Here is a 144,179-nt window from a genome sequence, read left to right as displayed (position 1 = left end):
ATTGTACTTCTTGAGTTTCTCAAGTTGGAAATTTTGAGGCCATATAACTTGTCGGAGATGAGCAGTGAATTTCTTCAAACTAGGAGGACCGTGTGTGGTGTCGTACTCGATGCGTCGAATATTTTCATGGGCCACCCGATCATTGATGCGATTGTTGATGTGATTGTGGATGTCCCATGGTGGGAGGTTGCGGTGAAGATCATAATCTAGGCCTTGATTAACCTCTTGTTTGTAGTCGTGGTCGGGTTTATGAGTCCGACCACCCCGATGAGCGCCCCAACCACAGGCGTTACGATTGGCATCATGATTGCATACAGCACCATGATCAATGTTGTTGTTATTCCCTTCTCGAGCATCGACTGGAGGTGAATCATTACGACGAAAGCCACTAGGGTGTTGTGAGATGCAACTACGATGGCTGTGATCGACTAGATGCGGCGGACGTGTAGGTAGCTACCTAGGCCCACTTAGCTAGCTCGACTATCTGTCCCATGGCAGCTATCAGGTGTGCCTGTATATTGGACTAGACGTCCTGATACTATGGCGTGTCCGGTAGTCATTCTAGATTTTCCATGACGACGGACATGTTGGCACTTGGGGTCCTAAATACTTGTTGGTTACCCACCATGTCAAAGGCATTGTTAAGGTTTTGGGGGTGTATCCCTCTTTGATGTTCTTCCTCTACGTGTGCCCAACACTGAGCCCGATCAGCATTACGTTGCTCATGCTGTTGCCTTTGGTCATCGGTCCCACCATTAGTCGCTGGTTTGTCATTGCTAACATTAAGAACTAGGTCTCCCCATCATGTGGAAAGACCATAAAATAGGGGAAGCTCGGAGGATACAGAGGAAAATCTAGGTCATAATTGTCGTCCTCAGGGTGTAAAACTTCGGTTGGGACAGATCTGGTACTGGACCACATACATGAGGCACCATCCTCTAGAAGAGTGTGGACGAAAACCATGTTGACGAAATGTCGTGCTCAGGGCACATCCGAGGTACACTGGTCTGAAACCCGATCTGCCGGTGCGGAACTCGCAAAAAGTTGCCGAGTGTGGCGCATAGTCACAGAAGTCGAATTTCATAAACCGTGTGAAAATGCCGAGGAGTGATCAGTTTAGTAAGTCTGTGGAAATGCTAATGAGTTGAGTTTAGAGGGGTCCCTGCCCACCTTATATAGTCTAGGGGGCAGAGTTACAAATTTAAAAACTAACCCTAGTTGGTTATAATTGCCATAGATAGTTGGATATCAATTCCTATTCCAACCGAAAAGAATCTTGCTTGATACCCACGTCTGCCTTCCTTATGCAGAACTCTAACCAGATCGATCAAGCCACGAAGAGTCTTATAATGGCCCAATCCTTTTGGCCCAACCCTAGCCATAAGGGTATAGGGGTTTATACACCTATAGAGTCCCCGATGGATACGACCAAGAATTCTCTGGAATACTCTGGAAGAATCACCAAATAAGAGTGTTATGGATTAACATGACAATTTCCATAGCTTTGGTAATTTGTGAGATTTCAGGGACAAAAACAAAATAATCTCAGGAAGAGTAGGAGCCAAGGAACCAAACCAAATCACATTAAAACTCCGCATGAATTGACGGGAAGGTTCTAGAGGACACCAGAAGATGCAAGAATGAACTGGGAGCTCGGCGGCAGACATGTGGGGCTAGCCGGCCCCACTAGCCAGGCCAACCAGCCTGCCCTTAGGTCTCTCTGTGCCATGCTTCTTTAGGACTCCACCACCGCCTCCAAGGATGCATCTTCACCCTATGTTTAGGTCGGTTTGATCCAAGGGCTATGGTTCTTCCCACCACGCTATATAAGTAAGGGTAGACCCCTAGACACTACAAGAAATAAGGATGTATGTTGACGGTCCTTAATGCTCACATTTAACCATCAACTAATCATGGAAAAGGATCCAAGTGCAACTGACACCTAGACTTAGGGTTTTATCTCACAGAATTCCACGAGTTTTGGTGTTTGTCTATTTCTGCAGGGGGTTATCAGGAAATATGGAGGAAAGACCCACACATCGGTTTACATAGAGATATTAACATGTGCGCCAATTTTCTATCATCTAGAAGACTCTAGAAGCAACGGAACGAACGGGAGGCCGAGCGGGCCCGGGGGCAGGGCGCCCGCCCTCCCCTCTTGGGCGCCCGCCCTGCCCTGGTGACCAATCAGGGCAGGTCTCGCGGATCGTGCTCCACCACCTTTGAGGATTAAGGAAAACCGTGCGATTAAGGTCGATTTGATCCGACGGCCCACGTTCATTTGGAAGGGCTATATAAGCAGGCCTCCTGGCCCCTGGAGAACATATCTCTTCTACAGAATCAAAGCTAGGGTTTGAATTATTCATCCAAGTAGAGAGGATCCCTCTAGTTCATCTAGTTCTAGTTCTAGTTAGTTCTAGTTGTAATCTAGAAAATAGGGAGAGAGAAGAGGAGACCGGAGGAGGAGCCGGATCTGTCGGATCTTCCTCAATATTATACTTTTGCAGCAACTGGTTCGTTCTTCATCATTCTCCAAGTTCTTCAATTCATAATTCCTAAGTTCTTTAATTACTTTTATTTACATTCAAGTTATTTATTGGATTCCCGCTTGCATCAAGTGCTCTAGTCTTTGAAACTCTAGAGTAGTAATTAATAGATTAGACGTGGTGTTTAGTCTTGCAATTACCTGGAATTACATCCAATCCTGCGGATTGTTGTGGTAGCCCTAGGGTAGTGACAGCCCTAACGGTCGACGTATTCTACCTCGTTCGGATCGGTGTTTGTAGGACCGAAGTCAAAGCTTCCTAGCCCCCTTCTCATCTCTTTCCGTGGTTAGTGTTCTAATGTTCCGAAATAAATAATCTTTGAAGTAATTCTTGATTCTTAGATCAACTAGAGAACTCTCAGGAAACTTTCTCTCTTCCCACCAAAAATAATTATATAGTTATCCTTAGGCGAAAGCTACATCGGTATCCGTACGCTCACGTTCCCTGTGGAAAATCGATAAACCCTGAATACTCCCGGGTGAAAGCTACATCGGTATCCGTGCGCTTGCAGATTTTTCTATTTGCGTTTAAAATACCCAACAAGCTTTCTGGCGCTGTTGCCGGGGAACGGTTGTTGTGCTAGTTTCGAACCAAGTCGTCTATGTATCCTTTTTCTTTTCCTTTTTTTACCACACTCACCTTACCATTTTCACCATACCACATGGATTTCACTCCAAACATTAATGAGCATGGAATTTATTTCATAGCCACTTCGTTTACTCCATGCTCATATGCAACATCTTCCCAATCTATTGGTCTCTCCAATATCACCACATTCGAGATCTCCAACCCCCTCTTCCTTTCTATTTATCAAAACTTTTAAAGGGCGGTTGTCGATGCATATTTCTATAATAAATATTACAGATCTCGTTGAGTTGATATAGGTCAGCGATGGAGGGGAAACCACTTCACCGACATAAATTGATGGTTTCCCAAGGACAAGCTTAGTGTCCTAAAATAAGCACTGATCAGATCGTAACATGAGCTTTTAATTATTTGCAACATTACCTTGTGTATTGAGCATATAAGGATAATTGTAAAAAAATTCCTTCGGGTATTCTTGTCACTAACCTTTCCAGGATTGGAGCAAGAAGATCGGATGAATGACAAGCACAAGGTATGTCCAACCAATCATCATACAACATTGAATTAAATTCATCCAAACTTGAATTTTGCAAAATTCAAGCTTGGGGGAGTACTTTACATAAAACATCCTTTGCCATGTTGTTATGTTGGTTGTCCCTACCTTTGAGACATGCTCAATTTGTTAAATACTAATCACACTACTTCATCTCCACTTGAGTAGATCTTTATAAATGCTCTCATGCTACCTTTATTTGCTTTAGTATATGTCTAGGTTTAGAGTAGTTTCATTTATCTCTTAATTAAGCATGGTGCTTAGTTTAGGAATGATGATCTTACTTCCAAGGGATTTTAAATTAAGCATGGTGCTTAGGTTAAAATGCTCTCCTAAATCAAATTAGACATGGTGTCTAGGTTGATTTTTGAGCCGATAGTATGCTATAGTAGATATTGGATATTTTGATGGACTAACCCCTGCAGAAAAACTTTCAATATCGACCTAGGAAGTCCTGAGATAAACTCACATTAGAGACAAAGAGAGAGAAACATGAAGGTTAACAATTTACACAAGGAAGGCATAGCTCACAAGAGATGATCCATGGAGGGTGCCACAAACACGATGCACAACTGCTAAGAAAGGAAAGCTTCCACAAGGTGATACTGTACCATCACTCTTCAAGTAAGGTAACATCTTAAGGTACTTGACTATCACTTTTATAAGTTTCTCCTTGGTTCTGGCGTTCACATGAATAAAAGAGACAAACATGTATGATTTACAACTCTAGATTAACCAACCCAATCGATTCAATATGTTTAGTCCTTCCACCTTTGTGATCCCACACTCCTAATCATATGAGCTAAAATGTTGCACACGCAATCTTTGGAAGATATATAAAAAACATAAGTATAGATAGATTATCTTTCCATTAGGTTGAGCGATCTAATCTGACAAATGCTTTAAATGCTACACTCATGATCTTATTATCCATCACCTTTGTCTTGCTCACTATGCTTAAGGTTAGAGAAGAACAAATACACTTTTGGTTCTGTTGGTGTTTTCCACCAACAGGGCCCATGCACTTGATCTCTGCCTTGTCTCTATGAGCAGGTACACTTCGAGCAAAATATGAAGGAGTTTTACAACTCCCAGACTCCACCAAGTGAAGAACCTGGATCTACGAGCACAAACACACTGTAGATACTGGACACTCAGGCAATCACTGCCCTGAGATGCTTGAGGACATAAACTACATCAACAACAACAACAACTACTACTACTACAACTGTCTTCAACAAAATCAAGGTTGGAATCAACAGAGGCCTAACTACTCAGGTAATTATCAAGGTAATAATTCTTACAATAATAATAATAATTTCTACCTCTGAGAGAGTTAGTGTCTAATCAAGGAAAGCTAATGGATAACCTATCTAAGAAATTGGCATCTAATGATAAAATGTTAGAAAATATAAATAATAGAATGGATAATTTCTCTACTGCCATCAAGAATCAAATTAGCTTTAATAAAATAATTGAATCTCAGTTAAATCAAATAGCTACTGCTGTTCCTGCTACTAACCCCGGTATACCATCACAACCGGAAGGATTAGAATCTGCAAATCTTGTAGACATGTTTGTTGTAGGTAACTACTGGAGTAACCCCGTTGTGGAAGTAATTACTGACCTTCTGCCGGTCAAGAGAGGCGATCCAGGATGCCCCGTCATCCCGATCTCCATCGGCTTGGTGGACTTCCCAGAAGCACTCTGCGACTTTGGCTCCAGCGTCAACATTATGCCCAGGATACTCTATGAAAAATTCTTTACACATCCTTTACTAGAAACAACCATGTGTTTGCAGCTTGCAGATCGGACACTAAGTTTCCCAAAGAGAATATTAAAGAACCTCTGCGTCCGAGTTGGTACCTTGTACGCCCCAGCAGACTTCGTGGTGATAGAGACTGGTACTGATGAGAGGGCACCCATCATCCTAGGAAGGCCATTCCTAAACACCTCTGGAGCTGTCATCTACGGTAGTGCTGTCAAGATCAGTTTCTACATCAAGGGGAGGAAGGAGACGTTTTCCTTCAAGAACAAGACTACACAAATCTCAGAGCAATCCCGACATGAACCAAGGAAGAGGACCAACTGGAGGAACAGGAACAAGCAAATGTAGACCGAGTCAGCTAAGATGGTCACTGCAGTTCAAGGAGGTCAAGATCGTCGACTTAAGTCATCGTTTCTGACCAAAAAGGACGACCCAGGTATGCCAAGCATCTAGTGCTCCATTAATGGATTCAACTTCCAGAAGACGCTTTGCGACACCGGGTCAGGCGTCAACATAATGGCCGTAGTCACCTATCAGCTCCTGTTCGGAACCATGCCCCTAAAACCGACATACATTCAGCTCCAGATGGCAGATCAGACATTCCAAAAGGTTGAAGGTATAATAACTGATGTCCCTGTCAAAATAGACGATCATTTTGTCCATACAGATTTTCAGGTTATTAACATGGGAGAAGACGAGTACGATCTACCCATCATCCTTGGGAGACCGTTCCTCAGCACCGTTAAAGCAATCATCTACATTGGAACCGGAGAAGTCCACATGCACTTCCCCTCTGAGAAGGTACGCCACTATTTTACTGACCCTAACTATATAGTTGAAGACTCTAAGCAGGTCAGGACAAGAAGAAGACGACGCAACCGCAACCAGAGGAGGCAAATCATCAAGGATGGATGGGTAGACTACGAAGGAGAAGTGATAAGGTCTGAAGACATACAGCTTGAACAGAACTGTCCTGAGGAGACCGTAGCACCGAGTCAGGTGTGGAGAGAGAAGATAGTTATACACGAAGAGGAGGTGTGGAGAGAGAAGATAGTTATACACGAAGAGGAGGCGCCGCCAGAACCACCGACTACGCCATCCAGCGAATTCTAGGACGACTGAGAAAACGGAGAGCCCCGTTCGGAGGACTTAAAAACACCGAACGCCTTGCCAAGAGGTAAAATTGGTAGTTATCCTTTTCCTTTCAATTATTTAAAATAGTTTGCATAGTTAATCAGGTTCATATCATCTTAAAAAGAAAATAAAAATATTAAAAATAGTAAGCCCCATGTGAGTATGCCCATGGCATAAAACCCATAAGTACATTCACTGTGGTGGCGTAAAAATAAAATAAATATATTCCTGTCCTATAAAAATGAAAATATGAAAATAAATTTATGATCCTACTAAAAGAGTAATATTTATTAGAGGAAGCTCAACATGATAACGACTAAGAGATTTTATGCTAACACTTAACCAGTTCCACAAAGCTTTGTTGTCTATTTGAGCTCCACAGAATTCAAAGATCAAAGAAGACTAGCAGACGGAGGACATCCTAATCGCTGTCAGGGTGTTGCCGACATTCAAATACATCTCCGCCGCTAGCTACATTAGAAGAAATTACGTCAAAATCCAGCTTGGGGGAGAGCACCCCCATTTATCCAGCTAAGTGTGCTACTCACGTTTATACTTTACTCAAATAATAAAAAGATGCATAATCATAAAAACTCAAATAAATATTTTGTGCTTATATATATATTTTTTTGCCTAGTTTGCTATTTAAATAAATAAATAAAGTTTGCTACGAACCCTCATGATAAGCTCTCAGATGGAAATGATGAATAGTTGCTCTGCCATGACTAGTTCTCAAAATTGAAATATCTCTCAAGTTTAGGCATGACTGTTATTAGTTAAGATTTGCTCTAAACCTAAACTTGTGGGAAGAGTACTATTGACAGTTCTTAAGTATCAATTCTAACTATGAAATAAATAAGGGAAAGGGCCAATTTACAAACAACACCTAGAATTAGGGTTTGATCTGACAGAATTCCATGAGTTTTGTTGTTTATCTATTTCTGCAGGGGGTTATCAGGAAATATGGAAGAAAGGCCCACATATCGGGTTTACATAGAGATACAAACTTGTGTGCTATTTTTCCTCGGTCTAGAAGGTTCCAGAAGCCACACGAACGAGCGGGAGGCCGAGCGGGCCCACAGGCAGGGCGCCCGCCCTACCCCCTTGGGCGCCCGCCCACCTCTGGTGGCCAATCACGATGAATCACGCGGATTATGCTCCACCGCCTTTGAGGATCAAGGAGAACCGTTCAATCAAGGTCGGTTTGATCCGACGGCCCAGATTCATTTGATAGGGCTATATAAGCAAGGCCCCTGGCCCCTGGAGAAAGAGAATCCCATTATTCATTAGCATATTTTCCAGAGAGGATTCAGAGAGAGAGGTTCCTTAGGGTTCCCACCTCATAGGGCTTAGCATCAAATGTGAGAGTAGAATTAGTTCTACTAGATTGAGAGAGATAGAGTGGAGGTGTAGATCGGAGGAAGCCCAGCCTGTCGGTGTCTACTCCGAGGTTGTACCTGCGGGATCAAGTCTCCTAACCCGAGGCTTGCTCCTAGGATTCTTCAGTATTTCGACTTCTAAATTCTAGTAAGTTCTTTGTTTTATTGTTCTTTAGTTTATGAGTTTACTTTGATCTCTTCGCATAGACTTTAGAGTAATCATCTCTAGCGTAAACGTGGTGTTTGGGCTAGGATACTCATAGATATCCCCTATCTAGCTGGACCGTGGTAGTAGCGAGGAACGTGACATTTTTGAGTTACCTTCGTAGCCCATAATCCCATTAGCAGGATCGATAGTGTTTATAGGTGCGGGTTGAACATCCTCTGTGGTGTCTAGATTCTGTGAGCCTCCCCAACAGAACAGTAGATCATCCTTACCAAGGTTAGAACGAGGGTGCAGTTGAAGTCTTCCCTATACATCACTCACATCGAATCACATTATTTGTAGCCTAGAGGTTAGTAGTAATAGACCTGGTTAGTCAGATGCACGCTTTCTCCTAGTGGTAAAAATATAAATACGATACTCTGAATAACATCCCGGGTGAAGTGCTCACCGATATCCGTGCGCTTGCAAATTAATTCTTGATTGCGTTACCAAATATCAACAAGTACTTGATCTAAAGTCTAAGTCGTTAACGAATATGATATGGGAAGGTTGAGATACTGTTTATCTGTTCCTAGAGATGCTAGAATTCTGGAGAATTTTATCTTTGAAAATCAAATGTTGCATGATGAGTTCCTGTATGATGAGAGTTTAAAATACTACCACAGCCATATATACATGCTTATTAGACTATGAACCATACATTTACTTTTTACTGCTTCTGAGCATTGAGTGTGGTCAAGCTGTGTAGACCCTTAGGAGCTTGTCATGTGGTTAAAATCAAGATTCACTTGCACGTTCAGTCATACATGCTGCTTCTACTCCGGAAGTACGCATCCACATACATCCACTCATTTCCATATCCAGATTCACCCAAAATTATTCTACTCCTATCTAGGAGAGAATAGCCAAAAACATTATCCTATCCCTGTTATTCCCCGTGAAATAAATGCTCGAGATATTTTGGTTACTACCACTTGCTACATTATTCCAGGAGGGTGAGTGCTCTAAAAAAAGTGAATACGAGGAAATAAAAAGGGGCAAGTGCCCGAAACCTCGAAAAAAAGAGAGAAAAAGTGAGACGAGAGGTAAAAATGGACAAGTGTCTGACAGTAGAATTAGGGGTACAAGATACCCACCTGAGAGAAAAGAAAAATAAAATATAGAGCATCTCATTCCCCTCAAAGCCTCAAGTGCAAAGAAGGTATGTACCCCCTCAAAAGAGCAAAAGTAGAATTAGACTTTCACCATTATTTTCACCATTATCACCATTCATTCGCCACACATGCACATCTTGATTTGACTTATTGACTTGTTCTTCTGGATCCATGGTTTGACTATGCAATAAATGTCTTGTAAGTATGTATTAGTTGTCTCCCACCTATGAGCTCCAGATATCAAAACCTTATTAGAGTAGGGTGAGAGAGAAGGCAATGCCACTATGCCTCATACCAAAAATACCACATACTTTGAGAGAAGGCAGACACCATTACTGCCTTGGTAAGGATCCAGAAATACCACAAAAGAGAGACTAGAGAGAGTCATACAAGGAATCTCTAAGTTTTATTTGAATATCTGTAAAAACTCCAGAGCTACAGTTAATCGAAGAACAAGAGACATGGTGCTTGACTAGACCGTTCTATCTTTTAACTGCTCAAGACACAAGTGACAGTTGCAAGCCCCATGGTGGAAGGAAAATGAGTAAGTTTAAATCTTAACAGTTTACCCTAACCCAGAGATGAGATCTTGTTTGAACGCATGTGTACCTTTAAGGCATGAAACCACTGCAGAAACTCTTGAGTCCATCCTTGCTCAGGGACGAGCAAAGGTTAAGCTTGGGGAAGCTTGTTGACGGTCCTTAATGCTCACATTTAACCATCAACTAATCATGGAAAAGGATCCAAATGCAACCGACACCTAGACTTAGGGTTTTATCTCACAGAATTCCACGAGTTTTGGTGTTTGTCTATTTCTGCAGGGGGTTATCAGGAAATATGGAGGAAAGACCCACACGTCGGGTTTACATAGAGATATCAATGTGTGCGCCAATTTTCTATCATCTAGAAGACTCCAGAAGCCACGGAAACGAACGGGAGGCCGAGCGGGCCCGGGGGCAGGGCGCCCGCCCTGCCCTGGTGACCAATCAGGGCAGGTCTCGCGGATCGTGCTCCACCACCTTTGAGGATTAAGGAAAACCGTGCGATTAAGGTCGGTTTGATCCGACGGCCCACGTTCATTTGGTAGGGCTATATAAGCAAGCCCCCTGGCCCCTGGAGAACATACCTCTTCTACAGAATCAAAGCTAGGGTTTCAATTATTCATCCAAGTAGAGAGGATCCCTCTAGTTCATCTAGTTCTAGTTCTAGTTCATCTAGATCTAGTTCTAGTTAGTTCTAGTTGTAATCTAGAAAATAGGGAGAGAGAAGAGCCGGATCTATCGGATCTTCCTCAACATTGTACTTTTGCAGCAACTAGTTCGTTCTTCATCGTTCTCCAAGTTTTTCAATTCATAATTCCTGAGTTCTTTAATTACTTTTATTTACATTCAAGTTATTTATTGGATTCCCGCTTGCATCAAGTGCTCTAGTCTTTGAAACTCTAGAGTAGTAATTAATAGATTAGACGTGGTGTTTAGTCTTGCAATTACCTAGAATTACACCCAATCCTACGGATTGTTGTGGTACCCCTAGGGTAGTGACAGCCCGAACGGTCGACGTATTCCACCTCGTTCGGATCGGTGTTTGTAGGACCGAAGTCACAGCTTTCTAGCCCCCTTCTCATCTCTTTCTGTGGTTAGTGTTCTGATGTCCCGAAATAAATAATCTTTGAAGTAATTCTTGATTCTTAGATCAACTAGAGAACTCTCAGGAAACATCCTCTCTTCCCACCAAAAATAATTATATAGTTATCCTTGGGCGATCTTGAATCTTAATTAGTACACTCACGTTCACTGTGGAAAATCGATACTCTGGAATACTCCCGGGTGAAAGCTACATCGGTATCCGTGCGCTTGCGGATTTTTCTGTTTACTTTTAAAATACCCAACACTATACATGACGGTTTACTGGTGACATTCTAAGAAAACATCACAAAATTCTATTATCTATGACGGTTTATTTTTTAGGTGATACATCTACACGACTAGTTAAGTTATCGTCATGCTTGGACGTCATAGATCATTTTGGTATTTTTATGGTAAATCTTAACCGTAATGTTACCGAAAATATTTAAAATCAAATGAATTATAACACCTAGGTGTTTTTAGGTAGTCATTAACACAAATCATAGATGCATCAACAAAAATAATAAGAATTGTTAAAAGATTCTCACGTCCGACTCTAGAAAAGCCAAGTAATTCAAAAATCATAAATAGAAACAAGAAATATAGTTGCATAGAAAGAAAAATAATAACAAAAAAGAAGAAAAAAAGAACACACCACATAACATAGAAAAAAGTTAAAAACAGAGAGAAAGAGAAGGACTACTCATCAACAGGCCCTTTCCCCATCCCCATCATTCTCACGCCCGAGGCCCGACTCCCTTCGTAGTCTCCGTCTCTCCCTCTCGATCTCCTTCATAGCGCCGCTCTTCCTACTCCTCTCCCCAACACGCATCCACATCTGGCCGCCGCCCCTCCCTGCTCTTCCCCCACAGGTGGCGCCTTCGCATCCTGCACCCTCCTCGTCGGTCGCTACCCCTTGGCGCTCCTCCCCTTCTCTCCAGCGGCCCCCCTTCTCAACCAAGTGTCCAGATCTGTTGGTCGAGCACAACCACTGTCCATCATAAGCAGATTTATTCTAGGTGGGCTTCTGTTTTGATGGGCTGATAGATCTCTTCGTTAGCTTTCCAAAAAGTCCTGGATCACTGAAAACGGAGTTCGAATGAGGGAGATATGCCCAATTTACTCTGGATTGCTCTCGAAGCCCATTTGCAATCTTCCGGAAGGCATAACTTTGTTGTGTGGACTTTGATTTAGGTGAATCAAATTCTATTTCATGTGTCTTGACGAGCTCTTCGCAATGTTGTACTCCAATTCATCACTTGAGATACTTCTATTTGGTAATTCTAGTCCTTTTCTAGTTTAACCCCTATAAAATATAGATTCACCAAAACTCGTGGAACTCATTAGTTTCAAACCCTACAACTATGCTTTGTGGTTCACATCATGTCATATCAAGCAATAGATAAAAATGAGCAGATCGGTCATTTCCACTAAGCCAACTTATTCATATAAAATGGATGTATGGAAGTCCGACTAGTAGGCCAAACAGGGAACCTAACAATTAAGATATTACATGGTTTTTCTAGCTCATGTATTGAAGCGTCTTTAGAGTGAGATATTTGTAATTATGGCTAATGGTTATACAAGTAAATCTATAGAGGCAGATGACATTACTAACCATTGTTACAAATAATTTTTCCATAAATTATGAAATAACCATAAAATAAAGAAAAACTAGAAGATGTCTGGTAGATTGATGTGGGATTACAAAAGAAATTAAAATAAAATTGAGTAGAAATGATGTATGTGAATAGCTTAGAGCGTCTCTAGCAGGCTATCTAAACCAATAAAGTTTTTGGTAGTGGAGGCCAAAAAAAACATTTTCAGCAGGCTACCTATCAAGCTACCTATTTTTGTTGGCTTAATAAATTTTCCTTCCCACTACCTAGATCTGTTGGCCTAGCAAATGTGGCTACATATTCCTCCCACCCTCACGCGCCTCTTCCTCTCTCTCTCCATGCTCGCACATGGCGCTCGTCCATCTCTGCCGCCGCTACTCCCTCCCCTATCAATGCTAGCAGCGCTCCTCCCCACGAGTGGCGAGCAGCCCTTGTCGGTGGCGCTACTCCACTGCAGGAGACCATGGCCCCTCCCTTGCTCCCTCCGCTACCTTGCCCAGCACCGCCTGCGCCCCATTCGCCCTTCGACGATGAGGATAGAGATGGACGCTATAGAAGAACCGTAGCCCCTACCGTACTGTTGACACCATTTTTGGACACGTATCCAGGATCGGTAGGGTGTAGATCGGCAAGATAAAACAACGGTTACTAGTCTGCAGGGGAGTTGCCGATGAGGAAGATTGCCGATGAAGGGACGATTGAGTATGGCTAAGTCAGGGAGTGGTGGCGTGTTCCTAACCGATGGTCAGCATCAATGTTTGCCGATGGCAATAGCAGGAAGATTGCCGATGGCCCCGCGGAGTTGCCGATTGACCCATGGCGGTGTCTTGGTCGATCACGAGGGAATAGTTTTGTGTTTTCCTTAGTTATTTACATCGTTTTGTATACGGATTCTGTTTAATTTGGAATTCGAGTCCTAGTCCTGTCTGATTGTAGCTCTTTGAGCAGGGTATAAATGTAGACCCTGGGGCCTTGTAAAAAAATAATCAATCAATCAAACACAAGTTTCTACTCATATTCCAGCATCTACTTTTCGACGACTTCGTCATATTTTTTCTTTTTCATTACGAGTTCTTAGGAGTTCGTCGACTTAAGCTCGGCGTATTCTCGAGTTCCGCGTGAATACCTCTTGGCCGTGGCATCCGGGCGCATCGCTGTTGTCGGGACCAAAGTATTCGAGTTATCACCTTTGCCGATAGTAAGGTCAAATCGGCTGGCACGCCTTAACGTTTGAACCGGGTATTAGCCCTTTGTGTTTGCAGATCCAGCTTTTGCATCAACACATCTTTTGGCACGCTCGGTGGGACCACTATTCAAGATCAAGATCGACATGTCGACTACTGAGTTCGATCAGGAGAACGTCATCCCCGTGACAGAAGCCAATCTCAAAGATGAGCAGAAGCAAGTTATTGCAAAAGCCATGGAGGACTACAAGCAGTAATGTTTGAGATCCTTCAGCATCAACAGGAGTGGTGAGGTGATCCAGAAAGAAGCACTGCCGGCCCCTCGGCAGGTTACCTTTGAAGCCAATCCTGGTAAACTCCAAGACATGGTTGATAGTGCTATCAACCGTGCCTTGATCAACTAAGCTGGTGTGCTGTCCAATACGGTTTTCATTGCCGTGGCTAGAACTTTCAAAGAAGGACAATTGCCACCGAATTATGTGGGCCTTGTCTACCATCAGCCAGGATCGACAGTGGTTACGGCTCCACTGGCTGCTACAGCCGCTGCGGGTACAGAAACTACTGTTCCTCTAAGCACGCTAGGAGTCTCTAATGCGCAGTCCACGCCGATGCCGTCCAATCCATCAACATCAGATGAATCGATCAAGCTTACTACAGATCTATTGGCATCGGCAATGTCGGGATCCGTTCCTCCTAATTGGTGGGGTTTTGGTATGCCCCCAGAATACTTGTTGAAGACACCTGGCACATCTCAGGCAGCTGATATGAGAGGCAAGGCTCCTATGTCATCGGCACCTCCAAATATGCCGATGAATCAGAGTCCCCAGTATTTACAACTACTACTGCAAGACCTTACACTGAGAATTCTCAAGCTCCAACGTTCCAGGTGCCTAACACATCGGCAGATTCAATGTTGACGCAACAGAGGTTCATGACTCAGCCAGGGTATGTCAATTCAATGATGATGCCCAATTACCAGTCATCGGCAGGTCCCATGCCGATGAATGCTAATAGTGGATGGCCTGAGCAGCAAGTCTTTCCACAAATGTCCCAACAGAATCATCAGGCTATAGGGTTTCAACAAGGCTAGATCTACCCCGGGTTCCAGAATCAAGGGTTGCCTAATCAACCGATGAATCTCGGCCAGCAGATTGGTGGTCAGCAGTTTGGTGGTCAACATCTTGGTGGTCAACGGATCAGCGGTCAGCAGATTGGTGGCCAAATGATTAACCCAATGTTCCATGCAGATCGTGCACCGCACAGACACGTGGAAGCCTATCAGCAGGTGCCAGATCCGCAACCGCCTCATCGGCAAGACGCCGATGCTTATTGGGCCGATAAGATTGCTGAAGTAATGAGAGATCAATTTGGGATTAAACCCAAAGTCAATACTTACTCTTATCGAACACCGTATCCTCCTGCATACGATTTAATCCCACTTCCAAATCGGTACAAGGTACCAGATTTCACCAAGTTTTCTGGTCAGGATGATACATCAACTATGGAGCATGTCAACAGGTTCATCATCCAATGTGGAGAAGCTGCTAACAGGGATGAGTTAAGGGTTCGGTTGTTCTCATCGTCATTATCTGGATCAGCATTCACCTGATTTATATCGTTACCTCCCAACTCAGTGATTGGGCCGATCTAGAGAAGCAATTCCACAAGTACTTCTTTTCTAGAGTCCATGAGAAGAAGATCACCGATTTGGTTAAATTGAAGCAACGCAACGATGAATCGGTTGAAAGTTTTGTGCAGAGAATACGAGAAGTCAAGAACAAATGCTATAGTCTGGTTTTGGATGATCGGCAGCTAGCCGATTTGTCTTTCCAGGGTTTGTTGCCACATATCAGGGACAAATATGCATCTCAAGAGTTCGAAAGCTTAAGTCATTTCGTGCAGAGAACTTCTGATCAAGATGTCAGGCCTTTTGAGCCCAAGAGAGCATGGAACAAAAAGGTATCATTTGTGGACGAAGCAGCAAGCTCGGACTCTGATGAGGAACCAGTCATCGGCTTGGCAGAATGTGTAAAAAATAAGAAGCCGATGTCTTGCCCTTTTGGGCACAAAGAGCCGGAGAAGTTCGCATTTGACATCACCAAAGCCGATAGAATATTTGACTTTCTACTTCAGGAAGGTCAGATCAAATTGTCACCCAATCATGTAATCCCATCGGCTGAAGAATTAAAGAAGATGAAGTACTGCAAATGGCACAATGCAACTTCTCACAGCACCAATGAGTGCAAAGTTTTTAGACAACAGCTGCAATCGGCTATAGAATCTGGGAGGATCAAATTTGATAGCTCCAAAACTCAGAAGCTGATGAAGATTGATCAACTTCCTTTCCCAACAAACATGCTGGACGCAAAGGGAAAGGCTAAGGTCTTGACATCGGAAGCAGCTGAAAGAAGTACATCGGTGGATCCTCAGCATCAGATTACCACTGCCGATGCAAAAGGGAAAGGCTTAATCCAGGAAGGAAATAGCTCAGGAAGGCCTCCTCGATCTGGTATTGTGATAACTCATAGAAGGCCTCGGGAGACTTGGCAGCAACGTGAGGATCGGTATCGGCGCCAGCAAGAAGACTATCATCGGGAAGAAGAAAGACGCCGACAAGAGTGGAATCGGCATAGGGATCACTGGAATTGTCCGTTCTTCATCCATTGTTAGGAGGAAAATATCAAGCTTCCTACTGTCAGAGACTGCCCGGAATGTAATGGTTATGATCGGTATGACAGATCAAATCGGCAGTATCAGAACAATAACCGCCGGCTTGATGGGCCGATTAGGGGGAGAGCGTCGGTTCTTGATCGGCTGGGGGGCAGGCTAAGCGTGCATGATAGGCTTGGTGACCGTGTTGAATACTTTCCCAGGAACCAAGAAGAACTTGAGGAGATGGCTAATGCACGAGTTCCCGATGAGTTCATATTTTGCAGGGATGTCAATACTTATCGTATGGAGTCAAGGGAAAATCGTCGCCCATCGGTAAAGCAGCAGCAACTTCCTCTATGGTGTCCAGAAGGGTTGACTAGGACACAGAAAAGGAGGCTGCAACGCGAAAGACGAGAAGAGTTGAGCAAGGGGGAGAACTCTGGCCAGTCTGAGGATCAGCAACAATCATATCCTAAGGGAAAAGGTCCATCGATAGATGTCAACATGGTATTTATGTTACCGATGGAATTCCTTGCGCCGTTGGAGTTTTCCGACCAAATAGCTCAGTTGGCTCTGGACCCGATGACACCCATCTTCGAAAAGCCTGCCGATGATGAAAGGCAACATCTTAAGGCCCTGTTTGTCAAAGGTAGAGTGGATGGTCAGCCGATGACCAAGATCTTAATTGATGGTGGAGCTGCTATCAATATCATGCCATATGCAGTGTATCGGAAGCTTGGAAAAGGAGATCAAGATTTGACCAAGACCGATATGATGCTCAAAGACTCTGAAGGGAATGTGTCTCCGGTTAAGGGAGCCATCTGTGTTGAATTGACTATCGGCAGCAAGACCTTGCCAACAACTTTCTTTGTGATCAGTGGAAAAGGTGCTTATAATCTACTGCTAGGGAGAGATTGGATTCATGCCAATTGTTGCATACCATCAACAATACACCAATGCTTGGTCCAGTGGGTAGGTGACAAGATCGAAATTGTCCCGGGAGATTCTTCCTATGTTATTGCATCGACAGAGGCAGATATCTACGAAAGAACTAGGTGTATTTCAGGAGATGTTTGGGAAAATGATTTCCTCAAAGTCGCCGATTATGAAATTCCACCGATCCAAGCAGTCGGTTCTGATGAAGAGTTTTAATGGATAGGTTCGCCGATGATGGAAAATTAGACCAGGGATTCACATTGGCCGATGATTTAGTAGAAGTGGATATAGGTAGTGGTGATAAACCTAGGCCTACTTTTATTAGTGCTAAATTAAATTCTGAGTGTAAGCAACAGTTAACTGATTTGTTAAAGGAATATAAAGATTGCTTTGCTTGGGATTATACTGAGATGCCTGGTTTAGACCGATCAATTGTTGAACATCGGTTGCCTATCAAGTCTGGATTTCGGCCACATCAACAGCCAGCTCGCCGGTGTAATCCTAATATCCTTCCTGATATTAAGGCCGAAATAACTAAGCTTATCGAAGCTAAATTTATTCGGCAATGTCAGTATGCCGAATGGATTTCCAATGTTGTTCCAGTTTACAAGAAAAATGGGAAGCTTCGAGTTTGCATTGATTTCAGGAATCTTAATAAAGCTACGCCGATGGATGGTTATCCAATGCCGGTTGCCGATCTACTAGTTGATGCTGCAGCTGGACATCGGATCATCAGCTTTATGGATGGCAATGCAGGATACAATCAAATATTCATGGCTGAAGAGGATATTCCAAAGACTGCATTTAGATGTCTTGGTCATGTTGGGCTAGTTGAGTGGATAGTCATGACCTTTGGCTTGAAAAATGTCGGTGCTACTTATCAAAGGGCCATGAATTTTATCTTTCATGAGTTCATCTGCAAGCTGGTAGAAATCTATATTGATGATGTGGTAGTTAAGTCTGGAGACTTCACAAAGCATCTTGCCGATTTGCGAAAGGTGTTAGAATGCACAAGGAAGCATGGTTTAAAGATGAATCCCAATAAGTGTGCATTTGGTGTATCGGCAGGACAATTCCTTGGTTTCATGGTGCATCAAAGGGGGATTGAAATTAGTCGGAGATCCATTGATGCTATCAACAAAATAGTTGCTCCTACCAACCAGACTGAGCTCCAATCCTTGATCGGCAAGGTAAATTTTATCAGGAGGTTCATATCTAATTTGTCTGGTAAAATTCGTGCTTTTAGTCTTTTACTTAAGTTGAAAGCCGATCAAGAATTCGTTTGGGGGAAGGAACAACAGTTGGCCTTAGATGAAATCAAGGATTATTTAGTAAATCCTCCGGTTCTGATTCCACCTCAGCAAGGAAAGCCCTTCAGATTATATTTGTCTACCGATGGGATGGTCATCGGTTCGGCTTTATTTCAAGAATTTGAGGGGAAGGAACGTGTGATTTACTATTTTTAAGCAGGCGGTTGGTTGATGCTGAGACCAGGTATTCGGCTATTGAAAAGTTGTGTTTGTGCCTATATTTCTCATGTACTAAATTGAGGCATTATTTATTATCGGCCGAATGTACTGTCATTTGCAAAGATGATGTAGTCCGATACATGCTATCTATGCCGATCATGAGCGGTAGAATCGGTAAGTGGATTTTGGCACTGTCGGAGTTCGATTTGCGTTATGAATCGGCTAAGGCGGTTAAGGGACAGATTATGGCCGATTTTGTAACTCAGCATTGCGATACAGTGGAGACTTTGGAAATTATACCTTGGACACTCTTCTTTGATGGATCCACGTGTGACCGGGGGGCAGGAATCGGCATAGTGTTAATTTCCCCTCGGGGAAGGAAGTACGAGTTTTTCTTGCCGATTGTTGCTACGTCAACAAATAATCAAGCTGAGTATCAAGCTTTGATAAAAGGGCTGGAATTACTTAGGGAAGTTCATGCTGATGCTGTTGAAATCTTCGGAGATTCTATGCTGGTTATAAATCAATTGGCTGGGAGCTATGAATGCCGAAGTGAGGTTTTGATAACTTATCACGAAAGGAGTATGCAACTGTTAAAGGAATTCAAGGATTTCCGATTAGAGCATGTTCCTCGGTTGCATAATGAAGAGGCCAATCGGTTGGCTCAGCATGCCTCGGGATATCAGCCCATGATAAACGTAATATCGGCAATCGGTGCCGATGATTGGAGAAAGGAAATCATTGATTATTTAAAGGATCCATCCAAGAAAGTTGAGAGACGTATTCGGTTTCAAGCCACCAAGTATGTGCTCCTCGAAGATGAGTTATATTATCAAACAATTGATGGAGTTCTTCTCAAATGCTTAGGTGATGATGAGGCTAAAAGTTTAATGGGAGAAATCCATGAAGGAGTATGTGGAGCACATTAGTCGGCTTTTAAGATGAAGTGGATGATTAGGAGGAATGGGTATTATTGGCCGACCATACTTGAAGATTGTTTTAAATATTTCAAGGGGTGTCAAGGATGTCAGAAATTTGACAATGTTCAAAGAGCACCCGCATCGGCCATGAATCCTATCATCAAACCTTGGCCGTTCCGAGGATGGGCTATTGACTTGATCAGCCAGATTTATCCACCATCCAGCAAGGGACATAAGTTTATCTTAGTTGCCACTGATTATTTCACCAAATGGGTTGAAGCTATTCCTTTAAAGAAAGTTACATCGGCCAACATGATCGATTTTGTGAAAGAGCATATTATTTACCGATTTGGAATTCCTCAAACAATTACTACCGATCAGGGTACTATGTTCACATCAGGGGAGTTTGATGAATTTGCAATCGGTATGGGAATTAAGGTATTAAACTCTTCTCCTTATTATGCTCAAGCTAATGGACAGGCCGAGGCGTATAACAAAGGAATTATCAAGCTTATTAAGCGGAAGATTGAAGAAAATCCTAGGAGGTGGCACACGTTGTTAAATGAAGCTTTATGGTCATACCGGATGGCTTGTCATGGATCGACTAAGGTTTCACCTTATCAGTTGGTATATGGGCATGATGCAGTGTTACCTTGGGAAATTAAGACTGGGTCTAGGCGACTATCTTTTCAAGACCAGTTGGCTGCCGATGATTATGCTGCTTTAATGACAGACGAGTTGGATGATCTAGTAGGGCATCGGCTAAAGGCTTTGATGAGTATAGAAGAGAATAAGAAGAGAGTTGCCAGATGGTATGATAAGAAGGTGAAGGCTAAGGAGTTTGCTGATGGAGACTTAGTATGGAAGCTAATCTTACCGATCGGGACTAAAAGTTCAAAATTTAGGAAGTGGTCTCCCAATTAGGAGGGTCCCTATCGGATAAGTCGATCGGCCCCTGGTAACGCCTATATTTTAGAAACTCTTGAAAGAGTTGAATTTCCCAGAGCATTAAATGGAAAATATCTAAAGAAGTATTACCCAAGCATATGGGTCGATGCATAAAAGTTTAAGTGCCGATAACATTCCTATCGGCTGGATCAAAATGTATCTGGGGCCGGATTTAATGTTTTAAGAGGTGTCGATAACAGTCCTATCGGCTAGACCAAAATATCAGAAGGGTTGGGAAGGAGAGAGCTAGGATGTTGCCGATGAAGATTTCACGCGTTTAACAACGCCTAGATAGTCGATATAGCACGAAGACGGATCTGGTTGGCTTCAACTATTTCCTTCACGTCATCATCGGCAGAGCCCTCCAATGGCTTCAGCTTTTTCTTCATCTGTAGCGCTCTCCGGCCATGGACATTTCGCTCTTGTTTGAGAAGTTTGATCACCTCAGGCAGCTGGCTTTCCTCTTGCTGGGCTTGAGACAAGGCTTCTTCTACTTGCTTGAGCTCTGCCAACAGAGCCTCTCTTTTTGCTGACAGATCAGAGATCTTGTGTTTCAGCACATCTCCTGAGGACTTCAGGATGCCGATATTCTTGTGCTTCTCATCGGCAAGGAGCTTCACTTTCATCATTTCCTCAGAAAGCTGAGCCTGAGCAGCTCTGTCGGCAAGACGCTGGGTAGCCTTTTGATATTGCAGCTGACGGCTCTCTAAATGTGCAGCTTGAAAGAGGATTTCTTCGGCATCGGCAGGAATTTGGCCTCTGAGGGTCTTGAACAAGGCCTTGGCCAGATCGGAATCATCAACCAGTTGGGCTGTGTCTTGATGGAGGAGGGCTAACAATTCTTCTAACTTGGCTCTGATTTCTGCCGATGTGATTCCGATTGTTCAAGAAGAGCTTGCCTCCTCGCCTTCATCTTCAGAGATGTCGATGGCAAAGGAGAACAAACTGTCAGGGGAGTCCTGTTCCTGAAAAGGAAGTAAAATAAGTTATTCCATGATCAAGTGTTGATAAATAATGCAGATAGGGATTGGGTGACTTACTTGTTTCAGGGCAATCTCTCGCCTCTGACAAGAAGATGCCGATGGAATCATGGGCTGATCGGCTGGGTTTGCCGATGGAACTATGTCAGCTGAAAGTTTAACAGAGATTATGATGCAGGAAAAGTAGGTTCATCGACAAAGATTTCATAGAGAGTATGTTACCTTGAGGGGGAGCAGTACTTGTTTGGATTGAGGAAACCACCGATGCTATAATTGAACTTGATGGATCGGCAGTTTGCTCGTGCACGTCAGCCGATGTGTCTTCTGGTTGAGGTTCCTCCGGCTAGGGTTCTTCTGCGTGAGGTTCTTCTTGTGGTTGAGGAGAAGGTATCTGTTGTGTCTGGACTTCTGGAGAAGAAGGAGAAGATTCCACCGGGATCGGTGATATTGGAGGAGGAGAGGGCACTACTGTTCTCTGGTGTTTTGCTTGGGTTCCGGTACTCTTGGTACCTTTTCTCTTCAGTTGACTAGACTGGGGAGCATCGGCACTTGTGCTTCTGGTCCTTGCCGATGCGCCGGTGTGCTAATACAACAATGAGAATTCGTGAGTACAAGTGTAACAGATGTAAGAATGGAATCGGTATGGATGAAAGAGTTTGAAAAATTTACCTTGAAGGCCTGTGCTAAAGTAGAGGCAGCTACCGATGGAGATGCCTTTGTCCTTTTGGTGGTGACTTTCTTGAGGCGCACACCTCGATGCATTATGTCAGCTAAGGTAGGAGCATTGTTGCTGATCGAGGAGATTGGACCTGATGGAAAAAGCTCAATCGGCTTGCCACTCCTACTGACCGAAGGCGGTGTGTCGTCAACCTGTAATATAATGCAGAAAGTAAGTTACCGATGAAAATGAAAATAAAAAGATTGGAGCATCGGTTTGGAAATACTTACAGTATTGTCGGGGACTTTGTACTGGGGGTCGATCATGCCACGGTACGTGAGAGCCGATTTGTAGAACAAGTGCTCCTTCCATTCTTCCCACCATTGTTTGTACGCCTGAGTAATGAAGAGGGCCAGAATCCACTCTGATAGATCTGCATCTGTATCGGCACTCGGTGGCAGTTGAGCTATCCTGGTCCACTCTAGAAGACTGGTGATGGTTTCCCTGGGTTTTATCACATCGGCATAACAAAGCGCAACCGGCAGCTGACCGAAAGCTAGTTGACGGGCTAATGCCGATGGGTTGTAAAATTCATAGGTCTGGTTGGAAGCTTTCCCACTGCCGAAGAAGTTTACTGGTATGGCTCTTGGAGTGATAAGTGCCATCATCACATCATGATCTTAAGAGCATCGTTGAACGGATGAAAGACCAAAGGAAACATGATGTCTGGATCTTCATAAGGCATCCATGCTCACTGTTCTCTGGTCAGGCCTTCGTACAGGGTCTTGGAGAATCGGCTAACCTGGTCTGCATTACCACCTGTACCAGGTAGAACTATGGTAGCCTCGCCAAAATTCAGAGGAGGTCGAGTTGCCGATTCCTCTTCATCCAATTCATAATTCTCGGCTATGTCCCTAGGAAAGCGTTGTGCAAAGAGGTTGAACTCGAGACGCTTGTGCATATGGAGGCTAAGCCACATATTGATGAACCACCAGGGGCCCCCTAAGTTACCGATGGATTGGCCGAGTAGGATTTTTCTGGCTACTTGATGGAGGAGGTGGTAAACCGAGCCAAGCAGGTATCGGCCGAGGGGAAATCGGCCACCATTAGCTAATCTCTCTGCTGTCGATAGGTAAACAGAGGTTGGTCCTGCCGATCGACCGCAGAACACAAATTTGTCCAACCACATGTTCAGGAAGGTGGTTTGTTCCTTTATGTTGACAGGCCTCGTTCTACGGTACTTCTGAATATACCCAGACCAGCCGCCGATAGAGCAGGTTTCTACCTTGGCACTAGGTGTGGTGTCAAATATGTGGCTACTATCGGCAGTGGATACATCTAAGCCGGTGAGCATAAGCACATCGGCAAGAGTGGGAGAAGCAGGGCCATGGCCGAAGACAAAGGCATTAAGTGTGTCTGACCAAAAATATGATGCAGCAATCAGTAGTGATTCATTCCTATGCATATCGGCAAGAGATAGCCTAATGCACTAGTCCAGTTTTCGTTCGCCCCACTGAACCTCATTCGAATGGCTGACTCTCAAGAACCAATCCTTCCATCCCACGGTAGGACTGGGCTAGGAACGGAAGGTATCTTTCCACAGATCTGGAGAAAAATTCTCGGCTCTAAAGGGGATTCTGTTTGTTTCTGCGTTGATCAGATCGGTGGGATCTGGGTTCCCTAGCGGACCGAGACATGGGAGGTGTGGCTGATCGGTAGGGATGACAATTTTATTGGACAGATCCTAATGGTTTTTGTGGTAAAAAGAAGAACAAAAGAAAAAAGTGAGAGAAGAGTATTCAGTAAGATGAACTGCGGATGAACAGGAATGCAGTAAAAATACAAGAGAGAAGTATGAACTGACCTCAGGAACAGCAAAGTTGATGGCCATTTCCTCGCGAAGAAGGTGATCGAAGACTTTGAGGTTGGTGGAGAAAAGCCTTCGTTAGAGTTCTTGGAGCTCTCGAACAGCGCCGCCGCCAGAAAAGTAGAGTTGGGGCTGTAGGATGATGCGATGGAGAAGGAGTACCCGAGAAGGAACTATTTATAGGACAAAATGGGCAAGAGCAAATCTGACTTATCTCTTCACCATATCCGTAAAATCCAAGGGTGCTCAGGTAGATATGGTAACTGTTCGCACGGTAATCAAGGGATTGTGCAGGTGATTTGATAGAAAGCGGTCAAGATCTGGAGATATTTCACTGTGCGGGATTTCCTGGTCGGTCCATCGGCAGCTTCCCCCAACGGTAATATTGCCGATGGGCGAATAAAGTGGAGATGTCCCATTTGGGAGGTTAAGAAATTCGAGGAATCTGCGGAAGGATCGGCCCAGGGTTGTTCGATCTCAACGGTCGGTTACCAAATTGGAAGGATTAATTGCGGAAAGGCGTCATTAAAGCAGAGAATTTTGGAGCATTAGGGATTTTATACTCCGAAACTGGGGGGCATGTGTTGACACCGTTTTTGGACACGTATCCAGGATCGGTAGGGTGTAGATCGGCAAGATAAAGCAACGGTAACTAGTCTGCAGGGGAGTTGCCGATGAGGAAGATTGCCGATGAAGGGACGATTGAGTATGGCTAAGTCAGGGAGTGGTGGCGCGTTCCTAACCGATGGTCAGCATCAATGTTTGCCGATGGCGATAGCAGGAAGATTGCCGATGGCCCCGCGGAGTTGCCGATTGACCCATGGCGGTGTCTTGGTCGATCACGAGGGAATAGTTTTGTGTTTTCCTTAGTTGTTTAGATCGTTTTGTATACGGATTCTGTTTAATTTGGAATTCGAGTCCTAGTCGTGTCTGATTGTAGCTCTTTGAGCAGGGTATAAATGTAGACCCTGGGGCCTTGTAAAAAAATAATCAATCAATCAAACACAAGTTTCTACTCATATTTCAGCATCTACTTTTCGACGACTTCGTCATATTTTTTCTTTTTCATTACGAGTTCTTAGGAGTTCGTCGACTTAAGCTCGGCGTATTCTCGAGTTCCGCGTGAATACCTCTTGGCCGTGGCATCCGGGCGCATCGCTGTTGTCGGGACCAAAGTATTCGAGTTATCACCTTTGCCGATAGTAAGGTCAAATCGGCTGGCACGTCTTAACGTTTGAACCGGGTATTAGCCCTTTGTGTTTGCAGATCCAGCTTTTGCATCAACACGTACCTAATGTCGCCTGCCCCTGCTCCCTCCGACAGCAACCGGGCGGGACTGGCCTCCACGACTGCGACTGCGGCTCCACCAACCTCCATTGACCTCGTCCTTGCTCCCCTCCTCCAGTGGGACTTCATCTGTGGAGAAGAATACGGAAGAGAGAATGACATGCGGGACCCATCTATCATTCTCTACTAGGATGAGTTTGGGTAGCCTATTTTAGGTAGTACTGCTGGCGTTGGAAGTAAAATTTGAGTAGTTGAAGACGGCTACTTAAATAGACATTTATGTAGTCTAATTTAGGTAGTGTTGCTGAGATGCTCTTACACTTCAAATTTTATCAAAAAATAAGTAAACATAAACTATCAAATCAATATTGAGTAGTACTGAGAACTCCTATCACTAACAAGTTGAGACCATAAAATAAAATAAATTTGTTGAAAAAGGGAAAACAAAGGGAAGAGACTACTCCACGATAGACCACTTATTTTTAAGAACAGTAGTGTAATTTTTTAGTCACACTAGTTTGCTTGTTAAATATAGATAAAAAACTAAATGTATTTTTTAAACTTAGTTTATGGTTGGATAATAATTGTTAAATACAAATGAAAGAGCTATAGTACCCAAAAAAGTTTCACCTAGGAAATTAAACAAGACCTTAAGTATGGTTTAGATCCAAAATGTTTTTGGATTTTGACATTGTAATACTTTTGTTTGCATTTGGCATTATCTAGGCTCAAAGAATTCATCTCACAAATCACAGACAAAATGTGCAATTAGTTATTTTTTATCTATATTCAATACTTCATGTATGTGCCGTAAGAATTGATGTGATGGGGAATCTTAAAAAGTAGACCTTGTTTAGTTCGTGTAAATTTTTATTTTAGCTACTGTAGCACTTTTGTTTGTATTTGATAATTATTGTCTAACCATGGACTAACTAGGCTTAAAAGATTTGTAAATTACAGGTTAGGCCTTGTTTAGTTGTAAAATATTTTGCAAAATAGACACCGTAGCATTTTCGTTTGTATTTCATAAATATTATCCAATCATGAACTAACTAGACTCAAAAGATTTGTCTCGTAAATTACAGACAAATTATGCAATTAGTTATTTTGTATCTATATTTAATGCTCCATACATGTGTCATAAGATTTGATATGACCAGAAATCTTGAAAAATTTTACAAAACTTTTAGGAAGTAAACAAGGCCTAAACTATGCAATTAATTATTATTTGTATTTATATTTAATGCTCCATGCATGTGACATAAGATTCGTTGTGATAGAAAATCTTAAAAAAAAATTAGAACTACCCAAAATCCAAAAACTATTTAAGCTTCTCCGTCACATCAAATCTTATGGTACATATATAGAACATTAAATATAGATAAAAAATAACCAATTATATAGCTTGTCTATAATTTACGAGACATATTTTTTAAAACTAGTTAATCTATAATAGACACCAAATACGCATAAAAATACTACACTACCGACAACTTTTCATACAAGCCGCGTAAAGTTTTTTCTGACAGAAACACTCGTTCTGTGCTCTTGGCCTTGTTTAGTTCATAAAAAATTTTATAAAATTTTTTAGATTTTCTATCGCATTGAATCTTGTGGTATAAGCATAAAGTATTAAATATAGATTAAAAATAATTAATTGCATAGTTTAGTTATAATTTACGAGACGATTTTTTTTGAGCCTAGTTAATTCATGATAGGATGATATTTATTAAATAAAAACAAAAATGCTACAGTATCTATTTTGAAAAAAAGAATGAAACTAACCAAGGGCTATGTGCCCGTTCGTTTTTTTTATCCCAGACCTTGTTTAGTTAATCCTAAAACCAAATTTTTTTAAGATTTTCTATTATATCAAATCTTGCAGAACATGTATAAAGTATTAAATATAGATAAAAACAAAAACTAATTATATAGTTTATATGTAAATCGTGAAATGAATTTTCTAAACTTAATTACTCTACGATTGAATAATGTTTGTGAAATAAAACGAAAGTGCTAAGAGCAAGTATAATAATGGGCTTATAGCCAAGCAAATGCTGATGTAGAGAAGAAAAGATAGGAGAGAGATGATAGCTTGGCTCTTAGGCCAGTCTCAATGCATAGTTTTATGTTACAGTTACTTAGACAATAAACTAGGTACCTGAGCCACATGAGTTTCATGAGGATGAAACTCCTCTCCCATCTGATGAAACTCCTTCATTTAATGACTCTGCCAAGTCAGCAATTTTACTTATGTGGCACCCTATTTAATGTGTATGACACTCTCATGAAACATGCATTGAGACTGCCTTAGAGCAGGTACAATAATGGACTTATAGCCAAGCTAATGCTGATGTGGAGGAGAGAAGAGATGAGAGAGATGATAGCTTGGCTCTAATGTAAGCACCAAACTGGGCATGGATGCATAGGTAATGGTGGACGTAAATAACAAGTGTTGTGAGAAAGAATAGGAAAGAGAAGGTGTTTTAGAGACAAGTATGAGACAATTTATTGTATAACTTGGCTCCAATCACTTGGCTTATAGCCAAGCACTTGGCTCTATTATTGATCTTGCTCTTATGCAAGCACCAAGCTAGACACAAATGTATAGGTAGTGGTGGACCCAAATAGCAAGTGTTGTGAGGAGGAACAGAAAAAATATGTTTTAGAGATAAGTATGAGATAACTTACTGTATAACTTAACTATAATCACTTAGCTTATAGTTAAGCACGTTGCTCTATTAGGCTAGTCTCAGTGGGTTTTCACTGGGATGTCATGCACATTTATTAGAGCGTCATGTCAGTAAAACTGCACTTTTGCATGAAACGAAGAGGAGAGAGAAGGAAGTAGTTTCACCATGGTAAAAACCTGCGGGCGTTGTTTTCCACGCGATGAAACGGGATGAAATCCCCACTGAGGGCTAAATCGTTTCACCATCTTGTATATGATCCAATCATTTTGTAGTAATTAAATGTTTTGCTTAGCTTTGAAAACAATAAAGTGAAATGCTTCATTGCTGGGGTTATTCCATAGATTATTTTATTTCAATCTTAATAATGTGTTGGTATGTGAAATTGTACAATAACACTGTGATTGGCCTTATTGAAATTGCTCTAAGGCCCTGTTTAGTTTCCCACCCAAAAAATTTTCATCTATGCCATCGAATTTTTGGACACATGCATAGAACATTAAATATAGATAAAAAATAAACTAATTACACAGTTTGGTTGAAAATCGCGAGACAAATGTTTTAAGCCTAATTAGTCCATGATTAGCTTTAAGTGCTACAGTAACCCACATGTGCTAATGACAGATTAATTATGCTTAATAGATTTGTCTTGCAGTTTCCAGACGAGCTATGTAATTTGTTTTTTTATTAGTTTCTAAAAACCCATCCCGACATCCTTCCAACACATCCGATATGACACTCAAAAATTTTTCATCTCCAATTTAAATAGGGCCTAAAGCCTTGTTTAGTTCCTAAAAATTTTCAAGATTCTCCGTCACATCGAATCTTTGTACACATGCATGGAGTATTAAATATAGACGAAAATAAAAACTAATAATACAGTTTGTCTGTAATTTGCGAGATGAATCTTTTAAACATAGTTACTATGTAATTGGATAATGATTGTCACGTAAAAACAAAAATGCTAGAAAACCAAAAATTTTGTTTAGTTCCGAAAAGTAAAAAAATTTCGAAACTGTAGCACTTTCGTTTTAATTTGATAAACATTATCCAATTATAGAGTAACTAGGCTTAAAAGATTCATCTCGTGATTTACAGGTAAACTGTGCAATTAGTTTTTATTTTTGTCTATATTTAATACTTCATGCATGTGGCATAAGATTGTGATGGTTTTGAGGTGAACAACACTCGGGTGCTCTGATCTGCGGCGCCGACGCGACCAGAGCTGGCAGCAATGGACGGAGCAGTCGCGTCGCGTCCGTCCACCCAGCGGCGCATGCGGAGACAGCTGTCCGAGTGCGACGCGGCTCCCCACGTGCAGACCCACGCGCCATAACTTCATCCGGTCACTCACGCACGCCTCGCTGTATGGTTGGCTTCCATGACCGAAATAGGAACAGTAGCCAAGCAGGAAACAAATTTGGAAAAAATAAGACCTTATTTAAAATTTCTATCCCATCAAATTTTACAATACATCCATAGAATATTAAATATGAATCAGGCTTGATTTAAACAACTTTTCCTCCATAAATAATGTTGTGCTTTCCGAAACAATCGTGAGGTTTATACTGGTCTGTTCGTTGGTTTGAAAAATTATGACTGAAATTATTATTGACTGATTTATTATAAAAGAAAAATGTTATTAACTAAAAAAAATACGACTGAAAAAAGAAGTGAAAAGACCAGAGTAAACTGTCGAGCTCATGCACAAGATGTTGCGCTTTGGTGCTGCTTTCAGCAATGTCGCAAATCCTTCTTGTAAAGTAAACCATTTGGTATTGCGCTGGGTACAGGTTATTGTAATCGTTTATAAGTTTTCTTCTTTTTTTTTAATAGAAAACGTGTTTGGCATAGTCGCCAAAAAAAGATGTTAGTGCTTACGTAAGTGTTGGCGAGTTTCATGATATTGCTATCAAAACTATCACATTAGCCTTTTCTGTTGATTTTATCTGGAGAAATTCATAAAACTCTCTATCTCTCTTCATATTTATCATAATTAAGTCACCAATTTTGTTAATGTGTCATGATATTAAATACAAATAAAATCTAGGTGAAACTCCACTGAGTTTAACCTTATATAGTGTGAGAATTGCGATAAAGTTGATGAATCAAATTGTCTCGCAATCCCTTCAACTTACCTCTTTTGTCCACTAAAATTATGATGTTTTCATGTAGCTCAAAATGTGTAATCACAATAGAATCAAGAAGCATACAAGGATAGTCATGTTTGATCTCTAAAGCTTATAGTTGGCTATTAAAATTGGATCTGTTTAGATTCTCGGCCAATTCTAAAAAATCAGCTAATAGTCGGCTGGGTGAATTAACATAATTATGTAAGAGCATCTCTAAGAGATTAGCTAAATTATTTTCTAAAACTAAATTTATCTATTTTTTAAAAAAATATCTCAAACAAACTCTGTAAATAACTCTCTAAATTTAGTAGTTCTTCATCTCTTCTTATTCGCTCTCTATTGTTGTATAGCTTACTTAACTAGCCATCAAGCCTCTTGATTTTACAGTTAGATTACTCTAGTATTTTTTATTAAATCTGTTTTATAGAATAGTAAAATTAGTAGATTTAATTAGTTTTTTTTTTGCTAATGTGTGAGATATGCTCTGACCTTTGTAAAGGTTTATTATAGGTAAACTCTAGATTTCTCAAAAGCCACCCTAGTAAAAACTCATGGTTTTCTCCACATTTTTCTTTGCCAAAGGACGGCTGCAGCATTTATTTGTTTCGCCTTCTTGATTTTTTTCTGGTAAAATAGAGAACAGCCAAACTACATACAAGGGCTAGCAAATACTTTTGCACGTGAAAAATAGGAAACAGCAAAGGAAATACTCCTTTCTCGCACAAAAAATGAAACAAGACAATCCGGGATACATGCCAAAAATAAAAAAAAAAGAAAAAAAAACTAACATAAATAGAAAAAAAATCAATGCGAGGAACGCGACTATTTTTAAAAGGCCAATTACAGCGAAAGCACTGGTCCCGTCGCCCCCGTTCCTCTTGACGGCCTCGCCGTCGCCTCCCTTTCTTCTTCCTCGACGGCTCCTCCTCACACTCTCACTCACGCGGAGAGCGCTCGCGCGGGCGCACACGCGGAGGTGGAGGTTCACAGGAGGGGGAGGGAGGGGATGCCGGGGAGCCAGAACGGGGGGCCGAGGCCTCGGCCGGTCAAAGCCGAGACCATCCACGGTCTTGCGCGCGCCGGCGACCTCGCCGGCGTCCAGAGGAAGCTGCGGGAGAACCCCGCCCTCCTCAACGACAAGAATCCCGTGGTGCGTGCGGCTTTCGTGCTTCTCTTCTCGCTTAAAAATGCGATCTTTGGTCAGTTTCACGGTTCTTGATGCCCCCTGCGAGGGGTGAGCGTATTAGATTCATTAGGAACTGTTTTTTTTTCTTTAATAATGTGTAGAAATGTGAGTTTGCTCGGAGTCGTGTAAACGTAGCCTGATTTTCTTGAGCTGATTCTTGAATTTTGTCCCGGGCGGTGCGGCGGCGTTGGCTAATTATTCGCCCTTTGGTATTGTCAATTGTGCTTTCTATACTTCCTTTTCTTGGAACAGATTTCTTGGGAGGCGGGGCGTCGTTTGCTCCTCGTTCCGGTGCTTCTTTAGTGCGCGTTTAGCTTGCGTTCCTCCTGCTGATTGCGACTTAATTGCTCATTTGCTCCATTGTGTAGCCTATGCTTTCTCGTCTGGTTCTTTCTGTCTCTGCCGTTTCGATGCTTTCTGGGCCAACAAGATGACACTAATGATTGATATTTTTATTTATTTTTTTTTCATTTCTTCTGGCTTGTTTAAAAAAGATCCCTGGATTTACTCTTGAGATTTGTTTTATCTTGCTTCTTTGGTTCTTTGCAGGCAAGATTAAATTTAGGTCTGATGTAATTACGAGTTGTTTTTATTCTCCTTTTCAAAAAATTTCTGCGGCCATTTCCATTAGGCGGGGTCGCTTTCGTGTCCCTTCTTATCGCCTGCATTTTCTGATCACCTATCTGTTTTGTGACATGATTATCCTATGCTGCCGTAATGCACTAACCTGACTTTATTTGCTCGCAATTGTGGCTTTAATTGCCTTCTGGACGAAGTGCAAACTAGTCATTTACAGACGGTAGATTTAATAAGTATGATATGGAACATTGTGCAATGTAGTCTCTCTGAAAATATAATAATCTGCAGATGTGTCAAACACCACTTCATGTTGCTGCTGGCTACAATAATACAGAAATAGTCAAGTTCTTGCTTAACCAGCAAGGTACAGAAACAGTTGATCTGGAGGCAAAGAACATGGTACTTATGTTGCCACATTTCTTTTGCATCTGATATGGTACTCTGCCAAACTTCTTTCATGCATCGAGCTTGATACATAAACCAATTATCTCATTTTTTTACAGTATGGAGAGACTCCTCTGCATATGGCAGTGAAGAACAGCTCTTGCGGATCAACAAATCTACTCCTTGAACATGGTGCACACATAGAAGCCAAAGCCAATGTATAATCTACCTATTTCTTTTCATTTCCTTTGAGATTGTCTTATTGCACGCACAAAATTTGATATGTTCAACCCATGGTGGTGCAGAACGGCATGACACCATTGCATTTAGCAGTCTGGCATGCACTTCAAGCTGGAGACTGCAGCACGGTTAGCGTGTTACTAAGCTACAACGCGGATTGCTTTGCAAAAGATGATGTACTACTTGATTCACAGTAATGGTTTTAAATTACTTGTTTAAAATCATATTATAATTTACAATGTGGTAAGGTTTGTTATAACATCTTTTCACCAGGAAGGCAAAATGCCCTTAAATCATATTCCAGGAGGAGCTGGTAGTGAGAAGCTGCTGAAACTCCTCACTCATCATATGGAAGAGCAAAGAAAAAAGAAAGCTCTCATGTCATGCGTTGAAGGGCAAGCAATGTCAGAGTTTGAAGAGGCAATATCACAAATTGTTGGATTGCAGGAGCTCAAAATGCAATTGCGCCGATGGGCAAGGGGAATGCTTTTTGATGAGAAGCGACGGGCTATGGGCTTAGGGATTGCTAGAAGGAGAGCTCCCCATATGGCATTTCTTGGCAATCCAGGAACTGGTAAAATTTCAAAAGAAGCAACCTTTTTTTTGTGTTATCATAGTTCTGCTCAGTTCTATGATGAAAAGCTTTGCCATGGTTTATCCATAGGGTGATTTCATAGTGTTGTGCATTGTTTCATTGGGTTTGTATGGTACAGTTATAATCAGCTATGCAATACTGAACAACTTGTTGGGAGCTTTTGCTCTGATCATGAACTATAAGTAGTTACCTGGAAGTTTGACTAAACATGTCCTTAAAAGGCTGCATTCTTTGTAATTTTGTGTGCTTCTTATATATTTTGCACTTACATGTACAGTGCAGTAAAATGCACAAGTCTCGGGTAGATAGTTACTAAAAACATCAGTATTCTGTTTATACTATCCATCCTCTATTGCAGGCAAAACTATGGTTGCTCGAATTCTTGGAAAGCTCCTTCACATGGTTGGAATTCTCCCTACTGACAAAGTAACTGAAGTTCAGCGAACTGATCTTGTTGGAGAATTCGTGGGGCATACTGGACCGAAGACTAGGAGGAAGGTATTTTATTCTCTATTTTTTTGTCAGAAAGGCTTTGTCAGCTGCACAATTTTCAATTTCAGAGAATTTGTGAAACAAATTCTGAACTTATTTCTATTACATGTTCTACCTTACATAATACATTGTTACCATGATCATGGCTCAACAGATACAAGACGCAGAGGGAGGTATTCTCTTCGTGGATGAAGCTTACAGGTTGATACCAATGCAAAAATCCGATGACAAGGATTATGGTTTAGAAGCCTTGGAGGAGATAATGTCTGTAATGGACAGTGGCAAGATAGTTGTCATATTTGCTGGGTACTGTGATCCAATGAAGCGAGTCATCACCTCGAATGATGGTTTCTGTAGGCGGGTCACAAAATTCTTCTATTTCGACGATTTCAGCACGACAGAACTAGCAGAGATCCTACATATGAAGATGATGAGCCCAAGTGAGAGTAGCTTGCTTTATGGGTTTAAGCTGCACCCAAGCTGCAGCATTGAAGTCATTGGAGAGCTGATTGCCAGAGAGACCACTGAAGAGAGGCGGAAACAGATGAATGGAGGCCTTGTAGACACACTGCTCATCAATGCCCGTGAGAACCTGGATTCACGGCTTGATTTCAACTGCGACGACACTGATACTATGATCACGATCATGTTGGAAGACCTGGAAGCAGGGCTTCGGCAGATTTCCAGACAACGGCAATTGCAGTGACATGTAAATTCAGGAGAATTTTTCTTGATCATCTCTTGCTTGTCAACAAAGACAGTTATGGCCGTACAATGACAGGGTCTCATCCATAAATGCTTTTGGCTATTCTTTCTGTTGTATCTAGTCATTGCTAGATTGATGCCGTCCAACGATAGCAGTGTAGTGGTAAAATGCATGTAGTTCCCTGAATTCCTATGTTATTCCAGATGAGGTTTATACATATAAATAAATATAACCTGTGTATATACAATTATACATTCATGCCCTAACAATCAGTGTCAGAGGTCCGGTGCTTGCCTACAGAAGTAAAGACAGCAAGAATTTTTTGGTGCGAGCAGTAGCTCATTCATTCATTCATTTCTGGATCTTCTTCTAAAGATAATCGACATCTGTGGAAGCCAGTACTATGGCTGAGTTGATGTTTCAGTCAAACTTGGATTTCTATAACGCACAATACGTGCATAAACCAATTCAGATTTGACAGTTGAAGCAACTGATTTTGAATACTGACAAAATTTTACATGACCAGTTCTTTTTACGAATTCCTTCGCTTCGCATCAATGGCAGTATGACACCATGAGCTGAACCAGGTGCTGTCATGTCATGACATTCACTTTCAAAAAACAATGTGATTGTTCACATGCCGTTGAGCTGTGCTGAAGTGCATGAGCGTATCTGTATATGGCAAGGACCATACAACCACAGTTTATACAGGAATCTCAGGAACAACGAAAGGCTCTATCAGAGGCTAACAACAGTTAAGCATGCAGCTTCATGTAATCATGTGCCTCCAGGCTCCAGAGTAGTGTTGATCCCAAACTTGCCTTCTTGCTCTGCATTGTCTTTCGGTGGAATGGAATCTTGCTTTACAGGCTAGTAGCGGAAGGTACATCGGTAATGTGGACGCCTACATAGCTTGACCCAGGAACCATTCTTTTCCTCGGAACATCTAGATGACCATGAAACAACAGAAGTTCAGACATTGGCCCCATTAGAGTAGTAACTGAAAATAACAAGTCAGTTTTAGCAGTGCTAACATCAAAAGGACACCAGGATTTATCCATGTCCGAATCAAGGACATGACCACACAAAAGAAATGTGTGACAAATAAGTGTTCCATATTTTTCTTTCACTGTAAAAGAATTATTGGAAAAATCAGAGTTGTGCACAGTACCACCTGCTTGGACTTCAGGAATGTATACCTGTGAATGTGGGTTGCAGAAGAAACATCTGAACATACAAGTAGTTAGGCTTGTGCTTCAATGATCTCAAACCTTTCAGGAAAAACTGTCAGTCGCACTTCGCAAGAACTAACTGTAGTTAGCAAAAGTAATAGGACTGGCCAATACAAGAGACATGATCGATTAGTGAAATATATTTTTTTTCTGGAATACGCAGGAGAGCTGCGTATCATTGCATTAAGATAGGAGAGAAAAAAGGAGGCATAAATGCCGAAGTACAAAACAGGTTCAACACCACCCCAAACTCACACCAACACACGCAAAGGAACACTAAAACACAAAAACCATCCTACAAAAACAACCACTCCAGAAAAAGCCCTAGACAAAGAAAGACGACCAAAAAACACAACAAAAAGCCTCTAACCACCATTGCGAACAGCAACCAGACTTCTAAAGTCTTCTGAGGCCTTTGGCACCGGCCAAAATCCAGAGATCAACCTCCTCACTTGCAAGGAGAAGGGCACGACTCAGATTGGGCGAGATGCCATTGAAAACCCTGTCGTTCCTTCCTTTCCAAAGAATCCAAGCATCCAAAGAAACCAGCGAGTTGAAGCCCTGTTTAACTTCCTTGTTGAAAGAGCTGCCAGCCTGAAGCCACCAATCAAAGAAATTTGTCGAGTCTGGTTGAGGACCTATGTCAGGAAGTCCAAAACGACAGAGCAGCAAGTGCCAAAACTGTCGCGAAAAAACGCAGGAACATAAGAGATGCTGGATAGATTCGTCCTCCTGATCACAAAGAGGGCAATGCTCAGGATGTGGGAGACCCCGTCCGGCCAGCCTATCTGCCGTCCAGCACCTGTTATGAACCACTAAAGGAAGAATTTACATTTCCTGGGGGCCCAGCTGCCCCAAATCAGCCTGCAGGGTTCGAATAAGATAGCACCATTGAAGAAGGCCCTATACGCTGATTTAGTAGAAAAATCTCCACAAGCTTCAAATTTCCACTTGTGCTTATCAGTCACTTCACGTTGCAGAACCACTTCTTGAACCATCTCCCAAATTTCCAAATATTCAGCCAGAACTGCAACAGTGTGGTGCCCTTGGATATCAAGAACCCAAGTGTTGTCCCGAAGCGCTTCATCGACCATACGATTTTTTGCACGCCTTTTGGGAACACAAGCAAAAAGATGGGGGGCCAGTAGCTCGATAGACTTCCCATTGAGCCACCTGTCCGTCCAGAACTTGGTCTGAGACCCGCTGCCAATAGTGGTGGTCAAAGCCATGGAAAAGAGGGCTTGGGCGTTTTTATTTATTGAGATAGGGAAGGCAGCCCAAGGCTTGTTGGGTTCAGTTTTCCCCAACCACAACCAACGGACCTGAGGGCCCATCCAAAATACTGCAAGTCCAAAATGCCCAAACCTCCAAGCTCTTTTGGGCGACACACCTTAGGCCAAGTGATCAAACAGTGACCACCATTTAACTCCTTCCGGCCTCTCCAAAGGAATTTACGTCGAATCTTATCTAGGGCCTTCAAACACCAAGGAGCAAGCTCCAAGGCAGTAGAGTAATAGATCAAAGTAGAAGTAATTACTGATTCCACATATGTCGCCCGACCAGCTCTGCTCATCAAATCAGCCTTCCAACATGGAAGATGATCCGCCACCTTTTCAATTAGAGGCTGTAACTGTGCTCTATTAAGTTTCTTGAGAGAAAGAGGAAGGCCAAGGTATTTGCAAGGAAAATTCTGAATTTCACAAGGAAAATGGGTCATCACCACAGCCAAGTCCTCTTCTGCACATTGGATAGGAGAGATACAGCTTTTCTGTATATTAGTTCGGAGCCCCGAAGCAGTTCCAAACAGCTGTAGCAATTCATCAACCAATTGTAACTCTGAGGCAGTTGGGCGAAGGAAGAGAACCACATCATCAGCATAGAGGGAGATGCGATGCTGTATACGCCGCAAGGAGAGGGGTTGTAGAAGACCTTCATTACTAGCTTTGACAATCAAGCCATTCAGTATACACCTTTACAGTTTGATCAGTTTCAGTCTTCAGTATTTTCTTTTACAACAATTCACCTGAGTAACATGAGGCACATCTTTTCATACATCATACATGCAAACAGATAAAGCTTTCCTAAAGAATATTTTTTTCAAGAAAGAAAGCCTGCATTAGATGTGTCATGTGGAAAATAAACAACACCATCTATTGCTCATCAGCAACCTTGGCCAGTATATTCATGATCAACCTTTCCAATAGCCTCAAGTATAGATGAATATGTAATAAGATCATATTCAAACCCCAATATATTCATCTCTTTCATCAGCTTTGCTGCCTCCTCAAACATGCCAGCATGACTCAAGGCACCAAGGACAGTATTATAAGAGACAACATCAGGTCTTACTGTAGATTGTTTCATGTTAGAAAGCATCTCCATTGCACGATGAGGTCCTCCTGTTTTTGCCAGCCCGTTAAGGATAATATTGTATGAATTGATATCAGGAATGCACCCATGCTCTTGCATTCTTCTCATTGTACTAAGAGCTTCATCAAGCATGCCCGTTCTTGCTAATCCAGACATGAGAGCATTGTATGCATAAACATCGGGAGCACAACCAAGTTTGTTCATTTCGTCAAACATATTTATAGCATCATCAAGCCGTCCAGCCTTTCCTAAGTGTTTAATCATAACTGCATATACCCGAGAACTGGATGAGCCACAATTTTCCTTTAGTTCCTGAAAAAGCTCACAAGCAAGATCATAGCGCTTAGCTTTTCCAAGAGCATCAATCAGGCTGCAATATGCCGCTGGACATGGAGGGAAACCCTTTTCATCCATCTCCTCCAGTAGCATCATGGCCTTCTCCATCCTGTTGGTTTTGCAGAATCCATCAATCAGGATAGAATAGGTGAATGAACTGGGGGAAATTCCACTTTCCTTCATTCTCTCAAACCAAGATGGAACCTCAGAAGCACGAGATTTTGATTCAAAAAGTGCTTTTATGATAGTATTGTATGTCACCACACTAGGAATGCACCGCAATGTTCCCATCTCCTGAAACAACTTCATAGCATCATCCAAACGGCCAGCCTTGCCTAAGAAATTTATCATATTATTCATAACAATCGTGTCTGGTCTGCAGCCCTCTCGTTGCATTTCATAGAAGAAGTGATATGCTTCATCTATTCTGCCAGCTTTACCAAGGCCCCTGATCAACTCAGTGTAAGTAAATACATCTGGTCGACAATACTGATGCCTCATCTCTTCAAACAAACTCAATGCTCCATGAACATCATTCAATTTGAAGAACAAAGCTACTAACATTGTATATATCTTAGTAGTTGGCTGCATTCCATTGTCCTTCATCTCATTCAACAACTGAATTGCTGAATCACGGCGACCTAGTTTGCAAAAAGCAGAAATTAGTGCGCTGTACGTCATAGTGTCTGGGAAGCAATGACCCTCAGTGCTCATCTCATTGTATAGTTCATGGACTTTCTCATATTGGCCCTCATGCATCAACATTATTATCATGCTGTTATATGCCTGCGCAGTTGGCTGACACTTCCGCGTTTTGATCTGGTAGAAGATTGCAATTGCCTTACTGACCATCTTAGCATTCCCCAGCATCCGAACTACCTCTGAAAGCTCTGTTGGGGTGACAACACAAATGGGGTTCCGTACCATTTCTTGGATCATCTTCCACATCTCACCATACTGCTCCACTACTTCCAAACAATGTATCAATGCCATGTAAGTGGATGTGTCGTGCTCATAATTCCTTCGTTTTGCAGCCCATCTGAAGAACTGCATCTTCACGTTGACCCCGATGTCAGTTTTCATAATCTCCCGTACCAACCAGTGATCAACTCTAAGCATGAGGACCTCCAGTGCCTTCTCAGCATCAGGGCCCCACTTGAATATTTTCAGGATCCTAATGAACCTCTCATCTAAGACACGCACAGAATGTGTGTATCTTGGCACAGTGGTTGCTATTGCTTCCTCACTCTGACGAACTGGAGGATGAAACATCCGAACAATCTCACTTTCTGAAAGCCAAGAAATCAAGAGTGGTCAAGGAAAGGAGAAAAGATAGTAAGAAAAAACATGGCATTTCAGTCATCATTAGAAAAGTTTTGTTTTGTTTTTTTTTGTTTTTGTTTTTTTTTTAGTTTAAGACTAAAAACTAACAAAACGCACGTCAAATCAAGACTCGCTTCAGCTTCTAATCTGGAAGGACAACTTGTGAACTATGTTTATAGGAAATTCATTCTACTTGGTTTCTGGTACTGATTGAACATACGAATTAATTTACTTCATACTAAACATAGCAAATTTCACATTACATTGCTCAATATCAACAGACATATTATGTGTCAGCAATTCATCAAATCTGACTTATGCAATATCTTCCCTTTTGGAATTATAAAGCTGAGGTTAGGAATTCCCACAAACTCTAACAGAGCCCAAATAAAACAAACTGCAATACACTTTTTGCATCGCGACTCCTCACTAGTGTCTGTTCCACATTCTGGTGACATATCAAAAGAATCCATCGTTTTTTTTTCAACTTCTGGATACACCAGGTAGTTGAAAGCACATGTTTCCCAACGCAAATCGACATCCATCCCAACTTCATAGCCCCACACTACCAGTCTACCACCACACTGCTTTCGATTTTGTCTGATCTCTATAAATCCGACCTTACGTAGGCCAATCTAGTTCTCATTAAAACTTCATGCGAAATCCAAAAATGTGCTAACCACACACTGATAGCCAGGGTACTGACACTACCCGAAGCGAGCTAGGAAAACGAAATAAGTGGAACAAGGAAGATGCGCCTCACCCGTTTGCTTGATCCTCCGAGAAAGGCACGGCGACGAGGATATCCCCCGTGCCACCAGGAGCTGTACACCGCGACGCGCCATCTCCGGCCGCCAGCTCCCAGCGGTGGCCGGTGGCTGCGCTGCGCCTTGAGGCACTGGGCAGTGAGGTTGGAACTGGAAGCGTCAGGACTCAGCTTATGGGCCGTTATCGAGCCCGACTCGGATAGGGCCCTTACCTGCCATTGAACGGCCCAGCCCAGAAAAGGGTCCTGGAACTCTCGTGCGTATTGGCAAGGGTTTAGGACGCAGCAGCCTCCGACTCCGTTGTCGACCGAGACGCGATCCCCTTCTCCGCCGCTGCCGTCCTCCGCCGCTGCGATGCCTCGGTGAGTGCGTCATTGTCTTGGCTACACGACTTGTGCCCCCGCCATTTATCCATCCGCGGGGGGTGCGGGTGTGGGGGTGGGGGTTGATAGAATAGAAGCGTCCCACGATTTGCGCTAAGATCTCGCTGGTCGATTCCACGTTGCGGTAGGATTGGGGGTCTGGGTTTGCTCACCAGGAGCCGGTTAGATGATGCTACCTGCCCTGTCTGTGCTGTGTTGTTACATAATATATATTTCTCCTTTCGATTTATATATGTCTTAGCTCGTGTTCTGACTTGTCTCTTGATCTTGCCGTGTGCAGGTATTACTGTGACTACTGTGACACCTACCTGACCCATGACTCGGTTAGTAGTGTCTTGTTCTGCTTCAATTTTCTAAGGCTAGAGACATGTAGCAGACTCATCATCTCTTTGTAGGTTTCCTTAGGATTGCATGCAGTAATCTAATCTAAGCATTAGTGCTGCTGCTGCTGACAAGTATAAGCTTTAATGGACATAAGCGAAATAAGAGTTATTTATGCCACTTGTTCATGCTTGTTCATCTCAGTGGTTTCAATTCAATTTTGTTTCCAACTCCCTAAGAATACTTTTTTGACATTGTGTGGTCCTTGAAATTATTGATGCTTAATATAGACTGCAGTGTGCCATCCTTTATATAGTTGCGCACTAGGTAGCCACCTATTCGGGCTTGCATAATGTATGAGATATTCACAAACTACAGTTGTCTTGGCTTCCTGAATTGAAATATGTGTTCTCCCTTTTCGACTTTCATATATTGCATACACAAGTGATTTCAACATAGTTGCTTCTGCAAACTGTATAGATCCAAGAATGCTGTCTTCTTTTTGCTGCCATGCACTCTGTTTTTATTTCTCGTCTTCTTTTGAAACGTGAGTTAACTACATTGTAAAAAATGTTGCAGCCATCTGTCCGGAAGCAACACAACGCTGGATACAAACACAAGGTATTTATTTTATTCTTTGTATAGTCTCCATAGCTCCAATTTGTTTTTCGTGCCTATTCATCTATAATAAAATGTTGCTGAACCTTATTTGAAATATTCTAGGCGAATGTTCGAACCTACTATCAGCAATTTGAGGAGCAGCAAACTCAAAGTTTAATTGATCAAAGAATCAAGGAGCATCTTGGACAAGCTGCAGCTTTCCAGGCAGGTGCCCCTTTCAACCAACATATGCTCACATTCCCAGGAGCTGTGGCCCGTCCTCGTCTTCCAATTCTGCCAACCCCTGGCATGCCTCATGGATTCCCTCAAGCACCTGGTGCCCCATTGATGCCAGGAGTTAGACCTCCGATTTTACCAGCTCCAGGTATTCCAGGTAAACAGGGCTGCTGTTTGTATCATGCATCATGATTGCTAGCATCTATTATGTTGACTATTATGCGTACATGTCTATAACCCATAATTTATGCCTCTACCCATTAATTTTATATTGCTTTCTTCATTGAAGACAATAACTACATTTACGACCCTCAAAAATAACTACATTTACCCCTGCCTCCAATCTTAGTAGAACAAACATCAAAAGTTGAATGTTCTGCAAAGAGTGCTACTTGTTTGTGATGGCCCGATTCAGTTTCTTCTGCATGTATGTGCACAGTACATTAATTATTTTCATGTTGCTTAATAGAGTATTGGTACACTCGTTACCTACCATATGTCAGTTAATTAGGTTGAGTTTATTTTGTACCATGAACTTTGATGGATTTCATTTGTTTTGGGTACATCCTGATTTGTAGTTACTAGTGACTTTAAGCGATCTCTAAACCCTTTGCGCAGTTCCAAACTTCCAATCCAGAAGAAACTGGTCTTCATTTTCTGCAAGGAAACAAATATGTGCAAACTGTTCTGTACTAATGTTTTTTTCTGGTAACAAAACAGGATTTTTAGAACATACTGTAAATATTCTCAAAAACTCCCCCAGTTTTTAACCTTCACCAAAGCAATTAATCATGTGGTTTATGATGAGTGGAGAATTGGAGATCTAAAATGCTTAAATTAGAGTAATCTGATATTTATTGTTTTCATGTTTATCTCAAACCACGGTACTATGTTTCTGTTAGCAGATAAATTTGTAACTTATAGATCATATTGACTAAGCATATAAGCATCCTTGTTTACCAGTGTTAATCAACCCTCCCTCTCCCTCATCTTTATTTACTACTTCTAGCATTCAAAATTTGTCGACAGATGTAAGCATTTCCTGTGTAATCAAACCCTGCCTCTCCCTCATAAGTTTTTTTTAAAAAAATACTTTCCCTGTTTGCATCAGCATGACGTTGGTGTTTAAAATTTTAACTGGAGCCTTCTGTTTCTGGCATCTCTGTAAAGGCACTGCATCTCTGTAATCTTAGCGATTGATTAAAGGTTACCAGTCATTTTGCTTCCTCCATAATGTTCTACAATTCCTACAAATGCTGATACTTGTGGATGGAGGTAGTTGCTTAATGTTGTGCTGACTTCACACAGCTGATAAGTTGGCCTTTGGAAGAGTGTCCTTTACATTTTTCATAAAAAACATTGATATCCTGATACATTTCACTATTCAAACCAAACAATTGACTACTTTGTGGTACTGTTTTTTTTGTTCCAAACATGTCAGGTTATCCTGGTGGTCCACCAACCATGCTGCAACCAGGCGCCCCACCTGGCTCCATGCCACAACCAGGCGCCCCACCTGGCTCCATGCCACAACCGGGCGCTCCACCTGGTTCTATGCCGATGCAGATGGCCCCACTCCCAAGGCCTCCAACGTTACCGCCTCCAACATCTGGAGTCCCAGGTGCCCCCATTCCTAACAGTGCAGCACCTCCAGCAATTTACCAAACGAATCCACCAGCACCTGCAGGTCCGACTTCTGGTGCTCCTCCAGCTCCACCAACTGCTCCACAGCCTGCGTTCTCCTATGCGCAGCCATCAGAGGGCAACCACTGATTCTGTTCCTTAGGCATTTACTTGGGAGGCATATGATGTATGTGCAGAAAGACTGCTCCTTTGGAAGTTGATGTTGCCATCATTTACTGAGGCCATTGCGGTCAGCTTGAATTCAAGGGATTGTTGAGAGAATCTTCCTATGAGTGTAATCCGTGTGGGCCCTGTATGCTAGTCGATGTAGGTTAACTATGTAATCGACGTTAGTTTTGTATATTACTTTTTAAAAAAGGATGCTTCAAAGTCAAAACTAAATTTCCATTCAGAATTTTTCGTGGCATGGGATGCTTGAACTCGTAACACATTTTTGTATTGTGATTCACCAGTATTCATGTTTTAGATGTTTTATAAAATGTGCTCTTTAAGGCAAAATTTAGGTTCGCAAGTCCAAAAAAATTGAAGCTGTGTCGTGTGTTACCTTTCATAATCAGCCTCAGGGTACTGGGCACACAACCCCTGTTTGTTGCCAAACAAAAACCATGGTGGTACTACACTTTGCTCATAACAAACACTAGCTGACATCTAACCAAACGGCGAATTTGATCAAGTTACAAATAATGAAAAATTCTCCAGTAGTAACCAAAAGTCATAACCGATAATATCCTTTACTGCAGGAATTTTGTCAATGGTACAATATGTTTTTTATTTTTGCATTTGGACTGGACATGCATACAAAATCCAGTTATTATAGTAGAAACAAATACAATCCGTGATACATGTAATACTGACATTGAGAAATGCAATCCCTAGCCTCAAGCGCAATTTCAACATCTTGCCTTCTGGTTACAGTAAAGAGTTTGGTACACTCCGCAATAAATGGTGATACATAATGTTCACTCTTCAAAAATTCAGTCACTTTTTTGCCCTCAGCCGCAAGAGCAATTTTGACAGCTCTTCATGTTGCAGTAATTCAGGGACTCCGCACGGTGAAATAAAACTAAACTCTTGACAATCAAATGACCTTATGATAAGAAATTCATGGATTTTACATTACTTATGAAGGAATTAATCCTGTCTGCATCTTTTTGGATACCATCAGGAGCACATATGCCGCTGCTAACATCAACACCATTTGGTTTCAGAGCAGAAAAGGCTTCACAAACATTATCTGCATGAAGCCCTCCAGCTAATAGCCATCCATTCTTGCTTTTGACAGATGGCATTTGGAACTTCTGCCAATTGAATCCCTTTCCACTGTAAATGAAAATCAGTGACATTTGTCATATATCTTTTGGATAAGAAGGGAAATATGTCCATTGGCTAGCATACAATCTAAGAGAAGTTCTCTACTATTTATAGAGTAAGGAATGACAAGATACTGCTTCTGCAATGAAGTAATGCAATATAATATGAACGCTGAATTTAGTGAGTATTCAAATCACGACTTAAATGCAATTGCCTCAACTTTTATCTCTTTTGGGTGTTAACTACAAGCACATGATTTCCTTGCTGTTGAACAAGCAGAACAAATTTTAGCCATATCAGGAGAGCAAGAACTAACCTTCCGCCTTTTGCACTGTCCACTAAGTACCAATCAAGTTCATATTCTATATCAGGAGTGTTGATTAGTTTTCCATTGTCATCAGCATTTAGTACATAAATGATACGATTATTCTTTGAAAGAGTATGAACCAATGCACGAGATTCATCACCATGGAGCTGCATATTTGAAATTCTGGAAAGTGTAAATAGTAATCATAACCAGAATAGCAAAGCAGCGGACACAACATAGGATACAACATTTCTAAACCAAACCTGGACAATGTTAAGGTCGCATGAATCAGACATACGTAGAATTGTCTCTTCATTATCATCCACAAAGACACCAACTGATTCAGCACCATAAGATTGTGCAACTCTTGATATTTCTTTTGCCTCCAATAACGAGACAGAGCGTTTAGAGTTGGGCCACAGTATCATGCCTATAAGCTCAGCTCCTGCCTTTACAGCCATTTCTGCATCTCTAGCTGATGTGATGCCACACATTTTGACTACAGGGTGGATCTTTCTGGTATCTCCATGGCTAGGCGATAAAGATACGACGGTATTAGAATGATGGTTACTTTGGTTTGTTCCCAAGCATGTCATTTTTACTCTAGAAATTCTAGGAAATCCTGTTTAGGAAAAGACAGGGTAAGGTGGTAGAGTATATAAAGGAAGTGAATTCAAGCAATATTTGTACAGAACCATATGATTATTGATATACTGTAGTAAATACTAACATATGTCACAATAAACCAAAGAAGGGTATAATTGATTTGTTAGTTACTAAAATATGTAGTTTTCAGAAAAGCAAATGATAAAGCTAACTAGAATAAAATAATCAAGGCTAGTCCAGAAGTACTTAGTGAAGTTGATGTCACAATAAACCAAAGAAGGGTATAATTGATTTGTTAGTTACTAAAATATGTAGTTTTTAGAAAAGCAAATGATAAAGCTAACTAGAATAAAATAATCAAGGCTAGTCCAGAAGTACTTAGTGAAGTTGATCAGACAAAATGATTAGCTCACCAACATGCAGCCAGTTCATCTTAAATACAGTGGATACATACAATGTTACAACAGCTACTCTAGGCTTGCAGTCTCTTCCAAATGGCTCTTATTTTCTCTAGGATAACTTGTTAGAAAACTTCTTCTCCAGAATGGGTTTTGTATAGTGCAGAATTACTGAACATTTCATCTCTAGCAACCAAAAATGCAGAGAACAAAAACATCTGTGATAAGTAACAGAACATGACTACAATCGCTCACCATTGTTTCGTACTAAAGGAAATTGCTGATAGCGTCTTGTTGAGACTGGCAACACCATTACTGAGAAGGCGTAAATGAGAAAATAAAAGGGATTAGCACATCACAAATTGGCCATTTGGTACAAACGGAATGCATCAGAAGTTCAGAACTCAAAAGTGAACGTAAAAAATATGAAGTTCCAGAACAGGGGCGGACCAAGTAAAGGACATGAACTCAATATTTTTGGCAAAAAAATTCGAAGTTAGTGGCCATGGACACACTTCGATCAGATCTCGAATACAAATAGCCACATCTTAAGTTAGGGTTCGTGCTCACTCTCGCACAGCAGGAAGGATGTGGATACCTGGTGGGCGCTCGTCGACCGCGAAGGATCCAACGAAGGCCTAGGGACCTGGATTACGCGGTCACCCAGTTGCCACACGACTCCACGAGAGAAAGGGTGTGGAAACCTGTTTGCGTTTGGTTGTTGGGCCGTAAAACCCAGCACGGCTCACCCTCGCACTGCACTAGTATGAAAACAGATCGGACAAATATAACTAATATCATATTTGTTTTTATGTTTATGATCGGATTCGAATTCAAATACGAATAATATTAATTATATCGAATAAGATACAGTTTAAATATTCGAATACAAATATAATATCAGATGTTAAATATTCAAACTCGGATAGAATCCCTTTAAGGCCTTGTTTGGATGTAGTCGGATTCGTATCCATCCACATGTGTTGGGGTGGATTAGAGTAGAACTTGAACTAAATTCCATTTCAATCCACTCCAACACATGTGGATTGAGGTGAATTCGACGACATCCAAACAAGCCTAAATGAATTCGGTCTCGAATACCGACCGTTTTCATCCCAAGCTGCCACACACCAGAGTCCAAAGCCGCTGCCTTTGTGCCGGTGCGGCGGCGCTGCGTCCCCACACGCCACCGGCCGCCAGCCGCGGAGATGGAGCCGCTGTGTCCCAGTGCCAAGAGGAGGAGATCCGAGGACCTCGCAGCCGGTGAGCCCCCGCCACGGGCGACGGAAGCCACGGAGGCGGCCAATCTCGCACCTACAACCCACAGCATGGAATCGCCGCCGCCGCCTGATGCTGGTGGCGGCGGTGGCGTCGACCGCATCAGCGATCTCCCCGACGCCGTCCTCGGTGAGATAGTTTGGCTTCTCTCCACCAAGGAAGCCGGTCGCACCCAAATCCTCGCCTCGCGATGGCGCCACGTCTGGCTCGCCTCCCCTCTCCTAATGGACGGCGCAGACCTCGCCTCCATGACGAGAAAATGGCAATTCTGCCATTATGAAAACTGGGCTTCGCAATTTTGCCATCGCGCAAATGGGATTCGCACATTTGCCATTCTCAAACGATACACATCCTCAAATATGCCCTGAACAGGATTTCGATCTAATTATTTATTTTTTTTTGCTATGTCTTATTTCTCTTCCTATTTTGCCCCTCCCCTTTATCCATTCGTTCACGGGAGACAGTCACGCATTCGCAGAGTTTGACCGAGGGAAGCCCAGAGTCTGCGACGGGAGGGGACAACGCATCCACGGCGGACGAGACCGAGCCAAGCTGCCGGCGCCGCCCCGTCTGAGTGACAAGTAGACGAACTTTAAATGAAACAGAGCAAGAGCGCAACGCAGCGGAAATTCAGTTGGGCACGGCCACTCGCTGCTGTCCCTTGCCGCAGAGCCGCGCCATGCGCTGGACGAGCGCGTCCACCTGCGCGCCGTCCGCGTCGTTCCGCGCCACCACCTCTCGCAGCTCTGCGGCACGGCGCCTGAGCGCACGGTCTCCTCCCCGCGCATGGCCCCGTGCACCGCGCGCGCCACGTCCTCGGCCCGGAACTCCCCGAACTGCTCCTGCGGCACGCGCACGGCGGCGCCCAGCTCCGCGGCCAGGTTGGCACCCAGCGTTTGGTCGATGTGCAGCTGCAGCGCCACCGCCAGCGACTCCAGCACAGAGCTCCACCCGCAGGAACGTGCCGCAGGCCGGGTGCGCCAGGACGCGGCGCTGCGGCGCCCACCCTTCCACCACCAGCCCGCGCCCGGGGACCAAGGTGTCGTCGTCCTCCTCGGGGCCCACCCTTCCACCACCAGCTGCTCCTCCGTCATGAAGTACTCGCTGCCGACGGAGACGAGCACCATGGACACTGGGGGCTGGGCGTCGCGCTCGAGGACCGAGGCTGAGCAGCAGGCGGTCGCGCTCGGGGACCAAGGCGTCGGGGTGCTCCCGGACGGCGAACAAGGACGTGTACTTGGCCCGGCGCTGCCGAGCCCGACGCCCTGGAACGGGAACGCGCTGCCGGCGGATGCGTTGTCCCCTCCCATCGCGACTCTGGGACGGGAACGCGGCCGGCAAATGCGTTGTCCTCTCCCGTGAATGAAATGAATGGATAAGGAGGAGGGGCAAAACGGGAAGAAAAATAAGACATAGCAAAAAAAAATTTAATTAGATCGAAATTCTGCTCAGGACATATTTAAGGGTGTACATCGTTTGAGAATGGCAAACGTGCAAATCGGGATGGCAAAATTGCGAAGTCCAGTTTTCATAATGCCAAAATTGCCATTTTCTCCTCGTCATGGACGACACAGACCTCTGGACCAAGCCCAAGGACGATAAGATGTTTACCGCCACCAACGAGGCCCTCGCCAACGCGGTCTCCCTCATCCTCTCCGCCCACCCGGGCCCCGGCCGCCGCTTGTGCGTCCCGCCGCACTATCTCCACGACCGTCCCGCCACCGTGGACGCCTGGCTCAGCTCCCCGGCGCTTCACAACCTCCAGGAGCTTGATTTCTGGGAAGGGAACCATATTCCACATAGGTATGATCGCCCGTATCCGTTGGCTCCACCACCTGCCTCTACTTTCCGGTTCTCGGCTACCCTCCGAGTTGCTACCTTCAGCAAATGCGAGCTCCCGGATAGCTCAGTGGAAGGGATTCACTTTCCTCACCTTAAGCAGCTCGGCTTTGAAATTGTCAGCTTCTCCGAGGGCTCACTGCATACCATGATTTCCAGCTGCCCTGTCCTAGAGTGTTTGCTGCTTAATGACATCTTTGGGGTTGGCTGTCTCCGGATTAGTTCCAATACCCTTAGAAGCATCGGTGTCGGCACTGATTCTGCTTACTGTAGGGACGATCTCCAGTTATTACAGGAAGTCATAATTGTCGATACCCCTTGTCTTGAAAGATCTCTCCGGTTTGGTTCATTCAAGCCAGCCAATTTAACTATAATATCTGCACCTAAATTGGAGACCTTAGGCTGTCTTTATGATACTTGTTTTCAAACCAGGCTTGTGTTTGGCACCATATTTATTCAGGTAGTCATGGCACTCTATTTTGTTCCCATGAAAAGTCTGCTGAGTTTTGTTTTCTGTTACAGAGATTTTTCATATCATCTGCATTCGCACATGGTTTGATGTTTTGTTCAATGCTTGATTCAGGGATTAGAAGTTGTAAGCTTGACAGCAACAGTGAACAGTGTCAAGACTCTAGCTGTCGCATCATGTGTTATTAATCTCGATATGGTTATTGAGTTGATGAAATGCTTTCCATGTCTGGAGAACTTGTACATAAAGGTACTTCTTCAGTTACAGTTTGTGGATCGCAATGTTCTTATATTCTTTTTCTTGACTTGGTGCTAATCCTTCACCAATGTGGTTTGAGTTTTCCCATTTTATTCTGTTTTGCTCTCCAGTCTTATATTTCAGGAGCAATGAATCGGTGGCGTCGTAAACACAGGGATTTCATTAAAAACTCTGATATCCATCTCAAGAAAATAGTGTTGATGTATTGAGGCATCAGATCACAAATTAACTTTGCCTCATTCTTTCTACTGAATGCGAGAGAGTTGAGTTAATGAGGCTCGAAGTTAATAACGAAAATTACAATGAGGCTTTTTTTGCAGAACAATATAGGATGCTTCAGATGGAGAAAAGGGCCTCGAGAGGTGCACGGTTACATTTTGAAAACAAAATATGTACCCATCGTATACATGTTAATCATGTCCGTGATTTGTCTGTAGCAGACCCCTTCGAATGTACGGAGTAGATGGTAGAATTGGTCTAGGTCTTTCGCCTTGGTCTTGCCACTCTCATTTGGTATTTTCTGGAACAACTATTTCTCATGATTGTAGTGTTTTGAATATATATGACCTGGAACATGGGATATCTAAACAAAATATGCCCATTCTTAGCTTATGGTATATGCTATAAACTGACTATAATAGAAATAGTAAATATGAGCCGTGTGCTATTGTGCAAGATTGCTGCAGTAGAGATTTTTTTTTTTTCGAGTTCTGAATATCAGCAACCTCCTCAGTAGATTTATGAAATCCTCATTTGGTTCTACATATTAGTCCTGTAACTTCCAACTCAAGGAAGCAGTGCTGTACGTAGTTAATCACCTCATGTGTCTTAGTTACAAAATCCCCAATTAGAGGTTTCTTCTTATGGTTTCAGGGAAAAACCCCGGACCCTTAGCATTGCTGTCAAGAGCAAGAATTCAGGTTCAAACATTTTACAACATCAGGCACCTGGTATCTGAGACAGAATTAGATGCTCTGGGCTTGACTCTAGAGGCTACCTTCCCCAATTAGATGCTCTTTTTGTTTTCACTTGTTACCTTACGACCTTATCATTGTGATGTGGCAATATTTTCTATACTTCTATACCTATACCTACCTAATACTAAAGAGGCAAAATTTCAGCCTTAAATTTCGTCTGGACTAATAAGTCCAAGTCCAACACAGGTAAACTAGGAAGAAACCAGACGTACACGGAAACAATCAAACAAAGTACCGAAAACGGAAACAGGAAAATCATCCAGGGAGAGATGTTCGATTGGAGAAGTTACCTCGACTGATCAACAAATGCGCACGGCAGCGGTCGATCGGATTGGCCAGGGAGGCCGGAACCCGCTAGGGTTTTGGGAGGGGGAGCGGAGTCCAGGTGTGCCTACCTACTGGTGCGGATTTTGCGAGATGGGGAGGAAGAGAGAAATAGGGAGGAGATGGGGGAGGAGGCTGGAGGGCAGGAGATGGTGGCCTAATTCGCGTCGATTCTTGCGGGGCGGCGACGACTGATGGGAGGGGAAGAAGGGTTTCCGTCCTGCCGGACCGGACGAGGTGCGTTCCGGGAAGAAGCAGTTGCGCTTGGGGTGACTGAGCTGCTGCGTGGTGGCCGATGACCGATGGGGCCTGCCTTGGAGTGGTGGGTTTTCTTTGTGTGCTTTGCGGTGCGGCAAGGGCAAAGCACCCAGAGACAAGGCAACACAAGTTACACAACACGGTGGGTGGTCCTGAAAAAAAAAATTAAGGTTCTCTATTACATCGAATCTTATGACACGTGCATGAAGTATTAAATATATACGAAAATAAAAACTAATTACACGGTTTGCCTGTAAATCGCGAAATGAATCTTTTAATCCTAATTAATCTATGATTGGACAATATTTATCACAAACAAACGAAAATGCTACAATAGCGAAATCCAAAATTCGCATCTAAACAAGGCCCCAGTATGCCAGCCGCGTTCGCAGGTCCCGGTTGCTTTGAGGGCAAGGCCTTCTTTAGTTCACCCAAAAACCAAAAATTTTTCAAGATTTCCCGTCACATCGAATCTTGCGGCACATATATGAAGCATTAAATATAAACAAAAACAAAAATTAATTGCATAGTTTACCTGTAGATCGCGAGATGAATCTTTTAAGTCTAATTAGTCCATGATTGGACAATATTTATCAAATAAAAACAAAAGTGCTACAGTACCGAAAACTTTTCAGTTTTCGGAACTAAACAAGGCCCAAGGCCAAAAGCCCACAGGCGTTCCAAGGGGTTGTCGATAAGGCGCAACCAGTTTGGACCCACAGGTATACTTTCATGTCAGTGTCAATTTTCGTCTGGACTATCCCAATCTAAAATCAAATAGGTTTTCTTAGATCTTCCATCTAAAATCAACTAGGTTTTCTCAAGTCTTCTAGGTTTTCTCAAGTCGGGCGCGGGCAGCGACATACCTCGCAACCGGAGGAGGAGAGCGTGGCAGAGGCGGAGCGGAGGAGGCCCTATCGCCGTCCTCGACCCATCGTAGGGCGCCGAGCTGCCGCTGGAGACTGGGATGGGGAGCTCCTAGTCCTGGTCGCGCCCGCCATGAGGCTCAGGCTCAGCGGAGACTTGTTGTCTCCCATGGGGCTCGTCTACCGTGGCGGCTCTCAGCCACCGGTCACCCTTGCCGCCTCGGGTCGTCGCTATCGCTGCTAGAGGGAACGGAAGGGGATGCCGGCTCAACACGGGCGCTGGGCCAAGAGACCGTTTCTGTTTTTCATTTTTTCTAGAGTCTTTTGAGAGTTTTGCCCCTCTTCTGTCCTGTTGGCACCTGTCGTCGAGTCCCTCTTCGTCGCCCAAAATTTTCGTCTGGTCAAAATTTTCGTCTGGCCTCTCCCCACTTCGAAATCAGAGTAGTATCTGAGTCCAACACGTATGCTAGAGTCTGGAATCCAACGATCAGAGGCCCGAACAAAGTCATAAGAAAATCCGAATCTACACCCACCGAATGCAAGAGAAAACCAAATTAAAGACCCCTACAACAGATCGAGATCAAATCATAGCCTCTTTTTTTGTCTGGAAATATTTTTGTCTGCTCCTTTCCTCCCCGCGACGTTAGGAGAGGCACTAAACAAACCAGGACAATACTCGTGTCCGTTGTGGACTGCTCTCCCCTCCGCGTGCCGTTGTAGAGTGCTCTTCCTTCTCGTCATCTTGTGCAGCAGCAGACCCTGGCCTTGTTTAGTTCCTCAAAAATTTTGCAAAATTTTTCAGATTTCCCGTCACATCGAATCTTTAGACGTATGCATGAAATATTAAATATAGATAAAAATAAAAACTAATTGCACAGTTTGGTCGAAATTGACGAGACGAATCTTTTGAGCCTAGTTAGTCCATAATTGGACAATATTTATCAAATACAAACAAAAGTGCTACTATTCCTATTTTGTAAAATTTTTTGGAAGTAAACAAGACCCCAGCACGCTTTCACGGAGACGGCAAACGTGTATGGCATCCCCTGGCCCGCGCGGATGTACGCTTGCGTGCAGTAGCCCCCGACCAGCTGCTCTCTGGTGGCAGGCCTCCCTGCAGCGCCTGTCGGGCATGTGGCCTTGCTGCCTTGCAGCCATAGCCTCTCCCGTACGTGGTACGTAATATATACTAGTAGAAGGCGCGCGCCTTCGCACGCATGTTTTATGTTTATGCTGATGAACTCTAAACAATATCATATTTATAATGATACAAATTATGTAGTAATTGATGCATAAACGTTCATAGAGTATAAGTTTAGTAATTGATGCATTGGTATCCATTGAAAGTTCTAGTTTGGTTTTGGATAATTGATCAAACCAATGTGTACTAACCTTTGTCATGAGTGAAATATAAGGATAGGTTGGTACACACCAAGTGATGGAGCTAGATGATGGTCATGGTGATGGAGGTGACCGAAAGATGATATTCAAGTGCTCCAACTTGGAAAAGAAGAAAGAGAAAAATAAAATGGGCTCAAGGCAAAGGTATTTTTATTAGGGCCATTTTGTTTTACCACTCAAGACACCTAGCGGGTGTGAGTGGATTTAGGATAGATAATCGTACTATAAAGAGGGAAAATCTTTAATTGCAATGGTTATCTAGTGCCACTAAGTGTGAGTCTCATTTGCATTTACCTAGCGCTTAGTGACGTGGTGAGTTACATGAGAAAGCCTATAAAAATGATTGTGAAATGCTAACACACATGCACATGGTGGTGTACACTTGGTGGTGTTGGCACATTTGCTAAGGAGAAGGTGTTGGAGTTGATTTTGATCAACTTGGAGAAGAGAGAGAGGCTTTTCGGTGTTCTTCGGACATTAGGATGACTTTTAGATTGAAATACTGCTTTAATCCATTATGATTTGGATTGAGTATCCATATGGATTGTATAGCTCTCTGAGTAAGCTTTCCGAAATGTCCAAGATCATCGAATTCGGAGTCCGGAGCTAAAAGTTAGCAACCTAACAAGGTTTGAGTTGGTGCTGAGAATGCAGGAAGTTCCGGTCAGCCTGACAGGAAGTTCCGGTTGGGCTATGAGAGGTGCGCTCGCGTTTGAGAAAACACTTCCGGTGTCTGACCGGAAGTTCCGGTCCATGACCAGAAGTTCCGGTCCACAACCGGAAGTTCCGGTCCCTGAACGGGAGTCCGCATAGGAGCCTTTGCACATGCCCTCGCGCGTCAGGATTCACTTCCGGTGTCTGACCGGAAGTTCCGGTGGAACTTTCGATGGGTCCGAGTCTCTCACAACGGTCAGATCTAGTTGGCCACAACGGTCAGATCTGCTTGGACCGAGGCTCCAACGGTCAGATCTGGTCTTCCGGTCACAGGCACCGGAACTTCTGGTACCACACTATAAGTACTCGTTTCCTTCGTTTTTTATGGGTAACTCGAATAGAACACATTTTTTGACTTCTGGTGACTCTTCTAAAGAGTAGAGAAAGCTCTCCCTTCCTCCTCTCTCACTCCCTAAGCTTTGTGCTCCATTCAAGTGAGAGATTGAGCTCAAGTGATAGATCTGAGAGCTTCAAGTGCATCTCCTTCCTCTCCTCTCCTTCTCCATAGCTTGGTGCTCATTGGTGAGAGGATTTGGGGAAACCCTAGTGTTGTGCTTTTGTGATTTCATTCTTGTGGCACTAGGTGGTGATTGCAATTGTGGATTTCTTATTACTCTTGGTGATTACCGTCACCTAGACAGTTGTGGATTTGTTGATTGGTGAGGGGATTCAGTGATTGTGTCCACCCCCAATCAAGGTGATATTTGTGAGGGGTTCTTGGGCTTATTCCCCGGCGGAGTGCCAAAAGCCACTCTAGTGGATTGCTCGTGTCATTGAGTTACCTCACTTGTGGGTCGGTTCTTGCGGTGTCCTAGTGAGGACGAGGTTCGTGCTACACCTCTTAGCCGCCGAACCACCAAGTGTTGGTCGACACAACGGGGACGTAGCGTGCCGGCAAGCACGTGAACCTCGAGAGAAAAATCGGTGTCTCAATTGTGTTTGATTGGCATTCTCCCGGTGCGTGATTGTTTATATTGGTGATTGGTTCATCCTCTACACGGCGGTATAAATATCTCATCCTATCCTTTACTTACCGCAAACTAGTGTAATTAGTTTAGTTGCTTACTTTGCCTTGTGTAGCTTAGTTCACTAGTGTAGCTTGTAGAGACTTAGTTCTTGTGTGCATAGTGATCATAGCAACTAGAAATGTTGGGTAGGTGGCTTGCAAACACCCCTTTAGAGCTAGAGCAAAAAGCTTCGCTTTGTTATTTACTAACCTCTTGCTCAAGTGAGTTTGTAGAATTTTTAAATAGGCTATCCACCCCCCTTTCATCCATGCATTAGTATAGTATAAGCTTTACACCGAGAGCTATATGGCATTCATTAGTTTCATGGTTTTCTATAGGCTCTACCTATAATCAGCTTCACACAGAGAAGATTAATAGATAATAAGACGGTCATTGCATCTTTCACACCACCGCATGCATCGTCACCGACAACCTCCTGACCGCCAATGCCCAGGTCTTGTCATTGCTGTCAGCCTGTCACAGGAATGTAGTGAGCTTATTGTATTTTAGATTTAGACTAGGTAACGTGCCCGTGCGTTGCTACGGGAGATAAAAAAAAGCTATCTAATGTTCCACTTATTTGCTTCAGTTCGCTGCACGCCTACAAAGGTTGCATTAGCTTAAATTCGTATAGATGTAGGTGCTACTTTTGATGTTTGTGAGTGTTTGCTACACCAGTCCCAAACAAATGGCGTGGTTAATAGAAAAAAGGACCACAATATTACATATCTATTTACTTTTTATTATTTCTATAAAATTTAAAAGTTAACTTTATATATCACGACCATCATAATAGAAGTAAATATTAACAGTAATATAATAATGTCTTATTATTCTTTCTTTTTTGCAAGGAACAAAAATATTTATTTATCAATATATCATACCTTAAGTTTTTATATTATTCATGTGTTGATTGAGTTAGATATCAAGTACTGTGTTTTTTTAGGATCCGCAAAAATATCTGTTTTTAATATTTTGTTAAAGTCGACAAGGTTTTATTCATTATCCTATCAATAATTGGTCTATCTATTGATGAGTACGAAGTATGACCGATATCTCTATCGATTTCCACATGTTAGAGCATCCCAACCATTTTGCAAATAAGCTTTGCATTCATGTATTTGCAAAAAAGTCTTAAAAACACTTATACAATGGTTTGGCATTTAGACTTTGCAATTTTGTTAAAAAAGAGAGGAAGGATTGACATATATGCCAAACCTGTTCACATTTGGCATTGAGAAATTGGCGCGAAGTGATTAATGCCAAACCATTGGAGATTGCCTCTTTTCACCTTTGCCATATTTTTTTGAGACTTGGCAAACTCCCTCATTTGTCAAACCAATTATGCAAAACGGTTGGGGATGCTCTTAGTTGTTGTTGAGAGTTGTACTGGTAATAACACGAAGATTTGCACCGGTATATACAGATAACTTGGAGAAACATTTAGATTTGATTAGATTGGATGACAAACAGATCTGCTAAACTTCCGAGCTAGCTTTAACTTTGGCTACATGAGCCTGGGCCGCTCAAGCGCGTTGGTGCACGCTGCCCCGCAGGCCCACTTAGGTGTTGGGTTGATCTAAACCGTTGATGTCAATCTGATGGCTGAGGATGCTCTTGCCGGGAATAAAATCAATCAGCCGCCACTATCAAAGAAAATACATAGCTTTACTTTTCCTCTCTTTCTCACCCCTTGCAACTGAGAGAGAAGAGCAGACGAGCGTGCGGAGCCGAGGGGCGCCGTCGACGGGGCGCGCGTGGCCGGCTGACCTGGTCCGCCGCCCGGCCGCTCTTCCGGAGCTCGCGCAGGGTTGGCCGCATGTGGCTCCGTTGAGCCACCTTGCAGTGGCGCTCAGGCGCCCCACGCGGTCACGAGCGTTGAGCCCAGGCGACCCAGCAGCCGCGTGGGGGCCTAGAGGAGCGCGAGGGAGTTGCCGAGCAAGGCGAAGTCTTTTTTTCTCACCGGATCTAGCCAGTGCAAGGTACGAGGAGGAGATTGTCTTCCCATTAACTTCTGCGACAACCTGGCTCCTTCAGGCTTGCGTCCTCCATGTTCCATGCCGCCCTGTAGCTCAATGGCCAAGTATCAAGTTGATTCATTTTATCTTGATTTGGTCTTGTCGCCTCTCGATTTAGCATTTTGTGGATGTGGATTTGATTTAATGTGTGGAGGCACCGGTGCCTTGTATTTATAGTCCAGTTGGTGTCTGATTTGAGTTAGTTCGTGTTTTTTTCGGACAAGGAGTTAGTTCGTGTTTGATCTATTGGCTGAAGGTGTTGTATTTGACTTTGAGAACGGATCCAGGAGATATCAAAATCAGGGACAAGATTTTGTTTTGGAAGGATGTGGAATCTGAATTTGGTTATGTATCGTGTGCGGACTAAATATCGGATATACTTTACCTTATATAGACACGGATAAGAGAGTCCTATTTTTTTCCTCAGAAGATAGAGTCTGATAAGTATATAACCTAAACAGTATATAAGTAGTAAGGAATAAGTAGTAAGGAAGGCCAGATGAAAATTTTGACCAGACGAAAAATTTGGCTGAAATTTTGCCTTTTTAGTATTAGGTATAGAATTATATATGTATGCTAAAGAACATAACTGCGATAACAATATCTTTATAAATAGGCGAAACTATGAAGTACTACTTTATTAATTGTCAGTGTCTAGCACATAAAATGGCATTTGCTCTAACTAAACTAATAAATCCCTATTTGTTACACTGAGATCCTCACTAAATATATTAGAAATCAATTTATCCCTAAGATAAGGTTTAGGGCAGTCTTAACCTGTGATTAGGAGACAGTGAAGGCAATCATTGCTGCACTTGTTGAACATGTGCACAAGCCTCATAATGGGTTAGGCATAAAACCGACTAATATGTTAAGTAAAGATTTAGATGATCTAGAGTTTCTGTAAATTGTGTATAAAGCCAAATAATAATTGGAACATCATTAAGGTAAGGCGATAACAACTGTTCTATAATTATGTAACTGCTCCACTACTCATTTAAGCGATAAAAAGAAGAAAGGATGAATGTTATTTTTCCAGTAGCTACTGCACTGGGTACATAAGCACTACCTATTTTTTTCTTTATAGAACAGTCAGAGTAAATTAAATCTAAAACAAATTATGGATATGTAACAATTGTTCATCAAACTGGAACTATATAAAGGACTTACCGGATATTACATCATTTAACTGGAAGTTACATATCACATAAGGGACTTAATAGGCAGTACATCTAAAAACTTAGTATAGAGATTTACACTTGTATGGCTCTAGTTCATGGTGTCACCAAAGGCTGGCCAACCAAGGCAGTGATAACTGAGAATGGAAAATTGAAAACTGGAAGCTTTGTATAGTAGTTTCTAAAAGACTTTGAAGTGCAAAAGCAAGCATAGGATTAAAAAATAGACCAAAATGGTATCTTTGAAATTACCTGAACCCCTCTCCTTTTGTCGGCAACCCAGGAATCAAGACATGCAACGGTAGCCCAGGAATCAAGAACTGCAAGGGGACAATAAATAACTAAAATGACATTGTTATCTCAAAGTGCTATCTCAAAATTCACTTACGGAATGATGATGTTGTTTCTAGAACCAAAATTCACGCACAAGAATAAAAGTCATTCTAAAAAACATGGGCAAGCATTAACCAAAATAACCTAGCTAAAAACTTGGTGGAAGCAACTATACTGTTGAGGTACTGAACTGCAAGGGAAATCTACACCTAAGTAGGGGAAACCATCAAGAAATTTAATTCTAGATGTTATCAGGAGGGATTACAACAGGATAGATGTTACCAGCATCCACTCAATTGTTTGGTGCAGCCCTACCAAACCTCAACATACCATTACCTGCATCATGTCCTTACAAGGCAATAAAAGCATAGACTATTAGCCTCTGAGGTTCCATATGTATAGCTTGTATCCACCCCATGGCCCTGCACACCAATTTTAAAGAATCAAAATCTATTGTAATGATTTCAAATAGGTTAATTCTAAGAAATGAACAGACCTTAAATCGCTGTATTCTAAAAAACAACTTTTTTTCCGATGCCTGTGCAAATTTATGTAGCAAAGACCAATGGCCTCCCACCTTTACGTAGAATCTCCCACTATATGTTCAGTATAAAGACAAAATAATAATATGATTACGAGAATAGTCCTATAAGGAGCAGGAATGCATTATACAAGGAGCAATTTGAGTGTCTCCTTCAACAAACACGTAATCGAAGAAAATCGACAGTAGGGAATGCAACCTAACTTGGCATTTTAAAAGAACAAAGATCAATGATCTAGTTATCTATTTAACCATTATCAATTTTGGTATAAGTAGCGTAGGTGAGGTCACCATGAGACTATCTCATCTATTCATTTATAGACAAGATTATTGTTCAGAAACCATAATAGGCCAAGCATCCTGTAATAATATTTAATTTCATTACCGCATATTTGTACAATGAATCATTGAAATATTTTCATTTGTAAAATTCAAGATTGAACTGTACAGCTAGCACATATTTTTACAGTCCAGAATATTATTTTAGCATAACTGGCAGGTGCTCTACCTTTTCAGAGCATTACTCTCTGATGACATTCGAAATGCTTTGTAATTTAGGAAATGTTAGCTTTGAGCTAGAAACCTGATGTATAGAAAGCAAAATAAAAAAATGGATCTGACCAAAAGTCGAAAGATTGTATAGAGGATGCATATTCATATCACCTTTTGAAATAGTCTACAACTCTATGTGGACACCAGGAGGTAATGAAGTAAAGGCAGAAGCAGCATCAAAATGCAGTTAATGCACGGAAGCACAAAACTTTCATTTTAGGATTTTCACCATCCTTTTTTGAAAAGGTAGATCTGATTTTGCCGTAGCCCCAAATTACCAAAGGTAGTCATACAACAATCAATCATAAAGAACATGGAATATTTTTTTCATCTACAATGGGAGTTTTTTTTTCAGTAATTCACACATTCTATCGTGAAGGTATTCTTATCGATGCACAAGCCACAAAGTAGTATAGAGAATAACCCAGTAAGCATATGGCCTGGTGTCACGGGTCATAACAAACTCCTATAACAATAAGAATTGAAGCATTGAAGTAGAGAATAACCCTGTAAAAAAGATAGTAACCTGTGGTGAGTATAAAGATCTGGAAGACCAGCGCCCAGAATTTATAGTGATTTGTATTCATATTCTAGGTAAACCGAAGACACATAGAATTTCCATTCAAACAGCTCCACCAAGAACTACTCTAGTAAAACTGAACAGCTAGGCACATGAAAATTATGTATTAGGTAAATTTTGTACCGATCAATATTATTCTTTTTCCTGAGTCCTAACACAGTTTTCTAATGCATCTACCTGGATAGTCTACAGTTTAGATACCCTAGAAAATTTCATACCCTGAATCCGCAATAAAAAGACACAAGAAAAAATTTGAGAAAATGGTAAAGGCTATTGGCAATATTCAGTTAACATGTGAAAGAGAGGTCAATCAAGTTTGATGTTCTAACAGAATGTTTAAACCTTGTAAGAGGCATAGGTAAAATTAGCCGTAATCCGAAGCTGAAAATATAGAATAGTTTGAGTGTGTGATGACAAAGAGATATTAAGCAGTTAAATGAAAACAATGGCATTTGGCCTGTAGTGTCAAAGAGAGGCGAGCTGCACAATTTCCACGAAACTAAAGAAATCATATTTTGAGTAAAAAACCCACACAATTAAATTTCATTAAAGTGGAACTGACAAACTCTAATATGCATGCCAAGATCAACACAATCTAGACGTAATATAGTAATAATATGAAAAACAACGAAGCAACCACATCCTGATAATATAGAAAGTGTAGTAGTAAAATCACAGAAGAAGCAAAGTCGTGGACCTGTTGAGAGATATGCTTGATTCTTAGAGTGTTTGTAGAGCCAATCCTAGAAAAAAAGATTTAGAGTATTTCCACTAACCAAGACATTTTTGAGCCACAAATGTGCAGGCTCACCTTTTAGTATTAACAAAAAAACACATTAATTAGAGGTAGTGGACTATGTGCATATATGCAGAGAAAAAGATAACTATACGTTAGGCATCTAAAGTGCATGCCCTCTACATGAACATCTTTTCCTGCAGAGTAAAGTGGAGAAAGCAGATAGATGCTTACCTACATAGATGCTTACCTGCTATGATCTGATGCTTAAAATACTATAGGACTCAATGTAGAACAGATTACATAAATGACGAGGATAGAGGTCCTAACATTAATTAATTGAGATTCTTCCGTGTTCAATTCAAATTGCTGGTTGTATGAATGTATATCATGGAAGTATGAAACAGAAATGGTAACACAATCATCACTACAATTTCAACAGCCATAGATCTCTAGAGCCATCATATGGCTCACTAACTCTGCTAAATTCAAGAATTAGAATTTGCTAGGTAGAATTCAGATTGGATTTTTTTGGCATTTCCTTGACCCTTTGCTTGCAAAGCACACTTCCATTGTTCTCAAGATATATAGGAAATCGATCAGTATGATCGAGGAAGCCATGGTATTGTCTTGTGTATGGCAACGGCACTACATTGCAGTTGTTTCATTCCTAGTTGATATCTATAGGCATCTATGATTCCTGGTAAAGGTGCTAGATTTTTTAAATCAAAGCATGCAGATTTAACTAAAAAGATTTTCATTTGGCCACCGGAAAATCTGCCACTATCATCCTATTTTTGAGAAGCTAGAAGTTGGATTCGGTTTAGCCCCAAATAACAGATCGAACCGATAGAGGAACCACTTAATTTGAGCACAGTACCCAAAAGGCAAAAATTGTACCATGTAGCTAGAATATATCCCCTGTATATATGAAACATAGAAAACATTTGACTATTTAGAAACACTAATTCCCAGTATTCATGTGTAGATGACAAAGTATAACTACAACAAATTTCACATACCAAGGCGACACAATGGGCATGAACTGTACACCATCATGTGCGGGTTTATTTTGTGGCACATCATGCGTGGGTTTTGACCTACAGAATTGGATATACAACTAAGGCGACACAATAAAAAGAGGGAAGAGGAGTGTTCTAGGGAGGGGCTTATGGAATACCTTAGCGTCCCGACGGCGACACTGCCACCCGCACCATGATGCCGCTGCTCCTCGCGCTGTTGACGCGTGTCGACACGTAGGAGATGACTCAGCTAGCTAGGGTTTCTTCAAACACAGGTGCACAGTTCATGTGCATATGAGTCGGCGTGCACAATGAAGGAGAGCGAGCCTTGGCAAGCACCTAGAAAGAGAGATCCGTCAAGGAAGAGGTAAGAAGAGAGAGACACCGTGAGGGAGAGGGACGAACCTTACCAGCCCATGGATAGGGCGAGGAAATGCGTGGTTGCCGCTGGCAAGGAAGAAGCCACTTGCAAGCGTGGTCATCAGGCTGCGCGGTCACGCCGCCAGGAGCGGCTCGCGATGCAGCCAAGGTCCTCAAGCATAAGAGCTAGGGTTAGGCCAAGGAAGAAGTATTCTTTGTTCTTTATACAATAGAGGCAGTAGGATGCAGCTCTTAAATTGCTAATAAAATTTACTGTTTAAGAAAATACAGATGACATAGTATCAAATAATTTAACATGCTACACCTTAAGGAAGTAGCGTTAGCTTTAGAGCAGGAGCGCATCAAACATACTAACATTAATACCAACATACCAACTACTAAATAGAGATGGAAATTTTAAAGAAGGAACTGAATCCAAGAATCCCTACTCAAAGACAGTGATAACCAAGCAAGATTATATAATATTGCTAGGTAAACTTAATAGGACAATATCATACCCAAAACCAAATGGAGGAGCCAATGACACAAGATAGTAAATCTTAACTGAATGAAGCACAGATATTATTGGTACCACCTAGGCAAACAATTTCAAGGCTGACCCTTTTTTTATTGATGCACTGTAGGAGATGGATCTGTACAAAATTTGAATCAAACCCTTCTCTGGCCTTAACCTACATACATAGGAGCAAGGAATCCCCATTAGTTCCATATATAAAGACAAACCCGATACTCTGATAACATGTCAGTTTCCATATTCATGAAACAACATTTCAGTGATAATTAATTCGAGCAGTTCATTCATTCATTGAGGAGGAAATCCATTCATTTCATATTTTGTCTACGTGCAAAGCAGATGGCACAATCATTTAAGGCCATTTCATTTAAGACAAAATGACATAGGTTGCGGCAAAAGGCATAATAAATTTCACAACCATCTAAGGATTTACCCTGACTATAGCAGTTTTACCTTTAGTCCAAAAATAATGGCATACTTCATCCCTTAGTTGTTAGGATTGAATTACGACATGCAATGGAACCCAAAACCAAATTCGTAACAGGCAAACAAGGCACATACCTAGTTACAAAGAAGAAAAGAATGATTAAAGAAAGAGCAGAAATGAAAACAAATTAAGAAAGAGCAAGAATCAGAATACCTTAGTATTGAATCGCAATGATTTTTTTCATATAGCAATGAGGCGTGGGAAGCAAAATTGCATTGTTGTCACGGAAACGTAGGTCATCATTGCACATGCCAAAGTGCTTCAGTTCATTAGGAATACAAAAAAGGACCCATATATTTATAGTGGCTCATATCACTCCATATGCCAAATGCCTCAGCTTTAAAAAAGTGGAATTGAATAAAAACATAAAAATGCAGAGAACCTCCCATTACGGTGGCACCATGTTGGGAGAGAGGAATACAAAGCAGAGTTGGAGGGCGAGAGGCAGTGGTGTAGATAGAGGACATAGAAGCACGTTTAGATGTCACAGTGGAAAGCGACAGGGGAAAAATGCAACCGTAGAACCAGAATCGAACCACCATAACTTTTGACACCAACATGGGCACCATGAGCGCACGACAACTGCAACTGAAGTGAAGAAAGCAGTATCCATGAAAACATATGGAAATAAAAAGATCATAAGAATAAAAAATTCATAAAACACATACGGTGGTAATCATTAATGTGTATCCTTACATGGTATAGTTCAGAAGAAGATACTTGGGTAAAGCAACATTGCCGCTGACATGAGTGGGCAAAAAGTCAGGTTTGAAATAAAGGAACCAATGACTCGCAATGGCAAACAAAAAAGTCACAAATGAGTGATAATCATGACCACATACTCTTGTCTAACGCTGCGAAGCAGCTAGGGTTCACTCGAAGTTCATGTTAGCAAAGACCGCATCATATATTTTAGAAAAAGATATCTGTTTGTAGCTTCATTGACATTGACATATGGTCAACCCAAAAAAATGCAAAATAGCAAAGACACAAAAATATTTTCAGGTTTATTAGAAGCACCTCACAGTCATCATCATATGCTCAAACTGCAATACATACATCATCAGCAATGGCATATGCTCAGACTAAAATAATTAAAGCAGCACCATAGACACACATTATAATCCATCAACCTGCAGTACAGATGATAAGAGGGACACAGAGAAAACTGCAATAGGATCGATACAGAGGAAAGGGATGGTCTTGCTTCGCTTGGGAGATGCCAAGAAACGAATTGAACAGAGGAGACACAACCATCAGAAACGTCAGAGGCAGCCATGGCGGTGCAGTGCACGGCAGGGATCACCGCGGCCAGATCCGAGCCCACCATGGCACCTAGGGCTTCTGCGGAGCAGACGTGGCTGCGTTCGTGGTGAGAGAGAAAGGGAGAGGATGCGAGGGGGGAGGAGGAGCAGCGGAGCCGCCGTCGCGCCGCCTCAGGCCAGCCGCACGAGCTGGCGACGCCGCCCACCGCCGCATCGAGAGGGCAGGGGAGAGAGAGATAGAGGAAGGGGAGGGGAGAGAGGAGGACGAGGTGGTGGAGGAGGATGAGGGCAACCGCGGCGCGCGGCTGGCGCCCGGCGCCGTTGCCGTTGCCCTTGCTATGGCGTCGGGAGGATGGAGGAGGGAGCAGCCTGCGGCCTGCATCGGGAGAGACGGAGGTAGCGAGGGAAGTTCGTGGGTCTGTTTTTTTTTTTTTTTTTTTGCCCACACCGTAAGCAGGGATGGAGAGATATTTGTGGGGCGTTTTTTTTTCGTGAACAGTAGCAGCAGCTGACGTGGCTCTCCTCAGACGCCGGAGAATTACACAGCAGTTATATGTAGAATATATATATATACATTTTCTATACTCCCAGGAGTAACTACTCCCAACTTAAGTATACACACGCTTTGAGGATCCTTCTAGCGAGTCGAGCGGACGTAGAGGTTAGTGGATTGGGGAGGATCCAATTAGACATGCCGCATGCATGTAACAAATTAAATTAATGAATAAATAAAATAATATATATGGCTGTACTGTTGCCGTAATTCTTGCTGGTTGTGATCTGTATTATGTAACGCTTGAGTACAACTACATACTAATCGATCGGATTATATGTGTTATTTGACATAAGGAGTACTTGTATATACTTTTTAGAAAGGAGTTTCGTATATACTTTTTAGAACAGTATTTATACATACTATTTAAATACTTTTTAAAATAGTATTTATACATACATTTTGAAATAAAGTATCTATACACACTTATTAGAATAGAGTATTTATATATGCTTTTTGAAATAGTGTATGCAGACATATGTAATGAGAGTATGGGTACATACACAAGAGATCCAGTATCAGTGCATATTTCTTAGTATGGGAGTATGTGTTCATACAGCCGTATACCAAAATATATACTTTTTTGAATAGGATCTAAAATATTTGCAAGATTATCGATACATGGCATGGAACATACGGGGCAACACAAGATCCTAAGGCCCTGTTTGGTGTTGTGAGCTTTTTTTTTTTGCCAAACGCTTATTTCCAAAATAGCTTCATAAGTGAAGCTGTTTTTCTTTTTCTCTCACAAAGACATAAGTTGAGATGAAGCTGAAAAAAGTAGCTTATTGCAGCTCTCTCTCTCATTTCTCTCTCTCAACTATGCATGAAGTAGTTTGTGAAGCTATTTTGCCAAACACTTTTTCCAAAACAGCTCAGCTTCATCTAGAAAGTCACTCATGAAGCTATTTTCTAAAAAAAACAGCTTTACTAGTGAAGTTGAGCTATGCCAAATAAGCCCTAAATTTTAGGATACTAGCTACCTTCCTGTTTATTAACCCACTAATCAACCCGCCACCCGTCAAACGTGAGGAGGCGTGGGTGTATTTATGCATGCGTACATGAGGGAGTAATTACTCCTAGAGAGTAGGATATATATATATATATATATATATATATATATAAATAAAAGTGCTATTCACTCTAGGTGTAGAATACTATTCTACACCAAACTGTTATACTGAGCAGAATTTAGTATCGTTCAGTATCCGCGTTTCAATATTGTTCAGTATTTCGTGATCCGGAGTGTAGTATTAGATGATACTGAACGCGTTTCAGTACTGCTCAGTATTTTTTCTACTCAAATTTGGCTTGCGGTGTAGAATATTATTCTACACTAGGTGTAGAATAATATTCTACACCTAGGGTGTAGAATAGCGCTATATATATATATATATATATATATATATATATATATATATATATGAGCTATTCTACACCAAAGTATTGTACTGAACAAAATTCAGTGTACTTGCGTTTTAGTATTTTTCAGTATTTCAGGATCTCGGGGTGTACTCATGAATGATACTGAACGTTTCAGTTTTGGATTGCGGTGATGTAGAATAGTGCTCCCGTATATGTATCAAGTTGACGGAGCGACATTTATATGAAGATTGATGACGGAGGACTAAATGACGACTGACGAGTGATATCTATGTGAAGACGGACTGGATTCGCACATGAACGAGATATAGAGCTTGGCGTGTGTCATCGCAAGGTACAGGACTTAGCATCTGTCCCGCAGGGCTTGAGACTTTACGTGTGTTGTGCATTGTTTCAAGGCTCGCCATCCATGCCAATCAGCTCCACGTGCACCACTATGGAGCTCTACACTAAGTCCGCCAAACTACTCACCGACATGGAGTGAGCATGCACCCGAATCTCATATCGGAACACCGAACACCGAAGCAAGCGCCGCGGAGAGAACTGCTAGCACAGTGGCATAACGTTTTGTATGCTCCTTGTTGACGGCTAAATATACGATAGTTTTTGCCCCGTTGCAACGCACGGGCATGTTTTGCTAGTTAAAATAAAAAGAGAAAAATATAAGTGCCATACTGACGGTGACAGAACTCTTTTAGTTCGGTTTCAACTTTAGAATAGCCATAAGAGTAAATGTTTATGAGACGGTAGAATAGAACTTTTATCCATATTTCATTACATTCTATGTTCTTACAAATAATATTATAAAACTCTTCACTAAGGATGATTAAATAAACATAACTGCCTGAGTCGGCCTCAGTGGAAAATTTGCATTTAATAGATTGCCATGTATGTATTTTTTTATGACATGGTAATGTTTTAACAAAGAGAGAAGAAATAAGTTTAGTTGGAATAAAACTCTCTTAACATGATTACCATCTCTTTATGAGTCTTAAAATTAAATATCTATGAAACTATAGAATGAAATTTTGCATTGAAATTGATGTTTCATAGAAGTTTCATTTCAGTATATATGACATGACAATTTTGGAAATAACACAACCAAACTTTCCACCGAGACTCGTGTAAGCTAGATATACACATTAAACCAAAAGGCCATTAAATCCACGACCCAAAATAATTACTGGTGGAATATTTACGACACTTTTGAGGGTAGAAACATATAGGGTTATGTGACCAGAACATATACATGAAATTGTACACCTATACAAAGCCCACGACTGACGAACCGCATCAGACCATTGAATACAAACTTTCGCCGCCCAAGCTGAAAACAAGTCGCTTGTCATCCTCCAGGTCTGAGTTTCTGGGTGGGTTGTTCTAGTTCTGCTTCTTATCTTTTGGTGTAGCTCTCGGAATCTTGCTCAGAACTTTGGCGTCCAGGACCTTGTACTGCTTGCAGAGCTCCCTGTGTGCCTTTGCAGCGAAATCGTCCACCTGGTCCTGATACTTGTGGTACAATATCGGCACCGTATGGAGGATCAAGACCGCTGTTTGGAGAATTGATGTTTAGGTAACTAGAGTGGGAGTTCAAACAATTGCTAAAACAGAGTTTTTTGGAGCGTAAAAACCCATACCAATGTACATGAATCTCAGGAGTTCACAGAGCTCTCCTATCTCTGATAGAATCCAAAGGGCAACGATCACCTGAAACATTGGAACAATGATTTGGTCAGTGTAAGCTTTCAAATTGTCAGTGAACAGGAAAAAAAAACAAATATACCCCTAGGAACTTCATCAGGTTATGGCCCAGAGCAATCTCCCGAAGCAAGGCAAGTGCCTTGTTGATGTCAGCACGCAATGCTAGCGCAATGTTCACAGCAAGATCTTCAGATATCTGCACTTCAGGAACATCAGGAGGACTCCTGCAAGTGAAATACTTGATATTTAAGAAATTTGGTCAGCGTGAAGTGCATATGAATCTATGTAGTATCTCTTCCTTACTTTTTGATAAAGACAGTGGCATTGGACCATAGGAACAAGATGGTCAGTGCAACAATCAGCACATGAGAAACCAGGGTCAGGAGATGGTATTCCACAATTTCGAACAGAACCCATAGGATAGTTGCACCACCGACTACAGCAGCAGAGGTCTTCTTGTCTTTCCACAACAGTACATCAGCAGCTTCACAGAGGAATACAGATGAGAAGATGGAATGGCATCAGGATAGATTATGCAACCATAAATATGAGTAACATTTTCAATAACATAATGCTGTTGTGGTTATTTTCCTAATGAAAATCATTTATAACATGACATATCAGATTTTTATTTCTCCTTTTCTCACCATTTTTTATTTTTTTTCACCACAGGACATGGTATCACTGAGGCTGTAAAAATGGTCTCTGACTCTCTGTCCCTTCCCTCCACATCTCTATCATATCTTCCATTTCTAAGGGCACTCACAATGCAGACTCTATCATAGAGTCTAAAGTTATTTATTACCTCGAACAATGCGGACTTGGAGTCTAAATAAGACTTGGAGTCTTATTTTTTCTACCTCTTTCTTCAATAAATACGGTGCCACATTAGCAAAATACCATAAATAATATGTAACTAATTGTCTTCGACTCTGTGATAGAGTCTTGCATTGGGAGTGCCCTAATGCAAACTAACAGGAAAAAGAAATTAATCCCTTGAACTGTTCTATCTTCAGCCAAAACTTTTGTACTGCTGTTCAATACCTTAACGATGGTCAAGGGCATGTGCCGCAGCTTTTAGTTCTTCTAATCATTTAATTGAAGTAACACTGAAATTACAAAAAAGAAAAGTCTACCAGGGACCTTACAGCATCTCCAAGAGAACACTTAAACTGATCTCATTTTCGTATACAGGATACATCCTAAACTGAAACCCCTCCTAAAACTTATTCTCCCACAACAGTTCCCCTAATTATCACCATCCTATTTTTCAAACACGTCACATCAGCTATTTGGGTCCATGATTTCTTCATTGAACAGAATTATTTTTTTCTAGATTATAGCACCGCCATCAGCGTCTCTTGTCCACTGCCAGCAGCGTCTAGCGTTCTAGATTGACTCAATTCGCGGCTTTCATTTCCAGCAAGCAGTGTCCACGTCTCTCTTTTTCAGATATGCTTCTGGTATTGTTCTGACTCTTTACAAATAATATAATTCCAAGGTTTAGGTCTTCACGACACATGGAGATGCATCACCTTAGTGGCTATTCAGCCAACACATGTGTTATGACGGGCATACTGGAATCAGCAGCCGGCGCTGCAGGAAGAACTAAACAGGCCCAGATAAATAACATTAACTTACAAAATGGAGAGCCTTTGTGATCCGTGTTTATGATTTTTTGTCAGATCCTAGCTGCGGATGAGGAAAATGTCTTTGTAATCCAAAATTTCTTTGTCTTAATAGCATGACTTTCTAATCGTGCAGTGCATTCATGAAAAGCTAGGAAATCTTAAAAATTTTATAGCATTCCCACTCCCATGTTTATGAACAGAATCCACAACCTTTTTTTTTAAACAAGCAAAAGACAGATACTTATTGGCTTTAGGATGAAAAGTAAGAGCCTATTTGGCACGACTTATCACGAAAGGCTTCTCTGGAGGAGTCAGAGCCATTTTGATGAAGCCATAAATTATGCCTTCGCGAAAACGGCTCCAACTCCTCTTTTACTCACTCCTCTTTTACTCAAAACGGCTTGTCCACAAAAACGTTTGGCGGGGCTTTCCAAGAGCTGCCAAACAGGCCCAAATATATGTAGACTTTAAGCCCCAAATCGCCAATGATACTTTTCGTGATTATCTGCACTCAGTCGCCGAAAGCTGCCTACATATTTACTGCTCGTACTTTGCAGGGGTGTAGCGAAATTTCCTAGCCGAGTACTTCTGTACTGGTCGACGTTCACAGCCTAACTACTCAAGTAAACTGACAAAAAAAAATCCCTACTGTGTTAAGAATCATCCGTAGTTCTGTACCCATATCAAAAAACCCTCGCGAACTGTGAATAGCGCTAGAGGAAGAATGAAAGAATTCGCTCCTAGCAAGGCAACGATGACTGGAGCTAATCGTAACAACTAATTACCGCGCTCAAGAAATCGACAAGGGGGGGGAAAAAAATCCGCCAACACGAATCGTGTCGTGCTTCCTTAAAGGAACGCTGAATTCCTGTCCTCGATGAAGCAATCAATCAACTAGCCAAAAACAAAAGAGAGCACAAGAAGATGAGAAAAGGCTCATACTTTTACCCCCGCCGAGAGCCTTGTGCACAGACTTGTCCTCCCCAAGGAACCAGAAGCCCCGGGACCTCGCCGGCGGCGGCGGCGGAGGCGACGCCGTATCCTCGGCGGCGGGAGTCTCCTCCGCGGGTGAAGCCATGGCCGAGCGAGGAATCAAGCTTCTGGTTGTGGAGAGACAGGAGGCTGGAGGCAGGAGCAGTTCCCCTCTTTCTTGGTGTGCTGCCTTTTTCTTTGGCGCTTCTTGGACCTTTTCTTTCTTCCTCCTGTCCTGCGGTCGTGCTTTGGAGTTTGGACTGACTGGTGTGTCAGTGTGTGTGTGCGCTTCTTTTCGCCGAACCTTCTGAAATTTGACGGGAGAGGCTAAGGCCTTCACCACCCAAAAATTTTTCATCCATCCCATCAAATCTTTGGACACATGCATAGAACATTAAATGTAGATAAAAAACTAAACTAATTACACAGTTTAGTTGAGAATCGCGAGACGAATTTTTTAAGCCTAGTTACTCTATGATTAGCCTTAAGTGCTACAGTAACCCACATATGCTAATGCCAGATTAATTATGCTTAATAAATTTGTCTTACAGTTTCCTGACGAGCTATGTAATTTGTTTTTTTATTAGTTTTAAAAAAACCCTCCCGACATCCTTCCGACATATTCGATGTGACATCCAAAAAATTTTCATCCCCAATCTAAACAGGCCCTAAGAGAATTTATTTAGGCCGTTCATCCAAAAACCCAAAAATTTTCAAGATTACTTGTCACATCGAATCTTTCGATACATGCATGAAACATTAAATATAGACAAAAATAAAAATTAATTGTACAGTTTAACTGTAAATCACGAGACGGATCTTTTGATCCTAATTAGTTTATGATTGGACAATATTTGCCACAAACAAACGAAAGTGCTACAGTAGTGAAATCCAAAATCTTTTCGCTTCTAAATAAGGCCTTATTCATCTTCACGAATCGGATTGAAGGCTTTTTTTTTTCCATGTGAGTATATCCTCTAGCTGTCCTGCTAAACGTATCATGTTTCGTTGCATATATATTTTTTCTAACCGAGACTTGTAATTCACTCTGCTTAATAAAAAACGGGCTATATCTCCGATCTTAAAAAAAATATGATATAACGAAAATACAAGTATTTCGAATGTTATAGAGAGACCGGACTAAGAAGGTAGATATCTAAGCATACACCGAACCGGTTGCTAGTTTCGTTCACTTGGCTAATAAATTATGGCTGAAAATATTATTGATTAATTTTTTATAAAAAAAATATTGTTAAATAGTTGATGACAGATAAAATCAAGTGAACATGCTGGTTCGGCCACCCACTGTCAGTTCCAGGTGTACATTCAGGCGTTAACAGCCACCACCAGAGAGTTTAAGCACTCTGAAACAGTTTCAACCCGATCAGAAACTTAGTTTCAACCCGAACAGTTACAAAGAAATAAATTAGTTCGTGGCAGGCCAGTGACAGTGAGAGCCGTCCTCATGATCGCTGTGGATCTGGTGAGGCTCAGGCTGGAGAGGAGCCTGCTGCAGGCAGCGCCAGCGCGCACGAAGAAGAAACGTGGCCACGGCACTGGTGCCTTTCCGGCGGTCCGCGCAGCTTTCGTTTGTAGGTACAAGCCAACGAAATAAATTAGGCCTTGTTTAGTTCGTAAAAATTTTCAAGATTTTCCGTCACATCGAATCTTTGGTCGTATGTATGGAGCATTAAATATAGATAAAAATAAAATCTAATTGCACAGTTTACCTGTAATTTGTAAGATGAATCTTTTGAGTCTAGTTACTCCATGATTGGACAATGTTTGTCAAATAAAAACGAAAGTACTACAGTAGCCAAAAACTAAAGTTTTTGCCAACTAAAGGCCTTAGCTGCCTTTTCATGTATCCCTGTCACATATTATCCTTCGATGGTGCATGACTCAGCTCGCTGATGGTGTCTGACGCGGACACTAAACATGATTTATTATTTGAGATTGGAACATACCAAGGCCTTGTTTACTTTTAAAAAAATTTATAATTTTTTTAAAGATTTTCCATCACATCAAATCTTATGCCACATATATAAAACATTAAATATACATAAAAAATATAACTAATTGTACAGTTTATTTATAATTTGTGAGATGAATCTTTTAAGTCTAATTAATCCATGATTAAATATTATTTTATCAAATACAAACGAAAATGCTACCGGATCTATTTTGTAAAAAATTTGCAACTAAACAAGACCCAAGCATACTACTTCAGTGGAGAGGGAATTCAATTCTTTTGTCCTAATATATAGATTTATATTTTACATTAGACAACGTCAGAGATGGTTGAGTTTCTATGGGTACAAGCTATTAATTTTCAACTTATCTTGAGGAGGCTGAAGCCTCTATCTAAATCCTTTTATTTATATAATCCGCTACAGTGAGGCTTATATATGTCAGGGAACCCACAAGTATTATGCAACTATTGGTCACAAGTATTATGCAAGTATATTGGACACTCGGTGGTACTCCATCTGTCTTGGAATAGAGTGTATTCTGGCATTTGAGAGGTGTTCCCTAAATATAGTGTATTCGGGGAACAAAAAAGATAATGTTTACTTAAATAAAAATACGAGAGATGAAAGTATTTAAGTAATTATCCTTTAATCATGTGGAATAGGATCAAATTTCAATAAATTAGGAAGTCAAGTGGGAGGTACATATATCTATTCTCTCTCTCTTATTTTGTCTAAAAATAGCCCTAATATATTGCGTTGTTTCAGGACGGATGAAGTAGATTAGAGGCTTTTTTTTATGGCAGTAGTATATTAGCTAAATACAAGGAAACAGATACAAGAGATAGAAGAAGCAAAAAGGGGAAGGGAGATGGAGCAGAAAGGGACACCGACATCAGTTCCGATTAGTTTTATGAACCCATCGTTTGTTCGACTGCTCTCTTTGTAGTGCTCAGCGTAACTTCCGTGGGCCACGTCAATACCAGCCGACATCTTCCTTGCTTGTTGAACTGCCCCATATGTCAAGTGCAGAATCAGTATCCACACACAAGTGGCTTATCGTAAATTAGTAAGTTTGAGGCTTTGGAAGTTAAGGACCTAAATGACACTATCGTACGAGCTTAGGTACCTCATTTGACCCATTTAACGTTTGTGGATCTTGATATCCAATGTTGGAAGCATCGGACCTACATGACACTGATATGCAAGTTAGGTAGGGAGTGTTTGGTTGCCTGGCTTAGCCCTTAGCCAGGCTTACATAATGCAATTTGGACCTGTTTGGTCCCCTGTAAGGCCTGCTAGCCAGGCTTGTGGAAGCCCAGTCCGTACGATTTTGGTGGCTCCGTGGAAACGCCCAAATTGCTCGTTCTAGCGGAGCCAGGCTTGGCCTAGCCCCCCGGCCGCTCGTCTCACCTTCCGTGCCGTCTCACCTCCCGCACCGCCGCCTCCTCCCGCACCGCCGCCACCTCCCGTCCGCGCCTCCTCCCGCCGCGTCCTCTCGCACCGTCTCACCTCCCGCGCCGCCGCCACCTCCCGACCGCGGCTTCATGGTGATGGCCCGCCGTTGCTCCTCGTCGAGGTAGTCCATGAAGCGGAGTCGGGCGGCGAGCTTCGGGATGGAGGAGCTTCGGCCGACGCGCGCCTCCTCTTCTCCCCTTCGTCCGCGGTGGAGGAGCTTCGGGTGGAGGAGCTTCGGCCGCGCGTGAGACCTCGTTGCTCAATCCGGATCTCGCCGACGCGCGCCTCCTCTTCTCAACCCTGGATCCGCTCGGCGTCGGCGTTGTCGCACCACGGCTCTTCCAGGAGGAGCTGCCCGAGCGGCACCCGCACGGTGGTCATCGGCATCCTCCTCTTCCGGGCATCTGGGAAGGCGTCCTCCACCGGGCATCTGGGAAGGCACCATCGACGTCCTGCACGCGCGGGATGGAGTCGTCGACGGCGACGAAGGTGAATCCGTCCTCCTCGTCCATGTCACGGGCGGTGGCAGTGGCACAGCATCGATAGCCATGGCCAGGGAGCTCGTCTGCCACAGCGCGGTGGAGATTCTAGCGGCCGCTCACCAACTGTTCGATGTAATGCCTCAAAGAGGTAAAGCTACCAGAACAAGGAAGAGGTAACTGTATTCAAGCTGACCAGACAACCAAACATGATCAAAGCAATCCAGGCTTTGCTAACAACTGCCTCTTGCATTGGGAGAGCCAGGCTTGGGGTACCCTGGCTTAGTTGGCTAGCCAGGCCAAGTTGAAAACGTGAACCAAACACTCCCGTATTGGACTGACTATGTCAAATCCACGTCAACGCTGAGCCATCATGCCATGTCGATTTATGGAGCGGGTCAAAACCCGTTTAGACCTGTGTTGAAGTTTAGGGACCTAGAAATTAAAAAAATGAAAGTTTAAGGACCCGCCTTCTAAGTTTAAGGACCGTCATTTTACTCTATAGTTTAAAGTGATTTATATCTAAGAACATATCTTAAATGTTAGAGAGCATAAATGATTCAGGTGAAGAAAGGAAAAACAGGTGACGCTGAAGCTTCGACTTCTGCTGCGAAAAATTGAAACATCCTATCACCAATGCCAGCTGAATCCCATCATAATAAAACCATAGTAAAAAAAAAACCATTAACCTCCGTGATCACCCACTCACTACTTACCACAGGTCTCCACTACTTCACTTGCACCGTTGTCCTACCTCTCTTCCTTCCAATGCAACCAGCACTTGGCCTCCGATGATCCGATCCACTGGTGACGCCATGGGCAGCAACGCCGCCGTGGTCAGAACCCCGTTTCTGCGCCTCCGCTGCGTGCTCATCTCATGCGGCATTATCAGCATCCTCGTCGCCGCTGCCTTGCTCGCCGTGACGCTCACCGTCTTCCGCGTCCGCGAGCCCGTGATGACGATGAACGCCATCTCTCTCAAGGACCCCGTCGCCGCCGCCGCCGCCGCCGCCGCGTCGTCGTCGACAACGCCACCACCACTCCTGACCCTGACGGTGGTGGCGGACGTGTCGGTGAAGAACCCGAACGCGGCGTCGCTGCGGTACGCCGCGACGGAGACGTCGGTGTACTACCGCGCGCGCCAGGTCGGGGAGGCTCTGGGCCCTCCAGGCACGGCCCCGGCGCGGCGCACCGTGCGGCTCAACGTGACGGTGGACGTCGCCGTGGGCGCGCTCCTGGGGGACCCGGCGTTCCTGGAGGACGTCGTGGCGGCGGGCGCCGTCGCGGTGGCCACTGCCACGCGCGTGCGCGGCCGCGTCGCCGTGCTGGGCGGATTGGTGCACCGCCGCGTGGTGCTGGAGATGAACTGCACCGCCACGGTCGCCGTCGCCGACATGTCCATCAGCGATCAGAGGTGCCTGCAGCACGTCTGGTTGCCGTAGATAAGCCCAGTGTGCTTGTGGATCGACGAACGAAGAATTAACAGGTAGTTTAGCCCAGCCACATGTATGCTGTATGCATCGTCGTAAGATTACTGATGTCAATAATGTGTACGATATTAAAATGTCAGCTTGTACTAATGTTCATATATCCGTCGGCATTGTCTTGTCCGTGCTCTTTGAAAGCGGGAAATTCAACACGCGCGTAATGATGCAGTAGTTTTACAGACTGACTGACCCATCATGGATCATCAGGGTCAGTCAGAGCTGTTGTTGTTATCGACGTGCTATTTTCAGCGCATTTGGAAAGTTCTACGAAACTTTGAAATGTTGATGTTTGTAAACTTCTGAAGAGGATCTGGAATTTATTTATTTTTGGTTATTTGATGAATCTAGAAAACGCTACAATGTGGAACATGAAAATGTTTGAATATATATGGCGTGCTTAAAAAGTTTTAGGAGGGACAAGATCTGGAATGAGCATATATTCATGGTTTTTTCAAAAGAGAGAAAAAAAAGCAGGGTAACTGGAAGCCATGAACATGATTGCGAGTGACAAGGAATTGAGAAATTAACAAGTGTGTGCGTCACTTAAAAACAAAGGCTCAAAACCACTTTTAAGAATCTACATAAGTCTCTAACTGTACATCTGTTTTTTCTAAATGTGTTATCTCTAGCGCAAAAAAAAAACACTCTATGTCTAATCCTATCAACTAACCTAGCAAGCTAGATTAAAATGTAAGGGCACACATCAAGAAATTGTAGAATAAATGCATGGTCCAAATAAGCAAAAGGGCCAGCAAACGAAGTCACTGGCTAACACAGGTAAACACAAAGGATAGTAGCTGAAACCACACTGATTAAGGCAAAGGATAAAGGTTTGACACACTGAAGTTTTAGAATGACATAAGGTCATGCAAGACCACCTAATTATTGAAGAGCTGCCACGCAGGGTCAGCAGAGAGCGAAAAACAAAAGAAGCCTGAAGGGCTAAACCAGATGCAACACACTTAAGCAACTTCTTCATTATCACTGGTCACACGGGTCACCGTCAGAGCTTCTTCAGAAAGATCCTCAGGATTCATCTGCAAGAAATTCTCACCAATGCCTTGCACAATCTGCAGTGGGAGAAAAGGAGCCGGGCCATCACGTGCAGCAGCATCAGAGTTAACCACTGGCTGAAACAAAGCAGCAGCATCCGCTGCTTCCTGTGTGTGGAACCCAGCCCGGTTGGGATTCAGCCTAGGACTGCGACAGAGAAGCTTGACATCAATCAGACGCCTTGGCTTGCGGCGACGTCGACAGGGGGTGAGATTGCCAGGCGGTGTGTTCTCCACCTCCTCATCCTCAGACACCTCCAAAACAGCAGAGTGCAGAATAGTCTGAGTATCAACAGTTGGAGCCAACGAGTTGTCAGAAACACTTTCATCTTCCAGCTCCATGAGGACACAGGAGTTCTTCACTTTCGGCTCTGTGACCAACTGCACAATGAAACGCTGCATAACTGGATGACCATCTCACTGTACCAAGAAGGTGTCCATGTGGGCACTGACAAACTGAACAGAGGATCTGTCCAGGACTGAAATGGCCCGAGGGATGACAGCAACATAACTGAAATAATATTGAAAGGCAGCTTCACGCAGATCACAGAGGGTCAGTCCATTTTAATTCTGCAGTAGAGTCTGAAACTGAATTGTAGGGGAAACAGCAGGGCGTGGAACCAACTGATCAGGAGATGGCAAGGCATTCTGCAATGCAGTGTGAGCTTGAACAACAGTACTGATTGCAGCCTGGATGGCTCCAACAGGTGGCACAACAGAGGCAGCAAAAGGTGGCTGAACTTCAAAGATAGGCACAAACGTGATCTCAGCATCCTGATCAATTTCCATCATAGCGTTCTGACTAGCCTGATTTCACGGATTGTACTGGTCATATGGGTGTTCTTCCTAGTGGTACTTAAATCATGCTACAATGCAAGCTTGACATCCATGGTAACTGTGGAACAGCTCCAACCAGCTGTAATAAATGTAGATGAACTCCTAAAACTGGAGAATCCGTTGGGTATCCGTGCGGTTCCTACATCAAGGGGCTTTTGTTTTGGAAGAACTTGGTTTTGGCGCAACAAAGATCAAACCCTATGACACCCCTGAAGATTATCACAATGCACTTTCGAAGGGAAGCAAGAATGGTGGTATTGCTGCCCATGTAGATGAAATCCCATGCATCGAACTGCCAAAATGTGGGCACCATCTCTGGTACAGGTAGCCTGACCTTTGACAGCTTTGCAGGACTCACAATCGCCACTAGAGTTGCCTCAACCACTTCTCTGGTACAGGTAGCCTTGATAATCTATTTCTGCAAACACATGTAGGACCTTAAAATGGTGACTCGGAACAAATCTTGCTACAAGAAGAAACTAAAGATGGTGTGAATGAAAAAAGCCAGTGCCAAGAAGACAGAGGTAGAGGGATGCATGAACAATTGAAGACAATTATGCATTATGGTTCATTTTTCATTTACAGAGGTGAATGGATACCTAGCTCACGGATATCAAGTTCCGCAAGATTTTAGCTGTCAATTAACAATTAACCTTGACCGAGCACAATTTTTTTATCATGAAGATTTCAGCATATTATCATTAGCCTAGGAGTGTTGGTTTAAACAGGTTGCTCCAACAGGCTCATATATTGTATTTACATTTGGATAAAAATTAAGACACTGAAGGACACCACTTGGCAATACTAACCAGGTTTTCAGGATTTTTGGATGTTAATTTTCCTCAATGAAGACTAATAGACTATTCGAATGTGGCAATGGTGAGTGTGCCTATTCGAATGTTCCAATGGTGAGTGTGCTTTTATCTATGCGTATGAAAGGCTTCCCTTACTAAAGATCAATGGAGGTACGCCCACTTCCATGGAGAGGCTTGCAGCCATCTGATCAGCCAGCAACCGAGCAAATGACCCTCCCATCATCGGACTAGCACACGCTCGTGCAACACCCTACGCCGATCTTCTTCGGCCTTATCAAGGACAACGGAAGGCAAGGTTTTGGTTACCGTACTACTTTCGTTTGTATTTGATAATTATTGTTCAATCATAGACTAACTAGGCTCAAAAGATTCGTCTCGCAAATTACAGACAAACTATATAATATAATTTTTGGGTGTCACATCGGATGTTTCATAGAACGTCGATGTGTCACATCGCAATATTTCTTTTATCTATATTTAATGCTTCATGCATGCGTTTAAAAATTCGATGTGACGAAGAATCCTAAATTTTTTTAGAAACTGAACAAGGCCTCGATCTAACGGGAAATTTTGAAAAGTTTTTGGTTTTTTTGGTGAACTAAACAAGGCCTAAAATTTTTTTAGTGTCACATCGAATGTTTCATAGGACGTCGGAAGAAATATTTGGATACTAATAAAAATACTAATTACATAACTACGAGACGAATTTATTAAGCCTAATTAATTTGTCATTAGCACATATGAGTTACTGTAGCACTTAAGACTAATCATGGACTAATTAGACTTAAAAGATTTGTCTCGTGATTTCCAACCAAATTTTAATTAGTTTATTTTTTATCTATATTTAATGTTTCATGCATATGTCCAAACATTCAATAAGATGAATGAAAACTTTTTGGATTGAGATCTAAACAAGGCTTTAGTTTATAGCATTTCCTTCTGACACAGCTATAGATACAAAGTTACAAGGCTGAATACAAACATAGCATTTCCCTCGAAACACACATATATACACACAAATATATACCTATTTTACTTCGGTTCTTAGGCTAATCTCAATGCATGTTTCATGAGAGTGTTATGCACATTAAATAGGATGCCACATAAGCATAATTGCTGACTTGACAGGATTATCAAATAAAGGAGTTTCATCATATGAGAGAGGAGTTTCATCTCCATGAAACTCCTGTGGCTCGGTTATCTAGTTTATATTCTTGGCAACTGTGTCATGAAACTATGCATTGAGACTAAGGCCCTGTTTAGATTGCAAAAATTTTGGCCAAAGTGGTAAATTTTTTTGTTGTCAGAACTTAAGCAGAGAAATCTGACACACAAAAAAATTTTAGGTGTTTAGTTAGACAATTTTTTTTTCTGACAAAATCTAGGCTGCAGACACAGCTAGAAGGGCATTAAATGCACTGTTTGGGAGTGCATGCACATGCAAACGTTGCTTTGCATGCTGCATGCCGCACTCTCCACATCGGTGTCACTCATGCAAACGTTGCTTTGTCTTTAATCACAATGATATATATATAAACAACAAAAAATTGTATTTGTTCACAAACACTCAGCCCTATTATTCACCACTGTCCCTGTCACTATTGTATGCCGATTACAGATATTATTCACACATCCACACTCAGTCCTCAACCCAGGACGAAAAATACAAGCACAGCAAGATCAAAACTGTTCATCCAAAAAGATCTTTCAATCACCAGTGCACAATGCAGTGGCGATTGAATCACGAAACTGATTCATCACATTCAACTCATCCTCCACGACCTCAGGATCAGGCTGGAACTCAAATGCCTCTGGTGGCACATAGTTAGCATCCCTATTCAGCTGCTCAAAGTGCCTGTCATGCACTCCACTAGTCCTCATGAAATTGTGTAGTGCCATACAAGAGCAGATTATCATGCTTTGCTTTACGGTGGAGTATGGGGGAACATCACGCAACATAAGCCACTTCATTTTCATAACGCCAAATGCCCTCTCTACGACATTCCTAAGAGATGAATGCGTAAAGTTGAAGATTTCTTCTTTACCTTGAGGGCCGACGTTTCTGTACTCTTGCATATGGTACTTGGTTCCCTTGTATGGGGCTAGATAACCAAGCCGGTTTGGGTACTCGGAATCAACAAGGTAATATTTGCCTGTAGAACTACAGTACCATATCTATGAGCAAAATCATGCCAATTTAGATAACAGGGCACAAGATGTAACCATACAACAATATACCTGGAGGTGGATGGGGGAACTGATCAGTAAAAGTTGATGTTGCATCATTGAAGACTCTCATATCATGAGCAGATCCAGGACATCCAGCAAGGACAAAGCTGAACCTCATGTCGAAGTCACAGACAGCCAAGACATTCTGTGTGGTTCTACCCTTGCGGTTCAAGTACTGGACAAATAAATTACTAGGCACAGTTAATGGTATATGGGTTCCATCTATTGCGCCTATGCAGTCCTTGAAGTAGGGATAGAACCTAGGTCTTCTAAGTCTGTCATGCATTGTACTAAATGTAGGGTCAACAGGTTTTAGGATGTCGGCAGCTAATCTATCCATACATATCAACACTTTGTTGAAAAGCCTAGAGATAGTACCCAGGGACCTCTCAAATCTTTCTTTAGCTTGCCTAACACTTTGACAGTCACCAAGCATCCATAAGAAGATACTAGTGCTTCTAAAGAGGTTGATTTCCTACTGGATTTGAGGCCATATGTTTGTGTCAGGACTTCATGAAGTTTGTGAAACATTTCAGGGTTCATCCTAAACATGGTGTAACACCTCTCAGGGTCATGTAGATTATCCATGACCCACTCTATTCCAGGCAATTTAGGGGTCCTATAAGGGCGCCTACTCAAGTACTTATCAATATGTATGGCTTGGTCTAACATACCACTGGTTTTTAATGCATGACTTGACATTAAGTCGATCATAATCATGTTCTGAATGGCCTCGTACCAATCATCTCCCATTGGTACATCGTCACTGTGTTCGGCTGGTTGGGATTCGTCATCACTGCTGACATGTAGGTCTTCTCCATCCTATCATCATCAGCATAGGTATGACAGCCCCCCTTCCAATTTGAAATGTTGTCCAAAACCCCAGCACAGCTCGATGGCCATGCGACAGAACAATGAATATCCAGAGTATAAAGCATAAAATACTGAAACAAATTCACATAACTGGAATAACAAAGGTTCAGATGACAAAGCACAAATCACTGCAAAAGATCCTAGATGAACCCCACATTTGGGGCACTAAATTAGAGTTCAAATTGTTCACCTCAGACTAAACGGATTAGGACTAACTGCATTAGGACTTACTCTAACTGCATTACAACTAAGGCTAACTGCATGCACTTCAATTAAGCAGGGGGAACTAGTTCTCCACCGGGAGGTTTTCGCTGATGATGATCCACCTTGCAGCATCATCAGTGCAAGCAAGGAAGATGGCCAGATCAACATCATCTTTGCAGATCTTCCTAACAGCCAGGAAGGAACTCCTGGTAGCTGCAGTAATTCCCATCCCCAATGCAATGTTATATGCCTTCTCGATCATCTAGTTCTTTGTCAAAGGCAACTGCTATGCCTGCTGCTAATTCCTCTTTTGCTGCATCTCCAATATGCTACCAAACAAGTTTACCTTTTGCCTTTCAATGTCATTGGCCTCACGTTGGTTGCTATCCCAAGACCTAGCATTGGAGCTCCTTGTTTTCTTGCTAGGGCTGGAGGCTGTGGAATTAGTGCTAGAAGGCCTTTTGTTGCCTTGGCTAACAGGGGTTGCAAATCCTTGACTTGCAGGGGTTGCAACATCCTCCTGTCGCTCATGCTGCGCATCCTCGTCATCGGAGTCGTCCACTCCAATGACATCGGTTGCCGCACCAGTTCCAGGCCTGTATGCAGTAGACCCATCAACTGTCCATCCAGCAAACATGTCATCAAGCTGCCCGAGGTAGTCACGCATGCCGCCATCCCTTATTTTTAGCAAAGCCTTCTTGCCCTATAATAAGAATTGAACTATTGTAAGACTGCATGCATAGGCTTGTATTGAAAACCTTAAACTATTTGGTGGTAGCTTGCTCTCTTTCTCCCACCAGTCATCATTAGCATAAACATTGTAGCCACTACCTCCCAGGCCAGAAGACTTGCGCAACGAATTGCATAACCTCCACTCAGCCTTGGGTTCTTGCACTTTACTGTTGAACTGCTCCCTCTCCTGAACTAAACCAGTAGCCAAGAAGTACTTGTGCTTGATGTCCTTCCACCCAGCGCTGCTCATAACGCCGTTGTTGTAGTTGCCGTTTTTAATTTGGGAGTGGTAAATGTCAATGAAGACACGCAGTCTCTTTGGATCCCAACTACCCTTGTGTTTTAGTACCTAGACCAGAGAACTACTTAAATACCAGAGAACTACTAAACTAAATAATCTAGTACGTAAACTAAATATCTTTGTAAGTGTACTAATTAATCTAGTACGTAAACTAAATATCTTTGTAACTAAACTAAATAATGTAGTACGTAAACTAAATATCTTTGTAACTAAACTAAATAATCTAGTACGTAAACTAAATATCTTTGTAACTAAACTAAATAAACAGGAAGGAAGATTTATTATGTGAACTCACCGGGTAGCGAAAGCCGTCCATGCCGGGGAAGAACTGCTGCTGGTCCGGGTTGTCTTCACGGCCGGCCCTTGCAGCGCGGGGACGGGCCTTGCGAGTGTTCGCACCTCTGCCAGTGGATCCGCGGCCACCAGATCCGCCCGGGACGAAGGGCACGCCGGATCTGCGGCCACCAGATCCGCTCGGGACGAAGGGCACGCCGGAGTACCCATACTCTCTCGGAGAGGATATGGCCCCCCAGATCCGCCAGGCATCCAATGATTCCGGGAAGAAGACGGGGGTTGGAGGAAGACCCCGTCCGTGGGGGAGTCATCAACGCGGCGCGGCGGATTGAAAGTCAAAGAACGCGAAGCAGAACGGGGGGGGGGGAACGTGCTGACCTAGTCCGATCTGAGTCAAATTGGAGTCGTAGTTGATGTCGAGCGACGCCAACCTTGGGTTGATGCCGCCGCTGCTGCCAGCGCCGATGAAGTCCGTGCGGGGCGCCTCGACGGTGGCGTCGTTCATGGCAGGCTCCTGGACTCCGAAGACGGCCTCGTCGGCGAAGTGGCCGCCGCTGAAGCAATCTCCGTGCGCTCCGTCCATGGGAAAGGGGTAGGGTTTGCGGCAGCGGGGGGGGGGGGGGGGGAACTGCTAGGGTTTGAGGCTACGGTTCGCGGCGGCGGGATGGAAACGGCTCCGCGGGGTAGGGGTTTGCGGCTGCGGGGAGGGGGGGGGGGGAAGGGCTGCGGTGCTGCGGCTGCGGGGGGAAGCGGTGGTGGGCTGGCTGCGCGCTAGGGTTTGCGGGTTGGTGGTTTGATGACGGGAGATGAAATAGCTGAGGGTTTGCGGGGGGGTGAGGGGGGGATTCAGATAGGGTTCGCGATTGGTGGGCTGGCGTGGGTGTTAGCGCACAGTTACAGGCCCTGCAGGCCAAATTTTTTTGCCACAAAATTTTTAGGCCCTGTTTAGTTGGCAGGCCAAAAAATTTGCTCTTTGGGCCAGAATTTTTGCAATCTAAACAGGGCCTAACTTTAGAAGTTGCATAAAAGTAAGGTGTGCATGCACACGTTTATAGAGGTGAGTGTACTCTCAAGTTTGTCCGTAACTGAGGCCTTGTTTAGTTCCAAAATTTTTTGGGAAAACGACACTGTAGCACTTTCATTTTTATTTGATAAACATTGTCCAATTATAGAGTAACTAGGGTTCAAAGATTCGTCTCGCGATTTACAGACAAACTGTGTAATTAGTTTTATTTTCATCTATATTTAATGCTCTATGCATGTGCCGCAAGATTCGATGTGACGGGAAATTTTAAAAAATTTAGGTTTATGGGGTGAACTAAACAAGGCCTGAGTCTCGCTCAAGTTTGTCCGTAACTGAGTCTCGCAAAAGAAATTGCCACGTACACGCGCTCTTCACTTCAAATACTCCGTATTTCATTTCTATATATAACGAGTCAAGGTTCCAACAACCCCAAAAGACTCACTCGGCTCGGCTACAACTGGAAAGGTCTGGTCTCACTACGAATTTCACGGGGAAATTTCACTTGCATTTGAACCCGCACAAGACTTCGGCTTTCAACTTCCAGGTCTCCATCCCACTACTCCAGGATGATAGTGTACATACACTTGTCGATCCAATCGAGGAGAAATTAGAAATATCTGATGCCTCAGCTTTGAAAAGTGTGTACAGAGCATAAAGAAAACCTCAGCTAGGACTGGCGAGCAAACAGTTGAATTCTTGACAGGAATCGCAACGAAAAGACAAGCTTCAATCAGACTAATGTACTGGTAGCAGTATAACAGAAATTTGACTCGGTTTAACTCACAAGAGAGATGACAACTTATGCCTATATAACTAGTGCACCAATGTAGAAAGATTCTTCAGCAAACCTCATAGTTCACGAGATGGCAACAGGAGTTAGGATCACAATGCTCATACTCTTGGCATTCAGTGCTGCAGTTGCCCAAAATGCTACAGAAAGCAAAGTAGAAGAATTCCATATAGGGGTAGTACTTGATTTGGGGACAACGGTGGGCAAGGTAGCACATACGAGCATTTCAATTGCTGTTGAAGATTTCTATACTGTCCATCCGAACCACACCACGAGACTTGTCCTCCACGTCAGGGACTCCAAAAGCGATGATGTCCAAGCTGCATCTGCAGGTAAGTTTCATCGTCAGATATGGAACAGTTGATAGAGTAAGTGATTACTTGATTATCAGATTGCACACTTGGTATTTTGGAAGTTCGGTCTTTTCCACAACAAATCATTTCAAGGATCATAAATCTGTTGTGTTCCATTTAAATGGTTATGTTTTGTTACCACATAGGTTACACAGAATAAGCAGAGAAGTCCATATGTGAAGAGGCAAAAATGTTGTTTTACTTCCAATTCTATAACTCCCTGTGTGGCAACAATAGGACTAATTAAAAACTATTCAATATAGACTCTTACCTGAAATTTAGCATGCACCTAGAAGGAATCTGGAGCAGTTTTGATGCAGAAAACATGCAATGTGTGGTTTTTTTCTGAAATAGTATAGCTAGAAGGCAGTGGCAATCTTGTCCTGAAAACCACTTATGCAACAGAAAAACATGATATGTTTACATCTGGTGGCACCAAATTTTTTTAATCCCTATAGTTCCTTAACTGCAAGTACTGCGTCAGTGCGGAGAAAACAAAGCTATGCATGTAGCTGCATTTTATAATTGAACTGAATTTAACAGTAGCTTTATTGATATGATAGCCAGTGCAAACTTACAGGGACAACCTTTCTGATGTTCCATTGCCATAAGTTACAACTAAACCATGTAGTGAATGAATTTTAATAATCCATCCATATCTTGAAAATACTAATTTAATAAGTTATATGTCAGTGATTCTGTTCTGGACTTCTGGTATAAAGCATATGAATAATAAGAAATTTGGTTCCTCAAAAAGTTGAAGCTGTCTCTATATGCAATTCTACAGTTCTTGAATTGCTGGAGAACTACAATGTCCAAGCTATCATCGGCCCACAGAAATCTTCTCAAGCTGTGTTCGTATCGGCTCTTGGAAATAGATATCAAGTTCCAATTATCTCATTCACAGCAACAAGCACGTCTTTGTCTTCCCAGAGTCTTCCATATTTTGTTCAAGCAACAGCGTGTGACTCTGCACAAGTGAGTAGCATTGCCTCCATAATCAAGGCCTATGGATGGAGAAAGGTGGTACCTATCTATGTAGATAATGATTATGGTAGAGGTATACTACCAGACCTTTTCAATGTCCTTGAAGGAATAGATGCCCATATTCCTTATCGGAGTGCAATAGATGAATCAGCAACAGGTGAACAAATTACTCAAGAACTCTACAAGCTGATGACAATGCAAACAAGGGTCTTCGTTGTGCACATGGCCTCCTCCTTGGGCTCCCTCTTCTTCACAAAAGCAAAGGAAATTGGCATGATGAGGAAGGGATTTGTTTGGATCATAACAGATGGGCTAGCAAATCTCATAGATTCACTAAATCCTTCAGTTGTGGAAGCAATGAATGGTGCCTTGGGGGTTCAGTTCTATGTTCCTAAATCAACAAGACTGACAATTTCACCATGAGATGGTACATGAGGTCCCGAAATGATCATCCAAATGACCCAACATTGAAATTAAGTGTTTTTGGACTATGGAGCTATGATACAATCTGGGCGGTGGCACAAGCAGCAGAAAAGGCAAAGGTTACTGAAGAAAAATCTCAAAGACCATCTGCACTGAAAAACTCAACAAGTTTAGGAACCTTAGAAAATTCAAGAAAGAGTCTGGCATTCCTACAGGCAATCTTGCAAACAAAATTCAAAGGCTTAAGTGGTTACTTTGATCTTTCAGATGGGGAGCTGCAAGTTTCCATGTTTCAAATAATAAATGTAGTTGGAAAAGCACATAGAGTGATTGGGTATTGTACCACACAAAATGGAATTTCACAGCTATCAGACCAAAGGATAACAAACACAACATACTCGAGCACCACATATAATTTGAATACCGTGATTTGGCCAGGAGAATCAACAGAGGTGCCCAGAGGATGGGAAATTCCAATAGATGGCAAGAAGCTTCAAGTTGGTATAGTCATAGGCGGAGGGTTTCCAAAATACATAGATGCCAGTGAAGACTCCCTTAGAGGTTTGGTTAAAGCAAGCGGCCTTGCAATTGAAATATTTGAAGAGGCAGTAAAGCGACTTCCTTATGCACTTCCTTATGAATACGTAGTATTTAACACAACAGGGAATGTAAGTTCTAGCTATGATGATTTTGTCTACCAGGTTTATCTTAAGGTAACATATACTTTGCACGTTTACCTTTTCAAGTCAAAAGTATATAAGTCGCACAAATGCTCTTCCAAGATCTGATATTACATATCATGGACTCATGGTGTCACTTCAAACTACTTCAATTATTTGAATCGTGTTAGTTTAGTCAATGGTTACAGAACCATAATAGAAGAAAAGAAAATTTAGGCCTTGTTTGGATGTTGTCGGATTCACTTTAATCCATGTGTGTTGGTGTGGGTTGGAGTGGAATTTAGTTCAAATTCCACTCCAATCCACCTCAACACATGTGGATTGATGTGAATCCGACTACATCCAAACAAGGCCTTAAGCTTTTTATAACCTTACTTTGTCATCAACACAATTCGTTCTTTCATCCAACCCCACTCTTGGTTAAACAATTTTCTCTTACACTCTGGCAGAAGTATGACATAGCAGTTGGAGACATAACAATTAGGTACAACAGAAGTTTGTACGTTGACTTCACTCTGCCATACACTGAATCAGGGATAGCAATGGTTGTCCCTGTCAAGGAAAGCATAAACAAGAATGCCTGGATTTTTTTGAAGCCACTGACACCAGGCATGTGGTTTGGAACCATCATACTCTTTATCTACACAGGCATCGTGATATGGTTGTTGGAGCATCTAGGAGACAACAAGAATGTTCGTGGTCCAATTCCACGACAGCTAGCTACAATGATATATTTTTCACTGTTTGAAGAGAGTTGAGTGTTCCTATCACAATACTTTTTTCCCTGTACAGCATAACGATCAAGTTGATATGTTTTTTATCCTGGCAAGTGACTTTCATACAGAAAAATTCCATAACTTGGAAAAAGAAATGTGTATTTTATATGTTTTCCACTAACTGTGCTGTCTTTTTAAGCCATGTCCTAAGCACACAAGTGCGTAAACAAGGAGACAAATCATGTATTGGGAACTAACCAAACAGTATGAAATTCTAAAAGTGCAAGAAGGAATATATTACCATCATATGCAAGGTCTCCACTAACATGCTAAGGTCATAAGCGATCTCAAATGTGCCTAAATAGGAAGCCAAGGCAAACAGTGTATACAGAGATACTAGGCAAATACGAATTTAGAAAAGCAAGAAAGAATAACTCCCACCATATGTCTGAAAAGATAACAAAATCTCGAGTTTGATGAATTAATTTTTATTTTCAGAACTTTCATTTATGATGTCTGAAATAGCATTAACTCATAATGTAATTTCTGCAGAAGAGAAGGTGAAACGCCTGATCTCACGGATCGTATTGGTCATATGGCTGTTCTTCCTAATGGTACTTAAATCAAGCTACACCGCAAGCTTGACATCCATGCTAACTGTGCAACAGCTCCAACCAACTGTAACAAATGTCGATGAACTCCTAAAAACCGGAGAATCTGTTGGGTATTCACGTGGTTCCTACATCAAGGGTCTTTTGGAAGAACTTGGGTTTGACGCATCAAAGATCAAGCCCTATGAAACCCCTGAAGATTATCACAATGCACTTTCCAAGGGAAGCAAGAATGGTGGTATTGCTGCCCATGTAGATGAAATCCCATACATCAAACTATTTCTTGCAGAGCACTGCAAGGGATACACCATGGTTGGGCCAATATATAAGACTGCGGGTTTTGGATATGTAAGTTTGACTGTGTTTATTAAGTTCATTACTTTGGGGTAACCAAGTTCAAATAAAGCTTTATTTCAGTTTGCACACTGATGGGACAAACTGACCTGGGTTTATCATCTTCCTTAGGCATTCCAGAAGGGGTCGCCCTTAATTGGCGACATCTCACAGGCAATCCTGAACATAACAGGGGGAGATACGATCATTCAAATCGAGAAGAAATGGATAGGAGATCAAAATAACTGCCAAAATGTGGGCACCATCTCTGGTACAGGTAGCCTGACCTTTGACAGCTTTGCAGGACCCATCATCGCTACTGGAGTTGCCTCAACCACTTCTCTTGTGGTCGCCTTGATAACCCATTTCTGCAAAAACAAGAAAGTAGGACCTGAAAATGGTGAGTCGGAACAAATCTTGCCACAAGAAGAAACTAAAGATGGTGCAAATGAAAAAAGCCGGTGCCAAGAAGAAGACAGAGGTAGAGGGATGCACGAACAATTGAAGACGGTTATGCGTCATGGTTCACTTGTCATTTACAGAGGTGAAAGGATACCTAGCTCGCGGATATCAAGTTCAGCAAGATTTTAGCTCGGTTCAATTAGTAATTAACCTTGCACGAGCACAATTGTTTTTATCATGTAGATTTCAGCATATTATCCTTAGCCTGGGAGTATTTTGGTTTAAACGGGGCTGGCCAAACAGCTTCATATATTGTATTTACATTTGAATAAAAGAATGTGAGACACTGAAGGACACCACTTGGCAATGCTGGCCAGGTTTTCATGATTTTTGGATGCTAATCTTTCTCGGCCTTGTTTAGTTCCAAAAAATTTTGCAAAACAGGTACTGTAGCACTTTCGTTTGTTTGTGAAAAATATTGTCCAATCATGGATTAACTAGGCTCAAAAGATCCGTCCCATCAATTCCGACCAAACTATGCAATTAGTTTTTATTTTCATCTATATTTAATACTCTATGCATGCGTCTAAAGATCTGATGTGACGGGGAATCTGAAAAATTTTGTAAAATTTTTTGGGAACTAAACAAGGCTGACTTGTTTAAGGTAATAGAGAGGAGCTACTTCTCTCAATAGAAATCCCAGAGCCAGAGGAGGCGACTGTCCTCCAAAGCTAATGTTACCCAAAATCAACTGAACGAAGAACAGGTACCTATGGTCTATGCCTCTATGGAACAACAGAGTAAACGGCCGATCCCTCCGGTTGGGTTTTTTTCACTTCAATGACCAACCATTCCTGCTTATTCTACTGGTCGCTCAGAGAGCTCCCTGTACCTGCGTGAAGTAAAAATCAGGGGCCTTCTGAAATCTGGATAGGTTAAGAACTTGAGAGCAAACGACGGTACCGTTGGAAGCGCCGACCGTTCCCTGAGGTCTTGACTCCGCAGGGACCGCTCGGCGCTGGCTTCCCTCGAGGACTCGAAGCGCCCGGCTCAGCGGTCCCATAGCTAGGTACGGTACAGAGCGGAGCATAGGCAGCAAGGCAGGCGAGTCTCTTGAAGAGGCTAAGGACTGAGGAGGCGTGGACCGGGGTGCATCTCCAAACTTTTTTAGTTTAAATATTTATTTTTTTATTTTTTTAGAGAAATAGTATAAATATTTGAACTAAAAAGGTTTAGAAGTGCATCTAATCATCACACGTCTGCACCCCTACCAACTGGGTTGCGTCTATGGTCTTTTTTCTACGGCTTTGGTTGGGGGTGTTTAAATTGTTTTGAGGTATTGAGTATTTTTGTTTTATTTGATAATTAGTGTTTAATTATAGACTAATTAGGTTTAAAAGATTCGTCTCGCAAATTATTCTATAGCTATGTTTTTAGTTTTGTAAACAATATATACTAGTTCCAAGATTTTTAGTGTCCTACAAATACATGAACAAATTAACCATGGTCAATTTTGTTTATTTATAAAGAAAGGTAAAATAGTCATTTTCAGTGCAAAATAATATTTTACTCTGTGGTTCTCATCATGTAGAATCTAGAAGATTTTATGATATAATTTTGGGCACTCATATGATTTTATATCTATTTTATAAAAGTATTTTGTTAGGCACGGTGTCCACCAACTAATTTGTCAAGAACTAGAATGTCTTTCAGAAAATGCTCGAAAATAGGTGTCCTCCAACAAAGAGCCATCACTTGGCATGTCCAATAGCAAATTTTGCCTAAAATTTAACATGTATTGAGCATTTTTATTTTATTTGGCAATTAGTATTCCATTATGGACTAATTAGGCTTAAAAGATTCATCTCATAAATTATTCTATAGCTGTGTTTTTAGTTTTGTAAATAATATATACTTAATACTCGTCCAAACATTTAATGTGATGGGAGTTAAAAAAAATGAAAAGAAACCAAACAAGACCTTATTAAGGTCATGTTTTGGGTTTAGTTTCATTATTATGTACTCCCTCCTCTACCCTCAAAGCTTGAACTTTTAGAGTTGTTATAAGTCAAATTTTAAAAAAATAATGAACTAAAACGTAGAATTTTTTTGAATGAAAGGGGAACTAAGGGGGTGTTTAGTTCTCATTGTCTCAAAAAATTCTAAGTTTTGGTTTATCATTTTGCATAACAAAACTAAACATCATGTAAATTTTTTGGCAAAATAGTTGTCATTCTCTATTTTGGATTTTGGATCTAAGAGATAAAAAAAGACCAAAAGAGCCTTATGAGGCTATAATAAGGGCAATAAATTCTATATTTTTTATGGAACTAAATATCACCCTAAAAAGTTTGGTATTTTACATTTCATCATTCCAAAGTAGTTGGCATTTGCATTTTTCATTCCATGGCAAACTAAATAGACCCTAAACACCCCCTAAAGGTGGAACTTTTGCAGTGCAATGATCATTTATTTAGTATAAAACTGGGTTGATGCCGTTTGTGAGGATGATGTGTTAGCTCTGGTATACCTCTCAGTCTGACCAAGCCATCCTTACAGGAATTCATACCTCTAATTAACAAATGTGAAGCAAGGTTGGGCGGTGTCTCAAGTTTCTTATCACAGGCGGGAGACTGGAGCTAACAAATGCTGTGTTCTCAGCTCTTCCAACTTACTATATGTGCACACTAGCTCTGCCAAAGACGGTAATTCAGAGAATTGACAAGTTCAGAAAACATTGCCTATGGAGAGGAAATGACATCAATGCTAGAAAGCCACCCGAAGCAGCATGGAAAATGGTTTGCAGGACTAAAGAAGAAGGGGGACTAGGGGTAATTGACATTGAACAGCAGAACAAGGCTCTGTTGATGAAGAATTTAGACAAATTTTATAACAAAAATGACATACCTTAGGTTCTAATGATCTGGGAAAAATATTATAGAAATGACAGATTACCATGACAAGTCAGGAGAGGATCTTTTTGGTGGAGGGATAATCTGAAAAATCTAGAGCAGTTCAAAGAGCTAGTAGTCCTACAAATGCAGTGTGGAGACACAGTTCTCTTTTGGCAGGACAAATGGAATGGGTATGAACTTAAATCAGAGATGCCTGAGTTATTTTTATTTGCAAAAAATAAGTTCATATCAGGCAAAAAAGTTCTAGGACAGGAAGATCAGACTCAGCTTTTTCATTTGCCGGTCTCTGAAGCTGCTCATTCACAGATGGAACATCTTATGCAGAGATTAGAAAACCTTCCACAATCAGATAACAAGGACTTTTGGAAATACAGGTGGGGTGATAGGTTCAGCTCTTCAAGGGCTTACAAGATTATGAAGGGACACCAACAGATCCATGACATTCATAGTTGGCTGTGGAGCTCTTATTGTCAACCCAAACATAAGGTTTTCTTTTGGTTACTAATCAAGGATAGATTGAGCACAAGGAACATTCTCAGAAGGAAAAACATGCTGCTACCTTCTTATCAATGTGTGCTATGCTTACAAAACGCTGAAGAGACAAGTTTATCATCTTTTTCTGCAATGCCCATTTGCAGCCCAATGCTGACAATTGCTAAATATAAATTCACCCATTCAGTTACCATTCCCACAAATTGCAGATCATTTCAAAGATAAAATCAATTCTCAGTTCTTCATGGAGGCTGTCATTCTAATGTGTTGGGCAATATGGATGTCCAGGAATGATCTAATTTTTAAGGGGATTCAACCTTCTCTTGATGGCGCCAAAGCAATCTTCAGTTCAAAGCTACTCTTGCTTAAGCATAGAGTAAAGAGAGGGATCAGTGCTCAGTTCTCACAATGGATCAATTCCATCTTGTAACTCTTGAATCTCCCTTTTCTTGCTGTTTATTGTTTTTCGTTTCTTTTTTTTTACCCTGATTTCCTTTCCTTTCAAACTCAAACTCAACTGTAACTCTTTGTAACTTTTTGTCTTTCAAGCAATTTTATCTGTAGGGGCCCTGGCCCCTCCAGTTCCTTCAAAAAAATTAACTTCAGTGTTATTAATTGACATATGTTGTCCAGTTCTGATATGTGTGAATTTCTCTCTGTTGAATCTTATCAATGTCTACAGACTATTCGAATGTGCCAATGGTGAGTGTGCTTTATCTATGCGCATGACTAGGCTTCCCTTACTAAAAATCAATGATTTTTTTTGGACAAATGATTACTTCACAGGTTTCTGAAGAATATGAATGACAACAAATCTAGCTGCTTTTTTGTACAAGTTATTTTGGTTCTTAATTGAAACTCAGGAGATAATAGAACCCTACAGATTGGCACTTGGTAGCTGCTTTGTTGATAGCGCTAAAGGCCTACTGATAGGCAGGTCTTTGTGGCAGAAAGCCATTTGCAAAATAGGTCTTGCAACCAAAAACAAGGTTGCAGGCAGAAAAGACACGCAAACCTCAACATCAAAAATATTTATTTCCAAATGGAAGGAAGATGTCATCAGTGCTCTATACAATGTGAACCATGTATTCTGCATTTTCTTGCACAAATGTAAGAGTAAAAACTCTGATGAATACAATGTTTGCAAGACGGCGCTCATGGAAGCACATGGACCATATTGATCAGAACATCTTTCCAGTGCCATCTTTGTGTTGAACAGAATCTTCGAGATCCATTCTGCGCCAGCTCCCAACCAAAGATGACAACTGGTCAGCCTTAACATACAACCCAAGAAGACCACCTGTGTGGATAAACAGAACTTTTCTCCCTTTCCACTTGGCTGGATTGTCAGCCATGTCTTTTAGCAATCCATAATAAAACGCCTTCCTACTACAATAAAATGAAGCATATATATTTATACAGTTTACAACTAGCAAAGACCAAACAATAGACCGCATGCCTAAAATCTGGTTTTTATTTTAGTTGGCTTGTGCTTAAGAGAATAGAGTGTGTTTACTTTTTGAAATGATGTTTGTGATGGTTAAGAAATCCCTCATTAAGGAGGGATATAATTAAGTACTTAAGAAAAATCCTAATTTAAACCCTCGTTTTTGCCCCCTATTATGCAATTTAAATTCTAAGCAAAATTTGAGGGTGAGTCGAAAATAAAAGTTGTAGGTATTGTCAAGACGTACAACTTTGGTATTTGGAGTTTTTAAAGTTTCAATGTAAAATTCAAAGTAATTTTAAAAATACAGTTTTCTAGAAAAGGTCCCCTTTTGAATTTGAACTTCTATTTCAAAATATGTTTGGAATCTTGAAATGTGACCAAAACAAAAGTTGTAGAGCTTTTCAAAGTGAACAACTTGTATTTTAGGAATTTTTCAAGTTATTGAGAAAAATCAAAAGTAATTTTAGAATTTCTGTCTTGCCCCAATTCAGATTGAATTTGCTCCAATTTGGGTTTTTGAAATTCAAACTGTTTTGATCAAACTCACCCTTTTCCTTTCAAAATCTGAATTTTAGCCTTAAAGAAATGTTGTAGGAAATTTTATTCTGCACAGTTCTTGTTTTGGCAGATTTTTGAGTTTCTATGGAAAATAAGAAGTAATTTGGAAAATGGAAAAGGGGAGGATAAGAATGCTACAGTGCTGCCACCTATGGAACAGGGCACGGCGCCCGGCCGCCGTTGCACCGCGGGTGCTCCACCTGTGCTGCTCATGCCAACTGGCTGCCTGGGCATGTGCTTGCTCTGTCTTTTACCCCAACGTCCTCATCCAGTGATAGCCGCAGCCGAGCCTTTGCTTCTCCTCAGCCGCGGCCGCCGTCGTTTTCTCTGTTCTCCACCGCCGTTGAGCGCCATACGCCACCCACACGCCTACTCCACCCAAATTGAGAGCACCGCTGGACTCGCCTTTCCCTTGCTCTGCTATAGCACCCACCCGTCCGCTCCCAACCTTCTCCGAAGCCTCCCGTGACCCCTTTCTTCCCCAACTCCGGCCGCGGTGCCACCAGTGCTTCCGCCACCGTGGTCCGCTTCCTCCCTTGCTCCTCCGCCCTTTTTGAGTAGCTCTTTGAGATCGTGATGAGTCACTGATACTTCCCCACCGTTTTACTCACGCTCTATCGGCTCCAGGGAGCCGGAGCACCCGCACGGCCGCCATGCCGGCCGCCGGAGCTGTGGCCGGGCCACTGAGGGGCTTTTGTGGTCATCTTGGGTACGCTGGGAAAATCGCGGGGCCTAGTTGAACACGTAGATGAGGTTGGGTTTCGTCGGGAAGGCCTCGTTGGCGGCCGGTCGGCCGGCTTGAGCCAGGCGAGAGGTTGAAGGAGGACCTGACAGGTGGGACCCACCTATCAGCGTAAAGAGAGAGAGGGGAGGGCGAGCACTGTGCCACACGGGCCGGTCGCTGGGCTGGGTTAGCAGGGCGACCAAGTGCACAGTGCCTTTCTTCTTTTTCCTTTTTTGCCTTTGAGTGAATTTTGTTTGAATTTATGGATTTAAATCTGAACAAATCCAAAAACAGTGAAAATATTTAGGTATGCTCTGTGCAGTGGATATAACACAGGAAAAATGTTAGATGTCACTTTCAGATACTTTGAGCATGTTTTAAAAATATGTGCTTTTTTAATAAATAAAGCTTCTATGATTTTTAGGAATTTATTTAGATATCCAAAAATTACCAAATTTTGTACGGAGCCTCTGTATATTATTACTGTTATCCACAAAAATTTTGGTGGTATTTGGATTAATTTTGATTAAAATCTTATTATACCCTTATTTAATAATTAGAAAATAATAGTAAATAATTAGATACTAATTAACCTAATTGTAAAAATAGGATTTGTGTGACTTTAAGGTTTGATGGTGACCTAAGGGCAATAACCCTAAGGACCTTGGGCTTTTAATTGTTGTTTGAGTTTAATACTTAAATATTGACCTTTTTATTCTTAATCAATTAAGCATTAATTAAGATAAGAGAGATTGAATAATTGTTTTCATTAATAATAATCTTGAATTAAGGAAAACTCCAAAGTAGTAATGCAGCCTCTTGGGTAAAAACCCTAAGAAGGTAAATAATCCTTAATTACTGTTATAGCTTGCAATTGTACCAAGAAGGAATGTGGTACTCAACTAGATCCTTCTCATACTTTATCATAAGCATGTCATGAGCATACATCATTTTGCGTGTAGTGCACGTGTCCTAAGGTGTGACCGTGGGATCAGACCCCGAGGTTGGTGTTCTGTCCGGGGAAGGTGAGACCGAGACTTAGGAAGTCTCTAAGGAACCCACTCACCCCTGCAACCAAGACAAGTCTCGGATGGATTAACCCTTTCTTGATTGTTTTAAATCTTTTGTCACTTATGAGTCGAAAATGTTGCATTATGTATTCAAGAATTGAGTGTTAACCTACTTGTTGCACTACCACCCATGCTATTTGTTATCTTGTCCTTGGTACCTATTTTATTTAAAAATTGTGTAGTAATGCTTAGCCCTGCTTAATGGGTAGGATTTCAAATATTAAAAGTTTGAAGGGTTGTTGTGGGATAATTTTGATGGTTAATGGTATTTTAATTTGAGACCGTTCGGTGGACTTGCCTTGGGAAAGGAGTCCCAATGTAGTATCTCTGACTGTGTCGATTGAGGACCATTCATTATTGGCCCTTGGATCAAGAGCTTTTATAGTACTACCACATGCTTTGGTAAGCCCTGTCTTTGGGACACCTCGATGAGAATGGCTACTCGCGCATTAGGCGTGGAGCGATGACGAGAGTAGTGTGTACCCTCTTGCCAATGGGCTAGACGTTGGAGTACTATGCTCTCGGGTGTTGCAGACCCGGTCAAATCTTGGAAGAGCCAGATTTGGGTTGACATATGCAAGATTAAGTTCTACATATGTCGTGTGGTAAGGAACTCCAGCTAGATTGATAAGCGGTTCAAATCGTCGTTTGCTCCATGATAATAGGAGACTTGGTCCTCGCCCCTTCATCATAGTTAATAAACAGAACTAAATTAAGAAATTGTAAGGGTGAAAGTGTCACATGGAGTCTGGATCCCAATTCCCGGACTCATGGCGACATGAAACTATGGCCGTTGAAAATGTATCACTCCTGCTAGGAAATAGAAGTTCACAGACTCGTTCGTGCAAAGCAACTTGGATAAAGTGTCTTCGAACTCGTCTACCTTTCAAGGTGGTCCGTTTGAAGCTAAAACTCTAAAAGTAAGGATCCACTATTAGTAAGCTTTTATGCAAAAGAAACTTTGATTCTTGCTAAGCCTCTCTTTGTCCACCCTAAACCTGCATTGTGGAGTTTCTCCTCTTCTCCGTTGAGTAAGTCTTGTAGAGTACTTTTGTACTCAGGGTTTGTTAACCCCTGTTGCAGGTGTTGACTTATGCTGCTAATGGAGATCATGTCAGTGGGCACGACATGATTTGTCCATCTCTTCTACCTTAGATGTTTTACCTAAGTTGCTTCCACTACTCTACACAGCTTTTGGGAACTTAGTTAGAGCATCTCCAACAGTTATGCAATTGGAATTTGCCATTTGTTGGAGTTTGCCAAGTTCCTAAACGTTTTGCCAAAGGAAAAATAAGTTTATCTCCAAGTGTTTGGCATTTTTGACTTGGCATTTCCCAAAATAGTAGACCCAACTATTTTTGTCCGGGAATCTTTTATCTTTATGGGAAATTCTCTCGCACGTTGCGCGGGCGTGAAAGGTCCAAATGGCTAGAGGGGGGGTGAATAGCCTATTTAAAATTCTCTACAAGCTCAACTAGACAAGTTGATTAGTAAAACAAATGGCAAAGCTATTCTAGCACTAGCTCAACTAAGATATGCAAGGCACCTAAACAAGTCTAGCAAGAAGGCTAAACACTAAGTCACAACAACAAAGCACAACTAAAGTTAACTACACTCCTATGTAAGAAGACTAAGCTACACAAGCTATACAACAAGTAAGATGTGCAAAAAAGTATAGCAAATATCATCATCAGAAATTTTGTAAGGTCACTTTTTATTGCAAGCATAATCACACTCTTTAATTTAATTCCCTAATCCTTAGAATTAGATACCAACTTTTATTTTTTAGGTGGGTAAATAGAATTTGCAACTTGCTGATTTTCAGATTTAACATCATGCAAAATAGCAGCTCGCTCTTTATCAGCTTGCACAATTTCACTCGGGGTCATAGGAAAGTAATTTTCTTTCCTTTATACACAAAAGTGTATATACTACTTCTACCATGGTGCATAACATCATTATCAAATTCCTAAGGACGACCCAATAACAAAGAACAAGCTTCTATAGGTACTACATCACAATCAACATAATCAACATAGGAACTAATGGAAAAAGAAACTCTGTAAGTTTGTGTTACCTTCACTTTTGCAGCATCATTAAACCACTGAATATGGTACGGATGGGAATGTGGATGAGTGGTCAAGCCAAGCTTCTTGACCAAATTTGAACTCACCATATTATTACAGTTACCTCCATCAATGGTGACACATGCTCACCGATTGTTGATAACAAAGAAATCTGAAACAAATTATGGTGTTGCAGCTGCTCAGGTTGTTAAACTTGTGTGCTGAGCACTCATTGTATAATGATGCTCATGTATGCTTTCGTGTTCTTGGTACCAAAGACCTCAGAATCCTCCTAAATAGCTTCTTAATCATCATCTTCAATGTCAAAGGTGCTGATGTATCCACCTTTTGTAGTAATGTATGCTCACTGACTTGGGTAATCCTTCTATACATGCCCAAATCCATAATAGCGGTGGCACTGAATGCCAGAAGTACATCCCATTGAAGCAACAGAGGAGACACTCTTTGAAGGTTCTTGCATAGAATTTTCACCTAAACCTAAAGGTCGTGAGGAAGATGTTTTTGGAGCCATAGCAACTCCAGAAGTTGTTGGCTGCTTGTTTGCTGGTGGAGGTGTATGAAAAGAAGATGCCTTGGGGATCCCCAAAGATGGCGCCATGCGCGGTACATATATGGTGCTGACCTTGCTCTTGGCAAGCAAATCACATCCCTGCAACTCCTTTTCTGCAAGCATAGCAAACTGAAACAACTGGTTGACAGTGTTAAATTCCTTATAGTCAACTATATCTTGAATCTCACGCCTTGAACCCGAATAAAAGCAAACAATAGAATCCTCAGTTTCTTCCACTATGCTACAACGCATCAAACCCTTGTGAAGCTCACCATAATAATCCTGCATAGATTTGTCCCCTTTTCTAAACGCATCAATTTCTTACATAGGTCTCTATGATAAGATGGTGGCACACATTTATTATGTATAGTGACCTTAAGTTCTTCCCATGTACTAGGTAATACACCATCTACAGTTAAACTAGTCCACAAAATGATAGAAAAATCTTTAAATTCACTAGTGGTTTGTCTAATGCTATGTTGTTTAGGCACAAGGTGGGCACTAAATTTTTGCTCCACTATCATCTCCTAATCAAAATATTCCTCAGCATCATAATGTTCCAAAAATAAGGTATGGTAAATTTAACCTTAGCATAAGGATCAGTAGGATCACGATTATGACTACCTTGACGATGATTGAAACATCGAGTGCCACCCATACTTGTGGTGTTCATGTGAATACGATGATGCAATCTATTTATTATTGTTGCTGCTTGATGAACACCTCATCTCTAGGCAAGTGTCCATCGGTGTTGCTGTCGTCGTTCATGTCTTCATCTCGTGCTAGATGGTTTTCTAAAGCAACTATCCTATTGGTCAGCGTGGATAATCTTTTGTTCAATCTCTTAAGGGTGTTACCAAGCTTGAGATCAATGAGCGCGTCAGTTACAACCTTAGCAACTGCCATGTTCATATCCTTCTAAGCATTATTTATAAATGATTATAGTTGCTCTTGGTCGCACTTTGTGAAATCTTAGTGCGTCTTCTCTCCTTCTTTATCTATCATTGTAGACACAAAACATAGGAACAAATAGTGAAGGTTATCCCTAATAATCTGACTATGCAGGTGGACTGGTGTCTCTCAAGATCTTGGCAAAAAGGAAACACCTTATCAAGTGTTTACAAGATTCTTACTATCAAGACAAAGAATACCTAGAAGACGTAGTCTGCGATTGTAAGGGTCAGAAACTTGTGTTGTCCAGAAGAATATGTGGAGCTTGGTAGGCCAAACAAAATATATGAGTGGTACCTAATTCAAAGATAGAAAGTAATGCTGAATTAGTGAATTATAGTATGAAAGGTCCAAATTGCTAGAGGGGGGGTGAATAGCCTATTTAAATTTTATACAAACTTCAACTAGACAAGTTGATTAGTAAAACAAAAGGCGAAGTTATTCTAGCACTAGCACAACTAAGCTATGCAAGCCACCTACACAAGTCTAGCAAGAAAGCTAAACACTAGTTACAACAAGGAAGCACAACTAGAAGCTTGCTACACTCCTAAACAAGATAGCTAAGCTAAACAAGCTACACAACTAGCAAGGTATGCACATAAGTAAAGGAGAGGGGAATGATTGTTATACCAACGTTGTAGAGTAGAAATATAGCCAATCAAACAATCACAATTATAAAAGAATCCTCGGTAAGAGATGACACAAGATTTTTTTACCGAGGTTCACTTGCTTCCCGGCAAGCTACTCCTCGTTGTGGTGATACACCCACTTGATGGATCGCGAGCTAATTGGCAATCAAAGCCAAACCCTCAGCGGGTGCCACACATCCACTCACAAGATGGGGATCCTCCAAGCCACGAGCAATCCACTAGAGTAGCCAATTGTGATCTCCCGCGGGGAAGGCTCAAGAACCCCTCACAAATCACTTGGTGAGGCTCGAAACAATCTCCAATCACGAGCTCAACACCTCCGCTGCTCCAAGCCGTCTAGGATGTCGGGAAACACCCAAGAGTAACAATAAATCCGCAGCAAACTCAAGAATCAAGTGCCACTAAATGCAACTCTTAAAGCAATGCACTTGAATCTCACTCAATCCTACTAGGATTAGCAATCAAGTAAGGAGATGAGTGGAGGGAGTAATCTCTAGCTCAAAGTAAGCCTCAAGTATTCAAAATGTGCAAGAGATTCCCCCCCAAAGCCAGCCACCAACTATTTATAAGCCTCTCAAGGAAACTAGCCGTTGGCTGCTTTCACTGAGCTAAAATGGGGGGCACCGGACGCTACCAAGTGATCATCGGACGCTCGACCCCCAGCGTCCGGTGCTTAGGGATTAGCCACGTGTCCTTCTTAAAATTTCGCGTGTCAGTCTCTACCAGACTAAAACTCAGGGAGGTATGCAAATACTCGGGGTCACCGGACGCTGAGCACCGGACCGTCCGGTGCTCATCGGACTTATACCCAGAGAGGTTTGCAAAACCACGCGGACACCGGACTCAGAACACCGGACGCTTCAACCTGCGTCCGGTTCCTAGCGTCTGGTGCCTAACCCTAGCTGAGCCAGGCAGCCTGTACACCGGACGCACAGGCACAGCATCCGATGCTTCTGGGCCAGCGTCCGATGAGTGTTTCTCAGCGAAAAACACTCCCGCGGCTTCTCCAAATTTCCCACCGGCGCTATAGAAAATATTCACTTAATTTTCTCAACTCACACCCCTCTCAACCCTAGGAAAACCACCTCCTTTGCAAAAGTGCAAACACCAACAAGTGTCCACCACCAAAGTGCATGTGTGTTAGCTTTTGACAAACATTTTCACCAAAGGAGTTAAGTTAGCACTTTACTAGATCTTAATGCATATGCTCAAGATATGAACCTAGTAGCACTTGATTCGAGAGATGACCGTGATTTTCCCTCTTGATAGTTGGCTATCTATCCTAAACCGGTCAATCACTTCTCTACTCATCTTAGACCGGCAAAAGTAAATCCCTATGTTTATACCTTTGCCTTGATAACTTTGCTCCTCGTCTATCACCATGATCTTCACTTCATGCTTCATCCCTTTGTGATCATGTGGCCACCTTTCCATGCCACCATACACCTTCGTCACATGTGTTGCTATGCCTAACTCAAATCACTTAAACACAAAACATTAGCAACTTGGTGTCATTAATTACCAAAACCAAACTTGGGCTTTCATAGTCCCAACTACTTGTTCTCGTTGTTGACCTAGCGTGTTCCAAGTACCTGATGTGTGACAACCAGAATGAGGAAAATAAGTATGATGGATGATAAGAGCAACAAGAACAAAGCACAAAATAGTACACACCTTCACAGCTTGATTAGAACATCTCTATGTGCTCCTCTAGATAATGTTCCTCTTTTGCCCCTTTAATTTTTTTATTTTTTGGGTTGTCGTTGTTTTTTAGGGAAAATTTGACTTTTTCTTTTTATATTTTTAATTTTTCCTTGACTTAGGAGCACACAAGAAGTAAACACAGAAAATATGAGCTTCAACAAGTGAAAGACATGGCTAGTAGAAAAATAAGAAGATATGCTAAAAATTGATGAAACGCTTCTAGGATCGGAAAGTCAATCTTCCTGGCCGAATTTGGAAAATCTAAAATTAGTAAACCCCATATAGTGGGGGATGGATGGATCCAAAAAATTTTCTAATCAATTTTGATATATGGAATGTCAAAATCGGAGTTTGTATGTGAAAGTTATGGTTGCTTTATGAACGAACTCTGAATTAGAGGACAAAATGGGAACAATGCATGCAAAAAAGGTTGTGGCGACTAGGATTTGATGAAAACGATGGGGAAAACACATGAATTGGACTCTAACACCAATTAACTAGCAGCAAGACCTTGACTAGGACAAACTCAATACAATGAAATTTGAAAACGAATTGTGCAAAAAGGTTAAACGTGGTTCTAGGATAGGGTATTCTAACACTAAAATTTTTTGGCTTTTCGGTGGACTCTAGGACGATGACAAAAATAAACTAACTATGGTGAGGACGAACCTAATGATGCAACCTAAACCTCTGATTACCATTTGATGTGAACTAGGGTTCCCAATATTCTGAGAGATTTTGGTAACTATCGATTTCGTGGAATCAAGTCACAATTCGATCTGGCTTTGGAACAACAAACCCTAAACCTCGCAATCACAGCACCACATCTCCTCAAGTTATCAACCGGTGCTGCATGGTCAACCTTGCCAAGAAGGCTTGTAACAAAACTGCCCAATTTACAAGAGATCACTATGAAAAACTCCCGCCAAAGCAGTTGCTTAAACGTAATCGAACTTTCATAAACCTAGTAGTCCATAAAATCACGAGGGATTTCAAACCAACCAACATACAAGCCAAGATTGTAGTGATTCAACATAACAAGTCATATTTACATCCATTTCACAAGTAGTTTGACACATCGGAGTTCAATATAGTTATTACAACTCGAGTTTGAAAGTCACGGAAGCAAAGTAATATTGAAACTAACATTACCCTTATTTCAAATACATGCTAGTATCTAGGTCAACTCCAACAAAAGCAGCATAGATGAGGTAACTAAGAAAGATCCTGCCCATGATCTCACTCCTCCACTATGGTAGGAGTCATCCAACTTTTGCAGTAGCCATGATACATCACAACCTGCAACAAGTGGGAATAAACCCTGAGTACAAGAAGGTACTCAGCTAGACTTACCCGTCATAAACTAGAAATAATATGACACCAAGGAGTATGCACGGCTTTATTGGTGGGGCTAGCTTGACAGCACTTTTTACATAAAAAGCTTAAGTTACCAGTAAGTACCCTTTCAGGTATTTAGCTCAAATTAATAATCATTAACCTATCATCTACTTTAGCACATGTACTAGAGAAATCGCTTGATTAAGATACAACAATGGTACCCATATTAGATGTAGCATTTCCATCATCATCATCATACCATAACCATCCAAGTGTTCCATAAACATTACTACAATGATGAAGCTCAAGTCAAGTGCTCACTATCCAGGAGCGATGGCGATTTGAATCGATTTCTAACCAACTGGTGATTTATTCCCCATACAAACCACTCACTGATCAAGTGAGCTACAGGTCACCATGTTACACTATCCAGGACCAATTCGCGGGTTCGACAGGCCGCCCGTACCCAAGGACCGTTCCGGTGACTGAGGTATCCAAGGTATACCAAGGTTGCGCGCCGCGCCCTTGTTGTTCTCCTCAACCATCACCAATACAACACGTACATCGGGCCGATTCCCGGCCCAGATAGTGTTCAGGCTTCACGGTCGGAACAACTTATCCTTCCAGCTAAGTGTGGAGCATGTGTTCATCATGATAAGAGGGCCGTCAATGATCGGTCCTTAATCGACACAGGCGGGGATAGATAGGACCCAAGACCTCCATGCCTTGTTGCTTCTCTATCATCGTCCCGCCCGGTCTCCAATTATCCATCATCATCACTTGGTTATTTCCATGATAACATTTGTATCCAACTTATCCAGGTATCCACCTATCTCTCACAGGTGACAGGACATCACGTGACTTCTACCGGTCTAAGCATGGCTAAGCATTTAGATTCGACCCTAAATCTACATAGGGTTATAGGTATATTTGCTAGACAAGGAGTGATATATGTAGCAAAGGTTTCACCCAACTCCTATACTTAATGCAAATATATATATATATATATATATATATATATATATATATATATATATATATATATATATATATATATATATATATATATATAACATATATTCTCAATTGCATTCAAAAGTAGTGGAAGACTTATAATGCTCCGGGACTTGCCTGGGATCAACACTGAGTCAGTTCAGTTAGTTGCTCCGTCTTGGTGACATCTAAGGTCACACCACTTGCTTAGTCCTCCATCTTCAGGATGGGTCACCCAACACCGTCTTCAGGTTGATTCCACATCATGACCTTCACGTGATTCATCTAGCGCACCTAGATGATATGCAAGATGCAAGTGCATGAATATGAAGAATAATAACACAAGATGCATCACATAAGAGCATGCAAGACACATGCATCTAAGTGATTTAACTAACATTATGCAACCAACTATAGAGAGCAAGAATATCAAGCACAACATATGTTTAACAAGGTTACAAGTGTATTACGTAATCAATATTAAAGATATGAATCACTAGCACACACCAAGTAAAGCAATCAAGCATTCATGCCTTTTCAGCAATTTTGGACATACATGCAGTAGCTTAGTAAATAAATCATACTAGAGCTACACAACTCCAAAAACTATTCAATAGGACATTCTGGAAATATTATAAAATTATCTATAATTCATCTTTAATCATATTAGCATGATTAACAAGTTAACCAAGTCAAACATGCATAACCATAGAATCTGGTCTAGGAATTTTCAGAGAACAAGCATTTCAAAGGATGAATATCATACTACTGTAACTCATAAACTACTTAGCCAAATGATATGAAACTTTACCACAAGATATATTAATAAGTTATCTACATATTTTATATAGACACGTTTCACAGCAAACATCATTTATACCATAGAATTAATTGCATAAATAAAACTGCAAATGCTGCCCAAACAGTAGAGGTACAATTACAAACAGAAAATTAATAGACAATTCAAAGCAGCATAACTGGAGTTGTAGACCTCCAGAAAATATGATTCTTATCTTTTTGGAAATCTTATAAGGTTACCTACAACTTTCTTATTATCATCTAAAGATGAATCCACAGTTATCAAGATCAATTAACCCCATGAAGACATCTCTGTCCAAAACATAGACAGAATCTGTCGTGCCACATTAAACAGCCATAGCTTAAGTTTCACATGTCCATAAATTATGGTTGTGTACTTTCTAAACAGCTTAATACATTGTGAACAACTTTGTTATAAACACCTACAGATAAATCTACCATTAACAAGATCTTACAATGCAAACAATGTAACCCTGTCTGAGTTTAGACAGAAACTAGAACAGTAATTTAGACCACTATAACTAAACATATGCGTAACCAAAAATTGTGCTATTTAGCTTTCTGGAAATCTTACGAAAAGTACTACAACTCATATATTTTCACCTAGGCATGATTCACAACCTAACTGAGCCAAACAATACAAACATGCATATCTACTCAGAATAGGAGCAAGGCAACACAGGGCATTTGTTATTTTTATAACTCTTAATCTATCATTCCTAAATTCATGAAACAGTTACCAGACATCAAATATCATTTGAAAAGCATGTCACAATATTTTCACATTTATTTGATCAATATTACAGCAGTTATGAAAAAGACAAATATAATAAGCAATAACAACCTATCTGCACAAATCTATTTTTACCGTTAAAATTTTAAACTAAAACATGCAATATCATAGATCTACTGGATCGACAATGTCATACGGATTCCAAAAAATCTATATTTGCTATTTTATGATTTTTCTATGAATTATTATGCACTTTCAAACTTCATCGAGAAATCTGCATAAAACAAGGAAAAGGAAAACAGATCTTGTATCCGGAACCCTGGAGTTCTCACAAAATAGATCCCAGCCAACAGGTCCCTGCATTCACTATTCAACTGAGTCATGGCTTTGCAAAACGACCCCTGATCTTCATCGAATTGCTGCAAGAGGCCCTTGACGGGATTTGAACAGAGGGGGCTCCCGGGAGCTTCCTGTTCCGGCCGGAGAAGGCCACGTCGGCGGCTGAGGAGTGGCGGGGGAGATAGCACGAGCTCGCGCGCATCCAACAGTGGCAGCAGCTTGGATGGAGGGGCTCCAGAGTGGGAGCAGCGGTGCCGGCCGGCCATGGCGATTGGCACCACTATGGCGAGCCGAGAGCAGGGAGGAGAACAAGGGGGAGTGAGAGGAAATGGAGAGGAGAGTGAGGGCGCTCTGGTGCTCCCCAACTCACACAGGCAGGAGCAGGCAGCAGCAGCAGCAGATGAGGTGAGGCGCTCAGCTCTCGCATGGAGGACACGCTCTGGACACGTGTTTCCTTTGAAGCATTTCGTCGTCCAAGTGGCGTGCAACGAAGTAGTGAAGGTGGGACGCCGATTCGGGCTATTTATGGGCCGAATTGGACCTTGGTCCAAAAATAAAGTTTGCTCATCTTGTCGTGCTCTACAACTTTCGTTAAGGGTGCTCTGCTATTAGATCAACAGATTAAGAGATAATTAGATGTCAAGTCACAAGTGTCAATGTATTGAGTGTGATTAGCAAAACCAAGAATTGATGATCCAAACCATGTCAAACTTGATGAATCTTTTTACATGACCTCCCCCAACCAATTATACACAACTTTTATTTTGGGACCAACTTGAGTTGCTTAACAAAAACATGAGAACACGGCATGCCAACGGGTCCACGTCTGTTTAGGGATAAAGAAAATTTTTACTGTTTTAGGAGCTATTTTTGAAGATCCAAGTGAACTCCAAATTTGATAACACTTGATCCATTGTTTTCATCAAGAAGAGTACTCCAACTCATATTAAGGAATTCAATTGAGTTACCATATGAATTTGATAATAAAACATCACGAAGAAGCTAACTTGCTGCTGTCACTTTGGGGGACTTAGCCAAAAATCTGGAGGTAGCAAAGCAGCACTGAATTGATTCTTTAGAGCCCAATTTGACTAGGATAGGACCAAACTAGCTCATGACTCTTAAATAAACTTTGTTCCTCATAAGAAAGACTACAACCTTTATTTAAGGTCAAACCTTATAATTACAACAGAAGTCAAGCTTTCACTTTGGTTAAAGCAGCAACTTGATAAAGCTCAAAATAGTGTTTTAGACCAATTGAGGCATCTTCTTGACATAAGCTCAACATGAACCCTTCTTAATTTTTGTTCTATAATTCATCTAGAGTCATTTGGGTAAGGTTGCAAGGTTTGTTTGATGACCCATGATGCTAATTCCTTAATAGAGTCATTCCAACAAGGATATAACTTATCATTTCATGTGACTTCTTGATTCCAAACTTCACCAAACTCTTCCAGGGACCAACATAAATTGGGATGGATATGAGACATATGAAAAAGGTTCCACTAGCATTATCCAAGCACACCTTTTAAAAGGGCCTATATGTAAGCAAAGGTGCATCATGCAAGTTTAAGTTGGGGCTTGCTTTCATAGACTGACTGTGACCTCTTTGTTTCCATTGAACTTGTCATGTTTGAGCTCAAACCTAGTACTTAGCAAGTGACAAACACCTGGGGTGTTACAAGGCTAATCCTTGCCTATTAATTGAAGAAGACAAGAAAGAATGCAACCGAGTTTGCATATGAATGATTAATCTCACAAAATTAGGGTCTCACAAACCGACTGTGGTGAAACTATTGTTAACAGAATAATCTAAGCAAAACCCAAACCCTAACTTAGGTAGCGGCTGTTGACGGTCCTTAAGTGTTAAATATAATCAGCAAATAAATAAAGAAAAGGATCCAAATGCAACCGATATCTAGACTTAGAGTTTTATCTGACAGAATTCCACGAGTTTTGGTGTTTGTCTATTTCTGCAGGGGGTTATCAGAAAATACGGAGGAAAGGCCCACACGTCAGGTTTACATAGAGATATTAACGTGCCGCGCAATTATCCTACATCTAGAAGAGTCCAGAAGTCACGGGAACGAACGGGAGACCGGACGGGCTCGGGGGCAGGGCGCCCGCCCTCCCCCCTTGGGCGCCCACCCTAGCCTCAGGGCCAATCAAAGCCAACTTCGCGGATCATGCTCCACCGACCTAAAGGATCAAAGAAAACTGTGCGATTAATGTCGGTTTGATCCAACGGCCCACATTCACTTGGAAGGACTATATAACAGGAGAGGACCTCAGACCCCTAATTCATTATTCATCTTGGGAGAAGAAGCCTCTGATCAAGCCCTAGAGCCACCACATCAATTAGATATCTAGTTTAGCATAGCTACATAGGATTAGAACTAGAAGGAGTCAATCTTCGATTGGTTTCCGGATCTGTCTAGAGGATTCTTGGTAATTCTCTATTGTTCTTCAATTGTTCATCTTTGTTCTTCAATATTATGAATATGACTTTGTTCTACTTCAATATATTGATTATGACTTTGCTCTACTCGTTTATATTCGCAATTATATTGTTCTTAGTTTATCATAGTTATATATTTGGCTTAGTTAGATTGGAATTATATACATGTTTAGGATCGTATAGCATTTATCCATGTGTACAGTGGGTAAATGATAAGTATTGTATAGGCGTGGTGCCTATATCGTATTTATCTTTGTACCCTATATGCCAGATCGCGGGGTAGTTCGTGGTAGTGACAGCTCCATTGATTCTTATATAGTCCCTCTCTCGTGTATAGGGCTGGCAGAACAACATTATTACAGGGAGTGATTGCGATGTTTCTCATATTCCTTGATAATATTACTATGCATGGACGTAGTCCTGTCTCACAATGATTGCCAAGTATAATTGCACTAACTATGATATGCTAGACTGTATAGTTAAGAATAACTTAGGAAATATTCTTGTAGTTCGTCCTAATTCCATGCTAATGACTTGCTAGAATATCTATTGAGGTGCTTATCATATTTATATGTGGCTAAGTTATGCTAATCAGATTAATTATCTTTGTCACCATTCATACTTTATCTATATCTTTTATGTGACACTTATCCCTGTATGAAAGAGATAGATAAATGCTCTCAATTATATATGCAATGATAGATACTCAATCCTATATTCCATTCCATAATCAACATTGATGTTTAGCAATCCCTTTCCAGTGGTAAAAATATAAATAACGATACCTGGAATACTTCCCGGTTAAAATGCTACATCGGTATTAATCTGTGCGCTTGCAGATCTCATTCATTATTTATTTAGAAGAGCAATTGCATATTTCAATACCGTGTCTCTCATGTCATGCTGGGGATGACAACTTGGCTTAAGTGGCATGAGGGATAGGTTTGGCATTTTTGGCGCCGTTATCAGAATTAGAAAACTAAGTCTACTTTTGGTAGTGACGTTAAGAATGCCCAACATCGGCTACTATTTATATAGCCTAAATGATGTCTAAAGACCTCTCATCATGTCCATAGGGTTCTCCAACACGTTACAAGGCCAATGACCCAAAAGACGGTGACAACATCGGGACAGATTCTAGATGTTAACTTGTTTCGACGATTTCTATTGACTCCTATGAAATTGGGGTATCAAAACAAAGTCATTGATTGGCGTATGAAATTACCTTTCCATTCATATGTTGATCTTCAAAAACAAAGTCCCGTATGTGTCTTGGGCATCTGTTTGCTACACGCTAATCCTGAAAGCCGAGGCTGACTCGAACTCAAGTTGGAATAGGCCTCCATTTTCATATGGACACATTTGCTGGTCCTCCATACCTCCAAGCCCTCCTTATGAGTCTCTTGGTCCTCTCCTTTATTCCTAAGTACAACATAATCATTAGGTAGTAATCTATTTTCAAAATTATATAAAGAATTGCTTACGAACAAACTCACCTCTAAATTTAACTATCACACATGAACTATTGTGATTGGACCTTGAATATGCAGTGGAGGATCATTATGTGTATGTGAAGGATTGGTGTTCTCATCAGGCACCATGTGCCTATGCCACCTACTACCATGCTTAGGGTATAACTGAGCACACTTCACCTTGTGGTGAATGTACTTATTTTTTTGACCCCTATGCTTCTGATCAGTGGCGGATCCAGGATGGAGACAAAGGGAGGGCTAAATAATAAACACATAGGGTTAATAAAAATTTAAGGCTAATTGACAATAATTTAATGGATAAATCAGACTCATATGGGGGCTGGAGCCCACCCAGCCCCCAACTTTGGATCTGCCCCTGCTTCTAAAGATTAAAATCATACATGTACAAGTTACCATTATTTTTATTCACAAAAAATAAAGTGGACACTTCACTAGGAAAGAAAACTTTTTCTTTTTTCTTGAGAGAACCGTGTATTCTTCAGACAACCTGTTTCTTTGGTGTCAGTGGTGATCGACTGTCATCTGAATAGGTTGAAACATAGCTGCAACTACTCGAGGCAACGTTCCTGCTGGTTAGAAACAACAAGAACTTGAGCCTCACTGTACGAAGAAGCTCAAGATGGTGTGTCGCATCACAATACATAGAGCTCGGGGACTAGCTGTGAGGGTATAAACCCTTATACCCTCGTGGCTCGACATGGGCCACCCTAGACCGGATGGCCTAACTCAAGGCAATAGATTGGTCGGCGTCCCACGCAAGGCAATAGATTTTACTTATTGACCAAGGAAGATCTTGGCCAATTAGAATAGGAATCTTTATCCTCGGTTGATATGGCAATTGTAACCGACTAGAACTAGTTTCTAGATCTGTAAACCTGCCTCTGCCTCTCGGTAGATTGCCGACCATATTTTATCAACAGAAAGGGCCATTATTCACAATAAGAAGGTTCACCGATGGGGTGTTACAATAGTCATAATAGTTCCCTTAATACTCGGGGGCATCCATAAGCTACCCTCACGTGGTTACAATTAGAGCTGGGACTTTCGTGCTTCGTGTAGCTTCAGATCATACTCTTTAGGTACGGAAGGCACGTCGGGTCGTGCACGGTGAATCTTTTCTTCGGCCCAAGCACGACCCTCGAAATATCTTTACTAATTTTATTTTTTCTCTTGTGATATAAAATATCTATATCTTGTGTGTATTATTTTAATGAAATTTTTAATGATTTTCATAATCTATTAAAGAATTAGATTAGAGGCACTATAGTAAATGCTAGAAAAATATATCGTATAGTTGTAGAAATGTCTACGTGCCATTTTTTCATGCTGGCCCAAGCACGGCCCAAAATGCGGGCCGGGCCATGTAGCCTGCCGTGCTGACATTTTGGCATGGCATGGCCCTTGTGTTCGTGTCGTGCTGGAATGCTCAAAATATTTTGTGTCGTGTCGTGCTTCGTGTCGTGCCAAAAGACCGTGCCATGACCCGCCCACAAATGGCACGGCCCAAGTCCCAGCTCTAGTTGCAATGCATCCTCAAATGAGATATGGTCGTACCATTATAAAGCGCGCCATTTATAAATGCCTTATTTAGAAGAACAACGCAAGTGTGTCCAAAACAAGGCAAGGATGTGACCAAGACATACCAGGATGAGGATATGTTTGTTGTCAAGGAATTTTGGGAAGAGTTGCACAAGTTAAATTCGGACAACATATTAGCGTGGGTCCATAATTGATCATGATCACATATTTCTCGACCCCTGTATGTACCTAGCAGCACCACCATGTGGATGTGGCATTCATAAAGTGTGGGGAGTTCGCCCTCATCCATGGTGATGGTGGACATGGATGGGAGGTGAAGCTCTTGGGGATGGTGTTTTAGAGGGGCCAGAGATGGAGATGGCTTGGGGCATGCTGAGTTGTTGACCATGTTGTCGAGGGTCTCCAACTATAGCAATATGGGCCAATCCTCCTCCTAAAAGAGGTCCAATTGGAGTTAGTGTAGTAGCTTGTGAAATCGTTTCCCACTGAGGGGGCCACATGTAAATTGTTGTTGCCTATATATAGAGGCAAGAGCATGGGGGCAAGGGGTATCTCTCCCTTCCTCTCATTAGTAAATCCTAGATGACATTGGCTCTCTCCTCTCTACTCACCTCATAACCTATTCAAAACTCAAAGTTCCAAACAATTGTTAATCTAGCTCTTTACTAATTTTTTTATTCCAAGTTTCTAGTTTCAACCCTTTGTAGAGTTTTGATTCCAATTATAAATCTAAAATTAGGATGCAAATTATCACTATGTATTTATTTCTTAGTTTTATATTTATTCCTATAGCTAGTGTGTGACACTAATAATGTAGTTATAGAACTTCATTATTTGTAAACTTCTTATAAGAATAGCTATTTTTTATCTTACATAGGTATATATATATATATATAAACTATGTTTTACCTTTCAATTTCTTGCTATAAAAGTACCTTTAGAGTAGTGGGTGCGGGTGGTTGCCACCTCTGTCACTGCCGCACTCCCCAACACCATGTACCTCCATGCCACTAGCGCTCAATTCATAGTTGTCACTCCTCGCTCAGCAAACGCAAGCACAACACAGCCAGAGCTGTCACGAATAGCGCCGTCGATGCTGGCTCGCCCTGAGCCATCATTGTAGATAGAGCCGTCAAAATTGACCTTGTGCCAGCCATGAGGCAGCGGCAATCATTTCACCAGCATGACACGACCATATTGATATGGTCGCGCCGATGGAGAAAGGTGTGTGGCGTCATGGTGGCAAAAGTTTGGGACCGAGGAAGTACCTGACAGCAGAGCAGCCATATTGCAGTGGGCGATCCCGAATTGTGCAGCGCGTCAACGTAAGCGGTGGAGTATGGGTCGGATCCTGCAGCGCGTCGACGTAAGCGGTGGAGTATGGGTCGGATCTTGCAGCACGTCGATGTACACGGTGGAGGATGAATCGGATCGTGCGGCGCGTCGATGTACGCGGTGTTGGAGGATGGGGGACGAGGATGAGTCGGATCGTGCAGTGCGTCGATGTACGACGTGGAGGATGGATCGTATCTTGTTGGATCGTGCAGCGGTCGATGTGCGCAATGGAGGATCGAGGCGAGGATGGTGGAGGATGGGAGGGCGAGGATGCAGCGGTCGATGCACGCGGTGGAGGATGGCGGCAAGGATTGTGCAGCAGGTCGATGTACGCGGGATGGGGGCGCTGTGAACTCGGGGCTAGGCGGCGGCGGCGGCGGCGGTAGCTTGTAGATTGGGAAGGGGGACGTGGCGCGCACGGAGGGGGCTGCAGTTTATTTCACGTGAGGATCGGGCGGAGTCGATAGGAGAAGTTGTTGACCGGTGGGACCTACATGTCAGCGAGAGAGGATGTGGGTCCCAACCATCAGGCGAACAGATGGAGAGAGGGGTGTGCGTGTGCAGGGTTGGCCCTAGACCTGGTGCCTGGGCCGGGGAGGTGAACAGGCCTGCGGGGGATTTTATATTTATTTATTTATTTTAAGAAACAGCAGGTCTGTGGAGTATAGAGCTCTTTTTGTTTTTTTTCTGTGAACAACGACACTGCTACCAATACAAACATATCGACATGGCCATAGTCTCAAGATGATTTATTTGTGCCTGAGTAGAATTTTTGCATTAGGCCTTGTTGAGGCCTTGTTTACTTTCAAATTATTTTGTAAAATAGGAACAATAGTATTTTCATTTGTATTTAACAAATATTGTCTAATCATAGACTAACTAGGCTCGAAAGATTCGTCTTGCAAATTATAGGTAAACTGTATAATTAGTTATTTGTTTTATCTATATTTAGTGCTCCATGTATGTGCAGCAAGATTCGATGTGATGGGAAATGTGAAAAATTTTGCAAAATATTTTGGGAACTAAACAAGGCCTTAGTTGAGGAGTGAGGCCTTGTTTAATTTAGAAAATATTTTGGTTTTGACTACTGTAGCAATTTTATTTTTATTTGATAATTATTGTCCAATCATAGGGTCAAAACATTCATCTCTCCATGCATGTGCTGCAAGATTCGATGTGACGATGAATCTTAAAAAGTTTTTGGTTTTTTGGGTGAACTAAAAACGCCAGAAAAGTTTTTGGATGTCACATTGGATGTTTCATAGGATGTCGGAAGGAATATTTGGATACTAATAAAAATACTAATTACATAACTCGTCTAGAAACTGTGAGACGAATTTATTAAGCCTAATTAATTTGTCATTACCACATGTGGGTTACTATAGCACTTACGGCTAATCATGGACTTATTAGACTTAAAAGGTTTGTCTCGTGATTTCCCACTAAATTATGTAATTAGTTTATTTTTATTTTTATTTAATGTTTCATGCATATGTCTAAACATTCAATGAGATGGATAAAACCTTTTTGAATTGGGAACTAAACAATGCCTTAGTTTATAGCATTTCTTTCTGACAGAGCTATAGATAGAGAGTTGCAAGGCTCAACACTATAACATCTATGATGTTCCGAACACTAAAACTTACAATGTCATCATATGCATTGCAAAGCATATGTGTTAGCACACCACAATGCATCAATCTAAAATCTCGTTTTTATTTCATTTGACATGTGCTTAAGAGAATAGAGTGTGTTTACTTTTTGAAATGATGTTTGTGATGGTTAATAAATCCCTCATTAAGGAGGGATATAATTAAGTACTTAACAAAAATCCTAATTTAAACCCTAGTTTTTGCCCCCTATTATGCAATTTAAATTCAAAGCAAAATTTGGGGTGAGTCGAAAAGCAAAGTTGTAGGTCTTTTCAAGATGTACAACTTTGGTATTTGGAGTTTTTAAATTTTCAATGCAAAATTCAAAGTAATTTTAGAAATACAGTTTTAAAGAAAAGGTCCCCTTTTGAATTTGAACTTCTATTTCAAAATATGTTTGGAATCTTGAGATGTGACCAAAACAAAAGTCGTACAGATTTTCAAAGTGAACAACTCGTATTTTGGGAATTTTTCAAGTTATTGAGCAAAATCAAAAGTAAATTTTGAATTTCTATCTTGCCCCAATTTAGATTGAATTTGCTCCAATTCGGGTTTTTGAAATTCAAACTGTTTTGATCAAATTCACCATTTTCCTTTCAAAATCTGAATTTGATCCTTAAAGAAATGTTGTAGAAAATTTTATGTTGCATAGTTCTTGTTTTGGCAGATTTTTGAGTTTCTATGGAGGATGGCGCTTTCTCTCTCCGACTTCCCTCCCGACGTCTCGCCTCCCCTCAACCCCACGCCGGTGATCACTTCGAGCCCGGCGGCCACCATCCCCTGTTCTTCCCCCAGGACGTCGGTCTCCACCCCCTCCTTGTCCTCTCTGGATCCTTCCTCCCCCGCACGTATGGTCGTTCCAAGTAGGATCGTTGGGGTGACTCCAGCCCGGTTTCTCCGGACGACGTCGGGTCGCCTCCTTCCTTCTTGGAAGTCCTCCTATCGAACGCGAGTCAGGCTTCCCCAGGCGACGGTGCCGCGGCAGGCTCGGCAGCGAGTGCCTCTGCGTCAAGTGTCGCGGCGAGCTCGGCAGCGGGCGCCTCGGCGGCGCGTGCCGCGACGGACTCGACTGTGGGCGCCCTGTCTGCTAGTGCCGCGGCGGACTGGCCACCTCCTGGCTAGATAGCTTCTTCTTCATGTGCTTTCGGTGGTACATCGCGTCGTCCTGCTGCTGGGAGCGCCCGCTTCGTCAAGCAGAGCAGGGCTTCTCGTCCTGACTCTGAAGGATGGCAAAAGTTCAGGTCTGGCCGGCAGTATCTGGATCATCGGCGTTCTACTCACCCTCGTCGCCGGGTCCCTGCTGATCTTGTTGGCAAGTGCATCAATTGTTTCTCCGCGACACACACTCTTGCTCGGTGTCGCCTTCAGGTGAGGTGCTTCCGCTGCCGCTCCATGGGGCATCGGTCCTACGTTTGTCCCGCGATGGTGCGAGGCGGATGTGCATCCGAGCTGGAGCGCAGGTCTGTCTGGCGGCGTATCTCCCCGGCCCAGGAACCTGTCGTCACCGCCCCGCCCCCCCCCCCCCCCCCCCCCCCCCCCCCCTGTTTCGGCGGGTTTGGTGGGTGGTGCAGCGGCTCCGGCAGCTGGGGCCGGCGGCATGGTGGATTCGTCATCAGCAGCGCCCCACCCTGGAGGAGGCGTTGATGGTAGGGCTGGCTAGCGGCGTCGACACCGGCGTCCGCGTTATCGTCGGCGCGAGGATGGTGGCCACTCAGGCTCATCCCCAGCAGCTGCCCCCGTGCTAGATGATGCTGCACCCGCTCTGACGATCACACAAGTTCATGCCCCTGAGAGGCCTCCTCCCTGCATCATTAGTTGGAGTGATTAGGTGACTCGTGCAGAGGATGACCTTGCACGGGCAGTGGTCGTGACAGTCATCGGTTCTACTCCGCTCGCGCCGGCTAATGCTGTTGCGGCGGCAATTGCAACCAGGATGGATGTTGAGGCGGCTTTGTTGGTCCTGCGTCGCGCCTCTTCATCTAGTTACCTGCTCTTTCTTCCAAATGTGGAATCGGTGGACCGTTTGGTCAGTCTACCGCAGCCTCTTCGCTCACCGGACTTCAGCCTTCTATGCAAACGGTGGAGCAGACTGGCTGGCGCAACTGGGCAGACTCTACCGTACCTAGTCGACATTGAGCTCTGTGGCATCCCTACCCATGTATGGGAAACTTCAACAGTGGAACAGCTCCTGAGCCCTCTTGGCTGGATTGATCACGTGCATTCAGATACTCTTGAGTTGGTTGATTTGTCCACCTTTCGGTGCTCGATTTGGTGCTCTGATTTAAGCTCAATTCCGCGTTCTAAGGAGCTATGGGTTATGGAACCCCCATCACCTATAGTGGAAGACCCTCCAGTGAAGAGGGTCCTGGCATATCCCATTGATATTCAAGCTTCAGTCCTGATCTTGCCAGACGCTCCTCCTCCCAGTGGAGACAGCAGTGGAGATGATAGTGGGGAGGATGGCTCTTCACGGCAGCGACGCCGTTCTTCTGCTCCATCGCTGCCACCCTCTGCTCCTGGTTCGGTAGGTGGTAGGGACACCGGCCGCGACGGCTTGCGACGCACGCCTGCCCAGGAGAGTGGGGGCCCGTCAGCATCGAATGCTTCTCACAAAGCGGCTGCTGTTTCGGTCGTTCCCAAGGTGCTGGGCGCAACATCCCAGGTGCCCATTGATGACGTGCGGGAGCTCCAAAGCAACTCTCGACAATATGACACGTCCCAGGCCATCAGAAACGAGGTGGTGGAGGTGGTTAACAGCTTGGAGATCCTTAATGGTCGTAGCCCTTCAGCATTCAATGGAGCGGAGCATGACATGCAGGCCCCTTCGGTATCCTCCCCCATACTTGCGTCCTTTGTGATTGAGGCGGAAAGCAACTTGGTCTCTAATGGGCTTGAAGAGTTGGGCCAAGGTGTGGCCTCGAATTTACAGGGTGTGTTGGGCTGTGTTGGGGCAATGGAAAGCCCGGCCTCACAACCACCGCATGTGCTAGAACACAATCCCAAAGCCAAGACTCCGACTACGCTGCTCCGAGTCTACTCTAGGCACCGTTTCCGTTCACGACAGCAACAACCCTCGAGCCGTCGTCGCGGGACCTCGCCCCCCCCCCTTGCCTTGAGGAATCTGGAAGGCTTGACCTCATGTCTGCCAAGGATGTGGTAGCGTCAGCAACAGCTCCATCCTCGGTCTCCTCCCCATGTGCGACGCTTGCGGCTGTCCCAGGAGGGGATGGCCTGCTCCTTTCAGAAGCTCATCCGACACTGCCTCGGGACCCCCTGGCTTCGCTCGGCTGGACCCTGAACTGCAACCTACAGTGTCGGGCGTTGTAGTCCCCTTGGCGACTCCGCCCCCTGCGGGGATCTCTTTGCCTTCGGAGGCCCAAGCTGCTTTTTTCAATAGCCTCGCTCGGCGAAAGGATTCCCTGCTTCCGATGCCGGCCATCAACAAACGAAGATACAAGTCGGGGGTTACACCGCGTCGCAGTCGTCGACTTGCCGGGGGTGATGTGGAATTCCCTCTGAATGATATGAATACAAGAACGAGGAAGAAGGCAATGCGATCTCTGGATATCATCAGCGAAAATGAAGGTATTAGCCAACAAGCTCTGGATGATTATGCAAAATTATTTGTACAGCCCCTGTCGGATTCACAACTTCAGGCGCTAGCTGCCTTGTTTAATTGGTCCTTGCCTGACGGCCTTGGCCAAGGGGAGGATACTGAAATGTTGGGTTAGCAGTTTTGTGCTTGGGTGGTCGTCCCTGAATTTGTATTTATGGATTCTGAAAAAATTTTAATTTGGAATGTTAGGGGATTAAACTTTATCTCCAGGCAAGACTCTGTATGCTCTATTGTGGATTCTTCTCGATCGGATATTGTTTGTATTCAAGAAACCAAGATCACGGATTTGTCGCACAGAATTATACTCTCTGCATTAGGCTCAGATTTCTCAAACTTCACTTTTGCCCCTTCGATTGGTGCTAGTGGAGGAATCTTGATCACCTGGAGACGACATATTGGAGTTTCTACAGCTCGGCGGGTTAATAACCATAGTGTAACAGTTCAGTTCTTAGCAGAAAATGGGCAGTCATGGTGGTTGACTTGTGTCTATGGACCTCAGGGCAATGATGACAAAATTCAATTTCTACAGGAGTTACGAGATATTCGTGCAGCTTGTCCAGGTCCATGGATGGTGGCTGGGGATTTTAATCTAATCTATAGGGATGAAGACAAAAATAATGCCAACTATAACAAGGCAATGATGGGCCGTTTCAGGAGGTTTATTAATGACTTGGCTCTTAAAGAGATACCCCTTCATGGTCGAAAATACACATGGTCAAATCAGCAAAATTCTCCTACCTTGGTGAGATTGGATAGAGTGCTATGTTCAGTTGACTGGGAGGAGAAATTTCCGAACTGCTTACTTCAGAGTATGGCTTCTGATGATTCGGATCATTGCCCTCTCCTACTTGGCCTCAAAGACAGTAAACGTGGAAGACCCCGATTCCACTTTGAATCCTTCTGGACTAAGCTTGATGGCTTTCAAGAGGCGGTCTCCTCAACTTGGACCTTTTTTCCCGCTGATCCATGCCCTTTTTTAACTCTGAACAGGAAGTTCAGAGCTGTCTCTAAGGGGCTGCAGAGTTGGAGTGACAAGGCGGTGGGTCAAGTTAGTTTTCAGCTCGCCTTGGCAAGAGAAATCTTGCATCAATTTGAGATTGCTCAAGACAACCGCCAACTTTCTCCTGCAGAACTATGGTTTAAGAACAATCTGAAGAAGCATAGCTTGGCCCTTGCATCCCTCAAGCGCACAATGGCTCGCTTACGCTCAAGGATCAATTGGCTCAAGGATGGCGATGCTAATACCAGGCTCTTCCATCTACATGCCAGACACCGAAAAAGAAAGAATTTTATTGGGAAGCTTACCGCAGGAGACCGAATTTGCACCAGTCATGAGGACAAAGCTGCGATCATTGATGATTTTTATGAAAATCTGTTGGGAACATGTTCAGTTAGGGAGCACACCATTAATTTGGCTGATTTGGGAATTAATACACATGACATGTCAGATCTTGAACTCCCCTTCACTGAAGATGAGGTGTGGAGGACAATCCAGCAGCTACCTTCAGATAAGGCTCCTGGACCGGATGGTTTCACGGGCCATTTTTACAAATCTTGCTGGCCTATTATAAATGATGATATCATGGTGGCAGTTTCAACGATGTGGAGTAGAAGGATGGTGAATTTTGGCACTCTCAACTCAGCCTATATCACCCTTCTCCCAAAAAAGGAGGGCGCAGATCAACCTAACGATTTCAGGCCTATAAGTTTGGTCCGCAGTTTTGCCAAACTAATCACGAAGCTGCTTGCTAATCGGCTTGCCCCTAAGCTGCAACAAATTGTCTCGCCTAACCAAAGTGCCTTCATCAAAGGACGCTTTATACACGATAACTTCATGTTAGTGCAGCAGACAGCGAGGTTCCTTCACCAGCAGAAACAGCCCCGAATTCTACTCAAATTGGATATCTCGAAGGCTTTTGATTCTGTGTCTTGGCCCTTTTTACTTGAGATCTTGCAGCAGCTCAGTTTTGGACAGATTTGGCGGGATATAATCAGTGGACTGCTATCCTCTTCATCAGCTCAAATCTTGTTAAATGGGGTCCCTGGTAATCATCTTTCTCATCGATGAGGGTTGCGACAAGGTGACCCTCTCTCCCCAATGTTATTTATCCTGGTTATGGATGTCTTGGGGCACATGATTTTGAAGGCTGAAAATGAAGGACTGCTGCAGCCACTGTGTAGGCGCAATTTACAGCACAGAATATCGATTTATGCGGATGACATGGTTATGTTCCTTCGACCAGAGGCTGATGACATTGCTGTAATTTTGGGTATCCTCAATTTGTTTGGTGAAGCAACAGGACTCAAGACAAACTTACAGAAAAGTAATGTGTTGCCCATTAGTCGTAGTGACACAGAGCTAGCAGCAGTGCAAGACCTGCTGCCCTGTGCTCTCGCATGCTTCCCATGCAAATATTTGGGACTACCTTTATCTTTAAAGAAGCTCACCAAGGAACAAGTTCAGCCTATTATTAATCGCATTGTTGATCAGCTTCCAGGCTGGAAAGCTGATTTGTTGACCAAGGCCGGAAGAATGGTGCAAGTTCAGTATGTGCTCACTGGTATGCTCATTTATCTAGTCATGGCATTTGATTTGCCAACTTGGGCTATCAGAGCAGTAGATAAAGTTCGGCGTGGTTTTCTCTGGAAAGGCCGTAAAGATGCAAAAGGAGGGCACTGTCTTGTCGCTTGGGTTAAGGTTTGTCTTCCGAAAGAACTAGGGGGTTTGGAGATTTCTGATCTCAAATCCCTTAGCTGGGCACTACATATGAGATGGATCTGGTTACAAAAAACAGAGCCGCATCGTCCTTGGGCTGATCTTCCAATTCAAGTGCCTGAACAGGTTAGAGCCTTCTTTGCAATGGCTATTTATTCAGAAGTCGAGTGTTGACACTTGCTAACACCACTTGAATACTAGGTTGTCATCCCCAGCATGGCACTAGAGTGTACTATGGTATTTATACGCACACAGATAAATCCGCAAGCGCACGGATACTGTTGTAGCTTTTACCCGGTTAAAGGTTTTATCGTATCCACAGGGAAACAGGAGAACCAACTACGCTCTAACTTAACCAAGATAGATAGATATGTGTAAATAGGAAAGATGGTAGAATTAAATAAGAACAATATTAAAGGTAAGATAACAATGGATGATAATATGGGAATAGAGAGTAGAGCAATCTAGTATATGGGCGATGGTAGGAGAATAGAGAGGATAACTATGGTTTCTCTACTTCAAAGGGGTATGTCTATGTCTGGGACGAACCACGTGACAAGATTACACCACAAAGGATGCTTATCTATAGGCCGATAAACCCTACCAGTCCTGCTAACGGGAGGTGGACTACAAGGGACCAACGTAACTGTCACCTACGCGGCCTACCACACGATCCGGCTAGACAGGGGATATCCACAAGTAATCTAGGTCTAAGCACCACGCTTACACCTATACTACAACTCTCACCTATAGTGTCCTATAGATTAAAGTACTCAAAAGAGTTGTAAACTAGAACATATATGGATAGTAATTGCATAATGAAATAGAAGTAGATTACCAGAGTCATCCCATGAGCAAGCTTGATTAGAGCTTGATCATGACGAAGTACAACCAGAGGAAGAACCGACAGGCCGGCCTCTCCTCCAATCCTCCCTCGCTCTCCATCTCGCTACTATCTAGATCTACTCTAGTTTAGAGAAGAGAGGAGAGCTCTCATCTCCAAACCCTAGCTTTTGCTCTGTCTATGAATAATGAATAAGGATGAAAGGGGTGCTTCCTCCAGGGGCCAGGGGGTCTGCTTATATAGTCCCCTCAAGTGAATCTGGGCCGTCGAATCAAACCGACAGTGATTGAATGGTTATCCTTGATCATTTAGGTCGGTGGATCATTATCCGTGAGATTGAACGTGATTGGTGGAAATAGTAGGGTGGGCATCCAAGGGGGAGGGCGGGCGCCCTGCCCCCGAGCCCGCTCGGCGTCCCGTTCGTTCCCGTGGCTTCTGGAGTCTTCTAGATGATAGAAAATTGCGCGGCACGTTAATACCTTTATGTAAACCCGACGTGTGGGCCTTTCCTCCAGATTTCCTGATAACCCCCGGTAGAAATAGACAAACACCAAAACTCGTGGAATTCTGTCAGATAAAACCCTAAGTCTGGGTGTTGGTTGTATTTGGATCCTTTTCTTTATTTATTTGATGGTCAAATTTGATACTTAAGGACCGTCAACAACTCCCCCAAGCTTACCTCTTGCTCGTCCCTGAGCAAGAATGGACTCAAGAGTTTCTGCAGTGGTTTTATGCCTTAAAGGTACACATGCGTTCAAACAAGATCTCATCTCTGGGTTAGGGTAAACTGTTAAGATTTAAAATTACTCATATTACCTTCCACCATGGAGCTTGCAACCGTCACTTGTGTCTTGAGCAGTTAAAAGATAGAATGGTCAAGTCAAGCGCCATGTCTCTCGTTCTTTGATCAACTATAGCTCTGGAGTTTTTGTAGATTTTCAAAATAAAACTCAGAGATTCCTTGTATGACACTCTCTCAATTCTCTCTTTTGTGGTATTTCTGGATCCTTACCAAGGCAGTAATGGTATATGCCTTCTCTCAAAGTATGTAGTAGTATGTAGTATTTTTGGTACGAGGCATAGTGACATTGCTTACTCTCTCACCCTACTCTAATAAGGTTTTGATATCTGGAGCTCATAGGTGGGAGACAGCTAATACATACTTACAAGACATTTATTGCATAGTCAAACCATGGATCCAGAGAAACAAGTCAATAAGTCAAATCAAGATGTGCATGTGTGGCGAATGAATGGTGTATGGTGATGATGGTGATAATGGTGAAAACAATGGTGAAAGTCTAATTCTACTTTTGCTCTTTTGACGGGATACATACCTTTCTTGCACTTTGAAGCTTTTTGAGGGGAATGAGATGCTCTATATTTTATTTTTCTTTTTTCTCAGGTGGGTATCTTGTACCCCTAATTCTACTGTCGGACACTTGTCTATTTTTACCTCTCGTCTCACTTTTTCTTTTCTTCGAGGTTCCGGGCACTTGCCCCTTTTTATTTCCTCGTATTTTTCCCTTTTTTTCAGAGCACTCACCCTCCTAGAATAATGTAGCAAGTGGTAGTAACCAAAATATCTCGAGCATTTATTTCACGGGGAATAACAGGGATAGGATAATGTTTTTGGCTATTCTCTCCTAGATAGGAGTAGAATAATTTTGGATGAATCTGGAGATGGAAATGAGTGGATGTATGTGGTGCGTACTTCTGGAGTAGAAGCATCATGTATGAGTGAACGTGCAAGTGAATCTTAATTTTAACTGCATGACAAGCTCCTAAAGGTCTACACAACTTGACCACACTCAATGCTCATAAGCAGTAAAAAGTAAATGTATGGTTCATAGTCTAATAAGCATGTATATGTGGCTGTGGTAGGATTTTAAACTCTCATCATACAGGAACTCATCATGCAACATTTTAAAGATTTTCAAAGATAAAATTCTCCAGAATTCTAGCATATCTAGGAACAGATAAATAGCAGCTCAACCTTCTCATATCGTATCTGTTAACGACTTAGACTTTTGATCAAGTACTCTTCCCACAAGTTCAGGTTTAGAGCAAATCTTAATTCATAACAGTCATGCCTAAACTTGAGAGAGATTTCAATTTTAAGAACTAGTCATGGCAGGGCAACTATTCATCATTTCTATGTGAGAGCTTATCATTAGGGTTCATAGCAAACTTCATTTATTTATTTATTTAGCAAACTAAGCAAAGATATATATATATAAGCACAAAAATCTTTATTTGGGTTTTTATGATTATGCATCTTTTTATTATTTGAGTAAAGTATAAACGCGAGTAGAAACACTTAGCTGGATAAATGGGGGTGCTCTCCCCCAAGCTGGATTTTGATGTAATTTCTTCTGATGTAGCTAGCAAGTGGCAGAGGTGTATTTGAATGTCGGCATCACCCTAACAGCAATTAGGATGTCCTCCGTCTGCTAGTCTTCTTTGATCCTTGAATTCTGTGGAGCTCAAATAGACAACAAAGCTTTGTGGAACTGGTTACGTGTTAGCATAAAATCTCTTAGCCGTTATTATGTTGAGCTTCCTCTAATAAATGTTATTCTCCTTAGTGGGATCACAATCTTATTTTTATATTTTCATTTCTATAGGACAGGAATATATTTATTTTATTTTTACACCACCACAGTGAATGTACTTATGGGTTTTATGCCACAAGCATACTCACATGGGGCTTACTGTTTTTAATATTTTTAATTTCTTTTCAAGATAGCATGATTAACTGAGAAGCCATTTAAGAAAAGTAAATAATTTAAGGAAAAAGGGAATGCAGAAAGGATAAAGATGGATAACTACCGATTTTATCTTTTGGCGAGGGTTCAATATTTTAAGTCTTCTGAACAAGACTTCTCACCATGTTCATTCTTTAGGTGCGTCATTTGATTCAGGTGTGGACCTTGACGTCTGCACCTCTTGATACTAGAAAGATGTGTACGTATGTAGAGGTTTGATTGTGGGTTTAGACATTCGAGAGATGTAGAAAATGACATAGATCAGGTATACAAAGAATTATAATGGCATATTTAATAATAAATGAATTGTAAAGGCAGATTTCACATGTTTGAAAATTGTAATGATATGTATCAAATAACTTCATACCCTTCACTCAGCTCTTTCCTCCCCCTATCGTCACATGCAGACACATGTCTTCTCCTCTGTCTTGCTTGTCCAAGTAGCAAGCAAGAAGCATGCCTCCTTCGTCCTGCTTGCCAAAGCAGCAAGCAAGAAGCCTTGCTCTATCGGCTCACGCAAGGAGTGTGACCTGCAGCGCCGGCAGCCTACGTGGTGGCTTCAACGTCCTCCTGCATATGAGCTCTGTGGTCTTCTCCATGTGGCGTGGCCTCTTGGACTTGGCCTAGAGCTCGAGCGACCTTCTCTGCTCAGCGCGGTGCAGACAAAGCTTGGCATGAGGGCGACGGGGCGACTGTTGGCTGCTACTCGCCTTGTTATGATAGGCATCAAGTATACTAGGCGCAGACCTATTAGTGGCTAGACATAGCTTGTTAGGAGGGCTAAAGGCCCATATTATCTTATTATTTATATGATTATTATTATTTAGAGAGGAATATAAATACTTGTAAGGACATGGAGATTGAATTAAGCAGAAACAATATATTTGTTCCTGGCTTCCTCATGGAGCTGGGACTTGCCTAGCCGCCCCCTTGCCCTAGCTGCATCGCTGCTGCCCTTGTCCCTCGCGTGATCATGGCACCTCATTGTGGTCCCTCGTGACTCAAGACTCATCCCATGAGCAGGACCTTGGTACCTATTAGCCTGGTATCAGATCCCTTGTCGGTCATGGACACCTTCGCTGCCGCCACCACCTCTTCCATGCTGATGATTCTGGCGACCTCCTCCAACACCACAGGGCTGCTGGCCACGTCAGGGGCCCTGGTGGCGCAGCCATCCCTACCACTAACGTCCACCATCACGTCATAGCTGGTCTTCACCCTAAAGGAGATGATGGGCGCCATCGTCAACCTCAACCATTGCATGAAGAAGGTGCAGGACACGCTACGGGTGCAAATCTAGGGTCAGCTGGTCATCCAGCCCCTGCAGCCTATGCCACCACCCCCTCCATCTCTACCGCTGCCACTGACCACGTCGGTGCTGTTGATCATCTACCCCTATGGGATGTCCAGCGACGCCATGTCCTCAGGCTCTATACAGGTGATGACGACGCCCCAGCTGCCAATCCACCAAATTTTGTTCCCATGTTCGCCATCATAGTTTCTAGCATGGGCCCTGGGATCCTCCACACTAATCCATCCAATGCTAGCGCTAGTCTACTCCTCGTCAACACCGTGCACCACCATACCCACAGCGCTAGCTACAGGTGCTATCACCTACCATGGGGGACTGCATATGTCCGACACCCTCTACGACGGTGTTAACGGAGCCCTATTCCACAACAACAGCTTCCTCCTCCCCACTCCGCCACAGTGGCCAGCTATGGTGTCCACCACGGGGTGTTGGGGACAGACTAGGGGGCAACCATGACCACTTTGGGTTGTCCAAGGTGGCAACCATGATTGCCCACCACCAAAGACGCATGGGCTGGAGTTTTTGACCTACGATGGCACCGAGGACCCCTGAATTGGCTCAATCATTGTGAGCAATTTTTTAGGGGTCGGCGCTGGCCGGCCTCTAACAGACATGGATTGCCTCATACCATCTCTAGGGCATGGCATAGACATTGTACTACACCCTCGAGCAAGATGAGGGTATCCCACCCTAGGACCACTTCATCGAGTTGTGTCGCCTCTACTTTGGCCCGCCTGTCCACGGCACCAGACTGGCAGAGTTGGGTCAACTGTTGTTCCTTTCGATAGTCTAGGAGTCCTCTGACCGAATACAGGTGGTGTCTTGCTAGACACATGGTGTCTCCATCAAGCAGAAGGCCGACCTCTACATTGGCGGTCTTTTGGAGTACATCTGCATTGACGTTGAGATGTGTGACCCTCCTAATCTCCATATGGTGATGTACCTAGCATGCGCCTTCAAGTGTTGAGCAGTGGCCATGCCTACGGTGTCTTCCTAGCATGGCGCCCAGCCTCCATAGCGGCCTGGTCTGCCACCGTGTGTGCCAGTAGCAGGTGTCTAGGCTACGGGGGTGCCTGCTCCACTAAGAAGCAGTCTGGCAATAGGCTAGGGCATGCCTCCTATACGTCAGTTTCGTTGCTTCACTTCGGTGGAGCAGTTGGAGCACCGCCGACAAGGGTTGTGCTTCAACTATGACAATCCTTATGTCCACAGTCACATTTGCCCTTGGTTGTTCTACCTCGAGTCTATGGACTTCGTCAACGAGGAGCTGAGGGAGGTGGACACCAAGGACTGCGACATCAGCCTGCCCTAAGGAGCTGGCCCCTTAGGGAGTAGCAGGTGCAGCTACTTCTCTTGTGGTTTCCTACATGCTGTTGAAGGAATCCGGCCACCGAACGCCATGCTACTACCCGTCATCGTCAAGGGAGAACATTTCCTTTCCCTTCTTGACACCGGCTCCACACACAACTTTGTCCAAGGAGCTGCCATGCATCATCTAGGCCTTACTCCTGCTGGTGGCGAGTACCTCCAGGTCACGGTCCCCAATGGTGATCGCATGGCTTGCGAGGGGATCGCCCAAGATGTGCCCATCCGCATCGATGATGAGGACTTCGCCATCATGTGTGTTGGCCTCAATTTGGGAACTTTTGACTTCATCATCGGATTTGACTTCTTCCAGATGTTGGGGCCTATGCTTTAGGACTGCGATGCCCTCACCCTAGCATTCTGGAGGAATGGCCATCATGTTACCTGGCAGGGCGTGGCTAGCCCCACAACCCACGTAGCAGTAGATGCTAGCCACGGTCTCCCCTGACCCACAGCTTCCATTGTTGGACAGCCTCCTATCGCAGCACGCTAACATCTTCGACGAGCCCATAGGGCTCCCTCCAGCGCACGCCTATGATCACCATATTCACCTACTGCCTGGAACTACTCCTATCATGGTGCGTCCATACTATTACCCGCAGCTGTAGAAGGACGAGTTGGAGCGCCAGTGTACGGCCATGCTTGCTCAGGGGATCAGATCATTAGACCGAGCACCTCTCCATTCTCCGCTCCCGTGCTGCTGGAATGGAAGATGGACAAGACATGGTGTTTTTCTATCGACTACCATGTCCTCAACGCCAAGACCTCCAAGGACAAATTCCCAATTCTAGTGGTGGACGAGCTCCATGATGAGCTCCATGAGGCTCGCTTCTTCACCAAGCTTGATCTTTGATCTAGGTACCATCAGGTGTGAATGCACCCTGGTGACATTGCCAAGACGGCCTTCTGCACTCACCATGGCCACTTCGAGTTCTGTTGATCCCTTTGGGCTCTCCAACGCTCAGGCAACTTTCTAGGCCCTCATGAATGATGTCCTCTGGCCCTACCTACGGTAGTTTGTGCTTGTATTTTTTTTGATGATATATTGATTTACAGTTCATCCTAGGTTTACCACTTGTAGCATATCAACATCATCCTCAATGCACTATGGGCACATCATCTCCACCTGAAATGCTCCAAGTGCTCTTTTGGGGCGTCATCCGTGCCATACTTGGTCCACGTGATCCTAGAGGGCGATATCGCCATGGATGCCAACAAGGTTGCCGCCGTGGCTGCATAGCCCCTGCCACAGTCTGCACGCGATCTTCATGGCTTCTTGGGCCTCACGGGCTACTACCGGAAGTTCATCTAGGACTTCGACATCATCGCCACCTCGCTCACGCGTCTCTTGTGGCAAGATGCATTTGTATGGGATAATGATGCCTCGTAGCATTTGAGGCCCTCAAGCACGCCTTGACCATAGGACCTGTTCTTTAGATGCCGAACTTCGCCATCCCTTTTATGGTCGACTGTGACACGTCAGGCGTGGGGTATGGTGTCCTCCTCCACTAGGGTGCTAGACCCCTCACTTACTTTCGTCGTCCTTTTACTACTCATCGTCTCAAATTAGTAGCTTATGAGTGGGAGCTTATTGGGCTAGTACAGGTCGTGCGTCATCGGCACCTGTACTTATGGGGGCGTCACTTCCTGGTTTGTAGTGACCACTATAGCCTAAAATTTTTGCTTGATCGGCGTCTGTCCACTGTTCCCTAGCACCAGGGGATCAACAAACCTTTTGAGTTTGACTTCTCTATGGAATATCGCCTGGGCCGCCTGAACACGGTGGCAGATGCACTCTCGTGTTGGGATGTGAAGGATGGGGTGGCGGCTGCCCAGGAGGGTGCGGCTGCAACCGACCTTGCCCTGTCGGGTCCCACATTCGTACTCCTAGACACTATCAGGCAAGCCATAGTGGCTGCACATGACGCTCAGCGCCTGCTGGAGTAGCTCCGAGCCAGCGAGCTCGTAGAGCCCTAGCTCCTCATCGATGGCTTTCTGCTCCATGGGTCCCGCGTCTTTGTGCCAGACCATGACGACGTACGCCACCAGGTGCTCCTCTTGGTGCACTCGGCCAGCCATGAGGGCATGCTAAAGACGTTGCACCGTCTTTGTGTCGACTTCTACATTCCACGAGATCGCGTGTTAGTCCAAGACTGGGTGCGCTCTTGCACTACTTGCCAATGTAATAAGACGGAGATGACACAACTAGCGGGGCTGTTGCAGCCTCTCGAGGTGCCACCCAAGTTTGGGCCGACATCTTGACGTACCTCATCGAGGGGCTGCCCAAGGTCCCGGGCAAGTCCGTCAACTTGACTGCGGTGGACCGTTTCTCCAAGTACGCCTACTTCATCGCCCTTGGCCACCCCTACACTGTTGCTACCGTCGCTCGTGCCTTCTTCGACGGCATTGTTCGCCTGCACGGGTTCCCGTTGTCTATCGGCAGCGATCGGGACCCGATGTTTACAGGGCATGTGTGGCGTGATCTCTTCAAGATGGCTAGCATCAAACTATGTATGAGAATGATGTTTCATCCCCAGACATGGTCAGTCCGAGGTGGTCAATAAGGTGATCGTCATATACCTATGTTGCGTGACAGGCGACCGGCCACGGGCTTGGGTGGACTGGTTTTCATGGGTGGAGTATTGTTATAATAGTTCATTCCACACCACTCTTCGTGCTACTCCATTCGAGGTGGTTTACGGGCACCCACACCCACCAATGCTGTCATACAAGCCTGGGATGGCGCGAACATAAGTTGTTGATGCCCTTCTTTGTTCTCGGGACGAGGTCTTGGCTGAGGTTCACCAACGTCTTCTACAAGCTCAGCAACTCTCCAAAAAATATTATGATGCAGGTCATCACGAGCTGGAGTTCCAGGTGGGCGACTGGGTCTGGTTGCGGTTGCTGCACTGCACGGCTCAGTCCCTCGCGCCCAGCGCTAAAGGGAAGCTCGGTCCTCGCTATGCTAGGCCGTTACCCATCCTTGAACGTGTGGGTGACGTGACGTCGCATACCGTCTCTAGCTGCCCGACGACGCTTGTCTCCATGATGTGTTCCATGTTGGCTTGTTTAAAGCCTTAAACACCACCATGGAGATCCGCCAACAGCGTCGGGTGTCCTCCAGCACACTTTCGATGGCCGACTTCTTCCTGCTCCTGCCAAGGCGCTTCGGGTCCAGCAACACCGTGGCACCTGACACGTACTCATCCAGTGGCACGGACTTCTAGAAGAAGAGGCGACATGGGAAGACGTTGATGAGTTCTGCTCCTTCTACCCTGACTTTCAGCTCGAGGACGAGTTGTTTATGAAGGCGGGGAGAGATGTTATGATAAGCGTCAAGTATACTAGGCGCAGGCCTATTAGTGGCTAGGCGCAGCCTGTTAGGAGGGCTAAAGGCCCATATTTATCTTATTATTTAGATGATTATTATTATTTAGAGAGGACTATAAATACTTGTAAGGACTTGGAGATTGAATTAAGCATAAACAATATATTTGTTTCCAGCTTCCTTAGGAAGCCAGGACTTACCCTAGATGCGCCGTTGCCGCCCTTCTCCCTCGCGTGATCACGGCGCCTCACGTGGTCCCTCGCGACTCAAGCCTTGTCCCGTGATCTCCCATAGCTACAACCTCCAAACTGTAAGGGCAGGACCCCGGTTCCTACCACGCCTGCTCCAGCAGTGCGAGAGCGCCTGGGTGGTGGGGGCGACTCCAGCTCCGACGCTGCGGGTGGGTCAAGCTCTGGCGGTGAGGCAGCTTCATCTCCTCAGCTAACAGGCGATAAGTTAGGGCGTGTTTAGATTGGAGATGAAAATTTTTTGGATGTCACATCGGATGTGTCGGAAGGATGTCGGGAGGGGTTTTTAGAAACTAATAAAAAAACAAATTACATAGCTCGTCTAGAAACTGCAAGACAAATCTATTAAGCATAATTAATCTGTCATTAGCACATGTGGATTACTGTAGCACTTAAGGCCAATTATGGATTAACTAGACTTAAAAGATTCGTCTCGTGATTTTTAACCAAACTGTGTAATTAGTTTATTTTTTTATCTACATTTAATATTCTATGTATATGTCCAAAAATTCGATGAGATGGATGAAAAAATTTTGGGTAGGAAACTAGCGCCTTATGCGTTTTCATCCATCCACAGCAGAAGCTCACGTCAGCCATCAGTGTTCTTCCTGTGCAACACTATTCGTACTATTGTTTTACTGTTGATGTTGCTGCAGTGTTCATGCGCTCTACTGTAACCAGCGCTGCGGCAACGCGCCTGTCTACCTAGGCTTGTTTCAAAACTTTTTTAGATTTAGACATTGTAGTATTTTCATTTTAGACATTGTAGCATTTTCATTTTTATTTAATAATTATTATCTATATTTAATGTTTTATATATGTATCAAAAATTTTGATACCAGAGAATCTTATAAACTTAATTTTAAAGACATCTAAACAAGACCCTAGTATAATTGAAACATGTATGGATCAGACTTCGACTTGCGTAACTACATCACCCGAAAAAAAGAGTTTTCCTTCCTATCTGCAAGCAGAGCTCCATGACGCACGTCAAGCATATGTACAGTATATAAATCGTGATAGTTATTTCATGATTGAATAATATTTATTAAATAAAAATAAAATGCTACAGTGTCAAAATCTAAAATCTTTTTGATCTAAACAAGGACTTCAACTGATGCGACAATCCAAAAAAAATCAATTATAGTTCACACGACATGATAGTGAATTTTTAAAAATGAAGACTCAAATGACAAACAGTACTTTTTCTCGCACGACAGTGTTTTTCCCTTTTAACAACCCAGCAAACACTTCAGTCATAACTTTTCAACAAAACAAAGTCTTTTTTTTCTTTTAACAAACCAGCGAACAGTTCTTTCAGTCATAACTTTTCAACAAAACGAACAGAGCCTTAACATGACTGACGATAAACAGCATTAAGCTTCTAAGCTCCCACCATCAAAATGAAAGTGGTCTGCTGACGCTGATAAGCAACAAGTTCAGAATCAGAATGAGCAAAACGTAAACTATTGAGGGCTGGCGCCTGGAATGCAATTACCTCGCCTGCAATTATTACTTTTACGAAAAGCTTGACACATACTAGTAATACACAACGGACAATAGTGAGACGAGACCCTGTGATATAATGGTAAGAAAAAAAAAGAAATTACACTAGTTACAACAGTTTCCCCAACAACAAATGGCCCAATAGATACATCACGCGCCACCTAAATTATCACATCTCCCAATGTTCTGTGACCTCTTATGAAACAGTTGCCTGGTTCCGCTGTCCCCCAGACGATATACCGGTAGCCTATGATTTTGACATGAATAATGTACACTTCACATTCTCCTGTTCCTCTCCCTATTCCAATCTCCTGCAGATCCCAGAGAAGAGGTCAGTGTTGCTTTCCTCAACTTCTGCTGGTTCTCATATTCTTTCTCAAGCCGTGCCTGTGATGACACCTGGACCGGAAGCCTTCCGCCGTTTCCATGGGGCTGCCTCATATCGACCATAAGACCCCGCTCGGACCTGACAGGAGACGCACCATCTTCAACAGGCACGGGCCACCTTATGGTTCCCTTAGGGTTATTCAAGCGTGAAGAATCATTTTTCCTGTCAACAATTTTCTTGGTAGAGTGACTGCTCCCATTCCAAGTTGCATCATTGTTACGAGAACCTGATGAGCTCTCAGTTGTACCAAACTGGGATGAGGGTTTCCGGGCTTTCATCACTTTTTCAGATGGTGATTTTGGCCACTTAATTGCCCCATTGCTGTATCCTTGGCCACTCCATGATTCAGTGCTTCTTTTCATATCACATAAGATCTCAGCAGCACGCTGTATCTTTGGCGATACTGCTTGTGGGAAAGGAAAGCTCACATAAGTAAATCATCAAAAGTAAGATAAACTGAAAATGAGTAATACCAGATGAATGGCCAGAAAACAGTATTTTCAGATATTGAAAGAGTGCCTAGCTATATAGATAAAGAATTCCTAGGTACTTCTATTCTGGTTTAACTTGCAAATGCTACATGATAACACAAGATGGCATAATATGGTTCAATATAATATTGAATATGTGAGGCCAACAAAGCATTTGTACATTTAGAATAGTGATCTATAAGCAATATACTTTTGTCAAATTATTCAAATTTCCTAACAACTACTACCTCCGTTTCCAAAGTGTAAGTCATTTTGGCTTTTCTAGATACATATAGTATTTCTTAGCAAGCAACTACTCCCCCCATTCCAAATTGCAAGTCATTTTGGCTTTTACAGATACATATATCTAGGTGCATAGCAAAATCTATGTACCTAGAAAAGTTAAATCGACTTACAATTTGGGATGGAGTACTACTTTCATCAAGGTAATACGAATACCAAAGTAACTTATTCCCAAATAGATTTTTGGCCTACCTTGAGAAGTTTTTAAAAGAGAATGTTCACTGTCATGCTTCTGGAAACCATCTAAAGAGTCAACATGATCCAGGGGTTGCAGTTGCTGAGAACCATGCTCACCCCCAATTTTTCTTGAGTGAATGTTTTGTACAAGTGATCCGGAAGTTGATTCCGTGCCACACAAATTATATTGCCCATCACATGAATCTGTTATAAATAATTTCGCTGCATCCATCTCTTGAAGGAGATCATCAATTCTATGGACAGACGTATCTTCAAAATCTAGAGTGAGGTTGGATCCAACCCGTACCCACTGCCACTGGGAGTTACTCCTACTTGACCCATGTTTACCACAGTCAACACTTTGCCGACAGCCCCCAGCCTGTGAGTGTGACCAAGGAAATGGTGGCAAACTAGCTCCATGAACTGTCATGGAAGGCATATAAGGCTTAACTCCAGCTGTGCTCTCACTTCCAGGTGCTAAAAGAGAGTCCAGATCTTGTCGATGAGGAAGGGTTAAACGGCTTAAGATATCTTTTGGATGACAAAGTGCAGTATCACAGACATTGATTAGTGATGAGTCCTGGGTAGTAGTATTAAAAAGGTCAAACAAACTTCGAGGCACGGACATGATAATGGCAGTAACACTGAATATTTTACTTACCTTAACCAAAGAAGATGGCTTGTCACCACCTTGCTCCTTGATATCACAGCTAGAAATGCTTGCAGAAGGAAGTTTAGGGCTCAGAATGATATTAGAGTCCTTTCCATGGCAATAGTCCATGTCAGAAAGCATAGAAAAAGCTTTTCTGACAGAGACTAGGAGTTCCTCTTTCGTGCGCAATACCTTCTTTCCTTTATCTCTTCCCAGGCTGGAATACTTGTAAGTGCCATCGAGAAGTTCACTCAATGAGAGGTTCTCAATGTGATTTGTGATGTCACGAACATCAGATTTAAGGCCATGTGCTCCTGAATAAATATGTCAACCACTGTAAGTTTGATGCAAATCGGTTTGACCATAAGGCAGAGATTTCTGAATGTTATCCATGCTATATGAGATGGGGAAAGAAAATTTTGTACTACGAAGGCCACATGGCATAAATAATATAAGCATACGCTGCAAACAGAAAAGGGCATCAAGACCTAAATAACATAACATTGTTAAGATTGTATCATCAAGGCCTGCCAAATTAGTTTATGCAAGTGAAGGCATACAAAGAAACAAACAAAGTATCATAAAAAACGCACAAAAAAAGACTACATAATAAACATTTTTGTTATTACAAAGCAGGGATCTAAAGAGAGACATGGAAAAAAGAAATTAGAATATTGACAACTCAAAGAACCACGTCATGCCTATTCCTACTGCCAATCCTTGAATGAGTGTGAAAACAAACTCCAAAGAAAATAAGACGGGAAGAGCAATGGAAACCCTTTTTAGAAAGATTAAACAGAAATGACATTTTGAGGAAGAAAAAATACTATTATGATTGAGAGGGTCATAATCACATTCACGCAAGATTCAACTGAACTTCCATCCCAAGGAGTTGATTCCAAAACCCACACAATGGAATGGACAAATCAATAAGGAAAATGGAAACAGCTCATACAGACATACAACTAACCATAATTGCTTGTAAGTGCATAACTACAGTCCATTATCATATATAAGAGGACGAAGCTTTGAAATATACGACCAGAACCAGAGCTTCAGAAAACTTCGGACAATGGCATGGTAAAAAATAAGCAGATTCTAAATAACATGTACCAATGCAGCATTTAGTATGCAAAAGCTAGATACTGCTACATCAAGAGTTAACCTTCCTATAGAATTATTTAAAATGTCTAAGTACACATTGTTAGGAAAACAATTAGCATACCTTCATACAGAGACATTTGACATCCACCTACCACTAAGCTCGTGTGATCAGACTTAACAAAAGAAATAATAACTAGCAGTGCTAAGATATAAATGCATGATGTAGATGCAACCAGTTACTACATACCAAGTACGCTGTTTCCTGAGAAACCAGAATCAAAATTTGCTAGACCAGCCTTTGATGAGAAACAATCATATTTTGATCTGACACCAGACCTAATATTCTTCTTATCAATTCTCTTTGCATCAGAAATGCGCTTCTGCTTGAGCAACCGAGATTTTTCTGTGTATAATTAGGATAAGTGCAAAATTATTTATTGTCAGAATATCAAACAGAACAGCAGCATGTGCATTAAAGCAAGCAGAACAAATGAGCACTCAACTATATCAAATCAAATGTGCATAAAAATTAAAAAAAAAGTACGGCAGGGAGTAATTAGTACTGCAGGTCTGATTAACGAGTGGCTATTAATTTTGTACAAGCAAAATGGCCACTAAGTAGCAGGAAGAACAGGCACATATTTCTTCTTCCTTTTGGCTCATTCAATCTGCAACCTGATTTCTAGACTTACTATAATTAGAAAGGTAAAATCCATTTCCTAACGGAATGTCCTGACCCAGTGCCATTAACACCCCCACCCCCCCACTCCCATCCCGCGCGAGATTACCAGCCAGAAACAAGAAAATAATTTTTAAAAAGTATGGCAAGTAGTAGCTAGTACAGCAGATGGGGTTAATGAGTGGCTATTAATTTTGTATGAGCAGAGTGGTCAAAAAGTAGCAGGAAGAACAGGCACATTTTTTTATTCTTCGTTTTGGCTCATTCCATCTGCATCTGATTTCTAGACTTACTATAATGAGATGGCTAAAATCCATTTCGTAACGGGATGTCCTGACCCAATGCCATCAATTAGCAGCCAGAAACAAGAATAGGGTGAACCAATCTTTACCTGACCAGAGCCCACTAAAGCAGTTAATCAACTGCTGTTATGTACTTAACCATTTGAATAGTCTCTTGATGATGGGCATAGTTATTCAGCAACACTAATTACTTTGTTTAAATCATTTTAGCATATTAAGACAATAAAAGCTAATAGGAAAGACCACCTCAAATCAGGGAGGTTTCAAACATTACATGATATAAACTTCATAGGAATAAGAGACAAAAGGAAGAGAGCCCTCCACAAGCTATCCCATTCTACCTACGCACTCCCCTTTACAAAATTTAGTCCTAGTATTTATTTGATAGTTTGTCACTCATTACAGTCATACAAGACCACATCATCCTTGCAAATCTGCCTGGAAAACATAGTTCCATTGCTGCCGAGATTGAGAATATGTCCCACACAAACTTAGCTTCCAGTCCAGCTTTGGATATTTGCCTTGTAATTGTATGAATCAAAGCAGAGTGCAGCTTACTCTAACTTTTGGTATGGAAATCAGCAAACAATTGAAGGTTATCTATGTGAAGAAATTGAATAAAAGCAAGGCCCCAAGGAGGAGAGATGAAGCAGCATGGAATTCAGTGCACTCAAGAAATAATGTTGAATCAAAACAAGATAGCATGGCAATAAAAGTGGATTGTCCTAACATGGGCAATAAAAAGGAACTACATCAAATTGGACAATTGTAAATGAATAAAGAAAGTTTAGAACTTACCAGATGCTGCGCATGGTGTCAAATCAGGCACATTCTTCTGTGATATGAATTCATGTCCCTTGGCCTCAGCATCTCTACCAGTTTGTACAGGCTCAAGCTTTGGCCTTTTTGAATAAGGTGGACCGTCCAACAACTTTATGGTCTTTTTCGCCACTATCTTACTATCTTGCTTATGCAAGGATTGAACCATATCATTTGCAACATAATCCCGTTTGCCGTTTTCAGACTTCAAGCCAAAACCAAGAGATTTCTGCATAGGGACTTCCAAAGATGTCCTTTTACTTCTATAAGACGGAAAGCCTTCTGCATTCTGGTTGTGCTGCTTCGCATCTGCACGTGTTTTTAACATACAAATGAGTATTGAGTAGTGAATTAGTTTAAAGAAACAGTATACATAAATAAAACATTTAGAGAGATAATATAAATTGCCAGAATACTTCAAAAACATAACAGAAAATTTAGTAAGGAACCGTATTCTTCAGTTTAATTTTAAATGGAGGACATAAAGATATTATCTAAGGGTATGAGCAAGATCCATGGATGGATGGGCCAAAAGAAAAAAGCAAGTCAACATCCAAGCAAGCCCAAAAGGAGGCAAAAAATTTATGCCTACGTGATGCACGTGAACCCCCATACAGCACCCCTCGTACGCCATCAAATCAGTCCCCGTCTGCAATTAAGACGTGATTCGCGAAATCAGCAGAGATGCATTGATTAGGATGATCCGACGGCACAGAAGAGGTGTTGTATATAGGGTTGTATATAGGTTGATATACGTGGCATGTATAGAACTTTTTTCCCAAAAGGAGGATGAAGTTATATATATGGTTTTGAAAGTGGGCAAGTATATTCTATTTCTGAAGATTACAAGATTCACATGCTTTGACATGTGCGTTCCTTGCCAATCAATCTAAATGCTCTCAAAGAAATTTCTGTGGTCAATGATAATTAACTCATCACATTATCAGCCATCAGAAAACCCTCTAAAGGAAGTTCATGAATAAAATCACAAATAGTCTACTACTAAAATCATGGTTATTAAGGCGTCACCTAGGCGACAAGGCACGCTGAAAATCTGGGCGTCCCCATCGCCAAAACCAAAAGTCAGCGAAAGAGAGGGAAGGAGGGAGAACAGAGAAAGAACAGAAGGGGTGGCAAGCAAAGCCAAGAACCTGCAGCTGTTGCCATCCCCGCTGTCTCCAGTGCCGGTGGGCGGCGCAGCACTTGCTGTGGTCAACTGCGGCACAGCCAATCTAGGAGACTGCAGCAGTAGTCGATTCGAGGGCGTAGAGCAGTGAGGAAGCAGGAGGGAGAATTTTGGGTGGCGGCGGTGCATCTGGAGAATGAGACAAGCAAGCTGCGCCGAGGGAAGGAGCACTCACACAAGAGGCAGAGGGCGAGCGGCGGCGCTGGAATCAGGGTCCCCATTAAATGTATCCATGTAGATCACCCAGGGGAGGGTTACATGGGCTTGTTGATGGGCTAGGCCATCTCCTTCTTACTCCTCCCTCCTTTTTCTTTATTCTTTTCCCTTTCCTCAGACACAAGTTAGATTCGTATGACGTAGCATTTCCTTGCCTTATCACTACCTAGGTGTCACCTAGGCAATTGGAAGGGGGTGGCTCACCACAGTTCAGACTTACTGCCTTAAGAACCATGATTAACATCCCTCTAAAGTAACTCAACACATTACTTTCATGGGAAAACTAGCAAAAAAAATGATTTTATATAATATAACGTTTTAAAAGAGAGAACAAAGACCACAACACAACAGCTGCATTGTGGAACTTTCCATTACAAAATTGTAACAGATGTACAGAAAAAAAAAACAAAACAGATAGTACAATCACCCATTAAAAATTTAAGTTTCCACCTATCTCCCCAGTCTATGGCCAAATGAATGTAAGTCCAAAGTACATGACAATAAATAAAACCATGCATGTAAATATCACAATCAGCAAGGATGACCAGTGTTTGTGTGTGTGTATCTAAGTTTGATCATCACCCCTAGGGCTCTGTAAGGGACCGGCCCTTTGATTCTCTGAAAAATGACAAACTTAAATATAAGAAACTTAAGAGGAAAATAGAATTGATCTTCACAGAAAATACTCAATATTCACAAAGAAACACAAATAGGAAAAAAAAAAGATTAACAAAACTGTTCATTTCATTGCGGGAATCCAATATGCAACCAAGTAAAATGCAGTCTGCATAACGTACAACCAGAATCAGGGTGCAAGCCAACTATGATGAAGTCTTTGGTTTCATGTTGAATAAGGAAATCACTGCATGAGTTTCGCTTGAGGGCAATGGTTCAATTTCAACTGCAAGGAGCTCCAAGGAACTGACTCCAACGTACATGCAGCTGAGTGGTATATGGTGTAGTCCTTTATGCGATAAATCGAACAAAATAATAACTTGTCCCAAGGTAACCTGCTTAGCACAAAGCAATAGCCAACTTTTGGAAGGTTGAATTGTCGCAAATTCTGCCCAACTTTCCCAACAAAGGTACACTCACAAACAATCATGCACAGATTTGAGGATACATATACAGATTTGAGGATTGCAACATACATATCTGAGGATTTCTTGACAGAAAATGGGAATATCAAAGTAGCACCAAGTCAACCAGAACTACCCAATCCAAGCAACATAAGTAAATGGGCATAAAATATGACATATGCATTTCTATTATTATAGATAAAGCTACCAACGCAGTACGAAAAGACAATGACAATGGGCACGGATGCATGGTCCATGCGGCGAAGCGACACAAAGGAAAAAGTTTCATGAAATCAAATGAAGTAACATGGAAGGCTTTGAAGGGAGGGAACAGGAGCAACAGCAAAAGTAGAAGTCATGTTTCTAAATGACATGGACCAAGTAAATGCCACCACAACAACCAGAAAAGACAACTATAGACCACCAGATAACAGGGGCACTAGACAATCAATTGCAAGCACCTCAAGGTCACATAATAAAGAGGACTATGTATACAGCCACAAGCTGCCAAAAAAAGAGAATAATATGTAAACTATTGCAGACAAGAACATATAACCAACACAGACCGCAAACAATAGATCAGCCAATACGGGGGGACATCAAAGCTGCAGGCATCATCATGAAAAGAGCTCACAAATCTGTTAAGCAAGTCATCGAACTGGCTTCCCCTTCCCGTGCCATAATTCATTAACATACATCTCTGCACAGCAGCAGCCACAAAATCCTCCTCATACAAGCACACGTGATCAATTAGCAACAAAACAATCCAGACACAAAATGGAAGCACCGTGCTCTGCTCTCTCTCCGCCTCCACCACAGAAATGGAAATTAATTACTACCTGCTAAATAACTATAGCATCCCCATTAATAACAGTGGCAGAAGCAGTGGGAATTTCAGTTACATAGTACAAGCGACAGGCGAGAAGTGAAATTAACTCCACCACCAAAAAAAACCAAATCACACCGAATCCTTCCACCATGACGTCAAATAAGGTGAGGGAGAAGAGGGGGCAATACCACCACCGTGGCGCCGATCCGTGTCGGCGCAGCGCCTGAGCAACTCCCCGCCCCCGGCTCCGGGGCCACCACCTCCGACGACGGGCCCGTCGACCACCTCCACCGCGGCTGCCGGCGCCAGGATCTTCCCGAACTCCACCTTGGCTGGTAACGGCAGCTCCACCGCATCCATCCACGGGGCCCCGCAAGGCCCAGGACCACCGAAATCGCAGTCGCAGCTCCCCCCCACCTCACCTCCAAAACCGCCTCAAATCGGCGCCGTTCCCGGCGAATCGGGCCACGGGGAGGCGCGGGGCCTCCGATTCGCGCGAGATCTGGCGGGATCGGCGCGGGGCGCGGGCGGCGGCGGCGGCGCGGCGGGGGCAGGAGCAGGGGGAGGGGGACATCTAGGGCTTGGGAGCCGCGGGAGGTGGGTGGGTGTGGGGGAGGAAAGGGAAAGGGGAAGGGGAGGGAGCGCGGAGGTATATATAGTTTTCGGGAAAATACAAGGCCGGAGTGGGGGCCAACGGCCGGCTCACGCACTCGCTGCGCCCGGGGGCAGCTCAGCGCCCGTGGTTTTCTGGGATTTCAATAAAATAATAATAATTCATTTTTCTCTCTTTATTTATTTATTATCAGTTTGAATTGGATTGGGTTTTTTTATTCATTATCTAGTATACTCCTACTGCAGTAAATTCTAAATTGTGGTGTCGGAAATTTCTTGTTGAAGGGGTTGTTGTGGAGGAACCGATCCTGGATATCCGCTGAGATAGGAATTTATGCCTATCCTTTTCTGTTTGGGTTTGCTTGTGTAGTTGTGTTCAAAGAGGGCTCAAGATATTTTCCCTTTTCTTCTCCCCCAGCCGGCCAGCCCCAACAACTTTAGGTAACGGAGTGGAATGTTGCACATGGGACTGGATCACCAAACTTAAATGCAAGAGGGTAGAATCTTCATTCGTCAATGGCAAAACAAAAAAGAGGATATACTGTATATAAGTAAGACGTTGGAAATAAATTACAAAAGACAAGATTTTCCCCACAGCCTAGAGACAAAAGTGACATTATAATTAAGGCGGGAAACGTATTTAGAAGAAACAAAACATGTAGGGATTTGGATTCTTTTTTTTGCAAAAAATCATCCAAGCAACTATACTTATATCTTCTTCGATTGGTTTGTTTTAGGTTATACTTTCATTTGTTTTAAGTTATATATTGTACTTGTGTACGTTAGTGATGCTTTTGAATATTAGTAGGGGTGGACGCACAAGAGGCTAGGGGGCAGCCCCCCCCCCCCCCCCCACCCCCGAAGGGGCTGATTTTACATAGAGCAAGTCTTCACAGCTTAGCCCAAAAACATTGGTATCTCTAGCTTCAACCCCCGTCAGCGGCTCGTCCTGTCCTCGACTCGAGCATCCGCAGCGCTCACGAGTCGCCTCGTGCCCCTGTGTCCTTGTACCTTTTGGTCCTTGTGTCCCCGTGCTCCCGTCCCCTGTCTAGGCAACCAGCTCCTCTCTCTTCTCTCTCCTTTTGGTCTTCTTCGTGGCTAGGCATGTGGCAGTGCGGTCAAACAGGGACAGCGGACGGACTCTCTAGGGCCCAAGCGACACCGCTCTGGGCTTCCGGCTCCAATAGGACAAGCATGTCACAATAGTGTCGCACGGTGAGGGCTGAAAGGCTAAGAGCCGCCCATATCTACTGAAT

The 144,179-nt window shown here is 42.7% G+C and overlaps 7 protein-coding genes, 1 long non-coding RNA gene and 1 pseudogene across 31 annotated transcripts; 4 read left to right on the top strand and 5 right to left on the bottom strand.

Moving 5' to 3' along the window:
• On the top strand, positions 31,089-34,780 carry LOC8078374 (protein CbxX, chromosomal). The gene is made up of 7 exons (XM_002453608.2): positions 31,089-31,402; positions 32,306-32,416; positions 32,521-32,619; positions 32,707-32,817; positions 32,915-33,215; positions 33,595-33,734; positions 33,883-34,780. The coding sequence occupies exons 1-7, from the start codon at positions 31,259-31,261 to the stop codon at positions 34,432-34,434; spliced, it is 1,458 nt and encodes a 485-aa protein (XP_002453653.1). The 5' UTR covers positions 31,089-31,258; the 3' UTR covers positions 34,435-34,780.
• LOC8059070 (pentatricopeptide repeat-containing protein At3g16010) lies at positions 35,809-40,627 on the bottom strand. Its single transcript, XM_021459138.1, has 2 exons — positions 40,459-40,627; positions 35,809-39,661 (listed from the first exon to the last, which is right to left on the bottom strand). Exons 1-2 carry the CDS (start codon positions 40,538-40,540, stop codon positions 37,827-37,829), a joined length of 1,917 nt encoding a protein of 638 aa, XP_021314813.1. The 5' UTR covers positions 40,541-40,627; the 3' UTR covers positions 35,809-37,826.
• LOC8078373 (U1 small nuclear ribonucleoprotein C-1) lies at positions 40,673-44,053 on the top strand. Of its 2 annotated transcripts, none has more exons than XM_021459145.1 (5): positions 40,673-40,824; positions 41,126-41,168; positions 41,746-41,787; positions 41,890-42,151; positions 43,445-44,053. In XM_021459145.1, the coding sequence occupies exons 1-5, from the start codon at positions 40,817-40,819 to the stop codon at positions 43,774-43,776; spliced, it is 687 nt and encodes a 228-aa protein (XP_021314820.1). In that variant the 5' UTR covers positions 40,673-40,816; the 3' UTR covers positions 43,777-44,053. The 2 variants fall into 2 exon arrangements, with proteins under 2 accessions (XP_021314820.1, XP_002453652.1); XM_002453607.2 differs by having other exon boundaries at positions 40,674-40,824; positions 41,890-42,160.
• On the bottom strand, positions 44,360-51,761 carry LOC8059069 (N-(5'-phosphoribosyl)anthranilate isomerase 1, chloroplastic). 7 transcript variants are annotated; one of them, XM_021459140.1, is made up of 6 exons: positions 51,381-51,761; positions 46,868-47,025; positions 46,525-46,584; positions 45,529-45,887; positions 45,275-45,432; positions 44,363-44,967 (listed from the first exon to the last, which is right to left on the bottom strand). In XM_021459140.1, exons 3-6 carry the CDS (start codon positions 46,580-46,582, stop codon positions 44,736-44,738), a joined length of 807 nt encoding a protein of 268 aa, XP_021314815.1. In that variant the 5' UTR covers positions 46,583-46,584; positions 46,868-47,025; positions 51,381-51,761; the 3' UTR covers positions 44,363-44,735. The 7 variants fall into 7 exon arrangements, with proteins under 7 accessions (XP_021314819.1, XP_021314814.1, XP_021314818.1 ...); XM_021459144.1 differs by lacking the exon at positions 46,868-47,025 and having other exon boundaries at positions 44,360-44,967; positions 45,529-45,796; positions 51,381-51,756; XM_021459139.1 differs by lacking the exon at positions 51,381-51,761 and having other exon boundaries at positions 44,360-44,967; positions 46,868-47,030.
• LOC110434577 lies at positions 55,896-65,739 on the bottom strand. Of its 16 annotated transcripts, none has more exons than XR_002452116.1 (7): positions 64,156-65,739; positions 63,969-64,076; positions 63,026-63,672; positions 62,779-62,959; positions 59,526-62,698; positions 59,109-59,176; positions 58,684-58,993 (listed from the first exon to the last, which is right to left on the bottom strand). It is a non-coding gene; the product is annotated as an uncharacterized LOC110434577 (long non-coding RNA). The 16 variants fall into 16 exon arrangements; XR_002452114.1 differs by having other exon boundaries at positions 58,684-59,176; positions 59,526-59,611; positions 59,686-62,698; XR_002452115.1 differs by having other exon boundaries at positions 58,722-59,611; positions 59,686-59,785; positions 60,707-62,698.
• On the bottom strand, positions 68,230-71,790 carry LOC110434999 (reticulon-like protein B2). Its single transcript, XM_021460194.1, has 5 exons — positions 71,478-71,790; positions 69,208-69,388; positions 68,987-69,128; positions 68,841-68,910; positions 68,230-68,753 (listed from the first exon to the last, which is right to left on the bottom strand). Exons 1-5 carry the CDS (start codon positions 71,611-71,613, stop codon positions 68,584-68,586), a joined length of 699 nt encoding a protein of 232 aa, XP_021315869.1. The 5' UTR covers positions 71,614-71,790; the 3' UTR covers positions 68,230-68,583.
• Positions 76,206-77,005, top strand: LOC8059065. The gene has a single exon (XM_002453603.2). The coding sequence runs from the start codon at positions 76,206-76,208 to the stop codon at positions 76,854-76,856; it is 651 nt and encodes a 216-aa protein (XP_002453648.1). The 3' UTR covers positions 76,857-77,005.
• Positions 86,126-96,712, top strand: LOC8078370 (annotated as a pseudogene).
• On the bottom strand, positions 134,053-142,902 carry LOC8078368. 2 transcript variants are annotated; one of them, XM_002451865.2, is made up of 6 exons: positions 142,500-142,900; positions 138,981-139,310; positions 137,449-137,604; positions 136,107-136,411; positions 135,461-136,025; positions 134,053-134,898 (listed from the first exon to the last, which is right to left on the bottom strand). In XM_002451865.2, the coding sequence occupies exons 1-6, from the start codon at positions 142,669-142,671 to the stop codon at positions 134,384-134,386; spliced, it is 2,043 nt and encodes a 680-aa protein (XP_002451910.2). In that variant the 5' UTR covers positions 142,672-142,900; the 3' UTR covers positions 134,053-134,383. The 2 variants fall into 2 exon arrangements, with proteins under 2 accessions (XP_002451910.2, XP_021314810.1); XM_021459135.1 differs by lacking the exon at positions 137,449-137,604 and having other exon boundaries at positions 142,500-142,902.

The sequence above is a fragment of the Sorghum bicolor genome, chromosome 4, assembly GCF_000003195.3.
Source record: "Sorghum bicolor cultivar BTx623 chromosome 4, Sorghum_bicolor_NCBIv3, whole genome shotgun sequence".
NCBI classification, from domain to species: Eukaryota; Viridiplantae; Streptophyta; class Magnoliopsida; order Poales; family Poaceae; genus Sorghum; species Sorghum bicolor.
Note: the sequence above shows the minus strand (reverse complement) of the source record. Positions and strands in the feature narration are given on the sequence as shown.

Bases quoted from the DNA above. Each gene is read 5' to 3' on its own strand.
- LOC8078374 (XM_002453608.2), top strand. From the start codon at position 31,259: ATGCCGGGGAGCCAGAACGGGGGGCCGAGGCCTCGGCCGGTCAAAGCC. The intron at 32,417-32,520 runs GTACTTATGTTG...ATTTTTTTACAG, and splicing joins ATCTGGAGGCAAAGAACATG to TATGGAGAGACTCCTCTGCA. The intron at 33,216-33,594 runs GTAAAATTTCAA...CCTCTATTGCAG, and splicing joins TCTTGGCAATCCAGGAACTG to GCAAAACTATGGTTGCTCGA.
- LOC8059070 (XM_021459138.1), bottom strand. From the start codon at position 40,540: ATGGCGCGTCGCGGTGTACAGCTCCTGGTGGCACGGGGGATATCCTCG. The intron at 39,662-40,458 runs GTGAGGCGCATC...CTTGGCTTTCAG, and splicing joins TCGGAGGATCAAGCAAACGG to AAAGTGAGATTGTTCGGATG.
- LOC8078373 (XM_002453607.2), top strand. The intron at 41,788-41,889 runs GTATTTATTTTA...GAAATATTCTAG, and splicing joins ACGCTGGATACAAACACAAG to GCGAATGTTCGAACCTACTA. The intron at 42,161-43,444 runs GTAAACAGGGCT...CAAACATGTCAG, and splicing joins ACCAGCTCCAGGTATTCCAG to GTTATCCTGGTGGTCCACCA.
- LOC8059069 (XM_021459140.1), bottom strand. From the start codon at position 46,582: ATGGTGTTGCCAGTCTCAACAAGACGCTATCAGCAATTTCCTTTAGTA. The intron at 45,888-46,524 runs GTGAGCGATTGT...TTTCCTAAACAG, and splicing joins TCCTTTAGTACGAAACAATG to GATTTCCTAGAATTTCTAGA. The intron at 45,433-45,528 runs GTTTGGTTTAGA...TCAAATATGCAG, and splicing joins GCGACCTTAACATTGTCCAG to CTCCATGGTGATGAATCTCG.
- LOC110434999 (XM_021460194.1), bottom strand. From the start codon at position 71,613: ATGGCTTCACCCGCGGAGGAGACTCCCGCCGCCGAGGATACGGCGTCG. The intron at 69,389-71,477 runs GTATGAGCCTTT...TCCTCTGTGAAG, and splicing joins GGCTCTCGGCGGGGGTAAAA to CTGCTGATGTACTGTTGTGG. The intron at 68,911-68,986 runs GTATATTTGTTT...CCAATGTTTCAG, and splicing joins ACCTGATGAAGTTCCTAGGG to GTGATCGTTGCCCTTTGGAT.
- LOC8059065 (XM_002453603.2), top strand. From the start codon at position 76,206: ATGATCCGATCCACTGGTGACGCCATGGGCAGCAACGCCGCCGTGGTC.
- LOC8078368 (XM_002451865.2), bottom strand. From the start codon at position 142,671: ATGGATGCGGTGGAGCTGCCGTTACCAGCCAAGGTGGAGTTCGGGAAG. The intron at 139,311-142,499 runs GTATTGCCCCCT...AAACACGTGCAG, and splicing joins GGATCGGCGCCACGGTGGTG to ATGCGAAGCAGCACAACCAG. The intron at 136,412-137,448 runs GTATGTAGTAAC...ATATTTATTCAG, and splicing joins CTCAGGAAACAGCGTACTTG to GAGCACATGGCCTTAAATCT.